This window comes from Ascaphus truei, chromosome 2 (assembly GCF_040206685.1).
Source record: "Ascaphus truei isolate aAscTru1 chromosome 2, aAscTru1.hap1, whole genome shotgun sequence".
Taxonomy (NCBI): domain Eukaryota; kingdom Metazoa; phylum Chordata; class Amphibia; order Anura; family Ascaphidae; genus Ascaphus; species Ascaphus truei.
The window spans coordinates 36496489-36640667 of NC_134484.1; the positions used below are offsets into that span (position 1 = coordinate 36496489).

A 144179-nucleotide genomic window follows, 5' to 3' on the forward strand; every position below is an offset into this window, starting at 1 on the left:
CCAGAATAAACATTACTTCTGTCATAACATTCCCAAGCTGCGACTTATGCCAAGCTGTATCCCAACCCGCCATCCCTTCATGCTATAGACAGGCGGGTGGGTGGTAACTTTGTTCCAGTAGATCCTTGAAGAAAGAGGGAGGTAAGATGCCTCCCCCCTACCTTAAGTACTCTTCCGTAACCCCCCCCCTCTTTTGTCTGACCTCACCACTCCTTAGGGGAGGGGACCCACAGGCATAAATCATGCCACCTATCCCCTTACAGGTCCATGGCTTTCTTGACTTACCCATGCCTCAAGCCTGATCTCTCTCTTAATCTCAATAAACATACCATACAACTTCTTGGGAGAAAAAAATGGTCACAGGTGTATTTATAATACAACCAACATGATAAATATAACATTTACCCCAACTTGACACCCAGTCAGATGTTCTGCTTGGGTCAGCTAGCAAGGGAAAACCCTCAGCTCATGCTCATTAAGCCATTTAGCTCCTTAGGCCAAATGGCACAGAGCTCCATGCAGAAGGTCACCACCATTCTGGCAACGCAGGTCTACATTTTGTCACTAACTATGCTATGTCCCGCTGCATGTTCCGCATTAACTCCATCGACTGAACCGATGATAAATCATTCCTCTCCAACATGGAGCTCCCTTGGGGCCTACACTGCCAGTACTCCCCCACTTGCCTAACTGGATAGATCATGCTGAGCACCACCCCCCCAGGTGAACCTATTATTCTACTCCCACCTCATCCATTTTCGACCTCCTAATCCTAAACTGTGCTCGCCCGGCTTCCCATTCTACCTCTTTTGGAATCCACCCACCCTTCTTTGAGGTCTTCACTATTTAGTATAGCCTGAAAAAAGTCGAGGCAAAATGCCAGAAAAAAGGCCAAGCTGAACAGCCCCGCTGCGTAATCAGAAAAACACACTTAGCGTGTTGCCCCAACTATTTTTTCCAGCATTGGTGCCGAAATCGGGATCCTTGAATATAACCACCCTCTTCTAACCAGCTACTAGCCTGCATATCTCGAAATCCTTAATGTAATCTCTTTCTCCTTTTAACTTTAAGAAAAAGGTGATTCCCATCCAAAATTTTGTCACCATAGAGGCAGAGGTTCCCAACTCCCTTTACATAACAAAGTTCTCAACAACTTATCCCTGATCGCCTCCATCCTTGCGACGTCTATCTCTTTTTCTTCCAAATCCTTACTTAACCAGGCCTGCCATTCTTCCCAAGCCCTGTTAAAAGCTGATCACGTACAGAGGGCTAAAAAATCTATCACCCAGATCCTGCAACAGCAGTATTGCTTCCTGCCACAGCCTCTATGGGCACGGCTCCCAAGAAAGGGTAAGGCCCGAGAAAGGATCTACTATCCTGTTCTCAAACCCTGAGATGGTCATTGCCTTGAACCATATATTATGATCAAGGCATTTTAAGACCAGCAACCACAGCAAACTGACCAACACTGGGTATGAAGCCAATAGCACATTCACAACTGACACCTAACCCATGTTCTCCGTCCAGAAGATGACTTCCTTGTTGGCAAGCTCCCTCCCATATGCTCTACTACTATAACCAGCAGAAAGAGCTCCAAGAACGTCAAGTTCCCCATAAATCTCATCTGCCTCCACTCCTCCGACCATCACCATCGGCCAAGAAAAAATGCCCCCAAACCACGGATCCTGTGGCATTGGTAAAGAGCTCTATCTGCCTGCTTTCCACCATTCTTTGTCATGCTGGTGTATGACTGTTGTATTGTTCCAGAAAGGCATCCCACACTGGGAGATACCCTTTGACTTGCTTTGTACCCTGATGAAGTGGTGATGTGATTTTACTCCCACCATAGCAAATGCAAGTCGCCTCACCAAAGACTCTACCCATTGAGTGGATCCTGGTCACAAAGTTGAGGTGGCCAGAAGGGACTGGAACCACCTCAATGTGACCTTCTTAAGCCCGATCAATTCCCTAACCAAAGCCCTCAGTTCCACCAGCTTCTTGGCCAGTAGATGATACTCTATCTGCACCATATCAATTTAAATTCCCAGGAAGCTGATACACACCGCTAGGCCCTCCATTTTGTCCCTAGCCAACAGGACACCAAAATGAGCCATGAGCTCCTGAAACTCTCCCAATAACCTCCCACACACATTAGGCCATCCATTCCTACGAATAGAAAAACATTTAGGTAGTGAAGGATGCCCCCAACTCTGGTCACAACCCCAATGCCAAGTCCAAAAATGAGCTTAACTTTCCAAAATAAAAATCAGTGGCTAAATACGATCCAGGGATTTCAAAGTAGCTTGCAGATAATGCAATGTAACTATGTAGACCCTGTTAACATATGTGTGCTGTCGGATAGTATATGGCAACAAAAGTGCGGAGGTATACAATATAGCATTTCGATGATTAAGCTTCACCCCTGACAAAGCTTAACCAACAAAATGCTGCGTTGGGCTGACGTCACAGCTTGTTCGCCCCTGCTTTTCCTCAGAGAACCGATGGCATAGCACAATCTACTCCAAGGCACGTTTCTTCAGTACTTGCAACTGCACCGGATCACCACTACAGTGCCTTTGGTCCGGATGAAATGCCTGGGAGGGGGTTCGTATTTAGCCTCTGATACTCCCTATTGTTATTTTCCCTTGTGCACTCACTATTAAGGATATTTCTGACACATTGTGTATATAACATTGATGAATTGTTTGAGGCATTCTTCGATCTGCTTGTCATCCTATACCGAGTGATACATAACTTTGGATTCTACTGTTGCTGGTAGAACTCGGTTACTTACTGAGAGTGTCTTGACACATACACCTTTGTTTACCTCTGCACTTTTGTTGAATATACTAACCGACGGCACACATATGTTAATAAGGGCAGCATAATGCAATGTAACTATCTTTGAAAGATATTCATGTTTTCTCTGCTTTGACCAGGTCCACCGACAGGGGGACAGCTAGCACTGCTAGCACTCCCTTCTCCAGCTTCATTGACGGCCTCTGCGGGCCTGCTTGGCCATGCTGCTCCAGTAGCCCCATCCAAGGGCCCCAGGTAAGCCCACATACCCCCCTTACACCACCCTGCCAGGTCCTTTACACACCCTGCCAGGTCCCTTACCCTCCCCAAGGGGGGAGGGGTGCTTATTTGTGTGTGTGTAAAGGGGCTTATTTTTGTGTGTAGGGAGGCTTATTTGTGTGTGTGTAAGAGGGCTTATTTGTGCGTTTGTGTGTGTGTAGAGGGGTTTATTTGTGTGTGTGTGTTTTGTGTGTGTGTAGGGGGGCCTTATTTGTGTGTGTGTATGTGTGTGTGTAGGGGGCTTATTTGTATTTGTGTGTGTGTGTATGTGTGTGTGTAGGGGGCTTATTTGTATTTGTGTGTGTGTGTGTGTGTGTGTGTGTGGGTGTGTAGTGGGCTTGTGTGTGTGTGTTTGTGTGTATGTGTGTATGTGTGGAGGGGGGCTTATTTGTGTGTGTGTGTGTGTGTGTGTTTGGAGGGGGGCTTATTTGTGTGTGTATGTGGAGTGGGGCATGTGTGTGTGTGTGTGTGTGTGTGTGTGTGTGTGTGTGTGTGTGTGTGTGTGTGTGTGTGTGTGTGTGTGTGTGTGTGTGTGTGTGTGTGTGTGCATATTTGTGCGTTTGGAGGGAAGGTGTGTGTGTGTGTGTGTGTGTGTGTGTGTGTGTGTGTGTGTGTGTGTGTGTGTGTGTGTGTGTGTGTGTGTGTGTGTGTGTGTGTGTGTGTGTGTGTGTGTGTGTGTAGGGGGGCTTATTTGTGTGTGTGTGTATATTGGGGAGGGGGTTATTGAGTGTGAGATGGGGGAGAGAAATACATGGGAGGAGGGACAGGTTGGGAAAGGACGGGGTGGATGAAAGGGTGATGTGAGGGTATAGTGTGGGGTTGAGAGCAAAGAGGTTTGTGAGAAGAGGTGGGGGCTAAACCTCACAAGGGGACTCCCAGTCACCCTATTCACATGTGGTTCTCTGTTGGTGACTCTCTGACTGTGTACATGCACATTATTATTACTAGCAAGGGTCTTCCACTCGCTGTGTATGTTGTATACTTTTATATAGTAGATGAGGTTGAAAAAAGACATGCATCCATAAAGTTCAACATATTATTAGACTTTTATTGTGTATGTCCTGTCCACTGTTCATTATAATAAATTGCATTTTGATACTTTTGCACACTTCCTTGAGTGCCCCCATTTTTTTGAAGTTTCTGGAACTCTACTGTATCTCTCTTGGGGATTCCATTCTCTTGTGTGTAGCAGTTATGATCTATCTCCAGGGAAGACCCATCCGTGATAATATGGGCATGGAGTGATGTGCTAATTATTAGTCATTAGCTCATCATTTTTTGAGTAGTAGTGCAGATAGTGGCGGAGCCATGATGCCATCTCAACGAAGCTCATTGGTGTCCTTGCTCTTTGCCCCAGCCTCTCCACTTGATCCTTTTATTAATCCACCCTTGCCTGAAGTCCTTATTGTACTTCCACCAACCCAACTCACAACTTGAAAAGCATTGAGCAATGCTCTGGCTTTTTTCCCCCAATCTCGCTAGCCAATATCGTGAACGCCTGCAGCCAGTCCCCAAAAGACTTGTGAGCCTGCCTCCTTTGCTTTTCGGCCTCCTCCTCTTTCTCATCCTTCTTTTTAGCAGACTTTGCTGGCTACTTATAGTCCGGTAATAATGTCAGTAAATATACATAGTCATCCTTCCAAACCCGCTCCTTTACCATAACTGATAGGTGTATTCCTTGACCCCTGACCACCTATTGTGCTACCTCCACCTATCCCCATACCCCTGGCACCAATTGACCCCCCCTGCACCCAATGCACACTGCCCTTGAGCCCCCTTTTGCCCCATTGCAGGAATAACTCCCCCCAAGGCCCAAAACATCTCACTCCCTTCTCTGCCCTCTGCCCTAGGCCCCCCTATCCTGCTTAGATCCCTCCGATTCCTTCATCACTCCTATTAAAACCTCAATCCCCCCTGCACCTACTGAAGCCTGCCCCCCCCTGCATGCACCCTGCACTTGGTCTGCTCTCCTCGACCCCAATATCAATCTGCTTCCAGTCAAAGAGATGTCCATGCCCTCCCCCAAACTCCCCCTCACTATCCTCCTATCCCCATTCATCTGAGCCCCCACTCCCCTGCTCCATCCCTACCTGCTCTTCCTGTATGAGCACCCTAAGACTGCCTCTATTTGCTCCATGACCCCCTCTCCCACTGTCCCTCCATCCCCTGGGGTGACTAATCCACCACCCTTCACTCCGAGGCCAGCTTCATCATCTTCTGTGACATCCTGAAACACCTTGCTGTGCACTCTACCCTTCTCTCATGTGTGATGGGCTCAGCCTCAGCGGAAGCTGGGAGCGCTGCTGCCCCAGTCGTTCCATGCTATGGGTCCAACTCCTCCACTCCCTGCTACCGTATGTGGCCACATCACCTGGCCCACACCTTGTGATGTCACGGGCTGGGAAAACATTGCCACATTAAGCCATACCTCCGCTCTCCTTGTGCAGCGGCCTCTCCCTGCTTTGCTGACCGCCCTAGGCCCAGACACCTCCAGTTCTCGTCAAAGCCCATGCCACTGCTTGGGTCTGAACCACAGCCAGAGCTCGCCGCCACTGTCCAACTCCACCTACTCGACTCGAACTGCCTGGCGACCCTTCCGGCTGATACCTCACTGCCAAGTACTTATAAGGGATCTGTCCCAATACCTAAGATGGCTGCCAACAGGAAGTGACCCCTCACCCTCACTGAAGCTACTGTGGCCATCTTGCTTCCTGTCAATTCCTTCTCCTCACTTCCTGAGAGGAGTCAGCCTCTATCTGGCCCTCATTGCCAGCAGCTGCTTTTGGGATTTACATAGCAGGCAGTTGCTCCCTGTCAGTGCTCGTGCAAAGTACTCAATACCTTGTTCTGCTTGAGCTCTGTCTTTGCCTCTGTGATTACATGCTTGTGCTTGACCTCTGCCGAGACCTGACCACCCCTGCCTGCCGCCTGCCTCGACCCCGGAATTGGGTTTGACTATCCCTGCCTGCCGCCTGCCTCAACCCCAGAATTGGATTTGACTACCCCTGCTTCCCAGGCCTCAGATCCCAGGCCAAGGTCGGTGTACTACTCCCTACCTCTGCCCTGTGGGTTCTTATCCTGTCAGCAACGTTACAGTACTCAAGCCAGCAGCCACTTCAGACTGCGACACCTCACCTCCTCCTGCAGTTCCCTTATCTGCACGTCCCTGGCACTGACCTCGATTACCATTGTCTCAACTGGGCCATCCGACCTTGGCCTTCTTCCTCAATGCTGCACAGCCATCTTGACAGGATACCAGGATACTCCAGACAACTTTGCTCCAGTAGATCCTTGAAGAAATAGGTAGGTAAGATGGCTTCCACCTACTTTAAGTACTCTTCTTTAACACCCCCTCCCCCCCAACTAGCCGTACCTCGTAGCTCCTTAGGGGCCCTCGGCCTTAAGCCATGCCGCCCCTCTCTTTACAAGTCCAGGGCTTTCTTTACTTTAGTGCTAGGAAGGCCTGCGCTTTTATATGAATTTGAACAGGAATTTAGCATACAGATGTAGCAAGCATTATTGCACCAACATGGAAGCAGAGCATACACAATACATTAGTGGGTCAATCAATGATTGTTTTGAATCAGCCGTGAGCAGGAAGGGGTTGAGATAATCTCTATTGCACCCGTGCGAGCCCAGGTGCAATAATGTTTGCCCCATCTGTATCTTGATAAACATACAGTATGTGGGTTGAATCCCCTCATACATCTGCTTTGTTTCCACCTCCATGTACAAAACATGAGACTCAGGCATTTGAGAAACACGAAATGTTGGGAGTAAAGCAGCAGTGTAGTTTTTAAGGAAGAACAAAGGTTATAAAGAAATCTAACTCCGTTTCATACATTGCCTGCTTCTGACATGGCTTGCCCTGAGCATAATAACCGGCCTGTTTAATGAAGGAAGCAAATAAAAGGAGGATTAAATGAAGTTCATGTTTAACCACGTAGGTCTGGAATGGCAGCAGTGTGATTTATCAGCTCAAAGGTCTGTGCAAGGGCTGCTGAGGAGAAAGGGATTTAGTCACTCAAAGTTAGCACAGGCCGCTGGCGCTTATAAACAAACACTGCCAGACATCAAAAGGAAAGAAGTAAATGTGGGAAGGTTTAGTCCAAACAATGGAAGGGTCACCCATGCATGGGCACTTTGTGTGACATTGAGATTATTAACCATTGAGTTTCACTTACCACCGTACCACATGAGGACACAGGCAGAAAGCACAGTATATTTCAACTCTTTATTTCGGTGTCATTGTTATTCGCGTGAAACCTCCCATAAATACATGCGCGCACATATTATTATCATATTATTATTTATTATGCAAATGTAAAGTTCTGACAATAACAGCACACCTTAGAAAGTTTAGGAAACTCTTGCTGTTATTTCTATGTAACGGGTATTCCCCCACCCAATCGCATATATGGCGTATGTCATGGGAACCTATATGTTACCAGGTGTGGTGCAGCATACCGTCAGGCTCACAGGAGGTCTGAGCCTCCGCTTGTGAGAGCCTGGAGTGAATCCTCTGGAACGATCTTCTAATTACAGCGCCTCCACCTGTGCAGGATTCTAGGAGTGTAGAATGCCCCCTACACAGGACCCACATAGATGAACCACATACACCAAGGTATAAGTATAACCGTTTACTATATGCAGAATAACCATACATCACATATCATCAACAACAATAACTGTGTCAATCTGTAACACTACTAAACACAACTATCCACACACCTCGCAGGGCCTTAACCCCACACAGTATTCCCAAAGTCCTTGTACCCAAAGTCCCAAGAGTCCCACAACCCCACCCACGTGTGGGACAGCGCTGCCAACTAATATGAAGTGTATAGGTGGTGCACTTGGTGACTTGGATAATACCTGCCCGGTGCTCCTGCTACCGGGTGCGCAGATGACCTTTCCTTGGAATCCCTTGCTCCAGGAGATTATCCAAGATGCCTCCGCCTCAACGGTGGGTGGCTCCCGCATGGAGTGATCCACCTTTATAATGTCTCTTATCCTTGCTAACGCAGAGGATGTTATACCTTCACAGCAAGTCACCTTCATAGCAAGTCACCTTCACCGCAATTGCCAGGATAGTTACGTTTCCTTACTGGACCCTCACTTGCCTATGTTCTACAGGACCCTGTCCCTAGTCTAAGGGGAGTCCCTGTAGTAACCACAAGCTGAGGTGAGTAGGGCCTTAGCTGGGGCCTAAGGGGAGACTTCTGGCCTAGTGCAGGAGGCTACTTTCCTCCCTGCACAAACACACCCTCCCCTCTCTGTGTCCCAGCTCCTAACTGACAATCCCTGTCTTCACACAACATTGTTGCAACTTTGCAGCATGAGAATCTGTCAGCCTTTTTGGCTGTCTGGCTGCCTGTTACCAGGGTGAAAGTGCAGTCCCCAGAGGCTGCTGGGAATTGTAGTCCTTGGTGGCTCTCTTTAACATTGGGGCCGCGTGCGCGCTGTGTAATGGCCGCCGCCGCTGCTAACTGCGCATGTGCGAACTGGGGGATGTCCCTGACTATGGAGCGCCTCTTCTCACTCCCTGTAATGGCTGCCATATCGCATCTGGGGCTATACTGCGCGTGCGCGAGCTTCCCCGCATGTGTGAACGCACACAAGATGGCGGCGCCCTGTAGCTGATGTCGCCGGGAGCCCCCGGTGACGGGATCACCCCTGCAACTACCCTCACGCTGTCGCAGGTAAGAGAGAGAGAACCGAATGTCTGGGGAGCCAGAGGGGACTGGGCTATATTCTCCCCCTGGTGGAAATACCAACGTCCCTGCTTGGAGGACATCACAACATAAGGTTACACAATCAAAATGCAGTGAATAATAGGTATAACTTAACATATGTACTCTAACATCAATGGTACATAACATATCACACACAGTAATACCTGAGGCCAGCTGAATGTTAGCTGTTTGCTGAGACCAATTGTGGGGTGCCCCTAACTGATAATGTGGGGGTACCTCACTTTGCCTTTTGTGAGCCTCCGCCTGGGTCATTTTTGAAGTCATGCTCAGGTGCAACAGTCACTGGTTCCATATACTTCTCACCCTGGTGGAAGGAATAGCACAGTGTCTCTTGGCTAGATCTTTACCCGGCCATCTGCGGCATGGATGCGGTAGGCCAGGAGGCCTTGACCCTTTCCACGGTCCACCACATGGTGAATGGAGCGCTCCTTTTTGGGCTTAAAGGAGGCAAATTTCACGGTATCACTAACAACACAGTCCTTATCCCTATGCACTTGGGAGGCTTCCACTGGGAAGCGAGCGATTAGCAATGTTTCCATACTCAAAGTCTTTGTTACATCCTGCAGGGGGTAAAGGGTTAATACCTTACCACTGTGGTGATTCATAGTGGTCAACAGGTCCTCGGGGACGCTGTCAGTTCCCACCTCGGCTGTCTTGGGACCTGTCCCCGGCACTTCTGGGGCAGTCCACTCACTGTCTTGAAACTCAGGAGCGTTGGATCCCAGTCCTGTGACCATTTGGGTTGGAGCGCACGGATTCACACTCAGTTCAGTTATGGTAGCGGTTATGGTGACACACGGGCCCACCGTCAGGTCATGAGCAGTCTCACCTCGGGCACACGGATGTCCAGCGACGTTCTGCTGCTCAGCATGAGCCTTAGTTGGGGCCTTTTCCACAGCCGCCTCCATCGGAGCCTGTGGGGAGTAAGGAGGTTCCTCACCACTCCGCTGGCTTGCAATGGGTTCCTCTTCCTCCGGTCCCGTCTCCGGATGTCCCTCCGACACACTGGGAGTCGCCACGGCTGTGGGACTCTTCCACGGCTCCGGCCGCACCAGCGCTTGCTGCCGAGGAATGTCGATGTGCAGCGGGCCCAAGTCACAGGTAAGCCACTCTGCCTCTGCCGTACCGCTGTAGTGGCCCGCCGGTAGGCGCATCACCACTGATGGTTGGCTGCTGTCATCAGTAGACAAGGATGGGGGTAGGGACACCTCCGCAGGGGAACAGCGTCGGGGCGCCTCGCATTCACTGGCGGCAATCGGCATGAAGCGGTCCTGCTCCGGCAGTACCAGTGGTAGCGATCCCCATTCTCCCTGGACAGTCACTTTACCCTTCGTTGATTCCGTCATCTGGGGCTCCGGTTTTGGAACCGAGTCTGGAACCGGATCCGGCGCCGTCTCTGTCATCGGGGCTCGGTATTCCTCAAGCGTAGGCAGAAAAGGGCTAGTCACAAGATGGTTTGCTCCATTCACAAAGAAAATAGCTCCCCAAACAAATTATTTTCCTAGGAAAGCACAATCAGGGCCCAAACACCTCAAGCTGGTGATCCCGTCAGTGGATACTTCCCGGAACCCTTTAGGCAATGAATAATAGGCAAAGTCCATATCGCCCTTCCTCACTTTATACATACACGGGCACAAAAGAAATGGTTGACTTACTTTCCTCGTTCGCCATGCCCCTGGTAGCTGAGGTTGTTGTTTACTGCTTCCTGTATCTTTCTTAGGAGGAAAAGAATTTGCTACTGGCAGTTCACTGTGCTCACTCCCCCTTGTGGATTTTAGAGGAGAGGCGGCACACTCTTTCAAGGGGTGTTTCTGGCTCTGCGCTGAGTCACTCACATCGCAGGGGAGGGGCTCTGATTTTCGCGCCAAACCCGGACAGATTTTTGTAACACTTTTCTGTGCAGGCTGGCAGTCAGCAGCACGTGCGCTCTCCTGATTTGGCGGGAGACGCCATTTTAGGTGTGACTCACTTTTGGCATTCCCTGATGAGAAAACCTCAATTTGGTGCACAGTCCCGTTAACTACGCTAGGGCTTTCTGCATATACAAGAGGATAGCCTTCTGGTGGGGCACCTGGGACTGATAAAGTCCAAGGGCCATTTTCCCTGCATAATTCCTGACCCGCCGCTATCCATAGGCTACTCAACTGGACAGTGATGTCAAACCATTGCACCATCTGCTTCCACCCTTGGTCTAGGCCAAGGAGTTTCATTAGGGCCTCCCAAATTTCAATCCCGTCCACATGACTGGGAATGTTCCCTACTACCACCATATGACTAGGCAGTGCTTTACACCAGCAGGCCCAAGAATGGACCTCATGGATTGAGGGTATGAACATGGTGGATAATTTGACACAAAAACAAAATAGGGCACCCCAGGTCTGATCTCAGCAGCACCTCCAAATGTAACGGGTATTCCCCCACCCAAGGGGAATCTATATGTTACCAGGTGTGGTGCAGCATACCTGTCAGGCTCACAGGAGGTCTGAGCCTCCGCTAGTGAGAGCCTGGGGTGAATCCTCTGGAACGATCTTCTAATTACAGCACCTCCACCTGTGCAGGATTCTAGGAGTGTAGAATGCCCAGTACACAGGACCCACATATATGAACCACATACACCAAGGTATAAGTATAACCATTTACTATATGCAGAATAACCATACATCACATATCATCAACAACAATAACTGTGTCAATCTGTAACACTACTAAACACAACTATCCACACACCTCGCAGGGCCTTAACCCCACACAGTATTCCCAAAGTCCTTGTACCCAAAGTCCCAAGAGTCCCACAACCCGACCCACATGTGGGACAGCGCTGCCCACTAAGATGAAGTGTATAGGTGGTGCACTTGGTGACTTGAATAATACCTGCCCGGTGCTCCTGCTACCGGGTGCGCAGATGACCTTTCCTTGGAATCCCTTGCTCCAGGAGATTATCCAAGATGCCTCCGCCTCAACGGTGGATGGCTCCCGCATGGAGTGATCCACTTTTATAATGTCTATTATCCTTGCTAAGGCCTTTTTCAGGGTGCAGGCTTCGGAGGGAGGGCGTGCTGACGTGCGTGCGGCCGTGGGATACAATGTATTTAAAGTGAACTGTGGTTGTCAGGGTAGCAGCTGCCCTGTCTCCGAAGTAGGAAGTTGATGCTGGCTACAGTTTCAATAAACCAAAAATTAATTTTTTGAAGCTGCAGCAGCGTAACTGGGACCTCGGCAGCCAATTAAATCATTCTTGAGAATGATTTCAAGACTGCAATTTGGATCCCTAGCCTGCCGTCTGTAGCCCCGCCCCCTCCCCACCTCCTCAACTCCTGAAAAAGTCTGCTGGGAGGATGAACACACATCGCCCTCCCTCCAACTCCTGCCTCTGGCACCCTGAACGAGGCATTACGCAGAGGATGTTATACCTTCACAGCAAGTCACTTTCACCGCAATTGCCAGGATAGTTATGTTTCCTGACTGGACCCTCACTTGTCTAGGTTCTACAGGACCCTGTCCCTAGTCTAAGGGGAGTCCCTGTAGTAACCACAAGCTGAGGTGAGTAGTGCCTTAGCTGGGGCCTAAGGGGAGACTTCTGGCCTAGTGCAGAAGGCTACTTTCCTCCCTGCACAAACACACCCTCCCCTCTCTGTGTCCCAGCTCCTATCTGACAATCCCTGTCTTCACACAACATTGTTGCAACTTTGCAGCATGAGAATCTGTCAGCCTTATTGGCTGTCTGGCTGCCTGTGACCAGGGTGAAAGTGCAGTCCCCAGAGGCTGCTGGGAATTGTAGTCCTTGGTGGCTCTTTTTAACATTGGGGCCGCGTGCGCGCTGTGTAATGGCCGCTGCCGCTGCTAACTGCGCATGTGCGAACTGGGGGATGTCCCTGACTATGGAGCGCCTCTTCTCACTCCCTGTAATGGCTGTCGTATCACATCTGGGGCTATACTGCGCGTGCGAGAGCTTCCCCGCATGTGTGAACGCACACAAGATGGCGATGCCCTGTAGCTGATGTCGCCGGGAGCCCCCAGTGACGGGATCACCCCTGCAACTGCCCTCACGCTGTCACAGGTAAGAGAGAGAGAACCGAATGTCTGGGGAGCCAGAGGGGACCTGGCTATATCTAATTTAGGAATATTTACTACAGGTACATCCTGTAGATGGTTTTGTTCTTAATGATCTTTTCCAAGACACACATATAACAGGGACAATATATCTTTCTACTTTCTCTTTCTCTCAGACATTGCTTTGTGATAGGGGAAATTTTAATTTTCTAAAACATTGCCCTAGCCACAAGTCGCTGCTGGGGTTTAGCCGCCACTCACCTCGCTGCAGGGACATCTCACCGCCGGCTGTTTTGCGGCCATGGTAAGCCCCTAACTTTACCAAATACCCCAAAAACCTCTTCATCTTAACCACTGATACTAACGCTACCCCCTACCCTAAAAAGCTTAACCCCTTACCCTAAGCCCTTGTTGTAAACCCCTTATTTCTAATTCCTTTACCCCAAAAAACATTCAACCTTGTCCCTAATTCCGTAGCCTAAAAACCTAGCCCCTTAACCTAAAACCCCTATCCTTAACCCCTTACCCTAACCGTTAAAACTCCTCAAGTTAACTTACCTTATTGGCAAACATCCAGTGGCTGAGTGTCCAGTGGCGGAGCAGCTCCGTGGGAAAGGCCACAAGCAAATATCTGGTTACAACAAACTCTTCTTGCTGCCCACAATAGGCTGTGTTCTTTTCTCCCATTGACACAACAACCACTAGGATTCATGACGGAGGAGAGGATAGATGCTTCATTTCTGGACAGTTGATCTTTTCTGGCTCTGGGTCTGACTGTGACCGTCATTGGACACAATATATTTTTAATAAAGAGCCTAATTTCTACCTATCTAAAAGAAGTCTCATTTACATTTTCATTTTACTTGTGAAAAAAGTGGCCTAGAAGGAGACTTTACATCTGTAAACAAATACCTCTCTGCAATTTAAACAGTTGTACTGTGGACCTTCAAGTTTAGGATGCTCAGGGAGATACAAGATTGGGTCAAACAACTTCACTGGCCACTGTTTAATGGGGACTACGAGTAGGAATTGGTCCTGCAGTTGTCCTGTGAACACAGACGTTAGAAAGCATTATTATTATTATTGCAGGATGCTCTTTGTCCTGGAACCTCTCTGCATGTGTGGTCTCTCTGCTCTGAGGCAGCCATTGCTTCTCAGTGCAGTTACAACTATTTTGCTTCCCCTTGTGGCTCCCCAGCCAGTTTCCTTGGCACTGTCCCTTTTTTCCCAGTAATATGGTTTGCCCATACTCCCCTGCTATATATTTTTTTTTTGAATCAATCTTTTTTTATTGGCAACAATCCCGTACAGACATATATACAGTACTGTCATGAGCACATGACATCTTATCAAAGTATGGCGAGGTGTTGACCAATATATTTTCCGTTTTCCGTAGAGAGAAAGAAGAGAGAAGGGGGGGGTGGGGGGAGGGGGAGACGAACAGGCGGGGAGGGATAGCGGGGGGGGACCAGTGAGGGAGGGGGGTGGAAAAGGAATCCGGGGGCCTCAGGTTCCTATCCCCTTTGATTTCGGCACACTCAAGGTCCAAGAAAGCTCAGAATCTGTGGCCCTATCCAAGGGTGCCAGGTGTTCCAGAACTGGGGCATTTTTTTATGAAGCATGGCTGTGAGCCTCTCCATAGACATTACCTCGTCTATCCTTCTGATTACCGTGCTTCTCGCATTGGCGGTGACTTGTTTCCAGGCCACCGCGACCGAACATCTGGCCGCTGCCAGCATGGCAGAAATCAGCCTGGAGAGTGGTGGGAACAGGCCATCAATAGGTTTGCTCAGCAGAAAGGTCATGGGATCCAGGGGGAGCAGGAGCCCCGAGGTCTCTCGGATAAGTTTCTGGATCGTGGTCCAGTCACTGCTATATTTTGATAGTTGATTAGTCCTCTACTTGTTCCTGCCTGTACAGCAAAGTGTGCTTCCTTTTGGAGCCAGCAGCCATCGGGAGCAGTCTGTATCCCATCTCCTGGTAGAATCCATCTTAATTCACCACTCCCCCACTTATTTCACTTACACACATTTCCCCTCATTTGTTACTATTGTTTTGCCTTTACTATAAAGAACAGAAAGAAAGAAGGAAGGACTCTCTGCATCTAAAAGGGAGTGAGTGAACTGCCTGTCTCTACCGCTTGCCACAGTGTGCAGGAGTCAGAACACACTTTCAACGAAACACAAAGTTTCGGTCCTCAGAGGCACCCCTGAAGAAGGTCCCTCTCTGAGGATCAAAATGTTGGGTCTGTGCGTGTGCCTTTTTATATTTAACATACAATTTTTTGGATTACCACAGAGTGCTGCCTCTTTTTTCCTATTGGAAATGTGTTTTTATATATATATATATATATATATATATATATATATATATATATACAGTAGAGGCAACTCTTATTCGAACAAAAACCAGTGGCAATTCCCCAAAAAAACCAGGAAACACCCAGGTACATTCTGAATACATGCCTTAAACTTTCCTTAAACTAGCCCCAGCATTTCTGCATTGATTAATGGCCTATCAGATTAACAGCAGGGGTCCCTGGCAGTCCCATTCAAACTGAATTGGACTGCCAGGGATCCCTGCTGTGTTAATCCTATGGGTCGTTAGTCAATGCAGAAATGCCTTAAACGTGCCTCAAACTAGCCCAGAACATACCCAGCACATACCCAGCACATACCCAGAATGTAACCCGGCTAGTTTACGGCAAATGTTAGAATAAACGTTGCCTCTACTGTATATATATATATATATATATATATATATATATATATATATATATATATATATATATATATATATATATATATACACGTATAGACGAAGCAGACACTCCATGAGGAACAGAAATGTCAAATAAAGACAACACTTTTGCTATGGAGTTCCTGCTTCCTCTATTTATTATATTTTACTCAACATATTGAAGCAGTTTGCACCCACAATTGTTATTGTGAATCCCCATTGCATATTAGGAGTGCACTTCGAATTAATAAAATATATAAACACATATATATATATATCCCCAGACCCATTCCAGGCCAGGTGAGTGGATTTCTTCCTAAATGTCCTAACAAAAACTCCTCCCCCCAACTTTTAAATAACATTATTTCATATAGCACTTTTCTACAATGGGATACCTTACCCTCCTCATCCTAAAGCCTCCCCTACGTCACATAACTACTCTCTTCACCCATCCACCCCTCCTACTTACTTTGGGCGCTAATGGGACCCCAATCATCTGTATCCTTTACCAAACCCCTCTGTGTTCTACTTAAACATGATCACATCTGTTTAAAGAGCTTTGCTAAGTTGTAAATTTTTTTCATCTTTCTTTTTTTTTGCCTACTGTATGGGTGACTGGCCATTTACATAGTTTTTTTTACATTTATTGCCAGACATAGGCATCAAAAAAAAAAAAAAAGGCGGTGTTATACAGTACATCTATTTGTACATGTGAATACCATTATACAGAGCCGTCTTTGTCAGTATCTCTGACCCAAGAGGTGCCCCAGTGCATGACCACTGTTTTTTTTACCGCCGGGAGACACCCTGATATTGAAGTCATTAAAACAGAAAGGCAACAGGATTGGTTCTTCTTCTCCTCCTCGCATTAAACAATCTTCCAGTTTTGCGCTAGAAGTCTCCACAGTTCATATCATGTTAAAAAAAAAAAAGTTTTAAATAAATAATACTAGCACAGTTTGCTTTTTATTGTTAAATCATGATTTGTTTATTCTCGCACGTTTTGTCTTCTCTCAAAAACAGATGAGTATCTTTTTGTATTTTTTTTTTATTATTCTGGTCCAATGCCTAATTACAGTACAACGATGTCAGTGTATTTATTTCAATGCTTTATACAAACAGTAGAAATATTTCGAGGGAATCACTAGGGATTCTTAAGATGACATATCCCATGGAGTTAAAGGCGGCTCATGCTTTGCCAGCTGTATTTTTGGCTTCTGCAGGCTATTCCTGGGAAATATTAAGACTGATCCAATGAAGCTTTCATCCTTTTCCTAGATATGCTGGAAGGAATGCTTTCTGAAAGAGAAAAACAATGAACGTTAACTTAAAACAGCATCATGCCTTGAACATTCCCTCCTTTCTTTTATTTAGAAGTGAAAATGTGAAATGTTGAAATGTGAACGGCAAATGCTTCTAACTGAAGCCAAAAGAAGTTGTGTTTCTTGCAGATATCCCAGATTGTCAGTAAACCTCATTGAGTATCAAATCTATAAACAGTTGTGTGAAAAAGAAAGTACACCCTCTTTGAATTCTATGGTTTTACATATCAGGACATTATAACAATCTTCTGTTCCTTAGCAGGTCTTAAAATTAGTTAAATACAACCTTATTATGGGTAAATGCACTATTATCCATATGTGGATAATAGTAATTTTGCCCATTACTGTACTGTATTTGTTGGGGGTGGGGGGTTGTTGGGGGTGGGGGGGTGGTTTGTAGTAGGGTTGTTGTGTTTTAAAATATCTATTGTGGGTGGTGGGGGTGGGTGAAGGTGGCATTTGGCCAATGCTGAGTGTTTATAACTATCGGGTGGGTAGCGAAAGGGGTTAACCCAACCAAGGGCCAAATACCATCTGCACCCACCCCCGCTATCCACAATAAAGATGGCTCTGGAAGTTAACCCCTTCATTGCCTTGGTGCAGTGTTTCCCAATTAAATTTAGTCGTGGAACCCTTTTATATTTTGTACAACAGAATGGAACCCCTTAAATATTTTTAGCGTAGAACATGAATTTTCATTTTTTTTCGCAGAACACTTAATTTTACCTTATGAAACACCAGGGTTTTTTAAAAGACCCCCACTGCCCCAATACATTTTTGAAAGACCCCCACTACCCCAATACATATATCTCTCTCAGGCGGGAGGAGAGGCTGCGGTTGTTGGCAGGGGGGGGAAGGGGGCAGAGCCAGGGGGCGACGCAGGTGGCGGCAGAGGGCGAAGGCGGCGGCAGGGGAGCGTAGTCGGAAGTAGGGGGGCGAAGGCGGCAGCAGAGCAGGAGGCGGTGGCAGTGGGGGCAAAGGCGGAAGTAGGGGGGCGAAGGCAGCGGCAGAGCAGTAGGCGGTGGCATGGGGGGCAAAGGCGGCGGCAGGGCAGTAGGTGGCGGCAGGGGGCGAAGGCGGCGGCGGCAGAACAGGAGGCGGCAGCAGGGGGCAAAGGCGGCGGCAGGGCAGGAGGCTGCAGCGGGGGGCAATGGCAGCGGCAGGGGGGCGAAGGAGGCGACATGGCAGGAGGCTGCAGCAGAGGGGCGATGGCAGGGGGTGAAGGAGGCGGCAGGGCAGAAGGCTGCAGCAGGGGGGCGATGGCAGCGGCAGGGAGGTGGCAGGGTAGGAGGCTGCAGCAGGGGGGTGATGGCGGCGGCAGGGGGGCGAAGGAGGCGGCAGGGCAGGAGGCAGTGGCAGGGCAGGAGGTGGCGGAAGGGGGGCGAAGGCGGCGGCAGGACAGGAAGTTGTGGCAGGGGGGCAAAGGAGGCGGCAGAGGCAGTAAGGGCTGCACGCACACTAGCAGGCACCGGAAGTGCCACACTGCTAGAGCGCACTCCTGCAGTCCTGACCTGAGAGCGGTCTCGGGGGGGGGGTTGAGGGGGAGAGCCATGACAGCGGGCTCGGGAAAGGTTGAGGGGGAAATCCAGCAAAGTAAGTGCAGCCCCTCCGTAGGCAGGACCCCTGGGACGACTCCACGGAACCCCAGTGTTCCATAGAACCCAATTTGGGAAACGCAGCCTTAGCAGTTAGCCGCTAAGGTAATGACGTTACATATAAATGCATTTTTATTGCATGGGATTCATGCCGGGGGCCTCCGGTGCTGAAATTAATGGGTATCAGATCCGGAGACTCCCGGCATCAATCCGGTGCAGGAAAAAAGCATTTTTTTAACTCTGTCGCCGCCTTCTCAGCAGATTCTCACCAGCCTCACTCCAACTTTTCCTGGCGTGAGGATTTGGGGAGAAACTCTCTATGCTAGAGCCGTGATTTGCCTCAATAAGCTAATCGAGGCAAATAGAATTGCACGAGTTTCAGAACCTGCCGATAAGTGGCTTATCGACGATTACCCGGCAATCTTTTTTTTGACGGCTGCAAAAATGGGCAATTTATGCCTTTATCTCCTACTTATCGAGGCTTACAGAATTGCAGTAGGCCGAAAAGGCCTCGATAAGTGCTTTATGAAGGCTTTTAGAATAGGCACGACTGTGTTTTGTTTGATTTGGTGTAATATTTAATAGACTGATTTTGACTATATATACAAAACATTCCTATGACAATTATAATGAATTGCCATTTGTTGGTCGTTTCTGTAATCGGGGGAAATTGAAAGCCACACCTTGCAGACTCAGTATTTTACAGGTTGAGAAGTGCTTGCCTTATTACTGGATACACAGTATTGGCCAACTGAGTGATATTTTAAAAAGTTCTGCATGTTATATGTTTGCTACTATAACTATCCAAGGCTCATTTCCAAATGCCTAATTTTTGCCAGCAATAATATCTTACATGAGATTTGCCTATCACATTGAGTTCATAAAGGCACCAATAAATAAATCAAAAAGTTCATCTGCATTTTAATGGGATAAATATGCATTGAAAATGCATTACTACATAGCTCATTCTCCAAATGCATTCTCACCAACACATAGATAATCTTTGTATGAAGTAGAATATCAATTGACCAAGCAAACTATGAGTGTTTACTTGTAGAACAAAATACTGTACCTGCATGTACATGAAAAAATGAGCTAAAAATAAAAATGGAACATAAATTAGGAAAAGTGTACTTATGAATTAGCTAACAGCTCTACGGGTTCCTATAATGTGGTCGTCTCAATGATAAGTATAAATTCAATACATGTTAAGTGAGAACGTGGGGAGCGCTGGCTCTTTGAATGTAGCGTGAATGAATGCTCATATATAGTATAATTCTACTTATAATGTCACAGAATGTAGTATTAACAAGAATAAATTATCCCCAACAAAATAAGGTTCCCCAATAAAAACGTGCAACGAGAGTCTTTCTAATCCTGAATTCCTGCTCCTCTGAACCCTGGAAAATTCAGCAATGTCTGGTGTCGCTTCGCCTCATACCAGCATGTCTCCGAGAAAGAGGGGGAAAAGGGGAAACAGCCCAATGATGCGGATCGTTTTTGTTTATGTAGCCCCGGACCCCCGTTACCTCCGCTGTCAGGGGGCAAGGGCGAGTGCCACCGGAGCCAAGCAGCAGACCTGCCGGCATCTCTGGAGGGTGGGGGCCGAGCAGGGAGCGCACCTGTGCTCCGGAGGCTCCGAGGCGGCCCGACGGTAGACGGAGCCACCATGTTGTCCTTCGCGCATGTACAGTACAGCAGCAGTTGCGGAGGTCCTCAGAGGGGTTGCGCATGAGCAGTGCAAGAGCGCAAAGAGGCGGCCAATGAGGAGAGGCTCTTGGAAGGGACTACAAGTGCCATGAGCCTCAGGAGTGCCCCACATGACGCCAGGGAGCCAATAGGGCTGGAGTATCTCCCTGCTCCCAGGGATTGATGCATTTCGCATGCTAGAGACACGGCAGTCGATGCCAGGAGAGTCTAGGGGGAGGAGGTGAGGGTGCAGGGGTCAGTGACCCACTGCACTAGGCCAGCAGCCCCTAGGCCTGAGTTAGCCCTGAGCCACTCAGTAGATTGTGTCACTGCAGGGACAGGCCCTAGGTTAAGGACTCTGCCTTTTTAGTGTCAGCAGTACAGTTAGGGACACAGCAGACGCCGCGCTTCCCACTCCGAGGCTTGGGATCAGGCCTACTCCGCAGAGAGAGTGGAATCATACCCTGGGTGACAGCCCTGACTGAGCACCGCGCTGGTGAACCCGGACGTCGCCCAGGAGGTCGTCGGACCCTTTTTGAAGATCCTTTGAGTGCCCAGGTACAGTCGCACTGGGCAGGTATTGTTAATTAAGTGCACCAACTACAGAGTACTCACACATAGTGGCAGCGCTGACCACGGGACAAAGGGTTATACAGTGGACACGGTGTGGGGGGTACACGGTGGTGGGTACAAGATTTGCACTCTTAAGTGAGAGTGAATGACATTTGGGACTTTGGTACATGGTGTGGAGTATTCCCCAGGGGAAGTAGTGTTAAAGAGTGATACCGTTATTGATGCTGATACGGATGTGATGTGTTATGGTTATTCTGCATATAGTAAACTGTTATACTTAGTACTCTGTGTATGTGGTTACTATATGTGGGTCCTGTGTGGTGTATATTCTACACTCCTAGAATCCTATACAGGTGGAGGCGCTGTAAGAAAGAAACATTCCAGGGAGCACCCCAGGTTCCCAGCAAGTGGAGGCTCAGGCCTCTTGCGAACCTGCAGGTACACACACCACATCTGGTAACATATAGGTTCTCCCTCACATACACTATCTGCGATTGGGGTAGGGGGAATACCGTTACATTTATAATAGTAAAACTTTGAACACTGTTGTGCACTCACATTTTACATGTTCTTTGTTGCTATTCATGAAAAAAGTTATCAGGATCTCTCGAAGAGGTCTCGACGCTGCTATGCGAGCCTGGTTCACGCCGTCTGCTTACAAACAGCGTCAGCCTCCGGTCTCGTGATCTCTCCGTCAGAGATTCCGTCTCACCCTGATCCACGATTCAGTCGCCTGCTCAACGCATTTCACAAGATTGATCCTCAGGTATCTAAAATTCTACATTCTCTGAAATGGCCGTTTGGGTGGCTTTTCGGACCGTAATCCCCATTGACGTGAATGGGGATTTTCATCAGAAAATTATCCATATGGCTGCTTCTTAGTACAGTATATATAATATACTCCATAGTACAGACAACAATCCCCAATGCCATGTTTTATGTAAATTAGAGATGGGCGAATTTATTTTGCGAATTTGCAGCGGATCGGTCGGTTCCTTTGGTCCACGGATTTCAGTGGATCAATGTCAAAAAGGGCGATTTGCGTTTTGCGGATTTTTTTATTTTGATTAACAATACACTCTGGATTCCGCAACCACTGGACAAATTTGTAGAATCCAATCCGCGGATGCTGAAGAATCCGCCAACGGGTGGCGCATTTTGACGAATCCGCACCGATTGAAACCGCCAAAATCCGTTTGATGATTTTACACGGCAAATTGGATTTTGGGGGTAAGATCAGCGAAAATCCGGGCAAGTTAAGAAAGAATGCGTATGCGTGGCCCTAATGAGATCCATTCCTCAAGCATTGTGATGGGAAAGAATACCAAGTTTAGGGGGTCAGCATAGAAGGGAATCATAGCATGTTAGATAGATGCGTTAAGTCTTTATTCCTGGGCTAGGATTCATGCTATAACCTGAAGGTGTGGTAGTTTAGCTAGTAAGAATTTGTTGTCCACAGTCGGAAGAGGTTTAATGTGATAACATCAGGCAAAGACTTGATTTGAAGCGGCAGTTCCATATAGCAGATAGAAAACAAAAATAATACAGAACATAGGATTTTGGTCTAGACTCTAGGATGTTCGGTCATGGCTGTTTCATTACGACCAAGTCCTGGCCGGTGTTTAGACGACACTCGCCTCACCGCACACATCTCCCTGCCGGTCGCTTCGCCATACGTTATCCCTTAAATGATGCCTTCTCATTTTAGTACTTGTGGCAAAGGGACTTAAAATTTATGTTTTCTGTGCTCAGATAGTTGCATTTGACCATGAATGCTTCACTGGCTTGCATGTGGCCTCTTACACTCATTAAACTGCATGTAAGCCAGGTGTGTGCAACTCCAGTCCTCAAGGACCACCAACAAGTCAGGAGGTTTTAACGATATCACTGCTTCAGCACAGGTGGCTTAATCAGTGGCTTAGTTTTTGACTGTCACCTGTGCTGAAGCAGGGATATCCTTCATACCTGACCTGTTGATCGCCTTTGAAGACTGGAGTTGCCCTGAGGTAATCCATGTGTTTTATGCCATACCCCTCCAGTGCTTGGGCCTGTAACATTGAGTAAACACAATAAATGTGTTATATTTTCACACATGCACTGAAGGGTTTTAAGCGAAACTCATTATTAAATATTTTATTAATATGATTAATATGACCTTTTATTCTGCGCTGTGCCAGCAGGCAGCTGAATATAGCCCCATTTATTGTATCGCTGGCTGTTGTTTGCTGTCTGTATCTTTTTTTGTACAGTACATACACTCATTGCTATTAAACACTTCACCTCAGCTTCTGCATGAAGGCATTAAGGCAGAAAAGTAGCTAAGAGCACACAGATATATTGAGTTAATGTCACCGTGAGCAAATACAAGCTAATTTATTATTCAGAGTTTGATCAACAAGACTGATGTTTTTCAATTGTATGAAAAGAATGTGGACTGATGTGAAGTGAATGAGTGTTTTGCTATTGGTCGCTAAATCTTTTACCTCCTTGATCTTCCAGCCAGAGAAAAAGGGCAGGCTGCACTGACCTGTACAAAAAATAACGTGCAGGAAAATTCTCAGGGTTGGGGTTTGCTGATATAGCTCCTTTAATGGGTTTTCATCCTGGAATACTATAAATCAGAAACACGAAACGACCAAACCTGATAGTAGGGCCATATTTGTGATATTACAATTCACAGTTCCTTTTGGGGTACCCTGTTTTTCAAAGGGTATCCCAAATAGTGGAAATCCTATGGAAAACAGGTCTTGAACTCTGTAAACATTAACATATGGTTTATGTACAGTATGTGTAGGTAGCATTCACAGGGATTGTTTTCCTGGAATAGTCAGGGGACACACAGCTTCTATTCAGGTCAGTGGCTCAATCCTAAAGTCAGAGGTGGGAAGCTATATGCCAGACTTGTGATTAAGTTTACATCCGTTTGCCGGCTCAAGTCTCAATATGGTTTGATTCTTCACCGAGCACGACAAACCCAAGAAGAAGAGAATAAGCGTGGTCTCTTTGTCTTGAAATAATACATTGACCAGAAAGCCTTGATGCTTTCATTGTTTTTTGATAAGTATGGTGTTTTAGACTAACTTTAGCTTCATATAAATTTATAAAATTTTAGATAAGCAATATTAAGCACTGATGTATACTATTTATTAAAGTGTAAATATGCAAACTGCTGAGGTCAAATTTTCCTCAAATTGTGCTCCACAACTAAAGTTTAATTGCTAATAGCAAACTCTGAGTTTTTTCTGCCAGTCTAATATTCCACTAATATAGTTTTGTCTTAATCACATTATCTAAGATTTGTTTAGACTTCCTCACATTATCTAAGTTATGGTGGGTAAAAATAGGACAAAAACCTTATATCACTATGTACAGTGATATTTTTCTTTACTGTACGGTGGAAGATTTTTGTCACTTTTGTATCCAGCATAACGTATATAATGTGTGGTGAAACCTATTCCTGCTTCAAATTGCAAAGCCAGTATAACCAGCCTTACACTGATGAATCCCAAAAAGTTAAAATAGCTGTCTTTGAGTGGGTTTACTGGCTCTGCACTTCTTTAACCCAAGCTGTGCTGCAAAGCTGTGTAAAGCTCAGATAGTAGTCGGTGCGATGGTGCTGGAGCGTGCGCGCAACAAACACAAATGATATAATCCCCTAGTGCACGCGCACAACGGATCGTGATGGGGGGCCGCGTTTTGAAAAGACAAAAAATGTGTATTTTCGAGCGCGGTCGCATGACGTCAGCATCACGTGAGCGGTTCAGCCAATGTGGGCGACCAGCTTTATGACGCGTCCGCCACGCCTCCCCAATCTCCTGCAGCCAAGTTCAAACATTGCTCGGGTGAGAGGTGCCCGCGGACGCACACCAGCGCAGACTATAATCGTGGCCTAATACGGCAGGCATAAGCTTAAGCAGGCATAGGCACTGTCTCAAACTACAGGCCAATCTCTATTCTCCCAATACTATCCAAACTCATGGAAAAATGTGTTCACTCCCAATTAAGCGATTACTATACCAAGATAAATTTCCCTAGCCAATTCCAATCTGGCTTTTGCCCCAAACACTCCACAGTAACTACCCTGCTAAATGTTTGCAATTAAATCCAGTGTGGAATGGAACGGGGATAACTCACTGGTGCAATATTCCTAGATTTTGCAAAGGCTTTTGATACTGTTGATCATGCTAGCCTGCTTAACAAACTCCAGTGCTCTGGAATAGGGAAGCATGCTTTAAACTGGTTTCATTCCTACCTATCAGGTAGATCCCAACATGTGTCCATCTCAAGCTCTAACTCCAACCCCTTGTTTATCACCTGTGGTGTCCCGCAAGGCTCTGTTCTGGGGCCCCTACTCTTCTCAGTTTTCATCAATGATCTTCCTACAGCTTGTAAGGGAGCTTCAATACACATGTATGCAGATGACACAATCTTATATGCATACAGCCATAGCCTCTCCGACATTGAACATACACTTCAATCTGACTTTTTGAGACTCGAAAATTGGAGTTCCCAAAACAAACTGTTTTGAAACACTGACAAGACTGTAACAATGGTATTTGGGACCAAGACAACATTTTGAAAGCTTCCAGTGACTAAGCTCCAGATCAAAACCAACGCTAACACCACCCTAACTCCTGTTACTAGTTTTAAATACTTGGGCATATGGTTTGACTCCCACTTAACATTCGGGATGCACATTGATATCCTGACATCCAAAACCTTTGCCAAACAAGGTGTACTTTAAAAGGACAAATCATCCCTAAGCCTGCTAGTCAGAAAGCGTATTGCACAGCAGATGCTAATGCCAATTATCGACTATAGAGACATAGTATATGGCTCGGCACCCCAAACCCACCTTAGCAAACTTGACACCCTCTACAATTCAATATGCCATTTTGTTCTCCAATGCAACTACAACACACATCACTGCGAAATGCTCAAAGAACTAGATTGGTCATCACTTGAGTCTAGGCACAAAGTTCACCTTTCCTGTCTTGCCTTCAAATACTTTCTGGGCAAGCTACCCATCTATCTAAACAAGCTCCTCGCCCCTACCACATGCAGCACTTATCATCAGAGATCTGACTCCAAAAGACTGTTCATGATCCCAAGGCTCAAAAAATTATCCGACCTCCTTCTCTTACCATGCACCCCAAAACTGGAATAATCTACCGGAGACTCTCACATCCACCACCAGTTTAAGTTCTTTCAAAACCAAAGCTGTCTCACATTTTAATCTGATCTGTAACTGTTACATACGCCCCTAATATATAGTATCTTAACTGTGCATGCAATGTCTTGTATATAATGTATACCCTGTTCATTTATGTAACTGTATTTGTAACCATGTATTATTTGTCATCTTAACTCTGTGCCCAGGACATACTTGAAAACGAGAGGAAACTCTCAATGTATTACTTCCTGGTAAAACATTTTATAAATAAATAAAATAAATAAATAAATAAAGCTTATAGGGATTCATGATAAAATGTACACGATGCAACAGATCAACAGACAATTTTGTCCTTTTTGGGTCTCATCAGTGTGAGGCTGGATACTGGCTTTACAATGTGAAGCAGGCAAATGGTTATAACCAGGCACAAAACAAGTTATAGTGATTAGAAAAGTGACAAAGACTACGGAGGGTTTTTCCCCTTTTTTCCCCACCATAACTTGTGTTGTCGCATGCACTTTTTGTTTCATAAATGTTCTTCTGTTTGATGTGGTCTTTGTTAGACTCTCTTTCTCTCTTCTTCATCCCTCAGGACGGCATGAAGTCTTGGCAAGACATTCTGTTTAAAATGCAATATTGCAGCTTACTAAACACCAAATGATTTGTGCAGATTTGCACAGCTGGAACCAAATTGAAACCAAATGGTGTTTTCACACAGTTGGGACGTGCAGCGGCTTAATGGATACAGCGAGTAGTCTTTCTGTGCGAGAATGTGCAAACCACCATTCTCGCAGTTTAATGAATAGGCCACAGTGACTGACACAGAGCACATCTGTGTATGGAGACAACAGCTGTCCTCTGAAATCACTCCCGGCAGCACAGTAAAGGAAGGAAAAGGAGAATTGTGTGGTTGGTAAAGTGGATATTCTGATAAAACATTACATTGGTTGGGTACAGGCAATAGCACTGAAGTAGGCCCCACATACTTAGGAATAAGAGATACTGTAGTATTAGAGAAAAGGCCAATCCACCTTTTTGGATCTTTGTTTCCATCTCGGACAATCCACATGGTGAAATAATAAACCGGATGAGAGAGACAGAATGAGAGAGAGAATGAGAGAGAGAGAATGAGAGAGAGAGAATGAGAGAGAGAGAGAGAGAGAGAATGAGAGAGAGAGAGAGAATGAGAGAGAGAGAGAGAGAGAGAGAATAAGAGAGAGAATGAGAGTGAGAGAATGCGAGAGAGAGAGAGAATGAGAGAGAGAGAGAGAATGAGAGAGAGAGAGAGAGAGAATGAGAGAGAGAATGAGAGTGAGAGAATGCGAAAGAGAGAGTGAGAGAATGCGAGAGAGAGAGTGAGAGAATGAGAGAGTGAGAGAATGAGAGAGAGAGCGAGAGAGAGAGAATGCGAGAGAGAGAGAGAGAGAGAATGAGAGAGAGAATGAGAGAGAGAATATAAGAGAGAGAATATGAGAGAGTGAGAATGAGAGAGTGAGAATGAGAGAGAGAGAAATAGAGAATAAGAGAGAGAATGAGAGAGAATTTGTAACAATCTGCAGTGCAGATTTCGGATTCAATATGGAATCTGGGTGCGGATTCTTAAAAATCTGCCCGTATTGTATCCAATGGCGGATTCCAATTAATCGACTCGCATTTTTTAGGGAGGGGGACGAGTTTGGTCAAAACAATCCGCAGAATTCCAGGGTATGGATTGGGGCTGGTTTGCCCACATATTAATTGTATTCCACTTTGAAAAAAACTATTTTGGGTGTCTCCTTTCATTAAACTAATTGATAAACAAATTTAAAAAATGCTTTAAAAACAGACGTGGGTATTTCAAAAATGGGGAAAAGTCAGTGAATAAATAGGGTTTAGGAGCAGGGAAGAGAATGGGAAATAATCTGTGTAATTAACTTCCTTAGAAAGATTCAATCTCCCTTAAAGTAACTGTTTTACTTATTTACAGTCAGTGAAAACAAACATGCTCTACGTTTCTCCAAGGAACACATGATTCAAGCAAATCAGCTATTTACCTTTATTTGTTTTAAAGGGATGTGCTATAATTTCACTGACATTTGTGAACCAGGCGAACTTTGTCCTTTGTTTCACGAAAATCGGTAAACATTGCACAATAAAATTCGGCAAGCCATAAAGGAGCAATTCACGTAATATCCTACGTTTTTTTTTTTTTTAAATAAATCAGTTCTACGTTTTTTTTAACTCTTAATGCCATTTTAAATGAGTTTTAAAATACTGCGCATCCTTTGGTTTCTATAGCAGCTTTTAAGACACTTCCCAAGCAGTGCAAGATCTGTTGTGGATACCACGTTAGCATAAACGAGACGTTAACTGAGGTTGACGTCACATTAATGCCCTAACGGACCTTTGAGCATCTGGTTCTAAAAGGAAATGTCACATGACTAATGTCAGCTTACATGCCACATATATATATATATATATATATAGATAGATAGATAGATAGATAGATAGATAGATAGATAGATAGATAGATATGGGAAATTGAGTCCCACTAACGGGCTTCCGTAGTCCGTCACAAGGCTCCGTTTTCATCGGATATCAGATTAGTGCAGAGAAACTCCCAAATCAGAGGGTAGGGGACCCCCACCACACTGTCTAAGGGACGCCGCGTGCACCGCCTACATAGTGCTCCTATCAACACCAATGATCAACAGCTCGAGGGTACACCAAGACCGGAGGGTGAAAGGATTTCCACGAACTGGAAGAGGATATTCATAGAGTCAAAAGATGATACAGAAAGACTACACAGATTAGCAACATTTTAGACCAGACGTGGCCAGTTCCAGTCCTCAAAGGCTACCAGCCTGTCAGGTTTTAAGGATATTCCTGCTTCAGCACATGTGGCTTAATTAGTGGCCGCAGGGTCCCCTGTGCTGCCCTTTAAACCTTACCGTTTGGTGGCCCTTGAGGACTGGAGTTGGCCAGCCCTGTTTACGACACGCGTTGCTGAGGGCACTACTCGTTTATTTTTGCTCTCTTCATTCATTGTTATTAAAGTATATTAGTGTCGTATTTTAGTGTCTCTTCTGCTAACACCTCCTCCTCTATTGATCTCTCTGTGGGGGTACCCCAGGGCTCTGTCCTGGGACCTCTTCTCTTTTCACACTCTCTCTAGGTGACCTAATAACATCTTTTGGGTTTAATTATCACCTCTATGCCGACGACACACAAATATACTTTTCAACACCTGACCTTACACCTGCTGTACAAACCAAAGTTTCTGAATGTCTCTCTGCTATATCATCCTGGATGGCCCTCCGATGCCTTAAACTCAACATGGCTAAAACAGAGCTCCTCATACTTCCTCCCAAACCTGGCCCTACTACCTCCTTCCACATTACTGTTGGAACTACAATCATTCACCCAGTAGCCCAAGCACGCTGCCTAGGGGTCACATTCAACTCCTCTCTCACATTCGCCCCTCACATTCAAAACATTTCTAAAACTTGTCGCTTTTTCCTCCGCAATATAACTAAGATACGCCCTTTCCTCTGTTTTTCGACTGCTAAAACTCTGACTCAGGCCCTCATTCTCTCCCGTCTTGATTACTGTAACCTCCTGCTGTCCGGCCTTCCTGCCTCTCACCTGTCTCCCCTACAATCTATCCTAAATGCTGCTGCCAGAATCACTCTACTCTTTCCTAGATCTGTCTCAGCATCTCCCCTCATGAAATCCCTCTCCTGGCTTCCGATCAAATCCCGCATCTCACACTCCATTCTTCTCCTCACTTTTAAAGCTTTACATTCTTCTGCCCCTCCTTACATCTCATCCCTAATTTCTCGGTATGCACCATCCAGACTCTTGCGTTCTTCTCAAGGATGTCTTCTTTCTACCCCCTTTGTATCTAAAGCCCTCTCCCGCCTTAAACCTTTTTCACTGACTGCCCCACACCTCTGGAATGCCCTTCCCCTCAGTACCCGACTAGCACCCTCTCTATCCACCTTTAAGACCCACCTTAAGACACACTTGCTTAAAGAAGCATATGAATAGCACTGTGGATATTCTAAACACCATACATAATGCTTGGCCCCCTGCAGACGCACTTACCAGAACTCCCTCCTACTGTCTCTGTACCTACCTACCTACCAATTAGACTGTAAGCTCCTCGGGGCAGAGACTCCTCTTCCGAAATGTTACTTTTATGTCTAAAGCACTTATTCCCATGATCTGTTATTTATATTATCTGTTATTTATTTGATTACCACATGTATTACTACTGTGAAGCGCTATGTACACTAATGGCGCTATATAAATAAAGACATACAATACAATACAATACAATACAAGTATATTTATTCACACGGTGCTTGTTACCTTAGTGCTTGTTTCTTTCTACGGCATAGATCTGTCATTGAGGTGACACATAGGTTCCCTCCACTATTGGGACATTTTTGCAAAATTCGGATGAAAAGTGACAAATTCTGGCAAAATCGGTGACATTATGAGCAAATGTGACAGATAATTTGTCAATCAGCGACATTTAGCCTATTAAAAATACTGCTGTTCTTACTTCATTTCCACTAGACAGGACTTCCCCAGTAATATTGCAGTGCTCTAAAGATACGTGCGCATCATTTTTAGATTCATGTGGATGTTATATGCTCTGTACCTAATAATGGTTTCAATGCCGAAGAATTAGATGTGCAAAATATGAGAAATGAAAAGGAAACAGGTTGCTGAATATTTGTAAGAATTCACTGCTTTGCTGTGTCCAGTGTATTTTCTAAACATTTTCCACGGCACTGACCATGCTTTCTAAGGCACGCGTGGAATTTTAGCGCGCGATGATTTTTAGTTGGCTGACGTCAGTCAGCCTTCCTATACAAGGGCCGCGCGCGCGCTCACGGCAGGGAGCGTGGAGCCGACAGACGGTGGCGAAGATGAAGAAAATCATATTTTCGCGCCGCTACCGGCTCTGAATGTATGTTTATATGTGTGTGTGTGTGTGTGTGTGTGTGTGTGTGTGTGTGTGTGTGTGTGTGTGTGTGTGTGTGTGTGTGTGTGTGTGTGTGTGTGTGTGTGTGTGAGAAGGGGAGCGGATGGGGCGTGTGTGTGTGTGTGTGTGTGTGTGTGTGTGTGTGTGTGTGTGTGTGTGTGTGTGTGTGTGTGTGTGTGTGTGTGTGTGTGTGTGTGTGTGTGTGTGTGTGTGTATATGTGAGTCTACACAAATTTAATAAATATATTATTTCTAACAAAGTTTTTTTTATAAATAATAAATTACACATACATACATATACACACACACACACACACACACACACACACACACACACACACACACACACACACACACACACACACACACACACACACACACACACACACACACACACACACACATATACATACATACACACACATACACATACATACATATACATACAAACACACACATATACATACACACACACATATACATACATACACACACACATACACATACATACATATACATACATACACACACATATACATACACACACACACACATATACATACAAACACACACATATACATACATACACACACACATACATACATATACATACATACACACACATATATACATACACACACACACACACACATATACATACAAACACACACATATACATACACACACACATACACATACAAACACACACAAACACTGTATACTCAACACTGCATACTCACACACTATACATACAAAAAGCATGCGGCCCGTGCACGCTCATTCGCATAGGCACGTGCGGCCGCATGCTGTATAGAACGGCCCTAACGCTGTACAGGTAAGTATTTGTGAAGCTTTGCATTGCCTGTTCAGGTTATAGTCTCTGTAGACTATAGGTAGGACCGTTTTACAAGGTTAATATTTAATAAGGATATCCAGAAGTTAAATCATTCAAACCTAACTCGTTTAACCATCATTGCATGATGCTTGTTATATTGCCTTGTCAATGTGTTTGAGTACATTGAGCAATGTATGGTATCATTTGTGACAGCAGGCTTTAAGCTTTGTCCATTACACACAACATACAATTATCTTTTATTTGTCCATTACTATAATTACTTAAAATGGAAAAGGTGGAATTGCTGGACATGAATTTATTAGGTCAGGAGAGTAACAAAGGAAGACATTAGAGACTTCGGACAGATTGTATGCTATCATTTAATCGGGGAGGTGATATTATTTTATGTAACAGATTTAGAAATTAGTTACAGAGGTTACAAATATGCGCTGACATTCAACAGCTCTGTTTCTTAAAGCAGCAATACTACATATCCACCTTTTTCTTTCTTTTTTTTCTTATTTTTGCATGTGACAATGTATAATTCTACATTCTTACCTAAGCTGGTAATTGTTTGGTGCTGTAAAAATCCTGATTGTGTGACTAACATAATGGCCGATTCAGTCAGCGTAACTCAACAGCTACAATGTATTCTTATATTACTAAGGTAACATTATCTATTGTTACAGTTTGCAGCTCGCACTGCTGGGAACATTGGCAACAAATTATCACAAACAGGAAAGTGTTGCAAATATCTTGCACTGCTCGGGAAGTGGGCTAAAGCCTGAAATAGATGCTTTAAAACTCCTTAAAATGGCATTAAGAGTTTAAAGAAAACAGTCACTAATATCTAACTTATTTAAATTAAAAAAAACATAAGATTTCACATATTTTGCTGCTTTAATGACCAGCACAGAGCACCTTTCAAAAATTGCTAAAGGTGGGGCAGCCTCATCCCCATACCTCCGTGGTCTCTTCACTGTGTGCAATACTGCATGTTCCATTTGGGATTCACGGGTATAAAAAGTTATTTCAAGGATACACAGCATCACAATAAACCTTTCAGCGAAGATGTCTTAGTGAAGCGTATTGTCACATTTTGCAATGGCCAACTACGGTTATACTATATCGGCTTATTAGTCTATTTGGATAGGGCAATATAAACAGTCCAACTTCATATACTATTTCAACTTCATTGTATAGTATTGCACAATACATGATGCTTTCTAAAAACACAATGTTTGTTCATTCTATCCAAAATGTGCAGGGTTTTTTAGGCTGTTGTAGTAACTGGGGGAAAAAGTCTGTATTTTTCTCCAATTAAAAATGTAGTTCTGCATCTTACATAATGTATATTAATAGGTATTATGAGAGAAAATGAAAAACAAGGAACAGAATACTTGGCTTTCCTAAATGAAGTGATTACATTGCAGTTTAATATTTGCAATGATGGAAGGGAGAGGAATATATTGAAAAATGAATGAAAAGGGGAATTGAAGAATTATGTTCATTATTTTCAGCCTGAGAAAATGACAAACATCCCTTTTTAAAATAATGACTAAGAAAGAAAAGAATCCCCTTATGCGGCACTGAGAAAACCCTACATGGTATAAAATATAAACTTTTAATGATTAGATTAAAATATAAGTGATTTGTGATAGGACATCAAAAGGACAAACAAACAAGGTTTAAAAACGGAGAGAACGGGGCAAGAGCGTTAGTGTGCTCAATAATGACAATACAGTAGTATTGGTTTAATCGAGCCCCCAATGAAGCCTTAGTGGTGAAACGTATATCGGGTACGTTTGACGTCAGCTAATGAGCGATGACGGCTCATCGGAGAGGTAAAGGTGTCCTGTTAGTCAGAGCGTTTCGGAGACTGCAGCCGTGGGCAGCAAGAACGCTCTGACTTATATACACACACAAGTGTTATACTGATGCTCTAAGTTCTGTTCCAATTTAGGCATCATTTAAGTCTGTCAAAGTTTTTTATAGCTTTTTACCGGAGTGGGCTTCTTTACCTTAAGTGTCACTCTGTGTTTCACCCAACTAAAGAGGCAATCTTTGTCCTATTTAGTGGAGGTAGGTAACTATAGCTGCCCACCAATCTGGGTTAATAGGTGCAGGAATAGATACTCAGTACCAAGCCCGTTCTTACCTTATAAAACGTAGTAGATAAGTATATCTTTAGCATCACTCCTTCAAAAGCAACAGCTCACTATACCTGTTACCAAAGGATAACAAACTGTGTAAAGGCAGGATATTAATATTTTCAGCCTATATACCAGGGGAACTAGTTCTGTGCTTGACTTATGGGCAGTGCTAATATTATTCACTACAAATAGACCCATTTAAAGTCAATATTATCATTATTAAGCACACTAACGCTCTTGCCCCGTTCTCTCCGTTTTTAAACCTTGTTTGTTTGTCCTTTTTGTTGTTGTCCTATCCCAAACACTTATATTTTAATCTAATCATTAAAAGTTTATATTTTATACACTGTAGGGGGTTTCTCAGTGCCGCATAAGGGGATTCTTTTCTTTCTTAGTTATTAGACAATCATTTTCCCTGTGAGCACCACCCCACTTCAGCTGTTTGGGATTTCACTTTTATTAAAACACCATTCCACACACTCTCCTGATGTTGGAGCAAAGTTAAACCACGCCTTCAAAAGCGTACCTCTGTGTATCCCTTTCTAAAGATTTAACTTTCATTCAACTGCGGTGTCATTGTAAATATGAAACAAAGAAACAGAGCAATGAGCATTATACCTTTTTGTAGACCTAAGTATTTTCTATTGTAATGATGAGGCTAACTGGCCCCATTAAGGTAAATTGATGAAAAATGCATTAAGAAGATTAAAGTGACCTGAAAGAATTGCAGGCTGGACAATACACATTGATGCTGTAATTATTGCGCCAACATCTGCGTGTCTCAAATGTTAATGAAGTTTCAGTACTGTTCGAGGATTTCGCATATTGTTTTTTTTTGGCATGAATTTGAAGATATTCTAGGCCATCCGCTGAATCTATTAAACGGGGTTGAATGAAACCTACACACCAAAAGCTAGTGGGATACATTATTCTCTTTTTTGTGATTGTTGTTCTGTTTCAGCACAATTAAAAGTATATTAATTTTACCAGCTGAACCCACAGCATTGGTTCATTGACCAATGGCAAAAACTGATTTAGCATCTGCTCTGATGTATATATTTAACATGTATGCTAATTATAAAGGGAATACATTGAACAAGATTCTTTGATATTTCAACTTTTTGTTGGAAAAACACTAGGAAACGGCTATGTTTGATTCCACATTGTGGCATGAGCGAGTAAACGTTGCTTTTATTATGTGTGCATGGTCAGGGTTCCATACCTAATCAGCAGCTTTTAGCCAGAAAATAAATGATACAATCAATATTTTCCACATTCTGAATTGGGAAAAATCATAGCACGTTCTCTATCCGCCAGCGAAAAAGAATAAGTTAGGTATTATTTCTCTTCCGCCATTTTATTTTAACGTTTGCAGTAATACGTATTCTCAATCAATCAATTGATTATATTATTGCAGTTTCCAGTAACCAGGACTCACGATGGGGACGTAGCTGCACTCGAGTACCGCCACCCACCCCCGTCACACACATTGACACGTCACTGCATTTTTGTAAGGGATAATCAGTGTTCACTCTTCAGGTAACAAGAGTGCGGGCGCCACCGAAAACAGTAACTCTGGCGCCAGCTGTAATATCGCATATTGTCGTACATGAATGACAAGGGTATAAGGGCCACCAAATGTAAGAAGAATGTTCATACTGATTCTATGTGGCGTATATCAATATGAAATATGGATTTAAGGCATAATAACACCGAGCAGGCGGGATTGCTGCTTTACGTTTGCCACTTAAGGTTAAGGACGATCAAGCAGGTGAACGAGGTTAAAAAGCATTGATCGTCAAGATTTAACCCTTTAAATGTTTCATTGCCATTGATTCATTTTAGTACTATGACCTATTAACCCATTGAATGCCGCTGCTACGTCCCAAGGTCTGGTATTCCAGGGGACCCATGACGTAGTAGCTCCATAATAAACAAATTGCTTGTTTTTGTAGGGGAGATTGCACTGAGAATGTGATCTAACAGAAGGAGGAACAGGGGCGTAGCTTGGACTTTGCATGAGGTAGGGAATTTTGGGTTGGTGGTGGAGCACCAATGCGCAGCTGGATGGAACTAGAGGTGTCCTGGCCTTGCACCAATACAGTTAGGTTATATCTATGTTAGTGTATAGTGTAGTCAGGTTATACTCTGTGTCAGTGTATCGGCCTGCACTATACAGTTACACAGAGTCTAACCTGACCACACTATACACTGACACAGAGTGCAAGTGGGAGGGAGCATAGGGGGTGATATCGTGGAAGGGGGGAGGAGGGTGACACATGGGACACATGGGAAAGAGGGGGTAACACATGGTTGAGAAGGGGTGACACATGGGGGGAAGAGGCTGACAGGGGTAAGTTATAGAGGGGGCAGTGGGTGATGGTGGGCAAAGGGTGACAAGTGGTTGACAGTGGGTTTCAGACTGTGAGGATTTGGGGGTCACAACAGTCGCAGCGTGGCCTCATCTCACCTCTCATTGCTCCCGTTGTTGCGGGACGTCTCCCTCGCCGGTCCCGTCCGATCCCCATGGTTGGGGGACTCCCCCCTCGTCCCGGGCGAGCGGTCACTGTTCCGCGGGTGGCGGGGACTCTGGCGGCTGCTACCTCTCCTGGGTGCACGCTCCCCCTCGTTACGGAGCACGCGCCGGACCATGTTAATTTATTCACTGCTCCTGCAGTGAAGCCACGCCCCCAGCTCACGCACAGACTACAATCATTCCCAAAAGCTGCTCACCTGCATTCTCCTCAATGCAGCCTATCCAGGGCGGCTCCATGTACTCCTCCAGGTCTGCTCCCTCTTCCTATTCGCCAGCGGCACTATATAATGCCTGTCTTGCCATTCTCACATAGTGTCTACTTGCGGATGTCTATTGTGGCTCTCTCTTTTGTCTTCTCTTATTCAGGTTACGACCCGGCTTGGCGGACTTCACTCTCTGGCTCTGGACCCCGGCTCCCATTTGACCTCGCTGCTTCTCATGCCCCTCGATCCCAGCTTGGACCCAGACCTTCCGGATCTCTCCTCTCCCAGTCCCTGGCTAACGGCAAAAACTACATCTCTTCTTTTATCGGTACCGGCAAATATTGCTACTGCTATTCCCACCTGGCCTGGCAACGCCAAAACACCACACTCCGGACACGCTCCTTCTGCTGCGGGTGCGTGCACATATACGTCCCCACCTCAGTATAAGGGACGGGTCTGGTCTGCGGGCAGCACCGGCGTAACACAGACCCTACATTCTTCTCCATGGTTGGGAGCGTCAGAGGGGCTCTTTTGCTGTGGCCCCTCCAGCACTCAAAGGATTAAGTTCGATGTCATTGCATCTTCGTAGAGTTTCTACTGGGCCGCCTTGTGATCTCTGACCACAAGGGAACTGTCTACAAATATTTTAATATATATAATAAGAAATACTTTACATTTTAAACAATTCTTGACTTCTTGTTGCTTACCGTGTCATCTCCGCAATATATTTCTTTATAACTGTATTTTTGCGTCCCTGGCTTCCATTCCCCATTGCACTGCGTTACGTACATCGGTACCTTCAAACAAAGTGATCTTTCTTGCGCAAAACGCAGTTTTCTCAAATTTCATGACGGAGATTTGCGACAATTCCTCCTACAATAAACTTGAGGCAGAAAGGTGGAAATGTATTTCCCCAATGTGTTTCAAAAACAGGTAGTAAGGAGGCACACTTCAAACGTTCTTCACCTTTCGCCTTAATGACTATGGGAGAGAATATGTGGCAAAGTTCATTATGAACTAGGTCATGTTGATTAGACTTCAAAGTGTTTCAAACAACCTTTGAGCGTTGCAAAGTCTGTGAGCTCTCCAGCTGGCAAGGTTGCAATGAGAACATCAGCCAGAAAACTCACGGTTCAGCACTGCACACCCCTCAATCAATCACCACCAGAACTAGTGCCACTGATGAGGAGATGCTGAAATGATAATCAATATTGTGCTTGTTTTTCAGTACGTAAGGGTGTGGACATCCTTACACTTAACAAATGCGATTCCATATTTTACAGCTCTGAAAATGTCCCTTGGGCCAAAGCCACGTATTTAATAATAAAGTATTTTACCCCTGCAGCCATGGCTAGGAAGTTGTTCTATGCGTCCCACACTCTTTTAGTGCATTCAAATATTTACACTGTCTGCTGCTATCTTCCAGCTTCGGTTCATTACCTCTTCTGTTTGCATTCACAGGAAACTACTTTCCTCCATGACTAATTGTTATAGCTGAACCACAAGTCATCTATTGAAAATATATATTTGTTTCCGATAAATCACTAGTTTCTGTGGGCCACTGTGTAACCCAGGGGTGCTCAACTCAAGTCCTCAAGCGTCCCCAACAGGTCAGGTTTTCAGGATATCTCAGCTGCAGCACAGGTGGCTCAATTACTTCCTGCTTCAGCACAGGTGGCTCAATCAGAAGCCTTCGACTGAGCCCCTGATTGAGCTACCCGTGCTGAAGCTGGGATATGCTGAAAACCTGTTCTGTTGGGAGGGCTTGAGGACCGGAGTTGAGCCCCCCGGGGCTAACCTAGTGTAACATAATCTCTCAAAATGATATTGAAGTTTTGCTATCGTGTGAGTGGAAGTTAGACACCATATTCCCAGCACTCTCTGCAATTACTGCATATTTGAAGTCATTTTAAGTGAACGTGTCACTTATCACGCCTTGAGCAGAAAGGACAATCACCAGCTTATCAAAGGTGCCCTTTGCAATTAATAACGAAGGAACCTTTTAACATTTAAAAAAAAAAAAAAACATTTCAAAATACACATACACATACTTATATTCTTTATTTAAAGGGTCAATCTCCTAGGTTAAACCTATTCAACTTGCCATTACTTTATTTTGATCTTAGGTTTGGCTGCACTTTAAAGCAGCAGTCCAAGCTGCCGTTTTTGTTTTTAATTATTATTATTTTCATCCCCCCCCCCCTTTAATATGTGCATCAATACAATCCACACAATGATAAGTAATTAGCTAAGTTGCCAATCGATCCGTTCTCCTGTGATCGATCGATGAAGTTACGGCTTAGGGGTTTACTAAATGGCTGCCATTGCAGCAGAAGGGGACCAAAGATGCAAAATTCTGTGGGGAAGATCATGTGATCAGGAAGTCATTAGATACAATTGGTGCACTGCTAGAGAGAGGGCAAGGCTCAAAGAGCCAGAGCCTGTCTCAGAAGAGAAAGAGGATGTGACTTTGTAAATTGTTGCTATAGAAACAAAAAGAAAATGCTTTTTACATTATAATTTATTAAAACTGTCTTTCCGAGCGTTTTTTTTTTTTTTAATTTTAAATGCTACAAGTATTTTCTCATAGCACAGAACTGATTTATTATTTTTTAAAAAACAAGTAGGATAGTGATTGGTCTGCAGCTTTAATGGTGTCTTCAAGGTGAATCAACACATTTTTACATATTTTAATAGTTTAAGGGTTGTTTCCTTTATGAAATCTACACCTTTTTAAGATATTTTATTTGAAAGAATAACTGATTCTTTAAAATAAAAAGACCAGTACACCAAGTTACTATTACAAATCTTGCAAGGGATTGTTCTGAATGGGAACACCAAATTATTGAAGTCACTGTCAGCCATTGTTCTATCCCAGGTCCCCGCCATATTTGGAGACCCATAACAGAGACAGAAAGCTTTGGCTTTGGAAAAGAGATCTTCTTTATAAAAAAAGACCTTTAAATCTTTTGGTGCCAGGAGACTGGGGGCATCCGAGTGCCACCCGCCTTGGGGGGTAGTAACCCTGTGGTTTCCAGGCAGGACCCCGATGACGTGAACGGAACTGAAGTGGGTGAATGCAATCTACACCTAGAAAAGGAGCATTAATGCTGTAACGTACCCCCGTACATCAAATGGGTCCCTGGTGTGCCAGGTCTCATGATGTACAAGGCTGTTCCGTATGGCAGCCTATGGGTTAAAGAAAAATATCAGGTAGTCAGAATTGCACCTTTAGTCCTAGTTAGTGTGTCTTTCAAAATGTATATTGTCTAATAACATCTGTTTGCTTCTCAAGTTTCATTCATTAGAGAAAAGTGTATTAGTCATACTAGGTTTATGCCAGCTCAGACCAAGCGGTTTTTATTGATGCGCAAAAATGGGAACAATTGCTCCGGGGAAGCAGAAATTGATACAGCTCATTATAACAGGCGCTTACTAAAACACCTTTTATTTAAACATGGAACTTTTCTCCATAACATTAATCAGTGTCTATTTAACTCCAACCTGACTATTTGTGGAGCTTGTCTCACAGCACTTTATGGTGAGTAAAAAAAAGTGACAAAAATGTAGTGTATAGCAAACACAAATATTGCTTGTGTGTTCATTGGCTGGTCATTCCCTATCTGCAATAGAAGCATTGTATGTTGGGTTTCCAGGTGTCCAGTATTGAACCAGACTGTCCTGTATTTGGACACTCTGTCCAGTAACAAATTAGAGGTAATACTGGACATGTGTGTGTTCGGTATAACCTCTGCAGACATAAAGACCTGACGGGGGGGGGGGTGCGGTTTTTCCCTAAGCAGGGAGAGAGCAGGGCTGCTGCTAGAAGGCTAGGCAGCTTTCTGTCCAGCAGCTCCTGATTGGCTGCTGCTGGGTATTGCAATCAATCAGGAAGTGGCAGGGGGTGGGGCAAAGGAGAGGAGGAAACAGCATGGAGAGGTGAGGGTATGTGTCTTGAGCACGTCGCACCTTTCACCATTGTGTCCAGTATTTTTGGAGAAGCCACCTGGCAGTCCTAATTGTATGCAAGAGATAATGGTGACAAACAGGGTTTCAAACCTGTCTGAAATCTGTGAATATGCTCACAAATGGTATTTTTATTTTCTGTTTACTGTATTTGGGAAGGACTTTTCTTTGTGAATGAGTTACATTACCTTGCCATATTGATTTTTGTATTCAGCCGCTTTAAGCAATGCTCTGGATTCTAGGAACCACCGTGTGCTGTATCAGTGGGGTTTTTGCTATTATATTGACACTATTTGATGCAATTGTTAAATTATGTTTTCCAGTGTCATCATGATTTTCTTCTGTTTTGCTGCTTATGGGAAATGTTTCTTCAGTGATTTGGTGAATATTCTAAGGAGATTTAAGAAGGCATTACGTAAAGCAGTGTTGTGTGCATTCATAATGCAAAAAGGTATAAAGAGATTGCCAAGGGAGAAACTTTATGCCAGATGATAGTTTGGCATTACCTCTCTGTCTACAGATTTAAGAACTAGATAGTGAAAACCCATCAAAAGGAAAGTTCGGAAAGCTAAAAGAGGAAAGGGAGGTGATGCAAATACTGTAGTTCAGGCAGGGAAGGTGCAAGAATGTATAAGTTTTAAAGAGGAAAGAACATATTATTGGCCCCACAATTATTGGCTTTATATATTAATAGTATAAATAGTTATATAGTATTAATAGTTTATATATAACAGGTCTTTATATGCAACAGGTCTTCCCTGAAACACCCTTATTATCATTCAGACAACCTCATAATCTCAAGGAAATGATGGTGAGGAGTAAAGTATTCAACAGTACAACTGAATAAGGGACAAGACCATGCCAGGACTCAAGATGCAAAACCTGCGCAATGCTCCACACAGTGGGCACAATACAAATACCACACAGGAATCTGGAGTACAAAATCAGAGGAATGTTCACCTGTTCCTCCAGCAATGTTGTGTACCTCATCATGTGCATGAAATGCCCAGTGGGCTGCTACTACATAGGTGAGACGGGATAGGGGCAAAACAAGAGAATGAATCTGCATCACACGCGTAACAAGAGACAGTCTTGTTGGCGAACATTTCTCTGACTCTGGCCATAAGATGAACGATCTGAAGTTGGCCATACTCAAAGGTAATCTTAGAACACCGAAAGAGACACGGTTGCATGAATACAAATGTATGCAACTTTTCAGGACACTTAGCGGTGGCCTAAACTGAGACAGCAGTTTTATGAGTCACTACTGATACGAGAGAACTCTCTTCCCATGAGTGCTAATGGCCATGTCTATACATACTCTGCTACATGTATGCACACACAGCTATTTCTTACACATACAAATACTCTATGTAATTCCATCCCTATATGCCAATAGGGACCACATAGTATCTACACACACTTTTAGTAATGCAACACCCTCTTACATTTCCACACCTACTCACATCATTGATATAGACCCCCACTCCACACACACACACCTTTGGTAAAGGGCTGTATACACTTGGGCTCTTTATTTATTTATATTTACATACATACACACACACACACACTCTTACATCACTAACATTCAGGGACTATTTAAATTTTTTAGCCTATATTAAGTGTAATAAATAATTCTCCCTGATGCAGAATTTAGTTCATACTTTATGACAGCATTCAATAAAGTCAGACAAATGTTTTCTCTTTAATAACATTTTTCCATTATTTATCCACCCCAAAAATTGACAAATGTTGCTGTCGTCAATGAAAATGATGTAATTAGGAAAGAAAGGGAACCTGACATTTAAGGGAGGGGGTATATGATGAGTGTTAAGGAGAGAGATAGGGCTAGGGGTATATAAATTGAAATGGGGAGTCTTTAGTTAAGGGGTGCACAAACTTTTGAGTCTGTGCCCCCCTGCTTGCTCTCCACCCTGCTCACGCCCCCCTCCTTACCTTGTCTTCGGCATCAAATAATGCCGCGGGGCGACGTGATGTCACGTGACCACGTGACGCCAAAGACAAGGTAAGGGAAGTTGCAGAGGCCTCACACAATACCCGGCATTTAATATAAATGTCTTGGGGAAGAGCGCCGGGCCTCTGTAACTGCGGTGCCCCCCCTGGAAAATCTTGCACCTCCCAGTTTTGAAGACCAGAGATCTTCCATAGCCCACCCAGCCCTCCCAATTGTGGGAGTAGGAAGGGTAGTTTCTGTCACAGCAGGATATGGCACCCTACCAGAATGGAAATGCTCAGGATATGTTGGCAACATGAAGAGAATGGTTGAGAATGTTTGTTGTTTGGCCAAGGACAGCAAACATGTACAGGTGTATATGCCCTTTAAAGTTAGGTAAGCATAGGGCCAGCAGGGTGGCTGGTGTTTAATTATATATGGTCATGGTGAGAGGACCATGGGGTGAGATAGGATGAGCCTTCTGGTAAGTGGAAACCTCTTTTATGCATAATTTTCCAAAAAGCCTGTGGCATTATTATCCCAATTGCGGTCTTTTTTTTTTTTTTTTAGTTAAACGACATATTGGAAGCTCCCTTAGTAATGCAGGAGACACCTAATGTGGGAATTGGTGTAGCAAAATTGCGATAAAGCTATCATCTTTCTTCCCTATAGAAGTTTCACTGAAGAATAGAGGTGGGCAAAACCGTTAAAATTAAATCCGTGGATTTTCCACAGTGTTTTAACCAAAAAAAACAAATCCACACATGGAAATCGGAAAGGTGGATTGGGCACTAAAAAATCCAGGTGGATACATCCAAATCCGCCATCATATCCATTCCACCCAGATTTTGTTAAATCCACCATCAGATTTGATCTTAAATCCAATGGTGGATTTTGGAGAGAGAGTGCCAAGCTCTATATATATTTCCTCAAACCTCCCTCCAAATAACATACTGTATGGAGAGATACCTGTGGTCAAAAAGGAGCCCTCCATAGATACCTGGGAGATATATGAAGTATATTTAAAAACACACACCTCAAAGGATTTCCTTAAGACCTATAAAGATCTTCAGCAGCAAGTCCTCAGTGTGATAAAGTCTTATATGTCCAACATGTTTCTCCAGTCCTGTTCTTTTGCTTCCTCAGGGACAAAAGCGGGCTACAGTGATGTTTATAGCATAACAGTTTTATAAAGTACGCAGCAATGGACACTTTGGTACCTTATGATCCTTAACAGAAGGATCATTACATGCATCCACATAACATTAGTAACATAACACTCCCCACTTAACGCTGCACGGATGTAGGCCAATGGCTGCTGCTGGGATTGTCCCAATCATGGGTATCAAGGCCTGTGTAATGGTGCCAGACACCATTGAAGCTCTTAACTATGTATTTGTGTAGCAGGCCTGTACTTCGCAAAATGCTTTGGTACCCCTTTATATGACTTCCATTGAGGATTCCATCTGCCGGTGTGCGTTCCTCCTGCGGCTCACACTTGGATGCCACGCTGAGCCTCCTCGCAAGTTAACTGCTCTGCCTTCAGCCAATGACCGCTCACATGGGCGGTACGTAGGCTGACACCGGTATCCAACAGTCAATCCTGAGATTTCTAGGGCTCGCGCAGACTCTTTCAATTATCCTCTTTAGAGTCCAATATGATTGGTTGAGACCTTGTCCATCAAAAGTCAGAACCTCCTGCACCGGAAGTGGCTCCCTGATGCACACAGCATGCTTCGAGTTGTAGTTTCCTGTTGCAGAGAGAGGGCAGTATATGTGTGTCAGCTGCATAATCTTATCAGGGGTTACAAAAGCATCCTGTTTTTTGTTCTTTTTGTTTATGAAAAAGCTAATAAATAAAACCACTGGAACTAAATAAATCTTTTGAAGACTACAAAGGTCTGATCCAGGGGCCTGTGCTAAATTTGGCCCTTAGTTTATTTAGTATATATTTTTTAACTATAAAATTATAGTCACAAGGGCAAACAGACATAAACATGACAAAGTGAAAGATATTATGTACTGTACATCCCTGGATACAGTGTGCTATAGCAGTTTGGTTTGTGCCTGAGGATCTGGCAATTGTGAAGCCCGGCTGTACACCTTAGACAAAAACAGCAATCATAATAGTTGTGAGAAGAGCCAGGCATAGACTAGAAATAGACTCTGAAAGTAGCAGGTCACTGTACAGTGTGTTTACAAAAGTAAAAGAACATATAAATCTGTTGCTGAGCAATGAACATGATGTAATAAAAAGAAACTAGAACATGAGGTAAGGTGAATCAATAAGTAGGGGCAGCATTGTGCATTGTATGTCACCAGGAAATTAAATGTAAACACAGGAGTTACCGGGTGTTACAGCAAGTAACACATTACTCCTTAATTCACACTTAGATTGTAAGCTCTTCGGGACAGGGACTCCTTTTCCTAATGTTAGGCTTAGGCCATTGCCATGGTGAGCGTGTGACCGTGCACGTGGCGTCATGCGTGCCTGTAGCTGGAGCAATTTGTGGCCTTGGGGTAGACGCGACGGGGAGGCGTGTTGGGAGGGCGTGGCCGTGACGTCACGGAGCTGGTTCGTCCTCATTGGGTAAAATTTGTTTTGTCTGCTCATGGATCGCGAGCGCCGGCGCTTCCCATCGCGCGTTCTGTGGCCTGCCTCATAAAGGCATGGCATTTTAATCGTGCCGCACTCACAATGGACGTGGCCTTATGTCTGAAGTGCTGATTCCCATTATGTGTTATATCAGCGGTACACAAACTGGGGGGCGCGCAAGTTTTTTGTTTTTTTGGGGGGTCGGGGCGCGGGTGGTTACAGAGGTCCCGCGCTCTTCCCCAATGTATTTAAATTAAATGCCGGGGGACCGCGCCAGGCCTCTGCCACCTCTTCTTACCGAGATTCAGCCAGTTTCAGGATGCGTGACTATGGCAACGCAGTGTCAAATGACGCTGCGGGGTCATGTGACATCACAGTTGCCGTGGTAACGTGATGTCAAATGACGCAGCGGGTCACGTGACATGACGCCACATGACCCTGACACCGCGCGAGGTTAGGGGGGGCGCAACAAGGAGGGGAGCAGGCAGGGGGGTGCAGCAAAAAAAGTTTGCGCTTGCCTGTGTTATATTACAGTTTGTCACGTGTATTACTACTGTGAAGCGCTATGTAAAAAGATGGCGCTATATAACTAAAGATATACATACACATACTGTATACATATTTTCTTTAATAGCAATGCGCATGAGCAGTGGGTTTTCTTTGTTTTGTTTGTATACCAATAGAATAAAAATAACAATATATTGCCTTTAATATTGCATAATAGATATACAAAAGACACAATGAACCTAGACTTGTTTGTGTTTTATTACTAAACAATGAACAAAAAGAAGCCATTGATTATTTATGTTAACAAATTTAAAAGTGTAATGTAATCACAACCCTGATGAAGGTCCCTCTGGGTGACCGAAACGTTGGTTGCAGTGCCCTGTCATTCAATACAGTTCTTTGTCTGAAGACTACTTGCAGTGTGCTGTCTCTTTTTGCTGGACACCAATCTGGTAATATATCTACTATATATTTCTGAAAGCACTGTATGCCGGTCTGCGTGTCCTCTGTCCCTAGCGGCAATCGCATTGGAGCTTTGGCCCGTCACTCCGCCTCAGGCCAATGAGATGGCTCCCTTGGGCTGCCCGCCCCTGCACACCTCTCATTGGCCTGAGGCGGAGTGATGGGCAAAGGTCCAACACACACACACACCAACCACCCTCCCCCTGGACCTCCTCAACGGCTGCCCAAACTTGACAACCCACCCTCGCCCATCCACCCTCTCACCCCTCCGCCCTTCCCGGTGGCTCGCCCGCAACAACGGAACCACCCCCTATCACCACTCCGCGGGACCACACAAAGATCACCCTCTCTCCCGGCGCTCACCCTCTCTCCCGGCGCTCACCCTCTCTCCCGGCGCTCACCCTCTCTCCCGGTGCTCACCCTCTCCCCCGGTGCTCCCTCCCATAGACCGCTCCCCCCCCCAAGAGCACGCTCTCGCCGCTCTCACCTTAAGGCCTAGAGGCCGCGCCCCCAGCTCACCAACCCCGAGAGCGCTTCTCCGGCTTTCTCAGTCGGGAGCTGTACGGGCCGGCTGCCCACACCACCTCCTCATCTGAGCGTCTCAGCTCCGCCTCGCCGGGGGGAACGGAAACCGCCGAGGAACCCGAGAAAGAGGAGGAGCGCGGCCCGGTGCGAGGTAAGTAAACGCAGGGGAAGGGATCTTTCAACCCCCCGGCCCCTCACCTGGCCTGGCCCTTCACCCCCCTCCCCTTCACCCCCCCCGGCCCTTCACCCCGGCCCGGCCCTTCACCCCCCCCTGCCCTTCACCCACCCCCTCCCCGGCCCTTCACCCACCACCCCCCCACCGACTCTTCATCCTCCACCCACCCCCCATGGCCCTTCACCCCCCCCTGGCCCTTCACACCCCCTGACCCAGCCCTTCACCCCCCCCCCGGCCCTGCCCCCCCCCCAGCCCTGCCTTTCCGCCCTTCAACCACCCCCCCGGCCCTGCCCTTCACCCCTCCCCCCTGCCCTTCACCCCCCGGCCCTGCCCTTCACCCCCCCGGCCCTGCCCTTCACCCCCCTCCCGGCCCTGCCCTTCACCCCCCCCGGCCGTGCCCTTCCGCCCTTCAACCACCCCCCCGGCCCTGCCCTTCACCCCTCCCCCCTGCCCTTCACCCCCCTGGCCCTGCCCTTCAACCCCCCCCCCCGGCCCTGCCCTTCACCCCCCCTCCCGGCCCTGCCCTTCACCCCCCCCGGCCCTGCCCTTCCGTCCTTCAATCACCCCCCCTCCGGCCCTGCCCTTCCGTCCTTCAACCACACCCCCCCCCCGGCCCTGCCCTTCACCCCCTCCCTGGACCTGCCCTTCACCCCCCCCCCCCGGCCCTGCCCTTCACCCCCCCCCTGGCCCTGCCCTTCACCCCCCCCCGCCTTGCCCTTCACACACACACCCCCTGCCCTTCACCCCCACCCTCCCTGCCCTTCGCCCCCACCCTCCCTGCCCTTCGCCCCTGCCCCCGCCCTCCCTGCCCTTCGCCCCCGCCCCCATCCTCCCTGCTCTTCGCCCCCACCCTACCTGCTCTTCGCCCCCACCCTACCTGCCCTTCGCCCCCACCCTCCCTGCCCTTTGCCCCCTCCCTGCCCTTCACCCCCTCCCTGCCCTTCACCCCCTCCCTGCCCTTCGCCCCCTCCTTGCCCTTCACCCCCTCCTTGCCCTTCGCCCCCTCCCTGCCCTTCGCCCCTTCACCCCCTCCCTGCCCTTCGCCCCTTCACCCCCTCCCTGCCCTTCGCCCCCTCCCTGCCCTTCACCCCCTCCCTGCCCTTCGCCCCTTTGCCCCCTCCCTGACCTTCGCCCCCTCCCTGCCCTTTGCCCCCTCCCTGCCCTTCGCCCCCTCCCGGCCCTTTGCCCCTTCGCCCCCTCCCTGCCCTTCGCCCCTTCACCCCCTCCCTGCCCTTCGCCCCCTCCCTGCCCTTCACCCCCTCCCTGCCCTTCGCCCCTTTGCCCCCTCCCTGACCTTCGCCCCCTCCCTGCCCTTTGCCCCTTCGCCCCCTCCCTGCCCTTCGCCCCCTCCCGGCCCTTTGCCCCTTCGCCCCCTCCCTGCCCTTCGCCCCTTCCCTGCCCTTCACCCCCTCCCTGCCCTTCGCCCCCTCCCTGCCCTTCACCCCTTCACCCCCTCCCTGCCCTTCGCCCCTTCGCTCCCTCCCTGCCCTTCGCCCCTTCTTCCCCTCCCTGCCCTTTGCCCCTTCTCCCCCTCCCTGCCCTTTGCCCCCTCCCTGCCCTTTGCCCCCTCCCTGCCCTTCGCCCCCTCCCTGCCCTTCCCCCATCCCTCTCTCCTCCCCCAGTCCCTCCCTCCCCCCTCCCTGCCCTTTGCCCCCTCTCCCCCCTCCCTGCCCTTCGCCCCCTCTCCCCCCTCCCTGCCCTTTGCCCTCTCTCCAGCCTCCCTGCCCTTTGCCCTCTCTCCCCCCTCCCTGCCCTTTGCCCCCCTCCCTGCCCTTTGCCCCACTCCCTGCCCTTCGCCCCCCTCCCTGCCCTTCCCCGCACCTCCACCCCAGCAATCACGGGCAACGCCGGGTTTATCAGCTAGTATATATATATATACACACACACACACACATTGGGTGTAATGAGCATATCACACCTCCCAAGTCTCTTAGTATGGACTGGCAATTGAGCACATTTGTACTAGAGACACTTTTTTATGTTGTTATTATGTATTTAAAAATAAACATAAACTTTGATTGTAATTGTAATTTATAGGATCATTTGCCAAATATCATAATTGTAGTTGTAACCCCCTTCGAAATGTATACAGCTAAGATACACACTGCCCCATGACTGGCTCCTCTCTGTGAGGTGTCCAGGATGTGACTCTTTGATTGATATTGTCCCCAGTCAATGATATTTGACTCAAGAGTGGAGGGGCTAAAAAGGGGAGTCCTTAAGAGTCCTTGGTGGAGCACGAGGGGGATAAAGCCGCCGCGTTCCCAGAGGGATCTCGGGGTGATTTGTGGTAACCAGTTTGTGAGCAGGATAACTCAGTGGAACATTGTGACAACATCTCAAATCGGTCCTCTAGGAGAATCAACGCAGAGCAGACAAAGGGAGGTGTGAGTAGCTAAGGAGGGGATCCTCACCACAGCCAAAAAGGAGACCAAAGTCTTTGCAAAGATCCAGTTACACTCTTTCTATAAGATTTCTAACAGTGTGCAGACACCCAAACAAAGGCCCCCTATAACACAGGTATAAGAAGAAACTGGGGCGCTCACTACCGTCAGACACAATCAAGAAAGGGTTAAAAGGCGCAAATGTTACCTTACAGTCGACCCTGTTGAGGAACCTGAGGAAGCAATCCGTGAAACGCATAGTTCCCTGCCGGTGCGTGCGAAGTGTGTCCACGATCAGCCACCGTACACCCAAAGAGCACCCCACAAGCGATCCTGCGGTCGGACTCATCTGCAGGAGCCCACCGCATACGGGGGAACTCGAGTAAGGACAGGAGCTGATTTGTGCTTTTTGAAATGTGAGTGTTTTATTTTCTTGTTATTACAATAAACCTTGTATACTTGTATGCATCTCCCCCCTTATTGGAATTATGGGAGAGACGTCAGCCACACACTACTGTTGAGTTTGGTTCCGATTGAGGAGGGTCCCCTCCTGCCATGAAGGAAGATCTGCCCGTGGCAGTCCTGCGGTTCCTGGGGTTCATCCAGGATAAGGGAAGACATCGGGTGCAGGACACCAAAAGATACCAACCTTTGTGTGTGCTCACATACGGCCATGTGAGAAGTGCTATCGCATTTGTCATATATTTAACACGCCCTCACCCCATCAAGGTCTTCTAGCAGGATCATATGTGCTTTTAGTTGTGTGATTTTAGCTTATGTGACTTTACCAGCACTCCCCTTTTTCCTTTAGTAACCCTATAACACAGGGTCGGGTGGAATTGGAAAGAGACATTGGTACAGCACAGCACAGCGAATTATGTCAAATTTACTGTGCCTGTTAGTAAATGATCCTCTCGTTTGAGTATCATAAATACTATAGGTAGCTAACGTTGTTTTTAGGGTTTTTTCTATAGATACGCTTGTGGTGTGTCCTATTCTCTGACCTTCAGCCACGTGCCCAGCTGGTGAGATAGCACAGGTCATAACAGGGAATAGGACCTGGGGCCCCTCCCTTAGTGTATCAGTCTAAGGAGAATAATGAAGGGTTACATAGTGTGTACAGTCCTGAAGTACAGTACAAGGGTTGCTGTCAAGTTCGACCACACAGTAACCCTGGTCAGCCTAGATGATATTATTAACGTGCAATGTTAAGAGAGAAGGAGCGGATCATTGACACTGACTCTGGCACTGAGTTTGAAGCAGGGGAACCTGGTTCAATTCCTGGTATTGGCTCCTTGTGACCTTAGGCAAGTCACTTTATCTCCCTGTCCCTCAGGCACCAAAAACATTGATTGTAAGCTCCACGGGTCAGGGACTGTGTCTGCAATATGTCTCTGTAAAACGCTACGTTAAACTAGCAGCGCAATAAAAGAACAAACTTATTATTATTACAATATCTCAGATACTGTTTCCTATCACAGAAAGTGTTAAAGAAGAAGCTTGTTTCTGGGGCAGAAAGTTGATCTATGATAAAAAAATATATAGGAAAAGTAAAAATTTGTTAAATAAAGAAACCTTCCATCTTTCTTCAAATAAGAATATCTGTGTGAGGATGAATGGGTGACTCAGTGAATGAAGACAGTGCTACTGATTTTGAAGTTGGTAGAAGCCCGGTTCAAAGCCTGGTATTGAGCTCCTTGTGACCTTTGTAAAGTCACTTTTGTACCTCGGGCGCCAAATTCTTTGTCCTGCATGTAACATTGTAAAGAGATTTGGGTCTTATTGGTAGAAAACTGCTGTAAAAAAAATAAGTTATTACTGTATTTACTCTTTTTTTAAATTGTTAATACCATCCACTGACATGTTTTAAGAGAGCCATTGGACTCCCAATGTTAGACTTGGTTAGCGTTGGTTAAATTAGTATCAAGGTCCCATATGCGTAACCATGGATATTGTGTAATATAACTGTCATGCTGCGCTCACCACGGACAAGGAGGGACCCCGGAACTGAGGTGGAAAGGGTAGTACCTGCACCCACAGCTGCGGGGACACGCCTGGAAGGTGGATAGTAGGCGTCCGGAACTGAACGGGAGAGATGGTAAAAGTTCAGATACTCGCCGGATAAATAGGAAGTTCCAGTAGAATGGTCGGTGCTGAGAGCCTTGGGTTTGGAGCCGGGAAATAGGTAGGAATCCGTAAGCTGAGGTGGAAGGTTGGAGAGGTCGGAAGGTCAGAGGGCAAGCCAGAGGTCGAAATCCAGAGCGGGTCCACAGTCAAGCCGGTTCGGTACACAGGAGATCACTAGAAGAGACAGAGACAAAAAGCACTAAGGCAGGCACGAACGTGGGTAACGCAGGTCACACAAAGCTATGCTCAGCCAAAGAAGGAATGGCTGAGCAGGGTATAAATGTGGACAGAGCCCAATAGGAACAGGGGGAGGGACGGAGGAGCGGCCCCATGGGAGGCAGAGATAGGTCAGAGAATGTGCCACAGCTGATGAGTTTGACGCGTGGCTTGTGAGCGGTGCACGCGCATCAGGTGTGTGCACCACGCGGGGGAGGTGCGCGCGGCCTGAGCAGTTGGCGGGAGTTCCTTCCGCGAGAGGGCAGAAGAGTCCGTATGTGTTCGCGCGCATGCACGCTTCCTGTGGCAGCCGCGGGGACCAGAGAGGTAGGAGGAGGATCCCGCTCGCGGTGGTGAGCCTGTGGGGCCGGGGCCGGGGAGCACCGGGTGTGTTGCGGCAAAGAGGGAACCCTCTTTGGGAGAGGTGTTCCCCGAGGTCTTACAGTACCCCCCCCCCTTGAGGAGCGGCCTCAGGACGACTCCAATATGGCTTTTGGGGAAACTTGGAGTGGAAGAGTCTCAGCAATCTGGGGGCATGTATTTGGTGGTAGGGTACCCAAGATCTTTTTTCTGGGCCAAAGCCCTTCCAGTGAACCAGATACTGCACCGAACCCCTTGTTTTCCTGGAATCGAGAATAGATTGAACTTCAAACTCCTCCTGACCCTGAACTATGACTGGTTTAGGAAAAGCTGGTGTTTTGTGGAACTGTGGGCTTTGGGACACAGGTTTTAGTAGAGATACATGGAACACAGAGGGTATTCTCATGGATGGGGGAAGCTCCAGGCGATATGCCACAGGATTGATTTGTTCCACCACTGAAAATGGACCCAAGTACCTGGGGGCCAGTTTGAGGTTAGGGGTCTTCAGTTTAATGTTCCTGGAGCAGAGCCAGACCTTTTCTTCCGATTTGAAGACCGTACCTGCCGACGGTGGAGATCTGCCTGTGCTTTTTGTCTGCGGGTCGCCCTTCCCAGTGCTTCTTGGATCTTTTTCCAGGATTCCTGCAGATCTTTGATTTGGTCATCTGCCGCTGGGACTCCGGAAGGGGCTGAAGTGATGGGAAGCTGAACCGGGTGGAAACCATAATTAATGAAAAAGGGGGATTTCAGTGTGGAGCTGTTCCTCAAAGAGTTATGAGAGAACTCTGCCCATAGGAACAAATCCACCCAATCGTCCTGACGGTCCGCGACGAAGCACCGGAGATATTGCTCCAATGTCTGGTTCGTCCTCTCGGTTTGCCCATTAGTCTGGGGGTGATACCTGGAAGAGAAATGGAGGGCGATATCCATCCAACGAGCGAAGGCCCGCCAGAATTTGGAGATGAATTGTGTACCACGATCGGATACGATGGAAAGAGGGATTCCGTGAATGCGGAATACTTCCCTGATAAAAATGTCTGCCATGTGGTGGAATTGGGCAGCCCTTTGAGAGGGACAAAATGGGCCTGCTTGGAGAACCGGTCCACGATTACTAGAATGGTGTTCATCCCTCTAGAGACCGGAAGTTCTACAACTAAATCAATGGACAGGTGACTCCAAGGGCGTTCCGGTATGGGCAGGGGTCGTTGGAGACGGTAAGGCTTCTTATGAATGATCTTGACCTGAGCGCAGATTGGACAAGTTTTCACGTATTCAGAAATATCTTCCGACATGGTAGGCCACCAGAAGGTGCAGCTAATGAGATCAGAGGTTCTACTGTAAGGCCTCGGGGAACACCTCTCCCAAAGAGGGTTCCCTCCTTGCCGCAACAAACCCGGCACTCCCTGGCCCCACAGGCTCACCGCCGCGAGCGGGACCCTCCTCCTACCTCTCTGGTCCCCGTGGCTGCCACAGGACGCGTGCATGTGCACGCACACATACGGACTCTTCTGCCCTCTCGCAGGAGGAACTCCCGCCTCCTGCTCAGGCCGCGCGCACCTCCCCCGCGCCTGATGCGCGTGCACCGCTCACAAGCCACACGTCAAACTCATCAGCTGTGGCACATTCTCTGACCTATCTCTGCCTCCCATGGGGCCGCTCCTCCGTCCCTCCACCTGTTCCTATTGGGCTCTGTCCACATTTATACCCTGCTCAATAACTTTATGTTGCAACTGAATATTTACTAAAGTGCCATTAAAACATTTCAGAGAATACTGATGTTAAATTAACTGGTGTTACATGGCTGAGTGATGGGGATTGTAAAAGAGAGCCCTTCCAATCTCTACTCTACAATGTTCACAGTTATTTTCAGCTTAACTGTCAAAACAAAATAAATAAGAATACTTATTCTTCCGTAAAGATATTCCCCTAATATCACTTTTCTACTCCTTTATCCCCCTCTGACTTCACTTTCTGTCCTCTTCTGTTCTCTTTTGCGACTGCACCACCATTCAAAGGAATAGAGAGAGGGTGACTTCAAAAATAGACAAATGTATTTGATCATGTTAAAAATAAGGCACGAACCAACAGGTTTCGCGCAACGCGCTCACAGGGGACCTCGAGAAATCGCGTTGCGCAAAACGTGTTGGTTCGTGCCTTGTTTTTAACATGATCAAATAAATGTTTCTATTTTTGAAGTCACCCTCTCTATTCCTTTCAATGGTGGTGCGATCGCATTTTTCCCCATATTTATCTCTGCACGTTGGCGGACAGCACACCGGAGGATTACCATCACGATTCAGGAGACAGGATCAAAGGAACGCGCTAACAGCAACAGTGAGTTCTGTCAACCTACCTAAGGATCACAGCCTCAATTTGGGGGCTCTAACTTCCCAGTCATAGACTGGAAAGATTATCGTGCGCTTTATTTCTTGCCAGGAGGTTGCGGGCTCTCATGGAGAGTTGAGCCAGGTAGGCGCTATCTTTATTATTTCATCAATTGGAAACCCCCTAGGTTGTGTATATATTATGCAAAGAATATATGGACTTGATTGTGACTTCTCATGATATATGCTTAGGAGATAATTATAGAGAGGACATTGTGTTGAATATTGTCATCTTATTTCTCTGCTGGGACACCATTGAGCCACAGAATCCATGCTTGGACTTTTCTACTATTTATAATCTTAGGCTTTCAAATATCCCACTGTGGAAGTTGAAGCCAGGCCCGGCAGCTTTCTTCTCGTGGCCTTCCCACTTCTGAGCCAAAAGGTATAGCAAAAGATAGCAGGCAATGAAAACTCTTCCATATGTGACTCATGTCTGGAGGGGATTGCAGAGTTCTGAGTGCTGGTGGTGGTTTGTAGCTTTTAAAACCGTGTAACCTCCGTCCCCTTGTCTCACCCCCTGTCCTCTTGTCTCAGCCTCTGCCTTTAGCTCACACTATCATCTCTTAAAAAAACAGATTTTAAGCATGAACAACATTCCAGTCAAAGATTTCTAGAATGTGAGTCCCTATGGATAGATTACTTACCATATAAGTAGCCCTGAAAGTAATCTGCAATTGAAAAAATTGCTCCAGCACATTTCTTAAAACAGAATAGGGTTCATTCCAATCATTATAAAAAAAATACAAAAGCTCAAACTCTCACAAACAAAGTTCATGAGAAGAAATAAAGCTTTATTGCTGAGGCTATTACAGTGAGGGAATACAAATGTGAAAATATATAAACCAACCCATGTAAAATTAATGGTTAGCTTTGGTAGTGTCCTCTATAAAAACGCTGTGAATATATAATAAAAATATATGATCAAGATGTATATTAAGGCAGCCAAAGATAGTCCTCTGATTGATCAAATCAGATAAGCATACAATGGGAAACAAGTGACTCATTTGGCACCTCCAGAGATGGATCTAGTGCAGAGAACGCTAATATTGTAGCTGTCCGGAAAATATAATGAATCGGAAATAGATACAGTCCAGGAAATGCTAATATTATAGCTGCTAGAACACAATCAAACCATATGATGAGAGCATCAGATGTAGTGGTGACTCTACAGATGGCAATCAGATGACTATCAGGACATGAACAATAAAAATAGTAAAAACAAAAATAGTGTGATACTGTTTAAATGATATGTGCAATAAGTGCCAAAATACAAGGGAGAGGGATGGGGAAGAAAGGAAGTGCCAGACAAGAAAAATATAGAAAATAGTATTGCAATGTATTAAAAAAATGTTGAGAAAGGGCCTTCAGGCTTCTTCATTAACAGGCAAATGTTTGTTCCTAGGAGGTGAAGGTGTGCAGACTATATGGAAATCTGCCCCCCTAAATCCTCATTGGAATACCCATAGAGATATACATTCAGTAAGAGACCAATTATGTGGATAAGAGAATAAATCCAAGCCCTCACGTTTGATCTTCTTCACCCACTCATGGATTCTCCGCCTTATCATGGCAAGCCACAGTTAATGAACATCCAGATTCAGCAAACAAGGTAGAAACAGTGTACAGACATGGGAGTCAGGGTCACAAGAAGGTTGAATATAAAAAAGCAACGTTTATCCTTGATAGTGCACAATCGGGTGTGAAACGCGTAGGAGTGTCTTTGGTGTCTCCTTTTCTATTAATGTTTGAAGAATAAAAATTTTTTTTTTTTAATTCCACCTTTTTGTGACTCCCATGGCTGTGCGCTGCTTCTACCTTGTTTTCTGAATTTCAGGCCACTGACCTAGAAGATAGTTATGAAGGGAATACCTCACTCCACTGACTGCAGCGACATTGAGAGACCACAGCGACACTGATACTGCATTTGTGGACACCGTTTTGTTCCTTAATTCAGGCGGAGGTCTTGTGGAACATTTCTGGTTGCCCCCTTTTTTCCCTATTGGGAGCACATTAATACGTGTGAGGAGTACATAAGGAAGTACTACAGGCATTTTTCCTGTGGGAATGGGCCCGGGGAAAGGGTTCCTGCCCCAAAACGTTGCCGCCCTTATTTAATTTTTCTGTTCTCCTCTCCCTTTATTTATTTTCCCCTTGTTTTCTTCTGTCCCTGTTGTGATTTTTTACACTCCTCCACTTAATTTTCTCTAATCCTCATTTGGTCAAATTTTTCCCCACACACACTTTTCTGTTCTCCTATTCTCCACCACTCTGCCTCCAGATAAGTATCATTTGACTTACCCCCCTTCTTTTTAGCAGTGTTGGTTTTTATATTTAGTGTTGCCTCTCTGTATATACGGTTGTGTATTGCACTGATATTATTATTAGCCTGTGAGGCTATATTTCTGCCTTTTAGTATACAGTAAGATTGACATTGTTACCTTGTCTCATTTACCATATGAGTAAAATACTTTTTGCTTTCAATACTACTTTTGTTTCCAATTTTCTCGCAGTGCTGGGAACAATGTGTATTTTACAATTAAAATGTTGGTTCCAGAGGGTAAATTACCCCAAAGCCACAATAAACTTGAACCGGCTTTGCCCCTCCAAAACTTGATTCCACTATACAATTCAATGTGTACAGTATATGTGAAAGGTATGCTTATATTTTTACTTTTCTAAGATACCATTCTTATATGAACTATTTTTAGTGGCTAAGGAATAATTAAAAAGTATTGTGCAGTAATCCAGGACAGTACAATTATTTTTAACAAGAGCAAAACATATTTTTACACTAGATTTACTTTAAGCTACAAAATAGGAATACAATGAAAAAAAAATTAACATATCCCTTGACCTTTTGACCTTCAAAATTGCCCCCTCTTAAATAGACCCAACAGATTAATCAGAACTATCCAAAAATCATCCAGGGTCCGCTGACCATACCCCGGCTCACGTCCCGACTTTTCCAGTTGCCAATCAGCACAATGACTAAAATAAACACATACCTCCTCAACCTGGTCTAGGATGTTTGGCTACGACCAAACCGCCTCCGGTTCTGCCTGCCACTCATTTCTCCGTCAGGACAACTCACAGACAGGACACCTGGCCGCAGGGCACTTCGCCAATTACACTCTGACGCCATCTTTATATGATAATGTCCCACCATGTGCACCCTCACGCCTCCGGATTCTCCGTCCGACAAGGTATGCATGCTCCACGGCGCCCACTCCGATGCGCCATGTTTAAATGTCCAGCTTGTCGGAAAACGAGTGAGGGCTTTCAGACCCGTTAAATATTTTATCGCTCTGGTTGCACCATTGATCGTATTGATAGCGTAACATATATGATTCGCGTTACTATGCCCTCACATTACCACGCGTTATCATGAAAAACATTGCATCAATATTTTTTTATGGACTTTAAAATTCCTCATATTATTATTATTAATTATTATAATTATTATTAGCCTGTGAGGCTATATTTCTGCCTTTTAGTATACAGTAAGATTGACATTGTTACCTTGTCTCATTTACCATATGAGTAAAATACTTTTTGCTTTCAATACTACTTTTGTTTCCAATTTTCTCGCAGTGCTGGGAACAATGTGTATTTTACAATTAAAATGTTGGTTCCAGAGGGTAAATTACCCCAAAGCCACAATAAGCTTGAACCGGCTTTGCCCCTCCAAAACTTGATTCCACTATACAATTCAATGTGTACAGTATATGTGAAAGGTATGCTTATATTTTTACTTTTCTAAGATACCATTCTTATATGAACTATTTTTAGTGGCTAAGGAATAATTAAAAAGTATTGTGCAGTAATCCAGGACAGTACAATTATTTTTAACAAGAGCAAAACATATTTTTACACTAGATTTACTTTAAGCTACAAAATAGGAATACAATGAAAAAAAAATTAACATATCCCTTGACCTTTTGACCTTCAAAATTGCCCCCTCTTAAATAGACCCAACAGATTAATCAGAACTATCCAAAAATCATCCAGGGTCCGCTGACCATACCCCGGCTCACGTCCCGACTTTTCCAGTTGCCAATCAGCACAATGACTAAAATAAACACATACCTCCTCAACCTGGTCTAGGATGTTTGGCTACGACCAAAGCGCCTCCGGTTCTGCCTGCCACTCATTTCTCCGTCAGGACAACTCACAGACAGGACACCTGGCCGCAGGGCACTTCGCCAATTACACTCTGACGCCATCTTTATATGATAATGTCCCACCATGTGCACCCTCACGCCTCCGGATTCTCCGTCCGACAAGGTATGCATGCTCCACGGCGCCCACTCCGATGCGCCATGTTTAAATGTCCAGCTTGTCGGAAAACGAGTGAGGGCTTTCAGACCCGTTAAATATTTTATCGCTCTGGTTGCACCATTGATCGTATTGATAGCGTAACATATATGATTCGCGTTACTATGCCCTCACATTACCACGCGTTATCATGAAAAACATTGCATCAATATTTTTTTATGGACTTTAAAATTCCTCATATGCAAATCATATGCTAATGATCCATTAGCCTAACAGCACAGATCAACAGACCAAAGTTATTGTTAACGCATGGAGCTAATGTTGCGAAATTCAAACCAAAACCTACTCACATCAAGACCATAGTTATAGTGTTATTCCTGGGAATGGCATACAAGCAGTGTACTGAGTATATTTTAGGGATCATATAAATGTCTGAAGCACATACCAAACTATAGTATGGTTTTGAATGATTAAGTGAATGTAGAATATGTTTGTGTAACCTCATACAGTATGATATATGCTGTAATCATAAAGATTAAGTATGGGTGTACAATAATGTTTATCTATACATATCTCTACAATAAAAATTCAAATTAACTTTAATTAATGTACAATGAAAAAAAAATTAAGGAAGCACTCTTAATAACAAAAAAGTAAAAAAAATGTCAAAATGTAACTGTTACCCATATTGTAACAATAATTGCATTAGCATTATGTAACGCATATGAGTATCTTTAATAATGCGTGTTAATGTTTTGACAACGCGCATGTGCAGTGTATTGGTTATCGCATCTCTGGGTGACGAAACTCACCATTAATACCTTTATTAGCGGCTGCTACTTTTCCATGCTAGTAGGTTTGAGGATACCCGTTAAACTGAGGGAAAATAACGTTCGTTACTTTTTCCGCTAACGGTCATTATTAGCGCATATTTAACGGTCTTCTGAGGATCTCCTGGACCCCATTGGCTTCTACCTTTTTCAGTGCTGGAGGTCTGGGCAGCACCAGTGTGCCAATGGACCTTTGGCATTTCTGGGCATGAGATTGCTTCAGCAGCGATCAAATGAACGTGCCACCACCCGGCAGAGGGGACTCCACTTCCGTGATGATCAGGGCAGTCCCCTTGAACAATCTGCCCGATCCGCCTCATGAAATTGAACATTTCCCCATGACGTGCCTATGAAGTACCAGATACATCATAATGGCACTGTAAAGGTTAAATGTACAGTATTTGGCGATTTGTTTGTGAAGTTTGACGGTTTTGCAAAAAAATAAATTCTCTGAATTGTGAAATTCTGCAAGACCATTACACTACCACTATTTATTTCCCATGCAGACAACTGAAAGTATGACTTCACCATCAGCTCAGTAATTAAAAATACAAGGTAATTGTCACGGTAACTTATGACAAGATATAATAAACACCAAATATCTGGGTTGAACTGAACGAGGCTTAGATATGATAAAATATAATTTATTCCTTGAAGAAGGTGAACACAACAGATTATACAAATAACAGACAAAATATAGCACTTACTTAACGGTTAGGACAAGAAAGCCATGGGCCATTTCTTCCATAATTCAGGTTCAGATGTGGACATCACGACAATGCATGAAGAACATGAAGACAATTGAGTAAGGGTTAACTCTGACTTATATACCATTTCAACCCTTTACTCTTAACCCTAGGCACCGAGTTGGCTAGAAAACTCTCTTTGAAGTAGATTTTGGCTTCCCCTGTAAGTGTGAAGTACCACACTTAAAAACACTCAGCTCCTTTGTTCCTGCCCCTAGTATAAACAATCAGGGCAGTTAACTTTGATCACTTTGGATCACAGGGCTATGCTAAGTCTTTCAGGATGCCCTTCCTGCCCTATTAGCATAGCAGATGGGGTCTGCATTTTCAGAGCAGATCCAAAATCCCATATATACTTTAATATCTTCACATATTAATAAGTTCCGTTCTGGTGGGTCCAGTGGGTCGAAATCTGCCAGTTATTAAAGCCTACAGTGACCCTACATATTGGCCAAATTTCAACTCTCTGTGACCTCTAGAACCGGAGATACAGAAATGCACTTTAATACATTTTAAAATACAGGATTCGTCCCTTTAACAATGAATCTCTGCTTTTCACTCTTTCCCCATTGAAATCAACGGGGTCCGCCGCCATAGCATTGAATGGCGGGCTCCGCCATTGCCATCAATGGGGTTTCCCGCCATAGGCTTTCAATGGAGAAACGCAGCCATTGAAGTCTATGGAAAAAACACAAATCTTTACATTCGTCCACACTCCGTCTGGTTGGTCGGAGGGGGCTGGGAAGGGTCATGCATTAAAGCCGGAACCTTGGCTACATGCCACCCAAATCCCATCCCCCTGGTCATTCCAGAACCGGAGATATGGACTTACATTTTTCATCATTTTACACTTAGTCATTTTTACGCCACGCGGCTTTTCCCCATTGGAATCAATGGCCGGCGCTGCCATAGACAATGCATGATGCACGTCGCCATTAGATTCAATGGGACCTCCGCTCCGCCATTGAAGTCAATGGCGCGACCCTCCTCCACTCAACCACTTACGGGGGTCTCTCATTCCTGGACCCGGTGTGGATCATGTGTGGGGGTTCCTAGGAGCTAGGGGCAAAAAGAACTTTATTCCCAGGGGCCCTAGAACCTAAGATTCCCACGCCAATTGTCTTTGAACTTGACCGAAGTGATTAAACTCTTTTCAAAGACATTGTATCCGCTTTTGCGGTCTGCGGTTTGGATGGCTGCCAACCTGTTCCTCGAGGCCGGCGTTGAGGAATCTCCATTGAAGTCAATGAGCCCATTGACTTACAATGGGAAACCGCCGCTCCTCCTCTCGGACGCCACCTGTTGGTCGTTGCTTGAAAACAGGTCCAAAACCGCTACTTCTGCCATTAGAATGCATGGAGGCTCAATGGCGACCTATGGACGGCTGCAAAATGGAGCCTGAAAAGGCGGGAAAAGGGAACAAAGGGCTATAATCACTAAATTAACATTAACCCCTTCCCTCCCGCATCAACCCTAGTGTATGTGTGAGTGCAAACACCAGGATAACACAATACAGTTATACAGGGGAATAAACATTTGTATACTGAAGCAAGGCAAAAAACACATTAATGGACCTCAGTCCAGTTAACCCCTTGCTTCCCAGGTGAGAGTAGAGGGGGGCCAAATGGGGTGTAACCCCTTTAATCTCGGGCCAAACCCCCACTATCATGACAGTAATCTTTCAGTTTCAAAATCTCGTTAACTTGCACCATATCTTTGCTGAGAGTTCATTTTAATTACCACACTAGTCGTGAATTATAAAATTTGCATAGATTGTATGTGTCACATGCATGTAATAAAGTTACCCGTTAACCTTCCTGTCCACAGAGGCCAGCAGGCAGCTGCCCTTTTCCCTCCACCTGCTCTAATAATAATAATAATAACATCAACTCTATTTATTTAATGCTTTTCTCCCAATGGGACTCAAAGCACTTCACAGTTAGAAAAAGGAAAAAGAAGAAAACCTTTAAGGTTATAAATGAGACCAAACACAAGGAAATATACAATACAGGTTGGGATGGTCCTGTAGCTATTAAATGCCTCAGTGGTGGATTTGCCATTATGCCCGATAGACCTAGGGTGGAAACATTTTGGAGTGGCATAGATTGCCGCTTGGCACCCGCGCATGCACAATCGCTTGTGCACTTGCCACTCACTTGTGCACATGCGCGATTGGCACTTCCCGGCTGCACTTGCGTTTTGGGCACTTGTCAGCCACTCTTGCGCATACATGGCCGCCAAGCGCCGATTACTCATGCAAGGCCGGCAACATGACATCACGTGGCATCGTGTTGCCATGGCAACGGGAATGCGTGGCATCAAATGACGCTGGATGTGGAGAGCGGCACCAGGTAAGTGCCTATGGGCGGCATATTTTTAAATCTGCCACTGGTTGTGGTTCATTAATTAAATGCCTGAGTAAACAGGTAGGTGTTGAGCCTGTTTTTATAGATTTCCAGAGAGTAGGACTCTTGAACTGTACAAGTCACACTGTTCAAGAGAGTGGGAACAGCGTTGCTTTCATGCTCGGGTACCAAAGGAAATTGATTCTGGGAACAGTTAGGAGTCCTTCATCTGCAGATTGACGTGAGCGAATATGAGTTTAGGGAACTAGAAGCTCTGTCAGATAGCTGGGACCCTGGTCATGTAGGGCTTTGAATGTCAACAGGCCAATCTTAAAATAAATCTGCCATTTTACAGGCAGCCAGTGCAGAGAATGGAGAACAAGTGTCCTGTGACAAGAACGGGTCTGGTTCATTAACCTGGCCGCAGCATTCTGCACCACATTCAGGCGGCGCAGCCCTTTTTCCGGAAGACCCAGGTCGAGTGCATTGCAGTAGTCCAGGCGTAAGGACACAAAGACACAGACAAGCATAGTAAGATCCTCTGGGAGGGGGGGATCAAGAGCTTAATCCTGGCAATGTTCTTTAGGTAGAAGAATGAAGATTTTATCACGGCTGACACCTGATGTTTAATGGTCAAGTCACAGTGAAGGACAACACCAAAATTCTGCACACAGACAGCTGCTGGGAGTCCCCAGGTTAATGGCCAGTGTGTTGACCTAGCTGCAGTCTTGTTGTCTTCTGACAGTGAGTATCCACCATAAGCACTTCTGTCCAATCAGGTTGCAACCTCAACCAACTGGAACTTATCCATTCTAGGAGCTCAGATAAACATCTATTGAAGACTGATAATAGGTCCTTAGTGCCTGGTGCAAAGAACACATAGAGTTGAGTGTCATCTGCATAGCAGTGCTAATCCATGCCATGCCGTCTGATTATGTCACCTCCTAGTGGCATCATGTACACTGTGAACCACATAGGAGATAGGATAGAGCCCTGTGGCACTCCACATGACAGGGCCAGTGGTGCAGAAGAGTACACTCCTGCAGATACTCTTTGTGATCTGCCACGGAGAAATTATCTGAAACAGCTGAGAACTGGGCCACCCAGTCCACAGAAATCCTTCAGGCGCTTCATTAAGATCCCATGGTCCACAGTATCAAATGCTGCAGAGAGGTTAAGGGGTTCTAAGATCGAACAGTCACCTCTGTCACTCGCCATAAGGAGATCATGTAGCACACGAACCAGAGCTGTTTCTGTACTATGCCATCTTCTGAATCCTGACTGGACTGGAATGGGTCATGCTCTCCCGCACTAAAGCTGTAGTAGAAGTGGGGTTCTTCAGTAGTGGCTACATTATTGGCGTTCAGCTCATTTTCTACGAGAGATCATGGTCTGCACTCGTATGGAGAGCTGAACGCAATATGGCCAGAGAAGGACTCCTCCTCCATTGGCGTCATCATTGATCATGTGATCACTCTGATGAGCAGTCACGTGATTGCAATGTGCCAGAAGCGCTGTATCACTCTTGTCCCGATGACCCTCCTGCACTCAACAGGTTTGTTGTTTTTCATCTTTGCTGCACTTTTACATATACTTATGTTATAGCTCCCTCTGTTGTTTGAAGCACTGCCTACATGATTGCCATTCGCAGCAAACGGCGCATGAAATATGCAAGTGTAGCCATGTGTAAAATTGGTGTACATATCTCTTTCATGCTGGCAGTAATCCTGGTAAGTATGCAGGGTTGCCAGTAACAATCATGGAGGTTTGCCCTCAAACCCTGGTGAGGTGTCATATGTCCCAAAGGAAGTGACAACATGCGGTGTGTCCACGGTTAGTGACACAGAGGGTGCCTGTTTTCCTGGAGGTGATATAAGACACAGCACTGCCTAAAGTTCAGTTCAGTTCTGTTGGTGTTCTGACTCTGTTCAGGAGAGTCATGTGGAGGTCTGCAACAGTGTTGCAGAGGCTAATGCAATAGCTGGAGGCTGTGCAGCTCAAAGCAGAGAGACAAGCTGGTGAATCTCCCTAAGGGGAGAGGTAGAGAGCAACTCTATTAGAGGAGAAGGAACCTTCCTAATGGAGTGCAGCAAAGGAATGAGCGGCTAAGCTGCTAGCTGTGAGGGGCCGCTGGCCCATACACCAAGCAACAATAAAGATGACCTTGATTAAAGACACCCTCATGTGTGAATGGAAACAAAAGAAAACAGTGCACAACGCCAAATAGTGAAGCAAATTCAACAATATATTATAGAATTAAAAAGGGGGTAATATATCTGCGTACATGAAAAAAGTTGGTAAAAGGCATGTAGTGTGTATCACACTGTTTACCACTCGGCAGCTGTTAGCTGTAGATTCAGGTGCTTGCTTCCCTCTGCTGCTGCAGCTCAGTTGATTCTGGGGCAGGACGTCAGTCTTTTCACTCCCAAGGGGATTTCCCTTCATGCAGCCAGGTTCAGCAGCTGGTACTGGGGCTCGGTGAAATCGCTCCTGCTTCCTGGCCGATATGAAGCTGCTCCTGTACCTCGGCAGGTGTAACCTAAAATCCCCTTGGGAGTGAAAAGACTGACGTCCTGCCCCAGAATCAACTGAGCTGCAGCAGCAGAGGGAAGCAAGCACCTGAATCTACAGCTAACAGCTGCCGAGTGGTAAACAGTGTGATACACACTACATGCCTTTTACCAACTTTTTTCATGTACGCAGATATATTACCCCCTTTTTAATTCTATAATATATTGTTGAATTTGCTTCACTATTTGGCGTTGTGCGCTGTTTTCTTTTGTTTCCATTCTCTTAGTGTGTGTGGGGTGCTGAGCCACCCCTGCGTTTACAGCTGCAGACGCCATTATCCCCAACACGGTTATGTGGCACTTATTATTTAATGTATAATTATCTCACTGTGGGAGTTGTGGTTTAATTTTTTATTAATTTTTTTATCACTAAATTGATGGTATAGTCACTGCACTGTATATATTTATACATTTAAACTTTATAGGTAGTTAGGTAGTAGCGCACAGTTTTGTTTTTTTGTGTTTACCCTCATGTGTGAGTCTGGAATTACTCTGCAGAGGAAGGCACCACGGAGGAGTTCCTCATCAGAACCATCCCCTTGCGGACGCAGGGATCCTGATGAGGTGGAGGCGCTGCACTGGATATAGGTAGGACTCATACCCACTACCTCAGCTGCCTGTCTGGGTTGGCAATCCCCACACAACATCATGCGGGAGACTCAGGAGTCCTGTTGCCTACAGGTGCACCACCAGACACGACCATGTAATGGGGACTGGTTAGACCACAGGGGCCAATGTGAGATTGGGTGGGTCAGCCAGGTCAGAAAATCCATTACACAAGGAAAAGTTGTCTGTCTTTTTCTGCAGATTTTAATAAATATACCCTGTGTCTACCCGACAGATACATACTGGCATCAACAGTGTATTATTTGTAAACAATGTATGTCCTAATCATTCTAAGAATTCGTGATAGTATAGCCCAAGGCTTGTTTGTTTGTCTGCGGTAGGAAAGAATTCTGAAACAATGATCTTTGTACCGAACTTAGCAAAATGGAAAATATTTACAGTAGAAGAAACCCCTTATTTTCTAATACAATGAAAAGAGGAACAGGAAAAACATTCACAGAGCAGATACAACAGGGCCACAAAAACATATATTAGATACAGTAGATGATCATTCATACGATGTATTTAGAAGGACTTGCAGCTTATCAATGTTTGCATTGTGCACTGAAAGTCATTAATAAAGCAACAAATCTGTTTAGCAAAGTAACTAATATATTTCAATCATTTAGGTTCATCATTTATATAACTTTACATATACCATACACATTATATTTCAAGAGTTTAAATAAGCTCTGGCCAAAATGCTCAGCATTTTAATGGTAAAATTATGAAACATGTGAGTATATCTTATTGAAGTTTATAAAATCTAAGAAATAATTAGCAGATTAGACCATTTGTCCCAGTTGTGAGTTCATACCGTATATAGATGTATACAACAAAAGACAGTGGAGCCCAATGCTACATCCAATTGACTAACTCTACACTGTGAACCTTCCCTTTTACCTCGGTATGAGGGGGAACAACCATAGTAGGTCCTGTCCATACAGCAAAATGAAAAAAACTCCCAAGTTAAAAAGGTGGGGAGGGGTGAGCTCTGGGAGGAGGGGCCACCTACCTCCAAATAACTGTTGCCAGTTAGAAATTCAATTAACACACACATTCCCAGAAAGCTCAAACCCCAATACCCACCACATCATATATATATTTATGTCAAAAAGAGTGCTACTGAGCGTGGCAAATGTATACAACAAAAGACGGGGAGCCCAATGCAACATCCAATTGACAAAACACATATGGTAATAAGTATAAAGTTAAATACATCAATAATAATATTTTCTTGGACATTTAGTTAAACCCTTTGGCCAAAGCATCATAAGCCTGCATACCAACGTCAAGGTATAACCAAATTTGCAGGTCCTAACACTACACTGTGAACCTTCCCTTTTACCTCTGTATGAGGGGGAACAACCAAAGCAGGTACTGTCCATACAGCAAAATGAACCCCTCCCCCCCCCCAAGTTATACAAGTGGGAAGGGGTGAGCTCTGGGATAAGGGGCAACCTACCTCAAAACAACTGTTGCCAGTTAGAAATTGAATTAACACACACATTCCCAGAAAGCTCAAACCCAAACACCCACCACATCATATATATATTTATGTCAAAAAGAGTGCTACTGAGCGTGGCAAATGTATACAACAAAAGACAGGGAGAAACCAATGCAACATCCAATTGAGAAAACATATATGATAAGAAGTATAAAGTTAAATACTTCAATAATAATATTTTCTTGGTCATTTAGTTAAACCCTTTGGCCAAAACGTCATAAGCCTGCATGCCAACGTTCAAGGCATAACCACATTTGCAGGTCCTAAAATTACACTGTTAACCTTCCATTTTACCTCTGTATGAGGGAGAACAACCATAGGGGTTTGAGCTTGCTGGGAATGTGTGAGTATATAGATTGGAAAATCGCGGGGCTCGGTGCAGGGTGTGTGTGTGGGGCCTCTTCTCTTCATCGTAGACCAACCCGTGGGGTGGTTGCTGCTCTGTCACCGAAGGGAGTGCACGCGGGGGTTCTGACGCAGATGTCGGGCCCAATCAGAATTGGGCTCGGTTTCCATGATAAGCCACTTGGGTGGGCTTGTTCTGTTTCTGCCACCCCACCTGCTCCACAGGTGTGGTCCCGGGGGAGAGCATGGGGCCTCAGAAAATGTGCGGACCGGTGCAATCACACTGACAGCACCCCCATCACACCGGCCCTGCGATTGTTGCACCCATTATTGTGCAATAAGGCTCTATATCACACAGTTTGGCATGAAGCCACACAATGTTATAACTCACAGCTTCATTTGTATGCATGGAGCCGCGGCAAATCGTATGAGGAGGTGGTAACGCAAAAACGCGTACAATAATGTCTGCTGTCCGTCATTTCTTTATAAATCTGATGCTGCTTTTGCTGCAGTTTTACCGTCATTAAATAGATGCTGCAAAGTTTATCTAGTGCCTAAATATTTGCGGTGAAATTTATCAAGGCCGCCAGACTGCAAAACGGGGGCAAATTTGATTTAAAAAGAATGCACTCTATTTGTCAAATAACATCCTCCCATTGTCCTCAATGAGAATGTTTTTCCTTATTACAATATATCTCACCCCAGTTTTACAGCCAGGAGATATTAATAATTGTTTAAGAATAGTATTTGTAGACCGTTAGTAGAAGCATGTTATCTCCTCACTGACATTTGCCCCAAGAAAGATACGCACATAATAATAATCTGGGTGACATAATAATCTCCATCAAGGAATTTAAAAAGTGAACTTTTTCTCAAGTTTAACAACCTATATTTTCCTAAGTGACCTTCACCGTTGATGTATTTTCTTTGCCATTCACAGCTTGTCACATTTCAGTGTGTAGTAGTGGCTTTTAGCACAGGATGTAGAAACTAATCTTGTGGCATTTCAAAGTGAAGACACTACACAACCCAGGAAATAATTGTTAAAAAAAAAAAATGAATCATAACTGTTAATGGATAGAACACATAATGAAAGTTGTTCTCATTGGCGGTTATTAGGAACGCAACGTTTTCTTGCACTTATCAGGTGGAACTGAGTCACCAGTAATATCTGGAGTGAGCGGTTCAACGTCTTTGATAGGAAAGTGCGTATCTTTTTCTCTAAAGCCTAAAAGTGAGATCACATCGGTTGATTCATCTGTTCACAGCTTCTCCTGTGAATTAACCTCCTAACCTTTGTTACATTACGTAAGGCCCCTCACTTTTTTGCAAGTGGTTAAGACCCATCATGACACATTTCAAAGGGCTGGGAAAATATGATTTTTGTTTTTTTCCTAACAGCAGCAGAATAGAAGTGTTATGGTGGGGTTCCCGGCACCGCACGGGGTGGGGCTGTGGCAGGTGGTTTCTGCATTAACCCTCCCACTGCGCGAGGGTCGTTTTGCAAAAGGGTAAATTAACGCCAAAGAAAAGTATTTATAGCAAGACGGTTCCGATACCGGCGTCGCTGGAGTTACTCATTTGCCTGAGGGCTACTAAGTTGTAATGCGCCAGCATTATTATTAAAGGGACAGTCTCACCGGAAAGTAATGGTGAGGATGTGATTAATAAGTTAAATGTTTGATGCCTTTAAAAATAACAAAAATCAGGCAAGTATTTTTACGTTTTGTTAACCCTCAGTGTTGCTGTAGAAGTCAGTTGTTTTAGAGCTGGGGTGTGTAAACTGGGGGGCGCGAGATTTTTTTTGTGGGGGAGTGCGTCGGTTGCAGAGGACCCGCGCACTTCCCCAAGGCATTTAAATGAAATGCCGGGGGGATCGCACAAGGCCTCTGCAACTTCCCTTACCGTGATTCAGTCGGCTTCGGCGACGTGTCTTTCAATGCGGCCATGGCAAAGCGGCCTTAAATGATGCCGCAGGGTCAACAGACATGACCGCGCTGTGTCACTTGACGCTTCAGACCAGGTAAGCGGGGCACGAGCAGGGGGGGGCGCAAGGCAAGAAGTTTGCACACCCCTGTTTTAGAGGGTTAGCATAATCTTTTATGATTAAACTGTAAACTCTTGTATACAGGCAAATTGTTACTGCTACTATTTTTTCCTTTGTTCTTTAAACAAATGATGCTGTCTGCATTGGCCAAGCAGATAAAGCGGCAGCCTGATAAGAATCAGAGTATATTAGAATGATATCGGACGCCCAAAAGAATAAAAATATCATCATATTTCACATGAAACAACTAAAATGTAAGGCTGCTTGTAGAAAGCCAAATCATTGGTAAGCTTCCTTAATTGTTTTTTGTTCTTTGTTTGCCTGCTATGTGGTACCGCCTTTTATTTGGTGTCCGAGACTTGAAAGTAGCAGTTTTAATAGTAAGCTTAAACTTTGCAAAGAAAAATATATTTGTTTGAATTTCTAAAGTACAGTGACAGCATTAAAAACACATAAAATATATTTTGTCGGGTCCATCCACTATATTAAGCAAAATATAATTACTAAAACAACTTTTCAGTGTAATTGGCTTTCTAAGAAAAATGAGATCAGCGTTAAAATGGCATTACTGTAGTACGTCTATGTTTTCTACGAAAAAATAATATTTTTTTACACTGGGTCCTGTGTAATTATAGTTATCTTATCTAATACTTATTGTCTTACACTTTTATCTTTGTCTAATTATGACGTCATTATCTAATTTCCGAAAGATTTATGTAATATTAACCCTAGAAAACTATAGGATAGAAAGGAGAGGGAGGGAAGGAACATTTCTAAAAAAAAACAAAACAAAATGATATTAGTTTCCCTGGTTTGTAAAAACAAAACAAAAAAATGATATTTTGCACCTATATTATATTACCATTGTCAAAGACTGGGCCACTGATTGAGCCATCTGTGTTGAAGCGGGGATATCCTGAGCACATGCAGCAACAAAGGTTATGTTTGGTTAAATTGGTTTTTTTTGGTTTAGTGTCATTGTTACTACCAATCGTATCACCTTATTAAGACCATATGCTGTGTGTGCAAACCTTTCCTTTATGGTCATTTCCAGACTGCACCCCACCCACCATTTCCCACCAAGGGCTTATTTAGCCATTGCAAAAAGTGATTTGACAAAACGCAGAGCAATGAAAACTCTGCACCCGCCTACGAGAAAACAATGCCGTCAAACTTTTCTATATTCTTCCAGTTTTATGTGGTATATGTGTAACGGTGATTCCCCCACCCTATGGGAGATTCTGCCATTACAGCGTGTGTGGTGCTTGCTACCTGTTGGTAAGCAGGAGGGCAGAGTCGTCCGCCGATGGTTGTGGGACACAGGACAGGTTTCTGGGGTACATACCCCACGTGGTTCTCTAGCAGTGCAGCGTCTCCATCTGCCGTAGGATCCAGATGTATGGAGGCGATGTCCTATGGTAGAATTACTCCCTCTCCTGTAGGATGGTCCCTGAACAACCACTACGGGTCAAGGCCCCCCATAGCTGTCCTTTCTCTTGCCTACCCCTCTAGCAGAGGCAGTCGAAAGGTCCACTCTCACTCTCCCCCAAGGGGAAGAGGACCAGAGAAGGCCCAATGCTCAGGCACATTGCTGTGTGACCTGCCTCTCTCAAGTGGGGAGAGGCAATACTACATTTGGGCGGCAATACCCCTTAAGTACAGCTAGGAGGAGGGCACCAGGTCTGATCCAGGATTGGATATACTCAGGCCTAGTTCCACCTCCTCCCCCCATCACTCACGGGTACTGCAGGGAGTGGGGAAAACCCATGGTTATTACTGGCAGGCATGCTTTTACCAGGGCTTACTGCCAGTGAGGGCAGACTGGTAGCCAGAAACCAGCCCTGGCTACATATGAAAAACACTTCAGAATAACAATGGTAACCTTTAGCAATTTTCAGATATATTGAAAGAAAAATAAGATATATCCTATCTATCCTAAAGATTAGAATCTCATTTTGTTATAAGAGACATGAGTGAGAATTCAGGAGAGACTTCTGCTGGTGGACGACTGAAGCTACCAATATATCTTGAGATTTGTGAGGTTGACTATGATGGATTGAATACTTCACAGCCTTCTATACGATTGAATTAATACAAATGTGTTCTACAGGTGCACCCACGAGTATTCTAAAACTTGCCTTGAAAATTCTGGGGCAATATCCAGGTAATGCTGCCAACATTTCATTAAAATTTCTGCAGGCAGACTAATGGCCCATCGGATTAACACAGCAGGGGTCCCAGGCAGTCCCATTCCGTTTAACCCCCGCTGTGCTAATCCGATGGGCCATTAGTTTTTCTGCAGAAATGTCACAGAAAATGTTGCAGCGTTGCTGGGGTATTGTTGGCGATTGTACCCAAATACATTCTCCAAGGCAAGTTTTAGAATACTCGTGGTCGCACCTGTATGTTTGATTGTACTGGACATAGGTCACTAATATTAGAAACGGTATTAAAAATCTTTCCTTAAAATGTCTTAAAAAATGCAATATACACAAAATATTCGAGTAAAAAATAAATGTTCAAGAGATGTTCCCTGCTCCTTGTAGTCTTGGAAAAGTCAAATGTTTGTCACGAAAATCCTACATGGGAAAGCAGTGGCTCAGTGAGTAAAGACACTAAGGGCTATGCACTAAGCTCCGTGCTTTCGCGCCGGCCTGAAAAAAATGATCACGTCCGATAAAAAATGAAGCCGGCGGCGCGATTCACTAAGGCCCTCAGCCAATTTTCTATCGGTCGTACCCAAAACTGGCTTATCGTGTGTGCAATGGTTTTTTCCCTATGCTAACGCACTGAAACTTCCCGTACGCTAGCTGATAGAAAAAATAAGCCGCCTGTAACATTTGCATGGAGATTCTGCATCCCCATGCAAGGTTGTTACAGGCGATCGTACACTAAATAAATACATTTTAATAAACATGAGCAGGGGGTCTCCGGAGCTGAACCGCATTGGTTTCAGGTCTGGGGACCCCCTACTTCATGAGATACAGACCCCGTTATGGGGTGCCGGTATCCCCTGCACTTTGCAAGCTTCCGCGTCACGTGACCGGGACATTTACGTTCTGCAGGGGATACCGGCACCCCATAACGGGGCCTGTATCTCCTGAAGTAGGGGGTCCCCGAGGCTGAAACCAATGCGGTTCAGCTCTGGAGACCCCCTACACATCTACACTACTGTCAAAATACACATATAAATAAACAATAATTCTTTACTGTAGCGGCTATGTGCAATGGTAATGAAGCTGCATTAATGTACATTTTAATAATAGTGTGCTTCCCGAGTTACAGGGCCAGAGTTGCCGCCATCTTTATAGCTTCCAAGACAAGACGGGGACGCTATAAAGATGGCGGTGACACTGGCACCGATGCCCCAAACCGGGGCTTGTAACTCGGGAAGCAGGGGGTCTCTGAGGCAGAAATCAATGCGGTTCAGCTCAGGGACCCCCTGCTCCCGCACACTATTAATAAAAATACATTAACGCAGCTTCATTACCTTAGCGGCTAACCGCTAAGGCAATGAAGGGGTTAAGCCACAATAGCATGTTTATTGTGGACAATTGCCCCCAATAAACATAGCAATATACAACACACATCCCCCCCGCCCCCTAACACATACAATACAGTAATGGGCAAAATAACTACACTGGCGACACACTTTATTCGAGCTCGGCTAGTCCCACGAATTCGGGTATACCCGGGTGTATTGAGGTTTGTGACTGTTTTCTGCCCGAGTGCATTGGGTTATTTTCCAGGCAGGGATTGAAGCATTTTATTCCCGCTGGCTGCAATACTGCACAGTATATATATATATACTGCATTACAATTCAGGAATTTATGCCATCTGGTAGACACGCGAAGCATTGCAGCCTATTAAATCCTAATCATTATCATTTAACAGATCAGCCGCCCGTCAGCCAGGCATGAACCCAGGCTGGGAAGGCAAACGCAACGGGGCTTGTCAGAGGTGAGGAGCGGCGCATTCCAGGTATCTGCCAGGTACATACTGGGTATTTGCTCGAATAAAGTGTGTCGGTGCAGTATTATCCACATATGGATAATAGATTATTTGCCCATTATTAAACACATAAATCAGCATAAATAAATGGTGTTCTACTTACCCCCTGGCAATGATGGGCATCCGGTCACCCACCCTGCCCCCATTCATTTGTACAGTGGGATATATATATATATATATATATATAGGCACCCATAGTACACTAGGACTGTTTTTTACTTCCTAAACAAGATGGTGGTGCATTCCAGCATAGGGCTGCGGTCCACAACAGCTAGTTATGCAAGGTTTTTGGTGGTTTTTTCGTTTTTACACAGGTGAGCATGATTTATTATCACTTAGGTTTGATAGATGTGGGTATATAAGGGTATGCACTAGCATTCACACACTGCACGACCCTGAGGAAGGTCACATTCTGATGACCGAAACGTTGGATGCAGTGCCTATGTATTTATCCTGAATACATCAGCTTTGGATTTCCCTGACTGTGTGCTATCTCGTTTTTCCTGGATCTCTATCTGGTAAAATCTTTCTGTGTATGTGCATATATGGGATAAGCATCAGTGGATAACCTGTTTTCAGTGTGCCAACTGCTTTCTATTTTTTCTATAAAACATATATGAGTTGGTCACCTGCCAGTTATACTATCAAAAATCCTCCAAAAGGAGTTTGTTATTTGTTGTCCATTATTTTTGGCCTGAACTGTGGACATTTTTTAAGTATTGGCCTTTTTAATTGAATGTTGGTGTGTTACACATAAAGGACACAATATGGAGGAATTTGCTGATACTTTTGGAGTGTTTTCATCTATCTCTGAATCTGCCAGCTTCAGTGAAGCTGAGATTTCTAAAATCCGCTATACTGAATCATTTGAGTCTGTACTGGGACCTGAGAAGGACCTGACGTGTTTAACGACTTGATTAAATTAAAGAAAAGGGAAGTAGATTACTACCTACACGGAGTCACGTTATCACATTACCACAAAGAAAAATTATTACCTCGTGGTTTCATAATTAAGAACCAGCCCACTATAGGCAGAACAGACCCTGAATTCTGTAAGTGTTGGATTGCTATACTCAACAAATGTTCGTTTGACTTGGTTATACCTGTCATAGACCAGTCTAGCAAAGAAATACTAAAGATCAAGAAAGAGATAGATGTTATAAACTCCAAACATGGAGAGACTTTAGAGGCAGATACGACGACAAATTGGATTGACAAAATGCAAACTTCAATTGACGCATACAGGAGCAATCTAGTAAAATACAAGAGGGAAAAGCTGAAGATTGTAGAGTCTGACTACAAAGACAGGAAAGTGTATAGATGGCTGCTGGGTTTGAATGATTTACCTACAGGTGTGCAGGGTCGGCAGCGAGGACAATCGCGGAGAAGACGTGGTGGGTACACAAAATCTGGGTACAATACAAGTGATACTGAGCTGTCAGATGCCACAGATACCACTACAGACAATACAACGGCCGAGCCGTCTTTTTTAGGCCAAGGACCAGACGGGAGAACAAAGCCACCCCTGGGGACCGCAGATGTCCACAGAAGACCAGACGAGGAGGCAGAAAGAAGGCGTTATCCCGAACGCTATCCAAACAGAGGAAGGGGATCGAAACAACTGCCAAAGAGACGGTAATATTTAATCTTTCTTCACATATCCTTACAGTGGCCGAGACGAACATCCTGCACAAAGGATTGGGCTTTGTACCCACCCACAAACAGGACCCATTTAAATGGGAAGTTGATCTTTTCAAACTGAATCGCCATCTGAAATTAAAAGATTTTTTTCCAGACCTGGAGTGTCCCCCACGCCTGACCCGAGTAGCACCAGCTTTAAACCGAAGAGCACATTTGACCCACAAGTGTCCAATTACAGCATCTCCGCATTCATGAACTTGTTGAGCATGAGAATAATTAATTGAGAATAATTAATTAATAATTAATAATTAATTGAGAATAATTAATCTTTCTTCACATATCCTTACAGTGGCCGAGACGAACATCCTGCACAAAGGATTGGGCTTTGTACCCACCCACAAACAGGACCCATTTAAATGGGAAGTTGATCTTTTCAAACTGAATCGCCATCTGAAATTAAAAGATTTTTTTCCAGACCTGGAGTGTCCCCCACGCCTGACCCGAGTAGCACCAGCTTTAAACCGAAGAGCACATTTGACCCACAAGTGTCCAATTACAGCATCTCCGCATTCATGAACTTGTTGAGCAAAGAAACCAGAGGTATGATAAAGTCTCATAAGACTAGCTTTCAAAACCTCACTATGGATGAAAGGAAGGCCATTAAGTCCTTAAGGCAAAACAAAAATATCATCATTAGAGCTGCCGACAAGGGCGGAGGGGTTGTTATATTGGACTTTCCTTATTATAAGAACGAGGTCTTGCATCAACTGGCAGATGCAGAAACATACATGCGTCTGTCAAGAGATCCTACCTTGACTTATAAAGCTGAGGTTGATTCAATTATTCGACTGGGAGTGGTGAATGGGTGCATTTCAGAGGATACTGGTAAATTTCTCACACAGCAGCATCCTAAAATGCCAGTTTTATACATCATCCCAAAAATACATAAGTCGGTCACCAACCCACCGGGCAGACCAATAATCTCTGCTAGATCTTCATTATGCCATCCAGTATCCCAATATGTGGATTTCCACCTGCAGCCGTTGGTTGCATGTATGCCCACATACGTCAAGGACACAACAGACTTCATGGCACGTATCAACACATTGGCGTTTGATCCATCAAACCGCATATTGGTCATGCTTGATATAACGAGCCTATATACAAACATCCCACATTGTGAGGGTTTGGATGCCATTCGGAGTAAATTGACGAATAGTAGTACAGCAAGTGGGCCACCATCCGAGTTCCTTCTACTTCTTGTAGAAATCATTCTAAATAAAAACTTTTTCAGATTTGAGAGCACATACTACCTGCAACTGAGTGGGACAGCCATGGGCTCCAACATGGCACCTTCATATGCCAATCTATATATGGACACTTATGAGCAAACCCATATTTTACATGATGCCCCATATGCACAGCACATACAAATGTATTTACGTTACATCGATGACATTTTTATCTTATGGAGTGGGAATCATACTGAATTAAACATCTTTTTGGAACATCTGAATCATATACCATCCAAAATAAGATTTACTATGTGCTACAGTGATCTGGAAATATCATTCCTAGACACATTGGTGTACAAGAGTGGCGACAGATTGGCTACGCGTTTATACCAGAAGGTAACGGATAAAAACACCTTACTCCACGCAACAAGTCACCATCCGGTTCCTCTTAAAAAAGGTTTACCATATTCCCAACTGTTGAGGGTGAAACGTATTACAAGTGATCCAAGTCTAATGGAGGGAGTTCTGATGTCCATGGCAAATCGTTTTCTAGAGAGGGGGTACAGTCCTGCAGATGTCAAGTATGCACTGGACAGAGTCAACACACTGGATGCGAAATCCCAGGGGAGCAGTCATCAAAAGGTGGAACAACAGGCCAGATTCAATGTGATCAGTACATTTAGTACGGCTGCTACACAAATCCAACGCAGTGTGAAGCGGAACTGGCACGTCCTTGCACAAGATGACAAGATAGGACATTACTTTGCAGAACCACCTCTTTTTTGCTTCAGGCGGGGACCTTCTATTGGAGATATGATTACTCAATCCGATCCAGTTGAATAATATGCCAGAAACAACACATGGCTAACACTCAAACCAGGCTCTTACAAATGAAAGGGTTGTACCAACTGTCAATACATGCAGGTTGGATCAACATATTGCCATCCACATAGTGGGGTGAAGATTAAAATACATCAATTCCTTAACTGTGAATCCAAGTTTGTAATATACTTGATCAAATGCCCTTGCGGGTTGATCTATATTGGAAAAACAGTTAGAATGTTAAAAGAACGTATTGCCATTCACAGGTCAACCATACGTAAAGCATTGTTATCGGATGCAAATGACCAGGAGTTCAAATGCCTTCCTGTTGCCAAACATTTTAGAGATAAAAAAACATTCATTGGCAACCTTCAGATGCATGCCCATTTTGCAAATCCCAGTGCCCAGTCGAGGGGGGGACAGAAATAGACTTTTATTACAAAGTGAGGCTAGACACATTTTTGAACTTCGGACGATGGCTCCATTTGGCCTTAATGAAGACTTGCATCTGGGATGCTTTTTGTGATGATTATATTTTATTGCAGATTGATTCCTTCTGTTTTGTGATTCTTTATGTTCACTTTTTATCCACGTGTTTTTTTGGTCACACAGACACTAATAGTTGTTCGTGGCATGTTTAATGGGTTCTGCTGATCAATACAACATGTTGATATATTTGTGGTACATATGTGAGCATTGTAAGGACGTATAGAGTTTGTGTAAGTTAATTTTATGTAATTAATGAAACGAGTTGTGCTATACGTGTATATATATTTATTATAGACATACATGCGTTTCCTCTATGCACTATGGTTAAAATGCATAGTATCAATCTCTACATAGTCTTGTGCTTTATGCAATTAGTTTTATCTTAATATATAAAATCGAATGGTTAGTGAGGTTAGTGCTATCTGCGGTGAATCTGATTGGTCCGTGACTCTCATTGGCCAAGAGGTACGCCCCACTGTGACATCACCTCCTTCACTCTCACACACTTGCAGTCACACCACACGCCCAGAACCACACACACACACACACACACACACACACACACACACACACACACACACACACACACACACCTCTGAGTCATGCTGTCACCCCTGAGTACCTCCGACTCATGTACACACACACACTCCACACACACTCACACTGACCTGTCATCCCACATCTCAGTCATGCTGTCACCCCTGTGTACACACTGTCATGCTTACTCCCCTGTAGCTGACACTCATGCTTACTCCCCTGTAGCTGACACTCATGCTTACTCCCCTGTAGCTGACACTCATGCTTACTCCCCTGTAGCCAGAACTGTAGGCACAACGGACGAAGCGCACTCCCTATAGCCGCGCACATTCAACCGCGACACTCCCTGTGCACATGGCCGGCCATATGGCCTCCTTCATATGCACATGCCCGGACTAACCGCCGGAACAACCGCACTCCCTATAGCCGCGCACATTCAACCGCCATTCTCCCTCCGCAGTCGCCGGCCGACAGTCCCTGTGCACATGGCCGCCCATATGGCCTCCGCACACACACGACGACACTCCCACGCACGATCAAGACTGCCTTACTAAAACCACATATATTCAAATATAAATATATATCAAAACAATGGCGTGCATCACTACGCACTTTACATTTTTATTACAACAATGCCTGCCCGTACCTTCACCTACGCACTCTTTATTTACTTTCTAAAATGGCCGCCACACGAATTTACAACATGTACCTTACATTGACATTATACAATGTCCCGCTTTGCCAATGTTACATTATTTCCCTTAATAACATTATTTTATTACTTAACTTTATTAAATCGCCGCAATACTACATTTAATTTACATTATTAAATGTCCGCATTCACAATATGTGTGTTTAACATTAACAAATCACCGGCAGCCTTCACCTACGCACTCTTAATTTAATTTAAAAAATGGCCGCCACACACACTTACAACATCTACATTATTTTATTCCAGCCCCCCCACTCCCCCCTCTTACCCGACCACCAAATCACACTTTCCCCCCGCTCCGCTCCTTCCCGCCCGCTACGCAATGGACGACTTCACGGCCACGCCACCGCTCCAGCACCACCACTTACTTGCCCAACACTGCTCTGCTAATTACTGGCCGCTACTTACCGCCCTTCACCGCCGCTCCGTTACTTAACGGCCGCATTCACTGGCGACAGCTCCAGCCCCCACACGGCTCTGAGGGGGGTGGGCTCTTGGCCCCCCGCCAAAGCACGCTCCCCATCCCCGAGATCGCTCCTCCGGCTCTCTCCACCTCTCCCTGCAGCCACAGGGAGGGGAGATGCGTGCGCCTCCGCCGCGAGCCCGCTCCCCGGCGCTCTCCCACTTCCCCCCAACCCCCAGAGCACGCTCTCTCAGGATCACCCCCACACACACGCCGCTACCCCCCTTCACACACGCCGCTTACCCGCCTCAACATCCCCGACAACGGACACCGCCGAGGAGCACGAGGTGGAGGAGGAGAGCGTCAGGGAGGTGGTGCCGCGCACTACCTCCTCTATGCCACCGGGAGCCGGAGGAGGCCAGGAGTGGGGAGAGACAGACTGGTAGCCCGAGGAGGAGCGCGCCAGGCTGCCAGGTGAGGAAACGCAGGGGGAGGGATCCCTGCCTTTCATGCAACCTCCCCCCCCCCTGCCTTTCATGCAACCTCCCCCCCCCTGCCTTTCATGCAACCTCCCCCCCCCTGCCTTTCATGCAACCTCCCCCCCCCCTGCCTTTCATGCAACCTCCCCCCCCCCTGCCTTTCATGCAACCTCCCCCCCCCTGCCTTTCATGCAACCTCCCCCCCTGCCTTTAATGCAACCTCCCCCCCTGCATTTCATGCAACCCCCCCCTGCCTTTCATGCAACCTCACCCCCCTGCCTTTCATGCAACCTCCCCCCCCTGCCTTTCATGCAACCTCCCCCCCCTGCCTTTCATGCAACCTCCCCCCCCTGCCTTTCATGCAACCTCCCCCCTGCCTTTCATGCAACCCCCCCTGCCTTTCATGCAACCTCCCCCCCCTGCCTTTCATGCAACCTCCCCCCCCTGCCTTTCATGCAACCTCCCCCCCCTGCCTTTCATGCAACCTCCCCCCCTGCCTTTCATGCAACCTCCCCCCCCCTGCCTTTCATGCAACCCCCCCCTGCCTTTCATGCAACCTCCCCCCCCCCCGCCTTTGATGCAACCTCCCCCCCGCCTTTCATGCAACCTCCCCCCCCCTGCCTTTCATGCAACCTCCCCCCCTACCTTTCATGCAACCTCCCCCCCCTGCCTTTCATGCAACCTCCCCCCCTGCCTTTCATGCAACCTCCCCCCCCTGCCTTTCATGCAACCTCCCCCCCCTGCCTTTCATGCAACCTCCCCCCCCCTGCCTTTCATGCAACCTCCCCCCCCTGCCTTTCATGCAACCTCCCCCCCCCTGCCTTTCATGCAACCTCCCCCCCCTGCCTTTCATGCAACCTCCCCCCCCTGCCTTTCATGCAACCTCCCCCCCCCTGCCTTTCATGCAACCTCCCCCCCGCCTTTCATGCAACCTCCCCCCCGCCTTTCATGCAACCTCCCCCCCCGCCTTTCATGCAACCCCCCCCCTGCCTTTCATGCAACCCCCCCCCTGCCTTTCATGCAACCTCCCCCCCCTGCCTTTCATGCAACCTCCCCCCCCTGCCTTTCATGCAACCTCCCCCCCTGCCTTTCATGCAACCTCCCCCCCCCTGCCTTTCATGCAACCTCCCCCCCCCTGCCTTTCATGCAACCTCCCCCCCCCTGCCTTTCATGCAACCTCCCCCCCTGCCTTTCATGCAACCTCCCCCCCCTACCTTTCATGCAACCTCCCCCCCCTGCCTTTCATGCAACCTCCCCCCCTGCCTTTCATGCAACCTCCCCCCCATGCCTTTCATGCAACCTCCCCCCCCTGCCTTTCATGCAACCTCCCCCCCCTGCCTTTCATGCAACCTCCCCCCCCCTGCCTTTCATGCAACCTCCCCCCCCCTGCCTTTCATGCAACCTCCCCCCTGCCTTTCATGCAACCTCCCCCCCGCCTTTCATGCAACCTCCCCCCCGCCTTTCATGCAACCTCCCCTCCCCTGCCTTTCATGCAACCTCCCCCCCTGCCTTTCATGCAACCTGCCCCCCCTGCCTTTCATGCAACCTCCCCCCCCTGCCTTTCATGCAACCTCCCCCCTGCCTTTCATGCAACCTCCCCCCCCTCCCTGCCTTTCACGCAACCCCCCCCTCCCTGCCTTTCACGCAACCCCCCCTCCCTGCCTTTCACGCAACCCCCCCTCCCTGCCTTTCACGCAACCCCCCCCCCTCCCTGCCTTTCACGCAACCCCCCCCTCCCTGCCTTTGACGCCCCCCCCCTGCCTTTGACGCCCCCCCCTGCCTTTGACGCCCCCCCCCTGCCTTTGACGCCCCCCCCCCTGCCTTTGACCTCCTTTGTGCCACTGGGAGTCGGCGGAGGCCACGAGGGGGGAGACAACCAGTGGCAGCTCGAGGAGCGTAGCATGCTGGCAGGTGAGGAAATGCAGGGGGAGGAATCCATGCCTTTGACGCACCCACCTTGCCTTTGACGGCGCCCCCCCCTTGCCTTTGACGCCCCCCCTCCCCCTGCCTTTGAGGCCCCCCAGCCTTTGACGCCCCCCTGCCTCCGGCCAACGCCGGGTATACACACACACCTCTCTTCACCCCCCCCCCCCCCCATCACACTCACCTCCCTCCCCGTCGCTCACTCCCCCTGCCTTTCACTCCCCCCCTCCCTGCCTCCGCATCCCCCTCCTGTCCACTGTCGTCGTCTCCCTCCTGTCCACTGTCATCGTCCCCCTTCTGTCCACTTTTGTCGTCCCCCTCCTGTCCACTGTCGTCGTCCCCCTCCTGTCCACTGTCGTCGTCCCCCTCCTGTCCACTGTCGTCGTCCCCCTCCTGTCCACTGTCGTCGTCCCCCTCCTGTCCACTGTCATCGTCCCCCTCCTGTCCACTGTCGTCGTCCCCCTCCTGTCCACTGTCGTCGTCCCCCTCCTGTCCACTGTCGTCGTCCCCCTCCTGTCCACTGTCGTCGTCCCCCTCCTGTCCACTGTCGTCGTCCCCCTCCTGTCCACTGTCGTCGTCCCCCTCCTGTCCACTGTCGTCGTCCCCCTCCTGTCCACTGTCCCGTCCCCTCCTGTCCACTCTCACCCCCCCTCCTGTCCACTGTCGTCGTCCCCTCCTGTCCACTGTCGTCGTCCCCTCCTGTCCACTGTCCCCGTCCCGTCCTGTCCACTCTCACCCCCCCTCCTGTCCACTCTCACCCCCCCTCCTGTCCACTCTCACCCCCCTCCTGTCCACTCTCACCCCCCCTCCTGTCCACTCTCCCCGTCCCGTCCTGTCCACTCTCACCCCCCCTCCTGTCCACTCTCACCCCCCCCCTCCTGTCCACTCTCACCCCCCCTCCTGTCCACTCACCCCCCCTCCTGTCCACTTCCCCCCCCTCCTGTCCACTCTCACCCCCCCTCCTGTCCACTCACCCCCCCTCCTGTCCACTTCCCCCCCCTCCTGTCCACTCTCCCCCCCTCCTGTCCACTGTCACCCCTCCCTGTCCACTATCCCCCCCTGTCCACTATCCCCCCCGTCCTGTCCACTGTCCCCCCCCCTCCTGTCCACTGTCCCCCCCCCTCCTGTCCACTGTCCCCCCCTCCTGTCCACTGTCCCCCCTCCTGTCCACTGTCCCCCCCTCCTGTCCACTGACCCCCCCTCCTGTCCACTGTCCCCCCCTCCTGTCCACTGTCCCCCGCCCCCTCACACATGTCCACTGCCCCCCCTCCTGTCCACTGTCACCCTCTCCTGTCCACTGTCCCCGTCCCCTCCTGTCCACTGTCCCCGTCCCTCCCCTCCTCCTGTCCACTGTCCCTCCCTCCCCCCACCCCATCTCCTGTCCATTGTCCCTCCCCCCACCTTTTCCTAGCGGGAAATTTCACTCACGGGCAACGCCGGGTCTCTCAGCTAGTTATATATAACATCCATGTTCCTGTTTACTTTACTTAAGTGAATCCATAGATATATTGTTGCCTAACGTTACATTATATGGTGTTTTTATGCATACTTCTGTTGTGACTTGTGGCCCCTTAGTTCCACTTAGATGCTTTTTGCATAAATATGTTTGCAAACAGCAAAAGGTGTAATACACAGTGAGCCAGTCTTGGACTTCATCCACAGGGTTTTACACAGCGCTGTGCACATGCGCAGTACATATTGGGCAGCAGTGTTTCTCATTTGTGAGTGCACTGGCCCTTTAAGGCGCATACAAGCAGTTATAGTTGAATTGGTGTGTTAGGACTGCTGTGCAAACACCATGGCTGTTTGCTTAGATATTGCAACATGTTTTGGGGTTTTTTTTAATAGCTTTGTACCTTATATCCACTATTATAGAGGCTATTCTACTGTATTACATAGCGCTTGTGTTGCACATGCGCAGTAGACCCTGGTTGGATTGAATGAGCCTTGTGGGCACCCGTAGTACACCAGGACTGTTTTTTACTTCCTAAACAAGATGGTGGTGCATTCCAGCATAGGGCTGCGGTCCACAACAGCTAGTTATGCAAGATTTTTGGTGGTTTTTTCGTTTTTACACAGGTGAGCATGATTTATTATCACTTAGGTTTGATAGATGTGGGTATATAAGGGTATGCACTAGCATTCACACACTGCACATCCCTGAGGAAGGCCACATTCTGATGACCGAAACGTTGGATGCAGTGCCTATGTATTTATCCTGAATACATCAGCTTTGGATTTCCCTGACTGTATGCTGTTTTCCTGGATCTCTATCTGGTAAAATCTTTCTGTGTGTATATAAATATATAAATACATAGGCACTGCATCCAACGTTTCGGTCATCAGAATATATATTATGTGATTCAGATTTGATGTTTTTATGTACAGGCATACCCCGGTTTAAGGACACTCACTTTAAGTACACTCGCGAGTAAGTACATATCGCCCAGTAGGCAAACGGCAGCTCACGCATGCGCCTGTCATCACGTCCTGAACAGCAATACCGGCTCCCTACCTGTACCGAAGCTGTGCGCAAGCAGGGAGACTATAGAGCTTGTTACAAATGCGTTATTTACATCAGTTATGCACGTATATAACGATTGAAGTACAGTACATGCATCAATAAGTGGGAAAAAGTGGTGCTTCACTTTAAGTACATTTTCGCTTTACATACATGCTCCGGTCCCATTGCGTATGTTAATGCGGGGTATGCCTGTATACATGTTTATGTAATCCTGAACCATTTATTTGTATATTGGTGTTATATGTGTGTGTATATATATACACACACATATAACACCAATATACATATGTATATATATACACACACATATAACACCAATATACAAATAAATGGTTCAGGATTACATAAACATGTATACAGGCATACCCCGCATTAACATACGCAATGGGACCGGAGCATGTATGTAAAGCGAAAATGTACTTAAAGTGAAGCACCACTTTTTCCCACTTATCGATGCATGTACTGTACTTCAATCGTTATATACGTGCATAACTGATGTAAATAACGCATTTGTAACAGGCTCTATAGTCTCCCTGCTTGCGCACAGCTTCGGTACAGGTAGGGAGCCGGTATTGCTGTTCAGGACGTGATGACAGGCGCATGCGTGAGCTGCCGTTTGCCTACTGGGCGATATGTACTTACTCGCGAGTGTACTTAAAGTGAGTGTCCTTAAACCGGGGTATGCCTGTACATAAAAACATCAAATCTGAATCACATAATTTTCACATGCTAAAATTAATCCAGCAGCACTTTTAAAAATAAATGATATGTCCTCTCCCAACAAACCAGCAGCTAGACAAATGTATATCAAATGTCACACAATTGCAATGAGTGTGTACATGATGCAATTAATCTGTGCATCATGTAACACTATGCAAAATCAATTTCAAAATAAAATACAATGTGAAATACACATGCAGCCATGCTTCCAAGTATATATATTTCAAGTATTTATGAAGTTTAAAAAGGAAGACTATTGAATCAGTCTCATCTCATCTCTTCTCTTTCCTCAGGTAAAAACATATTCCAAAATGTCTCTGTCCTGATATCCTCCCCTGCTGTGTATTTAGTTCTATTTAGGTAAAAACATATTCCAAATTGTCTCTGTCCTGATATCCTCCCCTGCTGTGTATTTAGTTCTATTTAGGTAAAAACATATTCCAAATTGTCTCTGTCCTGATATCCTCCCCTGCTGTGTATTTAGTTCTATTTAGGTAAAAACATATTCCAATATGTCTCTGTCCTGATATCGTCCCCTGCTGTGTATTTAGTTCTATTTATGTAAAAACATATTCCAAATTGTCTGTCTGTAAATCATCCCCTGCTGTCTTAATTTAATTCAGCTTTCACACTTGTGCAAGACAACACCCAATCCTAGAAAACCATTTGCTTTAACGTCCCTCACATGTGCTAATTAAGTTTGTTGTGCCAGCCAGGTGACTTTGTAAAGGTATATAAGTAAACTCATAGCAGCCATGCTTCCAAGTATATATGTTTCAAGTATTTATGAAGTTTTAAAAGGAAGTTCAAAAAGAAGTGGAAAAATGGACAACACCTACTGCTTCTGATTCCTGCTTTTGATCTACTTTGGAAAGGAGGATATCATCTATCACAGAATGCACATCTCAACACTTAACTATTGCTGTGATGCCGCCTTTATTTTTGTATTTGCTGTAACCTCCACTCATTTTCAAATTATGCACTTCCTTTCACCAGTCTCCTTATGTCTCTAACTCTATTCATATATCTCCATCTCTCCTTTCTTCCCCACTTCTCAGTTCACATGAACTCCTTTCTTACCTGCGTCCTCTGACACCACACAGCTATACACCCTGCACTAAAACACACCCCTACAAATCATCCTCACACATCCTCTTTCTATCCATGCTTCTCGTCCTTGCTTCTGGGAATATCTCTCCCAATCCTGGTCCCTGTCTTATTTCTACTTGCTCTTGTCCTCGCCTCCCACATGCAACTTCTACTCCTTCTGGTGTTAACCCCTCCAACCTCATACCCATCCCCTGTCACCCTCCCTCCTCTCTCCCTTTCTCCTGTGCCCTTTGGAATGCTCGCTCCCTTTCTAACAAGTTCCTCTCTGTGCATGACTTCTTTCTCTATCACTCCCTGCTTCTCTTTGCTATAACTGAGACCTGGCTCACTCAGTCTGACTCTGCTCTGGAAGCTGCCCTCTCTTATGGTGGCCTTTCCTTCTCCCACACTCCGCGCCCTGATGGCAGGGGTGGAGGCGTGGGGCTCCTGCTCTCCTCTCTCTGCCGCTAACGAACCCTTCCTATTCCCCCCTCTCTTTCTTTTCCCTCCTTTGAGGCTCACACTGTTCAGATCTTCTCTCCTCTCCCTGTCCTTGTGGCGGTCATCTATCACCCACCTAACTCTACTCATCCCCCTTCTGCCTTTCTCTCTCACTTTGAATCCTGGCTCTCTTTCTTTCTCTCCTCAGACTCCCCTGTTCTTCTCCTTGGGGACTTCAATTGCCACATTGATGACCCCTGTCTCCCTTGGGCTTCCCGCTTTCTTTCTCTAATCTCTTCTTTTGGCCTTCAACAGTGGACTGCAGCCAGCACCCACAAGGATGGCTACTACTTAGACCTGGTTTTCACTAAAAACTTCTCTCTCTCTGATTTCTCCATTTCCCCTTTTCCTCTCTCTGACCATCATCTCATCTCATTCTCTCTATCTCGCTTCTCCCCTTCTCCACCTCCATCTACCCCCCGGTTCTGCAGACACCTGCGCTCTATTCACTTACCTGACTTTGAGTCCACTTTACATTCCTCCCTCTCCTCTCTCAGCTCTGCTACAGACCCTGACAACCTGGTCAGGAACTACAACTCTGCCTTGTCCTCCTCTCTTGATCTACATGCCCCGCTTTCTCTCGGCCGCACTCGCCCTTCTAACCCTAGAACCTGGCTAAATTCCCACACGCGCATGCTGCGTTCCTCCACTCGTTCCTCCGAACTCCTCTGTAGGAAATCTCATACTCTCCCAGACTTCCTTCACTACAAATATATGCTATCCTGTTTCAACTCTGCCCTCTCGCAAGCTAAACAAGCCTACTTTTCTTCACTAATCAACATACACAAGTCTAACCCACGCTGACTGTTCTGTCTTTGATACTCTACTCAAACCACCCTCAGCTGGCTCTCCTTCCTCCATCTCCGCTCAGGACTTTGCTGACTATTTTAAGGAAAAGGGGGAATCCATACGGCAGAACATCCCCTCTGTTTCTTCCTCCCATCCTACACCTCTTCCTAACGCTCCTCTTGCCTTCCTTGACTCTTTTTCCACTCTCCTCTCAGAGGAGGATGTGTCACTGTTGATCGCCTCTTCTCCCTCTACCACTTGCCCTCTTGACCCCATTCCCTCCCATCTCCTAAAACCTCTTGCTCCTACTATAATCCCTACGCTCACACACATTTTTAACTCCTCCCTCTGCTCTGGAACCTTTCCATCCTCCTTCAAACATGCAACAGTCATACCATTACTCAAAAACAGCAAGCTTGACCCTACCTGTCTTTCTAACTATCGACCTGTCTCCCTCCTGCCTTTTGCCTCTAAACTCCTTGAACGACTTTTATTCTCTCGCTTGCTCCATTTTCTCAACACCTATTCTCTCCTAGGCCCTCTACAATCTGGCTTCCGCACTGCTCACTCCACGGAAACAGCCCTAACTAAAATAACTGACGACCTCCATGCTGCCAAAGACAGAGGTCATTACACTATGCTCATATTACTCGACCTCTCTGCAGCATTTGACACCGTGGACCACCCTCTTCTCCTTCACATTCTCCATACTCTAGGTATTCGGAACAAAGCTCTATCCTGGATCTCATCCTACCTCTCCCATCGTACTTTCAGTGTCTCTTCTGCTAACACCTCCTCCTCCTCTATCGATCTCTCTGTGGGGGTCCCCCAGGGCTCTGTCCTGGGACCTCTTCTCTTTTCTCTGTACACACTCTCTCTAGGTGACCTAATTACGTCTTTTGGGTTTAATTATCACCTCTATGCTGACGACACACAAATATACTTTTCAACATCTGACCTTACACCTGCTGTACAAACCAAAGTTTCTGAATGTCTCTCTGCTATATCATCATGGATGGCACTCCGTCGCCTTAAACTCAACATGGCTAAAACAGAGCTCCTCATACTTCCTCCCAAACCTGGCCCCACTACCTCCTTCCACATTACTGTTGGAACTACAATCATTCACCCAGTAGCCCAAGCACGCTGCCTAGGGGTCACACTCGACTCCTCTCTCACATTCCCCCCTCACATTCAAAACATTTCTAAAACTTGTTGCTTTTTCCTCCGCAATATAACAAAGATACGCCCTTTCCTCTGTTGCTCGACTGCTAAAACTCTGACTCAGGCCCTCATTCTCTCCCATCTTGATTACTGTAACCTCCTGCTGTCCGGCCTTCCTGCCTCTCACCTGTCTCCCCTACAATCTATCCTAAATGCTGCTGCCAGAATCACTCTACTCTTTCCTAGATCTGTCTCAGCATCTCCCCTCCTGAAATCCCTCTCCTGGCTTCCGATCAAATCCCGCATCTCACACTCCATTCTTTTCCTCACTTTTAAAGCTTTACACTCTTCTGCCCCTCCTTACATCTCTGCCCTAATTTCTCGTTATGCACCATCCAGACTCTTGCGTTCTTCTCAAGGATGTCTTCTTTTTACCCCCTTTGTATCTAAAGCCCTCTCCCGTCTTAAACCTTTTTCACTGACTGCCCCACACCTCTGGAATGCCCTTCCCCTCTGTACCCGACTTGCACCCTCTCTGTCCACCTTTAAGACCCACCTTAAGACACACTTGCTTAAAGAAGCATATGAATAGCACTGTGGATATTCTGAACACATGATATATAAGCTTGGCCCCCTGCAGACGCACTTCTGTCTCTGTACGTTCTCCCTACCTACCAATTAGACTGTAAGCTCCTCGGGGCAGGGACCCCATGTATATAAATTAGTTAAGAGTAATGTCTAGCTGCCCCAGTGTTCAGTCACTGGCTGTTTCCTTGGTCCCCAAAGTCCGTGACATGGAACACGCTGCTTCCTTAATGTTACTTTTATGTCTAAAGCACTTATTCCCATGATCTGTTATTTATATTATCTGTTATTTATCCGATTACCACATGTATTACTACTGTGAAGCGATATGTACATTAATGGCGCTATATAAATAAAGATATACAATACAATGTCCCCTAACCACCAATGCCATCCACAAAATCACATATAAACTAAGCAACATAAATACATTTACCATCAATCAATTAATCAATTTCCTAAACCAATTACAATACAATCCAAATCAATTATACAATTCACTATTCAATTCCTAAAGCCAAACCATTGCCAAATAAATTCTAAGTCAATGTAACCACCATCATTCAAATCTTACTTCCAGAAATAAACCATTAAAAATTACAGGTTACTAAATAAAAATGACATTACACACACCAATGTATAAATAAAGCTGCTAAATATATTTGTAATACATGAAAAGAACATAAACATTAGCAAAACAATCAATTATTATCCCTGTATGTCTATCCATATAGATAGATATACATAACATACAGGGGCAATAATAGAGCAAAAAACACAATGCATTTACATCCAAAAATCACATAGAATACACCCATTCAGTGTCTCTGAATGTATGTATATCCATAGGGACATAGATCAATTCAGGGGCATTAAATAGATATTAAAAAATAAAACACATGAATAAAAAAATTTAAAAAAAACCTGTAAAAGTTAAAATAATAAACTTGTCTTTTGTTAACATACCATTAGATGCCCACTCACCGAAATCCATGGGCCCCGGAAGCACTGGAACCAATCCAAAGGTAACCATAAAATAATAAACCCTTACAATCCACAAAGGTGTCTTCTTTCTTCTATTTGTAATCCTTTCCGCCAGTCTTGGGGTCTTCTTTTCTTCTTTGGGGTCTTCTCCGTCTTCTTCCATTTTCTTACGCCACGTCCTTCTTCTTTTCTTAGGAGAGGAGGTCTTCCCTCCTCGGCGTCTGGCTTCAAAATGAGACGACTTAGGCTTTGACATCATCAAAACAAAGATGGCCGGCGACACATGGTACGGTAGCTAATCAGAGCATGGGAACGAAATCCCAACTCTGATTGGTTCTGGTAGACCATGTGACAGAGGCTTTGCTTCAGCCAATCAGAGTGTGTCATGTGTCGCGGGCCATCTTTGTTTTGATGACGTCATCTTAAAGGCAATTGAAGCTCAGCCATTCTGATTGGCTGGCGTCATTGCCTTTAAATGACGTCATAATTTTTTTTGTTTTTTTCCACAAATCACATGTTTTTCACGGCCCAATCAGGGCCGTGGGAAACATTTGACCAAAATGTGACGTCATAGGCCTATAAAAGCCTATATCGTCTCATTTTGAAGCCAGACGCCAAGGAGGAAGGACCTCCAACCGAAGAAAAAAGGCCAGGGCGTGGCCGAAGAAGAGAGGAAGGCCGCCGGAAGAGATCGGAAGAAGATACAAGAAAGAAGAATACAGATGAAGATGGATTACAAATAGAAGACCCCTGGATTGTTATGGTTTATTATTTTATGGTTTATTATTTTACGGTTTATTATTTTATGGGTTCCTTTGCGTGGATTGGTTCGAGAGTAAGGTGTTCAACGGGAGTCAGTGTCAAGTAATGGTAAGTCAACAAAAGAAATGTTTTTTTTTTCTTGGACATGTTTTTTTTAATTTTTACATGTGGTATATTTTTTTTATTACAGATCATTTCTTGCCACTGTATGTATGTATGTATGTCTCGATCGATATATACATACAGGGTAAGAAATGATTTTGTAGCAAATGCTTGTTTTGCTGTCTTTAAAGTGTTTCTTTTTGGTACTTATATTTTGTCTGATGGAAACTGATCTGGTAACTGATGGTAACAGTGTCACGGTGACCGATGCAGTGGGAAGGGAGGTGAAAAAGCCAGACCCTAGACACTACTATTAGGTTGCCTGAATAGATAGAGTCTGTGTTTAGTCTAGCGCCCCCTGCTGGTCAGTGTGTGCTCTACATTGCATTATTATGAAAATTCAATGATGTTTTGAAATTTAATTTGTGTGTTCTTTTGCAGTGTTTCCTGGCGCAAGGTACACCAAATTTAGGTCCCAGCCAGGACGGTGGGGATTCACCAGGGGGAGTATGCAGCCATGCATAATAATGGACTGCAGACGTCTTCTCTGTTGGCAGTAAACCCTGGTAAGTACAGGAATGCCAGCAGTAGTTATGGAGGTTTTCCCTCACACCCTGGTGAGGTGCCCTATGTATGGATGGGAGTGGCTGCATGCTCTGAGTCCCTGGATAGTGACATCAGAGATGTGCCTGCCCCCTGAGGTATATAAGGCACAACACTGTCAAGTTAGTGTGGTTGTTGCTAAAGTGTTTGGCACCTGTGAAAGGGATTGCAGGATAGCTTTGTGACCCTAGTGCTGTAACTAGAGGCACGAGTTTCCAGATCAAGCCTGTCAAGGTCACACTGTGTCCAGGGACCTGGCACAGGGGTGATCTCCCTACAGAGAGAGGGGATCCCACTCCAATTGGGAGGGCGTACCTGGCAAAGGGACAGCACGGAGAAATGTGCGGCTAGAGCTGACAGCTGCATGGGGCAGTTTACTTCATCGAGTACGTCAATAAAAATGCCCTGTTTAAAGATACCCCCACTGTGTGAGTGTGAAGTTACTCAACAGTGGATGAGACCACCAAGAAGGAGTTCCTCACCAGGACCATCTCCCTGCGGAAGCACAGATCCTGATGAGGTGGAGGCGCTGCACATGATATAGGTAGGACTCGCACCCACTACCTCAGCTACCTGTTCCTGATGACATCCCCTAATACCATCGTGCGGGAGACTCAGGAGTCCTGTTACTTGCAGGTGCACCACCATACACGATCACGTAATGGGGACCGGTTAGACCACACGGGCCAGTGTGAGATTGGGTGGGTCAGACAGGAGGGAATACCTGTTACACATATATACATATATACATATATGAGTGAAAAGAGAAAAAAGTAACCCGTATGGGAGCACTCAGGTATGCAAGTTAATATATTATATTTATTTATTTGACACAATGCAAAAAAGGATAAATAAACAGTACATGATTAAAAACACTTAAAAAAGAGGCTTGGACCCCTGTCACGGGTGCTACCCTTAAACACAAATGAACAACACTAGAGAATGACTCAAATTGTCAACCCTAAACATTAATATGGTGGTGACTCAAAAAACACTAGGGTAAATCAAGGTAATATACAACAGGTTAATGGGTTCACAGGCACCTATACAAAGCTAAGAGTAATCCAAACTACACACCAAAAAATGGACTGGTCAAAATATTAATGGCAGTCTCAGAGCATCACATATCTGCATGAACATACAGTATTATAGCCAAAACCAACAGCGCAAATAAGTCACTTGTAGGAAAGGGTGGTGAGATGGAGTGAAGTCCCTAGATGTGTAGAACAATGAGGTGTGTGAATAGCATATATAGGAAAATGCCTGTTGAACGCCTATAAAATAACCTAGTATCCCTAATGAAAAAAATGAAATGTCACAGTCCAGAAATGAAGTTGAACAAGTGCTGGGTAGCATAGTTACGTGAATCAGGGGTCCTGCCTAGCACCCCTAATATTTTAACCAGTCCATTTTTTGGTGTGTAGTTTGGATTAGGGTTGACAATTTGAGTCATTCTCTAGTGTTGTTCATTTGTGTTTAAGGGTAGCACCCGTGACAGGGGTCCAAGCCTCTTTTTTAAGTGTTTTTAATCATGTACTGTTTATTTATCCTTTTTTGCATTGTGTCAAATAAATAAATATAATATATTAACTTGCATACCTGAGTGCTCCCATACGGGTTACTTTTTTCTCTTTTCACTCACATTATCCACAACCCGTGAGCACCGCCAAATCTTACTAATGTAAAGGAAAAAATTAATTTTCTTTGGCTTATGGTGGCGTGAATTTTGCATAAGTAGATGCGAGGTTTTTCTTCCCCACCCCTCCCCCCATTTTTCCCCCGCTATTTGAATATATACATATATATATACATATATATATACATTATATATATATATATATATATATATATATATATATATATATATATATATATATATATATATATATATATATATATATATATATATACACTGCACTGCATGGCATAGTAGCACCTTTAAATAAATGATCACAACAAATGGCTCATTGATCAAGAGTCTCCTCTCTGTAAGTAAATGAAGCATTAAGCAGGGAGGACATAGTGATATTCCATTTTGCTTTATATTGCAGCATGTTCATATCATGCTCATATCGTTATATACAACAAGCAACAGAGAACGTTATATACCTTTCGTGAAATGCTGCTTTAACAAGGTCAACAGAGGTTAGCTAAGAATTTGCTCTGTAGCCTCTTACATTAAAGTAATGATTCATAATTTTGACATGTTTCCCTACATGAGCAATGTTTTTCCAAAGGGATTTCTTTTTCTTGTAATTTTTAAACAGTCTGTACAAGTTGAAGGGTCTAGCTTGTTTGTCAAAGAGTTCATGTTCTGTATAAGTTAGCTCTGAGACTTTGGTATGTAATTGCTCAAAGAGCAACAACATGTTAATTCAGTGGGCCATAAGTAGGCACAGTACAGAGCAATGGAAAAAAAGTGAAAAGCAGGCTGTTACCAGGGCTCTGTGTAAAAGTACATGGAGTCTTGGAAGACTCCCCGTACCGCCACCAGTATTATTTTTACAAAATAATGTCCAGACAGCACATTAGGGTTTTCTGAATGTGTCCTTCAGGTTTAAAGGTGTAGTTCCACTTACTCTTACCAAAAATATTATGTATTGACATATTGCATTCACTTTCCCTTTTCCATCCTGGACACATATTTAATAGTGCTTTCCTCTCGAGCTTTTCTGTGTGTAGGATTACTCATGTAAAATAATATTTTTGGGACTCGTTGAAAGCTTCCATTTTTCTGAAGAAAAAAAATCTCTTAATTCAACCTTCGTCGCTGCCCCCTTTAGAAAATCAAGGCGGCATTCTTTCCCTAATATAAGTATATGGTGTCACAATTGCCAGTTCGCAAAGCAGCCTGTCATTTTCCATTTCACTCTTTTTTCCTGTTATGCAAAGATATCCTCCTCTAAGGACCACACTGTGATATTAGCGGTGAGACCATCTCTGGGAGATTAGCGGTGAGACCATCTCTGGGAGATTAGCGGTGAGACCATCTCTGGGAGATTAACGGTGAGACATCTCTGGGAGATTAGCGGTGAGACCATCTCTGGGAGATTAGCGGTGAGACCATCTCTGGGAGATTAGCGGTGATATCATCTCTGGGAGATTAGCGGTGAGACCATCTCTGGGAGATTAGCGGTGAGACGATCTCTGGGAGATTAACGGTGTGACCATCTCTGGGAGATTAACGGTGAGACCATCTCTGGGAGATTAGCGGTGATATCATCTCTTGGAGATTAGCGGTGAGACCATCTCTGTGAGATTAGCGTGATATCATCTCTGGGAGATTAGTGGTGATATAATCTGGGAGATTAGCGGTGATATCATCTCTGGGAGATTGGGAGATTAGCGGTGATATCATCTCTGGGAGATTAGCTGTGAGACCATCTCTGGGAGATTAGCGGTGATATCATCTCTTGGAGATTAGCGGTGAGACCATCTCTGTGAGATTAGCGTAATATAATCTCTGGGAGATTAGTGGTGATATCATCTCTGGGAGATTAGCGGTGATATCATCTCTGGGAGATTAGCGGTGATATTATCTCTGGGAGATTAGCGGTGAGACCATCTCTGGGAGATTAGCGGTGATATCATCTCTGGGAGATTAGCGGTGAGACCATCTCTGGGAGATTAGCGGTGAGACCATCTCTGGGAGATTAGCGGTGAGACCATCTCTGGAAGATTAGCGGTGAGACCATCTCTGGGAGATTAGCGGTGAGACATCTCTGGGAGATTAGCGGTGAGACCATCTCTGGGAGATTAGCGGTGAGACCATCTCTGGGAGATTAGCAGTGATATCATCTCTGGGAGATTAGTGGTGATATCATCTCTGGGAGATTAGCGGTGATATCATCTCTGGGAGATTAGCGGTGAGACCATCTCTGGGAGATTAGCGGTGAGACCATCTCTGGAAGATTAGCGGTGAGACCATCTCTGGGAGATTAGCGGTGAGACATCTCTGGGAGATTAGCGGTGAGACCATCTCTGGGAGATTAGCGGTGATATCATCTCTTGGAGATTAGCGGTGAGACCATCTCTGTGAGATTAGCGTGATATAATCTCTGGGAGATTAGTGGTGATATCATCTCTGGGAGATTAGCGGTGATATCATCTCTGGGAGATTAGCGGTGATATCATCTCTGGGAGATTAGCGGTGAGACCATCTCTGGGAGATTAGCGGTGATATCATCTCTGGGAGATTAGCGGTGAGACCATCTCTGGGAGATTAGCGGTGAGACCATCTCTGGGAGATTAGCGGTGAGACCATCTCTGGAAGATTAGCGGTGAGACCATCTCTGGAAGATTAGCGGTGAGACATCTCTGGGAGATTAGCGGTGAGACCATCTCTGGGAGATTAGCGGTGATATCATCTCTGGGAGATTAGTGGTGATATCATCTCTGGGAGATTAGCGGTGATATCATCTCTGGGAGATTAGCGGTGATACCATCTCTGGGAGATTAGCGGTGATATCATCTCTGGGAGATTAGCGGTGAGACCATCTCTGGGAGATTAGCGGTGAGACCATCTCTGGGAGATTAGCGGTGAGACAGTCTCTGGGGGATTAGCGGTGAGACCGTCTCTGGGAGATTAGCGGTGAGACCATCTCTGGGAGATTAGCGGTGTGACCATCTCTGGGAGATTAGCGGTGAGACCATCTCTGGGAGATTAGCGGTGATACCATCTCTGGGAGATTAGCGGTGAGACCATCTCTGGGAGATTAGCGGTGATATCATCTCTGTGAGATTAGCGGTGAGACCATCTCTGTGCGATGGTTTATCCTAAACTCAGTGAGGCTCACAGAAAATCAGTGAAAGTTAACATGAGTTAACATTTAGAAGAGTGACTGAGTTGGGTGCTTTTGATCAGCATCTCAAATAGATACAAAGGCCCCCATTTACTAAGCAGTTTTCTGCCTAAATATCATTTCTGGCTCTAATCCAAACTGTCCCAGAACTCACTGTCTATAGAAATCAAAGGTCAAAGGTGGAATAATTCCAAAAAACGTAATAATTTTAATGTATACACAAGTGAACCAAACCAAAACCACACACCCCACAACCACTAAAGTGAAAATGCAATATAATAAAACATAGGTAGTCCAGGGAGGGAAAAAGGGAGGAGGGAAAACAAGGGGGGGGGGAGGGAAAGAAAAAAGGGGACAAGACAATACAATGGTGGGTACAACGAGGGGAGACAACAGGGGGGCAACGTTTCAGGGAACACCCCTTCGTCAGACCCGTTCCCCCTCGCCCCAGAGGGACAGAGGGGTACTTCCCTGTCCCCACAACCCACAGAGACAATATCAAGCCCCAAACAAGAATGAACAACCCCCCACACAAATATAAGGAAAAATAAACTTTGCTATATGGCAATGGGTATATGTGATTCCCAGAGGAAGCAGAACAAGTGTTCAAAGTCAGTAATAGAGACAAAAGTCAAACTACAGGTAGTCTGTATGCAAGGTCAAAGATCCTGCTCCTCTCGTGCACAGGGCGTCTGGCTCTGTTAGACACAATTAGCTGTAAGGTGTCTTTGAGCTTCGGAAGGTGTTTTTGGTAGAAGTCTTACTAATAAATATAGCCCTAAATGTAATTGTACTTTACATTTTTTACATATAATTAAGGCAAAATTGCAAAAATATATGTTCACATTTCCAATAGACACTTTACAGCAGCAGTCCATGCTGCTGTTTTTTTTTGTTTTTTTCCCCCTTTAATGTGTGCATCAATTCAATTCACACAATGATAAGTAATTAGCTAAGTTGCTGATCGATCCGTTCTCCTGTGATTGATCAGCGATGATTCGGCTCATGGGTTCACTAAATGGCTGCAGAGGAGTATTCTGCAGTCAGTGGAATACATTTGCATATTAATATGACAAAGTTCTGCGAGGACGAACATGTGACCAGGCAGTCACTAGATACAATTGGTGACCTGCTAGAGAGAGGGCAGGGCTCAAAGAGCCAGAGTGTTTCTCAGAAGAGGAAGGGGATGTGACTTTGTAAATAATTTCTATAGAAACAAAAAATGCTTGTAACACTATAATACATTAAAAATGGCATTTAGAGTGGTTTAAAAAAAATGCTACAAGTATTTTCTCATAGTACAGAATTGATTTACTAAAAAAACACACATGAAGGGTATTGCTTGGACTGCAGCTTTAATCAGTTTTCTGCCATAAGACGCCTTACAGCAGGCCTGCACAACTTGTAAAGCGAGAAGGGCCGAACTGCTCAAAGAAAAACAGATTCGGGCAGCACGGGTAAAATCATCATCAATCATCAATCATCATCATCATCATCATATCTCCTCCAGCACCCCTCATCAATCTCTCCCAGCACCCCTCATCATCCTCATATCTCCCCCAGCACTCATCATTTTCATATATCTCCCCCTGCACCCCTCATCATCAACATTTGCGAGACTCACCCTCTATCTCACACCCCCATCTCTCCCCCTCACCCATACACAATACTCCCCCTCCACATAACACACAATACCCCCCTGCAGACCACACATCCCACCCCCCTGCACCTCACCCCCTCTGCACCTCACCCCCCTGCACCTAACCTCACATCACTCTCCTTCCTGCATCTCACATAACATCACTCCCCTGCACCTCACATCACCCCCCCTGCACCTCACATCACCCCACTACACCTCTCCCCTGCACCTCACCTCCCCCCCTGCACCTCACCTCACTCACTCCCCTGCACCTCACCCCCCCTGCACCTCACTCCCCTGCACCTCACCTCACTCCCCTGCACCTCACCTCACATCACCCCACTGACACACTGCCACTGCCACACTGCCACACTGCCACTCTGACACACTGCCACTGACACACTGCCACTCTGCCACTGACACACTGCCACTGACACACTGACACACTGCCACTGGCACACTGACACAGCCACACTCTGCCACTGACACACTGCCACTGTGTCACTCTGACACACTGCCACTGCCACTGACACTGACACACTGTCACTGCCACTCTGACACACTGCCACTGCCACTGACACACTGTCACTGCCACTCCGACACACTGCCACTGACACACTGCCACTCTGACACACTGTCACTCTGACACACTGCCACTGACACACTGACACACTGACACAGCCACACTGCCACTGCCACACTGCCACTGCCACTCTGACACTGACACACTGCCACTGACACACTGCCACTCTGACACTGACACTCTGACACACTGAAAATGTCACACTGACCATGGCACACTGACACTCTGCCACTGACACACTGCCACTGCCACTCTGACACACTGACACTAGCTCTGAGGAGCAGCTGCAGGGGGGGGTGTCCTACCTTTCACTGTGGAGCATGGCTGGAGGGCGGGAGAGCCATCTTGGTACCTGGCAGCAGGCACCTCACATCCTGCTCTCACTAACAGGCTCTGCTGTCACTAACCCCGCCCCCACCCTCTGTAGTCAGACCCCGCCCCCACCCTCTGCAGTCAGACCCCGCCCCCACCCTCTGCAGTCAGACCCCGCCCCCACCCTCTGCAGTCAGACCCCGCCCCCACCCTCTGCAGTCAGACCGGCCTTAGCTCTGTACCTTCTCTCGTCTCTGCCTGCAGGGGATCGCATCAAACTGCTGGCTCCTTCCCTAAGGCTGAGTCCATAGAGACTTCAGCCGCGCAGAGGCGCGCGGAAGCTGAGGAAAAGCGGCTTTCCCTGACCTTAGACTGCGCGCCGTCCAGGGGCGTGTCAGGGGGGGGGGGGGGGGAGGCTGTGACGTCATGGAGCTGGTTCGCCCTCATTTCGCGAACCGCTCACGTGACCGGCCCTGCACTCCGGGGCTCAGAAACGAAAGATTTGTTAAGACACACGCTTCCGCAGGCGTGCGGAAGCGTGCGCGAGCCCCTGCTAAAGCCGCTCTCATTGCGGCTGCAGGGGCTCACTGCCGAGCAGCAGCGCGCCTCAGCACGGGCTCAGGGGATTGGAGGGAGGAGGGAGGGGATTCCCGATGCTAGCGCTCCTTCAATGTGTCGGCAGAGTGGGCTCAGGAGGGGGTGGGGAGCATGTCAAAATGCTTGCACTCGTTCCCTCCTGTGTCTGCAGAGCGGGCTGGGGGGGGGGGCATCGCAGGCCGCACAGGTAGTCCAGGGGGGCCATATGTTGTGCAGGCCAGGCTTACAGGCTTGAAGACTTCAATGTGCTGTAAGATGACTTTCAGCGCCGGAAGGTGTTTTTCGCAGAAGACTACTGATTAAATATAGACCAAGGTGTAATTGTCCTTTACATTTGTTACACATAAAGCAAAAATATGTGTTCAAATCCCGTTTACGCGCTTGCTGGCGAGGAGGGATTTAAAGTGATAAATATATGACAAAAAAGTTAGCAAAATCTATTATTTGGGTTTCTTAGCCCTAATGGAGACAAGTTGGTGTTTGAGGGATTAGCTAAATAATAGCAAAAGTAAATTAAACAAAAAAACTGTTGATCGTAATGTATCAGTTTTCACGAGTTATTAGTCAGAATCAGCAAACCTTCGCATAAATGGGACATTTTTATTATATTATTTCAGCAGTTTCAAGAACAATAGAACAATAATATTAGCCAGCAGCCTCATAAAATGTACCACAGGAGTACCAGAAAACCGTAATGCAGAGAAATATTTTGAAGCTGTAATGTTTTGGGAAGACTTAATAGTGTCACATTTTAAGGACCATGTTTACTAAGCAGTGCACCATGAAGTACTACTCCTAATGAAATATAGGTCAACATGTTTTGAGATGTAGCTTTTTCAAGTGTACTGGCACATGCTGGTCCCCTAAATCAGGGGTGCTCAACTCGTTCTCAAGACCCCACAACGGGTCAGGTTTTCTGGATATCCCTGCTTAGGCACAGGTGGCTAAGTCAGTCCCTGCTTCAGCATGGGTGGCTCAGTCTTTGACTGAGCCTCTGATTGAGCCACCTGTGCTGAAGCCGGGATATCCTTATAGCCTGTCCTGTTGGGGGGAGAATGGGGGGGAGGGTCTTGAGTACTGGAGTTGAGCACCCCCTGCCTTAAATGCAGCGCAGCCTGTGAAGATCCTGACAGGGACCAAAATGTTGACCTTTTCCAAATAGAAATAAATCCTCAGTGAATATAATTTTGCAGGTGTGCCGCTTCTAATGTACATACACTCCTCCAATATTCATGGATGATGTGTACCCGTGGCAGTAGCATCTTCAGGAGTAGTGACTGCTCTGTTTTCCTTTATGGTGACAGGCGGCCACATAAGAATTTCAGAAACAATTTTAATATCTAACTTCCCTTAACTCCACGTCATCCTCACATGCTATACCTGACCTTACTGTCTAATCTCATTAGGATCTCCATAAACACTGGACACAATGGTGAAAGGTGCGACGCGCTCGACACCCACACACCTCTCCACGCTGTTTCCTCCACTCCTTGGTCCCGCTCCCAGGCTCCTGACACCCCTTGATTTGCTGCATTATCTAACTTCAGCCAATCAGGGTGGAGGAAGCTTTCCAGCCCCCTTAGCAGCAGCCTTGCTCTCTCCCTCCTCAGGGAAATCCCGCCCCCCCCTCCCACCCCAAGCCGGTCAGGTCACTATGTCCAGAGAGGTAACACTGCTGGTGTCCATGTCCAGTATTACCTCTAATGTTTTACTGGACAGAGTGTTCAAATACAGGACAGTCCAGTTCAATACTGGACACAAGGCAACCCTAAATCTCATCCAATTGCATTCTCAACAGTTAATTGTCCTGCATTGGCAGGTAAAACTGGGACTTGGGAGAACCAAGTGCCACAACGTCATCATGAATTGAAGTTAAATGATATAAAGGTATACTGTATGTGCACTCAAAAATTAAAGGTGCGCCGAAATGTAATGGTGAAATCCCATAGAAATCAAGCAAAAAAAGGTAGCACTCCAAAATAGTGGTCACGTGGTGAGTATTTATTGAGCCTGATGATGAATAAAAACTCACCACTATTTTGGTGTGCTACATTTTTTGCTTCATATCTTGAATTTAAATTAGCAATCCTGTATCAGACCTTGGATTTCTTGTGAGTGTTCTGATTCATTGCAATCCAACAGGTTGCAGTGTAAAATCCTGTCATCAGGGAGAGGGAGGGATTGGCAAACTGTTAGACTGCCCACTGTTATCAGAGGTGCACAGAAACCAACAGCAAGACACTGCAGTTTAGGAGTGTGTAATTGAACTCCAACGTGGTACTCCTGTCTCTTGTTTTTCTGCATCTTGGGATGAGGAAGCCCTGGAATATTTTCCATTCTATAAAACTATAAATATATTATAAAAGAAAAAGTTAAAGTCAAGACAAACTCATTGTTAAGAGCACAAGACCTTGGCGGACTCCTGATGGGGCTCCCCAACAGCTGCTCCCCCTGCACAGGACCAGCATGCTAAGGGTTAATGAGTGGAATGATAATGAGCCAAGAGGAAAAAGAGCTTTGAATTTGCAGTTGCAATCAATCTGAACCCCTTCAATGTACATCTGCATCACCCCAAAGGCGGATGCCTGATGGCACTCCCAAGAGCTGCTACCCTCTGCACAGAGCCAGCATGCTATGGGTTAACATTTGTTTGTACTTTGTGGAACGTCAACCCCACCCACTGGAATGTTAATGAGCCAAGAGGACACAAATAACTTTGAATTCACAGCTGCATTCAATCGGAACCCTTTCAGTGTACATCTGCGTCGCCCCAAAGGCGGACAGCCATTGGCGCTGCCGAAGGACAGCTAAAGGGTGTGAGCCGTTTGGTGATGTTAAAGCTTCTCTATTTCAATCAGAAAATCACCAGCCCTTTATCCCCTGTACCCAATTTTCCAACTCTATCCGTCCATAAAATGTCTGTGAATTGACTGTATAACCGTGTTCTTTTAATGTAACCATGTATTGTTATAACTCTGTGCCCAGGACATACTTGAAAACGAGAGGCAACTCTCAATGTATTACTTCCTGGTAAAACATTTTTATAAAAAAATTGGAATTAGGTGGAATCTGGGATATGATTATGATAAACACATATATGAATTGATCAGACGGAACGTGAGCTCTCACAATCCAGAACTTATAAATAAGACCAAACGTAATAACCCAAAACTGGTCAAGCAATGGTTAACATCTGCAACACGAAATTCATTTTACCCATAAAGTAATCAGGCTGTGGAATGTCCAGAAGCTATGACTGCAAAGTCCATAGAAGGATGCTGGATGAAACTGGATACACTTCTGGAGAACAGACATATACATATGGCTTTATTCTACGTATTCCGATGCAGCCGTTCTCAGAAAATCCCAGTTGAAGTCAAACAGGGTTTTTTGGTTGAAAACAGCCTGATAGGACACATCGGACTGTATATATTGACTCCCATAGCTGTTGTAATATGTATCCTAAGTTAAAGTATCAGTGCGTGATAGACTAAACGTTTAAGTGAGACTACAGCTGCAGAGAAGTTCGTGTCAGGACGATGTCTGCAATTTTTTCCAGCTTAAATCAACCATGGTAAAAAAGAAAATGAGAGCCTGTAAAACTGTTTGTGCTGCATAATACACTGGTGCACTTTTAGTTCTGGTTAAAAAAAAAAAAAGTAACAAACCAGGCTATGCATCAATTATTATTATTTATTATTATTATCTTTCCTATTTATGGCACCAGCCTATACTGCAGCGTAGTACAATGTAGGAGGGATGACCCTAACACTGTATGACAAAAGCGAACCTATATGTTAAGACAAACTGAAATAATAGGAAGGAGGTCCCTGTTCCCAGGAGCTTACAATCTAGTGTCGCAAATGGCTCTTAGCGCTGTGTGGAGATCCCCTTGAATCTGATTACTGTATGTACTTCTATACCATAAGCAGTAGTTTAAATGTCCTGCTGAATAAAGTGTTTTTGTATAAGAACTATTCCTAAAATTATAAAATCGGGGTCTACAACCCTGTCTTTCACCATTATCTGTTAACTGTTAGCATACAATGCTTACAATGCAGCCAAGGATTCTGGGTAATAGCATGTGTGTCCCTCGCTGCCCGGCTCCTAGGGAGTTTACATTGGGTAGTTTCTGTATTTGGCTTACTGTGTGAATTACCTTATCAAGGTGCTGGTCTGTGCAGCTGGGTGGAGATGGAGAAAGGATGGGCCCCAGGAACTTTATAGTTATGAACAACATTACGTTTGTTTACCTATTCGAATCACAACGTCTCCAGATGCATTACTGCATTACTGGAGAGCCACACACTTGCAACATTTGCAGTAATGGCTTACACATACAAGATAGCTCATTCCTCATGGTACCTACTCTCATAATACCTGCTGGGACCCTGGTTGGGCTGCCGCTTTATATCTTTTGGTCAAAGAGACCTTAGGTTCTATATCTTGCAATGACCCTCCTTTTAGTAGCGCTTCAGTGCTGGGATAGAAGAGGGGGTCCTCTTCTGTTGAACCCCACCTTACACTCCCCTGGGATGCTCACAGAGGGAGGGTGCCACATAATACTGCCCCTGGGATGATCACACAGGGAGGGTGCCACATGATACAACCCATGGGATGCTCACAGAGGGAGGGTGCCACATGATACTCCCCCTGGGATGATCACAGAGGGAGGGTGCCACATGATACTCCCCCTGGGATGATCACAGAGGGAGGGTGCTACATTATACTCCCCCTGTGATGCTCACAGAGGCAGGGTGTCACATTATACTCCCAATGGGATGATCACAGAGAAATCCCTGCTCTCTGATTGGATAAATTCCGGGCATTATTCATTCAGTAATGCCCAGAATTTTTGGCAGCTTGCCAAGGGTTTATTTCTAGCCAATCAGCTTTTCCTTTTTTCATAACAGCTCTGAGACAGGGCAGGGGACTGGTCAGGAGGCAGGAACAGCTCTCAGACAGGGCAGGGGATTGGTCAGGAAGCAGCAGCTAGGCAGTGACTCTTCCCCTCTGTGCACAGAGCCATTTAGTTGAGGAGGGAGAGAGTGTGTTTGTAGCTGCAAAATAAATGTCTGTCTGCAGAGTTTGTTTGTAGCTGCAGTTTATGTCTGTCTAGTGTGTGTCTCTGTCTGTCTGCTGCTGCAGCAGAGTGTGTGTGTGTCTGCTGCTGCTGCAGCAGAGCTTGTGTGTGTGTCTGCTGAAGTGTGTGTGTCTGCTGCAGAGTTTGTGTGTGTGTAGCTGCAGAGCTTGTGTGTGTGTCTGCTGCAGAGTTTGTGTGTGTTTGCGTGTAGCTGCAGAATGTGTGTGTGTGTGTGTGTGTGTGTGTGTGTGTGTGTGTGTGTGTGTGTGTGTGTGTGTGTGTGTGTGTGTGTGTGTGTGTGTGTGTGTGTGTGTAGAGCTGCAGTTTGTGTGGTGCTGTTGTGTTGTATGTATGTGTGTGTAGCAGCAGCAGCAGAGTTTGGATGTAGCTACAGTTTGTGTGTATGTGTGTGTGTGTCTGTACACAGAGGGGGTGGCATTGTGTGGATAAAGATAGCAGCAGTATAAGTGTACTGTATTTAGGAGGTGCTTTAACGTATTTACCATTTTATTTTAATAAAAAAATCTATATAACTATACAAAAGTGTCTATTATTTATGAAAAAAACCTACATATAGCCTATAATAGTAATAATCCTCTCAGAACAGAGCATTATTGGCCAGTAATGCCCTGTTCTTTGGGGATTATTACTTAAGTCAGGGGGGCGCAAACTTTTTTCCCTGCGCCCCCCTGCCGGCGGTCCCCTTTCTTCCGCGCCCCCCCTAACCACCATTGACCCGCCCTCCGGCGTCATGACGTCACGTTGCCATGGCGACGCAAGAAGGAAGCCGCCGGAGTCACGGGTAAGTATGGTTTACAGAGGCCCTGCAGCTCCCCGGGCACTTAATTTAAGTGCCTTCGGGAAGCGCGCGGGGCCTATGTAAACCCCGCGCCCCCCCACCGGCAGTCTCGCGCCCCCCGTGGGGGTCGCGCCCCACAGTTTGTGCACCGCTGACTTAAGTAATACATTGAGTTACCTCTCATTTCCAAGTATGTCCTGGGCATAGAGTTTAGATGACAAATAATACATGGTTACAAATACAGTTACATTTGTGAGTATTTTATTTGTTTTAGGTAGGCGTCATTAAAGTTTTTTATTATTGCGCAATCCTTTGCCCTCTTTTGTCCCCACTGGAGGAAATAAGAGGCTGAAGGAACCCTGAAGCAGATCCAGGAAACTACGTTCCTGAAAGGGAGACCTGCCTGACGTCCACGGAAGCAGAGGATACCACGAGGGTTTCGTGTTACACCAGAGGCGACCAGGACTCAGAAGGCTCCAAGTACAGATTCTCTCCCCTGCATGCATCCTATCTACTTCTAGTAAGTAGGCATTTCATTGAGCTTTGATCTTAAGGGCACATTTGGCAACTGGATATGCTGCGCAATGTCCTGTTTCTCTGCTCTATGTCATACATCTGCAGGTTGAATATATCGTGAGGAGGACTGTTCACTCTTTGCTCTGTGAACTGTGATTTTTGATACCATCTATCACCAGATGACCACTCAAGATTGGGAACAATAGTCTGTACATTTGGACTTTAATATCATTTCACATAGGGTATACATTATATACAAGACATTGTATGCACAGTTAGAGATAATATATATTATAGGCATATGTAACAGTTACAGAACAGAATAAAATGTGAGACAGCTTTAGTTTTGAAAGAATTTAGACTGGTGGTGGCTGTGAGAGTCTTCGGTAGGTTGTTCCAGTTTTGGGGTGCACGGTAAGATAAGTGCCGCATGTGGTAGTGGTGAGGAGCTTGTTCCGATACAGATACCCTGTAGATGGGTAGCTTGCCCAGAAAGTATTTGAAGGCAAGACAGGAAAGATGAACTTTGTGCTTAGACTTAAGTGTTAACCAATCTAGTTATTTGAGCATTTCACAGTGATGTGTGCTGTAGTTGCATTGGAGAACAAAACGGCATATTGATTGTAGAGGGTATAAAGTTTACTAAGGTGGGTTTGGGGTGCCGAGCCGTATACTATGTCCCCATAGTCAATAATTGGCATTAGCATCTGCTGTACGATACGCTTTCTGACCAGCAGACTTAGGGAGGATTTGTTCCTGTAAAGTACACCTAGTTTGGCATAGGTTTTGGATGTCAGAGTATAAATTTGCATCCCGAATGTTAAGTGGGAGTCAAACCATATGCCCAAGTATTTAAAACTAGTGACAGGGGTTAGGGTGATGTTAGCATTGGTTCTAATCTGGAGCTCAGTCACTGGAAGCTTTAAAAATTTAGTCATGGTCCCAAATACAATTGTTACAGTCTTGTCAGTGTTTAAAAACAGTTTGTTTTGGGAAATCCAATTTTCGAGTCTCAAAAAGTCAGATTGAAGTCTGTGTTTAAGGTCGGAGAGGCTATGGCTGTGTGCATATAAGATTGTGTCATCTGCATACAGTACATGTGTATTGAAGCTCTCTTACAAACTGTAGGTAGATCATTGATGAACACTGAGAAGACTAGGGGCCCCAGAAAAGAGTCTTGCGGGACACCACAGGTGATATCCAAGGAGTTGGGGTTAGAGCCTGAGATGGACACATGTTGGGATCTACCTGATAGCTAGGAATGAAACCAGTTTAAAATATGTTTTCCTATTCCAGAGCACTGGAGTTTGTTAAGCAAGATAACATGATCAACAGTATCAAAAGCCTTTGCAAAATCTAGGAATACTGCACCAGTGAGTTGTCCCCGTTCCATTCCACACTGGATTTCATTGCAAACTTTTAGCAGGGTAGTCACAGTGGAGTGTTTGGAGCGAAAGCCAGATTGGAATTGGCTAGGAAATTTGTCTTGGTATAGTAATCGCTTCAATGGGAGTGGACACATTTGTCCATGACTTCGGATAGTATTGGGAGAATAGAGATTGGCCTGTAGTTTGAGACAGTGTTTTTGTCCCCACTTTTGAAGATTAGGACAACTCTGGCAGTTTTCCAAGTCTTAGGGATATGGCCTGCAGACAGGATAGAGTTGACTATGGAAGCAATTGGTTTGGCAATGGCTGGGGCACCAAGTCTTAGGAACTTAGATTGTAGTAAATCAGGTCCACATTGGCTGGTTAGTTTTAATTTGAGGAGCGCTTTTGAAATCTCCTCTTTGGATACTGGGACAAATTGAAAATTGTGGGCATTGTTGGGAGGGGTGGGGCTATAAGGGTACTCCCAGGATGAGATTCATGTTTGTGGTTTGTGTTGCGTTTCGCTAATAAAGCACACCCCACAAAGTAGTCATTGAATGCATTTGCAATGTCAGTGGGGTTTGTTAGAGTAATATCCTCCTTAGTGATATTACTTGGTTGTTGATGGTTAGAAGGCTGGAATATGTTGTTGATAACCTTAAGGTGTTCTGTGGTCTGGCTACATGTCTCTGTGTGGTGCATACCTGCTGGCAACAGGAGGTCCTGAGTCTCCCGCGATGACATGGGGGACAACAGGACAAGTTTCTGGGGTGAATGCCTTCGTTCTTCTTCTAATGGTGCAGCGCCTCCATCTGTAGTAGGCCCCAGGGATACGGGGTGGAATCCCTACCGCAGAATCCCCTCCCAGGGATGAGAGATTCCAGTCTCACACAATAGGTCTTTTTCTATAGCAACAGCTCTTTATTTCTCTCTCTCTTTGCAGCATACAATCAGGAACAGGATTAGGCACAGCCAGCCGGCTGTACTCCCTCAGGATGTCCCTGTCTCCACTCTGGACCAAAGGGTATCCAGAGGGGGGCTAGCTCTTCCCTTACCCCTAGGCAGGGTAAGAGGTATTTGGTCCACCTATAACTCACTATCAGCTCTACTCACTCTCTTAGACTAATCACTAGACTGCTGTAGACTTCTTAGACTAACTCTAAATAGAAAGTGCACTGCTCTTTATGATTTCAGCATTGCACCGCCCCTGTGTCTCTTGATTGGACACAGGGTCAGGTTACCTACCTCCACCATTCAGGGCAAGTGCTTGAAGTGGGGGAAACCCATGATAACTCCTGGCACCTGCCCTTACCAGGGATTACTGCACAGGAGGAGGATAGAAATATAGCCCCTAATCTCACCAGGGCTACACTCTCCCTCAGGTGGAATCCAATTGTCCCCACTTGGAACTAATTTGCTGGGCCATCCTGCAGGTGAACAACCTGTGAAAACACAAACATTTTACACAGAGCTGTAACACCCAAGATGGTGACATACCAGCGGGAAACTCCCAACATGGAGAACCCTTAACTCAATAATAATGACGGGGATCAGGCTTCCTCACGTCCCATCCATTATGATCCACAATTTTAACAAAGAAAGGTTGAACGGGCCCATTCTCCGGCCTGTACACTATGTTGTGCATGAATATATTCCTGCCTGTATTCCAAGCCTTCATTAATGAACATATTTTGTCTTCCCTCAAATAAGCAGAGTTACCAAACTTAATACGTAGGTACTCAATGAGAGCATCTCTGAGCCAGGTGTCTCTTTAATCCTCAATCTCCTGCATGATTGGCTCTGGTACGTACGGGAACTAATACCCATGAGACTGTCTGTATCTCGCCACTATGGCTCTATCTGCTCGGCTTAACTTAGTAAATTTCTGGTTCCCAGCCTTTCCTGGCAGTACCCAGTACTTAGGCTCCTCAGGCACAATGTCATCATATAAGATGGATGAACCTTTGGGTGTTATTACCTTCTGCATAATCTCTCTCCATCTATTGTCTAGTTTGTCAGCAACCTTCTGAGGAGAATATGTGCCCACATCCCACCAGTGGTCTACTGTGTCTTTCTTTATTAGCACAAACCTGGTATGGTCCATACCTTCATCATACCCTGTGAATAACGGTGCCCACCATTTATCTCGGTGCTCATATGAGGATGACACACTCATACATTCCTCTGAATCAGCACGTGAGGACACACCAGATGTATCTGCCTCAGTAGAGTGTGAGCCTTTACGCCTCCCTCTAATGACATTCTTGTATACTGTGGGATTCATCTTGGGTGCCTTCAGGACCCGCTTTTGCAGAAGATTGGGACCCTGGGGCCCTACCTCTAGGTACAGGGTTAAACACAGTGGGTATAACACTTGACAGAGGTATCTCCCCATCAGAACCCTCCTCACTTGAAACCCAGTCCCGCCAATCAGTTAAAAACTTGGGCATCTTATTCGGCTTACTCCCACCAGGACCCGGTGGCATAGAACGTGATGGGGCAGGGGCAGTGGCCGGGGCAATGGCGCTAGGGGCGGTGACCATTGATCGCCATAGTCCATCATAGTGTCTCTGAGTCGGGCGATGTTGTTGATAACATATGTTGTTGATAACCTTAAGGTGTTCTGTGGTCTGGCTACATGTCTCTGTGTGGTGCATACCTGCTGGCAACAGGAGGGCCTGAGTCTCCCACGATGACATGAGGGACAACAGAACAGGTTTCAGGGGTAAATGTCTTCGTTCTTCTTCTAATGGTGCAGCGCCTCCATCTGTAGTAGGCCCCAGGGATACGGGGTGGAATCCCTTCCGCAGAATCCCCTCCCAGGGATGAAAGGTTCCAATCTCACACAATAGGTCTTTTTCTATAGCAGCAGCTCTTTATTTCTCTCTCTCTTTGCAGGATACAATCAGGCACAGCCAGCCGGCTGCACTCCCTCAGGATGTCCCTGCCTCCACTCTGGACCAAAGGCCATCCAGAGTGGGGCTAGCTCTTCCCTTACCCCCTGAGCAGGGTAAGAGGTATTTGGTCCACCGATAACTCATTATCAGCTCTACTCATCTCCTAGCTCACTAACTCTCTTAGACAAATCACTAGACTTCTGTAGACTTCTTAGACTAACTCTAAATAGGAATGCACCACCCCTGTGTCTCTTGATTGGACACAGGGTCAGGTGACCTATCTTCACCATTCAGGGCAAGTGCTTGAAGTGGGGGAAACCCATGATAACTCCTGGCAACCTGCCCTTACCAGGGATTACTGCACAGGAGGATAGAAATATAGCCCATAATCTTACCAGGGCTACACATATAATACAACATTTGTAAACACCATATTTTTCGACCAGCTTCTCTCCCTCTGGGAGCGCCCTCCTGTCAAGCATCCCATGACTCCAAGACCCTCTCATACTTCCTAGTGGAGTGGTTCAGAAATGAGGTAAGTTTCTCCATTAATTGAACATCCTTAACCCTTCTAATGAGCTCTCTTCTGGAGGGTGGGAGTGTCTTCTTCCACACCGCAGCTACAGCGCATCTAGCTGCTTCGAATATGTAGCATCAATTTTTGTGTATAATTATTCACTTCTTCCATAGGTTTAGCTAGGATAATCAGAGTTGGGTCTAAGGGGATGTTGATATCAGTGACATCCTTTATTAGTTTCAAAACGGTCTTCCAATATACTTGCATTACTGGTCAATACCACCATATATGTGCCAAATCTCCTAATTGTTAACAACCACTTCAGCATCTATCGGAGATCCCGGGAACATCTGTTTTAATCTTTTGGGGGTATTGTACCAGAGTAACAAAATGTTATATATATTCTCTTTTGTTACCGTACATATAGAGGTTTTACCTGCATTGCCCAAAATATCTTCTCAGTCCTCCCTTGATATTTTGGTCTGTAAGTCCAGAGCCCACTGGTCCATATATATATATGGTTTGGGGTATCTTTTTTAAGAGTTAGCCCCTGGTACATAGATGATATCAAACCCCTTTGGTATTTTTTAGTTTTACATAAATCTTCAATTTTTTTTTTAAATTTCCCTTCAGGGACCGCACACTGAAAGGCTGCATGCAGCCGTTGGGCCACAGGTTGGCCACCCCTGTAGTAGATCACTGCATCATGAGAGCCATTCTTTCATCCTGAGGGGACCACACCACATGGTTGCATCGAGTAATACATTCATCCATCACAGAGAGATCTTCGGCATATACCAGTGCAGCACCACTCCCTGGGATTGGTGACTTAGATAAGTGGGGTCACGAACCACGTGTATTACAGATATCCTAAAGACTATAGGGAAAAATACTCATAACACTGGTGTAATCTGGGAATGCTATATTGCTATATATTGGAAATAACTAGGCCAGGGGTCTGCAACCCGCGGCTCACAAGCCGCATGCGGCTCTGAGTAAATACATGTGGCTCTGCCCAGACGGAGGCCTGGCCGGCCGGTGCTGCAAGTTGGGCTTGGCCAGAGGTCGGGCCACACTTCTGTCTCCAGCTGGCGGGACCGGGCTCTCACTCTGACGCCAATCCCTCCATCCCATGCCTATTTACCTTGTCAGCATGGAGCCCTGGAAGTTCAAGTCGGGTCCAACCTCCACATCTGCCCACGTGGCCACTTCAGATATGGGTGGATTTGACTTCCCCCCCAAAAGACTAAATTATTTGTAACATGAAAATGGATCCCCTAACCCACCACCCTTTTCTTTCTGAAAACTCCCTCCCTTCCCTATTAATACTTTGTAAAACCAATACAATCTAGGTTTAAAAAAATATATATATATATATAAATATATATATATCTTTTTTTATCACTTTTCTTACTTTAACGAGTAATACATGTTTCTTATATTTTTTGCCTTTACATTTACACCAGCTGTGGTTGCCTCGGTGACAAGCGAAAAACTAATAAATGCCATTATGATATTCGCATCATGTAACTACAGTAATTTCTTACCTAATGCCTACCACCATATGTAACCATTTCCCAAACTGGGAAAAGGAGCCAGGCGGTTAAAAGAGAGGAAACTAGCCTAGTACATTGACTCTGAGAGAAAATGAGCATTTTAGGACAAAATCCAGGTTTGGACCTAGCCCATGAAAAGCTTAAATGTGCTAAAGCAGGGGTTCTCAACTCCAGTCCTCAAGACCCTCCAACAAGTCAGGTTTTCAGGATATCCCTGCTTCAGCACAGATGACCGACCCACTGATTGACCCACCTGTGCTAAAGCAGTCTTGAAACCTGACCAGTTGTGGGATCTTGAGGACTGCAGTTGACAACCCCTGTGGTACAGATTTGCAGTGCGGCACACAGCTCACAATGAAATATGTCCTTAACTGCATCTGTTACCGAAAGCATAAACACGTGGGAGATAGCACATTGTTGTGTAGGAAAGCCACGGCTTTATGAGTAGCTTAGTGGTAAGAGCACGGCCTTTGAAATGTGTGAACCTGGATGACTCTCCGTGTCGTCTCTATAACCTTTGGCAGATCATTTTACCTCAGGCACCAAATTCAGATTACATGCATTACAGGGCAGGGACACATTGCACTTGCAAAATTCTACTGTGTACACTGTCAGCTACACGGTGCTTGAAGTGTGAGAAAGGGGATATCCCTGCTTCAGAACAGGTGGCTCAATCAGTGGCTCAGTCACTAATGACCCTAGTTCTGCTCTCACCATATTATATAGACCAAGTGACCAACTCCCGTCCTCCAGGGCCACCAAGCACAGGAGGCCCTTTGGCACAGCTGTTGACTGAACCCCTGATTGAGCCACCTGTGCTGAAGCAGGGATATCCTGAAAACCTGACCTGCTGGTAGCCCTTGAGAACTGGAGTTGGCCACCCCTCGTGTATCGATTCCATTGGAGAAATAAGGAAGTGGGATGGTTTATACACAGGCACAGATCTAACTCCCCCTATCCAACCCGGCTGCCACGAAGCCCACGTATCCGATGCGTAAATGCGGGCAGTCTTCTTACTAATAGTGGTACAGATTTTAGATCATTAAGGTGACAGTCTGTTATATTCTATTATGAACTTGATTACTTCTTTCGCATCTCACTCACCATATGATGGGAAATGTCTGTGCACACATGGCTGGATTGTAGGATACACCTCAATTCCCGGCCATTTGCTGCTTGAAGCAACTGTAAAGGTAGCGGGATGGTTTAAAGCCCAGGAAAAGGTAGCGGGTGGTTTTAAGTCCAATAAAAGGAAGCGGGATTGTTTTAAGCCCAGGAAAATTTAGCGGGATGGTTTTAAGTCCAATAAAAGGAAGCGGGATAGTTTTAAGCCCAGTAAAAGGTAGCGGGATGGTTTTAAGTCCAATAAAAGGAAGCGGGATTGTTTTAAGCCCAGTAAAATTTAGCGGGATGGTTTTAAGTCCAATAAAAGGAAGCGGGATAGTTTTAAGCCCAGTAAAAGGTAGCGGGATGGTTTTAAGCCCAGGAAAAGGTTAGGGGGATTGTTTTAACCCCATGAAAATGTTAGGGGGGGTGGTGGTTTTAAGCCCAGTAAAAGGAAGTGAGATGGTTTTAGTCCCTCCTAAAAAGCATCCCGCCTCATTACACCCCAGTTCAAGCACTGGCGCTCCATAACAAAAAGTGCGTATGTATAAACATATTTACAGATGTAAATATGAGATAAAAGGCATATTGGCCACCATGATAATTGCTTTCTATTAGTTACTGACAGTGCTAATGAAGCATAACGTGAGTTTTGCCTCCTAAACCAGCAGCACGTTATTCACAAACATTTTGCACTCTACTTTTAAAAGGGAGGTTCTCTATTCAATATGCTGTGCAGAAGAGTTCACTACCATTAAAAACAGTGACACCAAAATCTTTCTCTAAATGTAGTGCAGGAAAGATAACTTCTCTGCATGTTGAATAGAGATCAACCATTGAAATGGACATAAAGACTGTTTATTACTGTACCCTATAAATACAGAATGCAAACACGAGTGCAACGTTCTCATAGTTTATTTTGAAACTACTGTATATGTTTAACAAGGTGTCAATTAACATCTTGTATACAAATTAGATTGTGAGCTCTTCGGGGCAGGGACTCGTTTTCCTAAGTGTCACGTTAATGTCTGAAGAACTTCTTCCCATTATGTGTTATTTGTATGATTATGTCACGTGTATTACTGCTATGAAGCACTATGTACATTAATGGCGCTATATAAAGATATACATACATACACACAAACCCTATGGTTACATGTATGCATGTTGTCCATGACTTTTTTCTGTGCTGTGGTTTCAGTCAAAGCTTAGTTCTCTATATTATAATATAATAAATCAAGACAGATGTATGTTGTCTCTTAGACAATATTTTGAACCACTAAATCCCTGTTTTGCTGAGGAAATGTACAATGTGATGTTTGTAATCTTACTAGATGAGTTAAAAATATGTGCATTACATTAGTTGCCTTTATGGTCCGGGAAATGCTGTGTTACAGTCCAAACTAGTATTACGGCTTTTTCACATCTGTTTATTTTTATGCTTAATGATGAGGGTTAACCCATAATATAACGTGCAGATAACAGAAAGGAATTAGGGAACAGGAATGCCATTGAAAGACTGATTAAGCCTGCCCAAAGGTGACTAATGTCCTCGCCCAGATCCCATATCCTTAATGATGGTATTTCCTAAGGGCTAGCTAGCAGTTAATTGCGGTTATAGTAAAACAATGTCATCGTGTTTGACAGTTGTATCTTACTAATTGTTCACAGTATTTTGATGTGTGACAACTTTACAGGTTCTGGCAGTTTGACACAATCAGTGTCTTTTTTCTCAACGTGCTACAGCAACAACAAAAAAACAACATCATTTGCAAGAACTCCTTTAATGATTTATCAGGGTGATTGAATGAAAGAATTCTGATTTCACCATTTTTATAACAAAGTAAGTTACAAAGTAAGTTGAATTTAACTTGTTGTTTTTCTGTCCCGTTTCTTAAAACTGTTTCTAAAATGTGGGCAAGAATGTTTATTCCATAAACAAGACTTTTTGTTGGGAATTTACAACCTGTAATTAGTGGCTGAAAAATACACAGGCAACCTATGATTTAAAGTCCAATAAACTGTGCTGAAATTATAGTCCTTGTTACAGTCAAAAAAGCACATTTTTGAAATAATATGAGAATCCCATTTAACTCTTTCAGTAATGCAGAGTTAGCAATGCATTGTTTTCGAATGATCTGTCATCATGTCTCGCTCATTGGGCGAAAGACTCATTAATTGTACAGCAAATTTTTGAGATTTCACAGGCTTCATCTGTAGTCAGCCATATTTAATGAAGAGACTTGACAAGTCTTTAAAACGTATGTAGATATTATATCAATGAAGAACTCTCATGTTGTGTTCGGCAAAGAAATCTATTTATCTTCATGACAGATACGGCGGCTTCATTCATTGGAAGGCGGTGTCAGAGAAGACTTACTGACAGCATCAACGACCTCAAGAGTTCAAGTGAGTGTCCCTCATTAAAGCCCAAATTATTCCATATTAAGTTTGGTCCAAATACTTGATCAGGGTCCTAAAAGGGGCTGTAACATTGGAGAAACGTGGTTTTGTTGTCTCTTTTTACTTGTTATTACTATTGTTTTATTTTATTTTGATGTGTTTTATTTAGGGGCTCCCTTTTTTTTAGAAACCTTTCCGCCCCTCAGTCACTTAGGTTTTTGGTTCTTGACATTCATACTGATAGCAGTGAAGGGGAAACAATTCTAAGGAGCACCTGAACAACCAGTGTCCCACAATAACATCACAATCATACAGCACATCGATACATAACACTATCATAGTTTGCCGGTGATCATTGTCCTGACCCATATCCTACATGTTTAATGATATAAATACAAATTGTATCCATTATTTATATGGCATTAATTTGATATCTGCATGCAAATGCTCTGAAGTACACAAATGCAGGTCAAATGTAATCCCATTAAACGTGTTTGTTATAACATGCAGAGTGCTGTAATGCACACTGTGGCTGTAATGGTTCTATATAGCTGCAACGGTTCTGCCTGGCAAAAGTGTCCTGCAACAGGATTGTTTCTTTTCTGTGTATTTGTTCTGCTCTCAGGCTGCCAGCTTTCCCCAGGGAAAGTTTCAGGTTTCCCCCTGCTCTAAGGCTGCGGCCACGCTGGCGCTGGCCGCGCTCATGCTTGATAGTGGTGACGTCACCAACTCTTCAAGCATGAGCGCTCGGCTGTCCTGCAAAAATTTTAGAGCAGGAGTGGCGGGTGTGTCATTGGCTGTTGTGTGTGTGTTACATTGCCTAGTGACCCAGGGCAGAGTCTCAGCAATAAAACACTTTAACACCGAAGCTTGTGCTTCCACCTCTCTCCGCTCCCCCTTCTCTTCACTCAACCCCCCCCCCGTTAACACCTCTATCTGCTCAGCCCCCCCCCCCTTCTACCTCTCTCTCTGATCAGCCCCTCGCTTCCACCTCTCTCTCTGCTCAGCCCCCCGCTTCCACCTCTCTCTGATCAGCCTCCCGCTTCCACCTCTCTGCTCAGACCCTCGCTTCCACCTCTCTCTGAGCAGCCTCCCGCTTCTACCTCTCTGCTCAGCCCCCCACTTCCACCTCTCTCTGCTCAGTCCCTCGCTTCCACCTCTCTCTGCTCAGCCCCCCGCTTCCACCTCTCTCTGCTCAGCCCCCCGCTTCCACCTCTCTCTGATAAGCCCCCCGCTTCCACCTCTCTCTGCTCAGTCCCTTGCTTCCACCTCTCTGCTCAGCCCCCCGCTTCCACCTCTCTGCTCAGCCCCCCACTTCCACCTCTCTCTGCTAACCCCGCAAGCTTCCACCTCTCTCTGCACAGCTCCCCGCTTCCACCTCTCTCTGCTCAGCCCCCCGCTTCCACCTCCCTCTGCTCAGCCCCCCGCTTCCACCTCCCTCTGCTCAGCCCCCCGCTTCCACCTCTCTGATTAGCCCCCACTTTCACCTCTCTCTGCTCAGTCTATACTGCTTCTCTAGCCCCATTGGTCAGAGCAGGATCATGTGACCCTGCTCTGCACCACAAGCTTAAACTGAAGTATCTTCCCAAGCACAAAGCTTAGGAGAGCTTACATGCCCGCGCACAAGCGCTGCATGAGCGGGGACGTGACAATTCACATTGCAGGAACTAAACTCGGCAAGTGTTGCGTGCTCAGCGCTAGCGTGGACGCAGCCTAAGCAGCCAGTGCTGTGCAAATTGCAACATAGTCGTTACATACTGCAACATACTTGTTACATATCGCCTTTTCTGCAAGCAACTAGTCAGTTGCCCTGGCAACCTCCCAATGCTCGTAGTTGAGACTGGTTTAGCCCTCTCCCCCTGCCCTTCTCTGTATATTGTTATGCCCCTTGGCTTGTTCCTGTCTGGAAAGGAAAGTGTGCTCTCTCTTACCATCAGCAGCCAAGGTGAGTAGACACATCTTCCACTGCTCCCTTAGAAAGGGATTCCTTTTTACCTTCCCATGATACCAAAGCCTCTACCTTTCAAATAGAATACTTCTCCTCACAAGAGACATTTCCTACCACAAACTACATGAAAGTACTTTTATATTTCTGTTAACCCCACTCAAAGTTGAATAAAATAGAAGTACTTTGTGTGCTTTAAAAAGGGGATGAGTTAAGCTACATGGATCTTCTCACATGCTACAAGTGAGCCTGGATCCAAAATAAAAAGGCTTGGATTGATTCGTAAGCCCAGACTCACTGAAGGGGTGCTAAGTTTTCACACACCTCATCGTCCATTTAAATGATTTGGCTTGCTAAAGCTATTAACTAGGCTAATTATCTGCAAAAACAACATCCATATTACATCTCATTAGCATAAGCTTGAGGTCAGGTTATTAATGGGATAACGTAACAATAACTTGCATGTATTGATAAATGTGCAGTTAAGTAAATCTTGGCGTTACACCTATCCAGACACACTGAAATAGGTTGTTTGCTGGAGTATGGTTTACCGGGTAAGGGGAATCAGAACAGTATGCAAGAGACAACAGCGCCAACACGAGAGCTAGCTATGATCACCATAAAAAACAAAAGAACAAGGCGCACAACGCACATAGTGTAGTAAAGTAAAAAATGTGACTTTATGGTTAAAAGTAAATAATTCTGCGTACATCAAGTAAGGATAAACAAGCAGTTGGTATATTGGTTTACCACACCAGGAGATGACACTGTGCGACGCCCTCGGATGGATCTCGGCATGCAATGGGTCTGGAGTCGTCTCATCTGTCCCTTACAGCGTCCTCCGTTTAGGGGTAGTGTGGATATGTCCCTTGTAGAGAAAGCCCCACAGCACACAGCTCACAGGATGGAAAAAGAGCCGCAGGAATCAGCGTCTGTGGATCCCTGCACCGTTTGCCGCCACTCCTCATTGGGCGCTCGGCGATGACGTCACAAGTCGCTCCTCAACTTCCACGATGCTTCTCGTGGAACGCACAGCGTGCGTGTCAGTCCAATGAACCTCAGCAGCGGGGAGGGATACTAGGCAGGCGGCTTGTAGACAGTGTCCAGAATCACACACAATGGGGGGAGAAGAGCATAGACACCTCTCTTCCAACGCGTTTCGTAACACTAGGTTACTTCTTCAGGGAATGTATGCATAATGAGGGGGCAGGTACATATATATATACTACACTTCACCCAATCAGAAATGCGGTGTCTAATTGCCACATCATCAATTTACAGGTGCAGCAAAGTGCTCTTGATTTGTGATACTTTGTCTCACAGAACATATTAACAATCAATTTATATAAAAAACATATAAAATATTTATCTAAAACAGATTTATTTCAAAAACATATTCGGCGCATGAAAGGCAGAACTTCTGGAAAAGAAAAGCCATAATTAGATACAAAGCAATGACAGTACATATAAAAAGGAATGGATGTCATTGTAAACACACAGATATTCCAGAAACCGCATATTAGATGAGTGTTCTATAGACCTGATGCGTTTAATCATTTTTGAACGCACCAAGTCTATTTCACTCATTGAAAAAGAAATACTCAAAGAGATTAAAACCTTAGAACCAATAGTGATTGATAAGGATTGTTCCAAAATTGAAGTAGAACTTCTTGCCAAATTAGAAAGCACAGGAGAAGAGATTGTTAAAAATAAACACGAGAAATTTCTAAGAGACAAAGCTGATTATGACAATGGGAGAGAAAGAGACTGGGCCAAAAAAGGTGAAAGGGGCAGAGTGATAGACAAAGTTTATATCCCTAATCACGGTGCCAGGAAGGACCATCATACATCTGGTAATAGAGGCTCCGGTAGGAGAGGCCCTCCCAGACACCATGGCTGGTCTAATTATAGGAAACAAGATCATCATCAGAATAGATCTAGAGATAGAAGAGATGATCATAAATATGGTAATCATAACACCTATTGCAGACACAACAATACAGAAAAGTATAGAGAACAGAACCCTACACCTCTTTCCCCCAGAGACAGATCAGAACCAAAAAAACATGATACCAACTATAAAGAAACATCCAATAAACCTACTAATGAGTCCCCTTCAGGCTCTCGTTTTTTAGAATTACTGAAAAGCAGATTCTCCCCGATGAAAGAGAAAAAGAAGGAGAAGAGACAGGAACAGCTAAACAGTCCAGCGAAAAAAACAAAAACAAAAGATCATTACCAGACGAGGAACGAGAGCAGGATCCAAGGTCAAAGAGAAGGGACTCAAGTGTAGACCTGGGATCTCCCTAGATAAGGCATCTTTAATTTATCTACAGTAATTCTGACAAAAGATCAGAAAACTGTGCTGAATAAGGGTCTTAATTTCTCAAGGTCAAGTGGTCCTAATGGTTTCCAACTGTACACAGACCTACATAAATTTGTGAGAAATATGACCCTGAAACGGCATTTTATTAAAAACAAGAGCGAAACTCCACAAGTGACAAATGTAATTGACTGTACACCAGTTCTAAATGATTTAGACAATGAAAGTCTGGTTTGTAAGCACACCACCTTTAAAACAAGGTCAAAATTTTATCCTGCACAATCTAAAGGGCACCACATTGACACTTTTTTCAATATGGTGCATAATGATTTTTCAATATTGGTAAAAGATTTCAATATAGGGGATCTCAGACACAATTTGAATTTTAAAGAGAATTTAGCTTTAAAATGTTTAAAAAACAATAAAGATCTGATAATCAGACAGGCTGATAAGGGAGGCGGAGTGGTCCTCCCAAATCGTAATGATTACGAAAAGGAGGCCCACCGCCTCCTTTATGATCCATCCTTTTATAAGGTATTGGATAAAGATCCAACAAATGATTACATCATCCTTCTAAAGGGGTTATTGGATGAAGCCTACAGTGATACTGTTATAACTAAAGCTGAATTTGAGTTTTTATTTAGAGATTCCCCCAAAATCCCAATTTTTTATCATTTGCCCAAAGTTCATAAGAATCGAACTAACCCACCTGGTCGTCCCATTATTTCGGGAATAGATTCCCTCACGGCGAATCTTTCACAATATGTAGACTTCTTCTTGCAAACATATGTGAGCCAACTGCCATCCTATTTGAAAGATACATCTTCTGTTCTCCTGACTTTTCAGGATTTTGAATGGAAGAGTACTTACAAGTGGATCACATGTGATGTGCAAGCATTATACACCCACATTCCACATGATAAAGGTCTACAAGCAATTCAATACTATTTACAGTCAGATACCACACTGCACCATCTCAATATTGAATTCATTCTGAAATCAATTGAGTTCATACTGACCCATAACTATTTTTTGTTCTTATCTGAATTTTTCTTACAGGTTTGCGGAACTGCAATGGGAACAAGATTCGCACCCAGCTTCACAAAACTGTATATGGGTCAGTGGGAGGATCAAAACATCTGGAACAACAACCCCTTCAGCAGACAAGTAATCATCTGGCGTCGCTATATCGACGATATACTGTGTGTATGGGAGGGGGATGATTCTTCCATTTGTTCCTTCCTGACATATTTAAATTCCAACGATAGGAACTTGATCTTTACACTTGTGTCTAACCCACTCAGTATCAATTTTTTGGATTTACAACTGACTGCATTGGACAATGGGAATGTTTCCACCAAAGTCTTCTTTAAAGAAATAGATGCCAACAATCTATTAATGGCAAGCAGCAACCACAAAAAATCGTGGATTGCGAATATTCCCAAAGGCCAATTCATTCGTATTAAACGAAACTGCAGTGGAGATGATGACTTTGAGACACAATCAAAAATACTTTTTGACAAGTTCCTTGAGAGGGGATATTCAAGTGGAAATCTGACTAGAGACCTCAATATAGTCCGAAATATGGATAGGCAATTAATGTTAATACCAAAAGTCAAAAAAGAAGAAAGTAATTCCCAGAAGAACTTAATTGAAGTGCCTTTTATTACCACCTACAATTCAATGAATAAGAAAATTGAAAGGATTGTACAACGACACTGGGCAATTTTATGCACTGATCCAATTTTAAGTGACCAAATTACAAAAGTTCCTAAGTTTATAAACAGAAGGGCCAAAAATCTTAAAAATACATTAGCCCCTAGTTATGTGGGTCATACCCACGCCAAGCCACTAACATGGCTTGGAGATAAACCCATAGGAAACTATCAGTGTGGGAAGTGTTCTATATGCAAATTTATTCATCCAGAGAGGAAAACATTCAAGTCATTTACCACCGGTGAGAGTTTCGTGATTGATACTTTTATTAACTGTAACTCCACATTTGTGGTATATATGATAAACTGTGAATGCGGCCTGCAATATATTGGCTGCACAAAACGATGCCTGAAAACTAGAATCCAGGAACACATTAGGAACATTAAAATAGGTTATGATAAACATAGTCTCTCCCGTCACTACGCACTTTATCACAATAAAGATCCCTCTAGATTGCAATTCAAGAGGATAAAAGTGGTCCCCAACGAAAGAAGGGGAGGTGACAGGATTAAAAGTCTCTCACAACAAGAGACCTTTTGGATTTATCAAATGAATTCATTGAGCCCTAAGGGGTTAAATGAAGACATTGATATTTGGTCATTATATTAACTCTTAGTTTCTGGAATATCTGTGTGTTTATAATGACATCCATTCCTTTTTATATGTGTAAGCCTCTGAACTGCTGGTGTGGGTGATGTGAATCTATAAAAAGTCTCAAACACTCACACGGCCTTGTGCGAATGCGTACGCATCAAGGTATCTTTACGTCCTATGATCTTTTCTTTAAGGATCTCGTCTGTGCGTTTCTTTCTTCGTTGGTGTTGATTCGCCTGTTTCTGTAGTACTGCACCTCTCGTCCGGGCTGGTTCTTCTGTTTCTTGTACTTGTCGTTACCCTCGGAATCAAAGAACACAGGTTGAGCAAAAATGAGACAACATGCAATGGGAACAGTCTAACCGGGGGTGATCTATAAGGTAGATGATAGATATTCAGTCACTCACACGGACATGTGTGGGTGCACTCTAGGGTTATCGTATCTTTTGGCTTCCAGGATTGATCCCACTGCTCCAAGTTGCAAAACCTGGCTCAGTGGCAAGTGAATGATGGTGGTTGTAATTATAAATATAAAGTATTGTTACTCACATGGCCAAGTGTGAGTGCACACTTGGAAAGGTATCTTGAGTTGTTCCTGGTGTCCTGTGCTGGAGAGTTTCTAGCCGCTCCTGTCCTGGATTCCTTGCTCCCAGGTAGGTAAATGAGGATATAAGCCCAAGGTACCAGGCAGAAACTTTATTGAAGTGATAAATAAATAAACAAATAAAACAATAAAAACAGGGGTATGTAGCAAACCCTCCGCTTGCTCAACTCGTGAGCTGCGGTATGGGAAGGGGTGGGAGGCCAGTCTCTGGGATGTTTAGCAGTCTCGTGGTGCTACAGTCGCTCGCTCCGCGTCCGGATGGAGCTCTGTACTTCCCTGTTCCTGCTCCCGACGGTGGCCGCAAAGGATCAGAATAGTGGGGGGATTTTGAGCAACGCGTTTCGCCTTATGGGCTTCCTCAGGCTCCGTAGTTAGGAAGGGTATGGTACGCCGCTCCACTTTTATATGTTGTGGACATCCTAACTACTACGCCCCCCTTAATATAAAACAGCTTGACTTCATTACATAATTAAACATTCTTCATGTGTGATGTGTAGATTGGCCTAATTGGAACTTTCATTAGCTCAGTTCTTGTGTCGCATGGGATTTGTTTTGAGAATGCTTTTAAGCAGCCCTCTCATTAGAGTATAGTAATCTCTTGTTGCGTGCCTTCAATTTTACAGTACAATGACATTAAACAGTTTCAAGAGGATAACATACATCATTATTCCTTGATTCAGAAAAAAGGGAATAATAGAGTAAAAAAAAAAAAAAAGTGAATAATAGAGTAAAAAAAGGGGAATAATAGAGTAAAAAAATAGTGTGAAAAACTAATGTCCAAGTCCAGATGTACATCCTGCATAATTGTATATATACATATTAAAATACCTCCTATATATTAATAGTGTATTATATATAAAAAGTGGTTTTAGGAACATGTGAAATAAGTCCTTAGCCTGTAATATAGTTCGTTAGGTTATCCAGATCTGCAAGATGAATCAAAAACATAATTAATACCCTATAGTTGGGTATGGGGTGCATGACTCGTCTGAAATTAATTTCCGATATAAGGTGAATGGGGTGGGAGGGAGGGGAGGGGGGGGAGGAGAAAGGGGGGGAGGGAAAGGGAGGGATGTGGGATGGGGACGGGATAACGTAGGGCTGAGGGCAGGGTTCGGACATCCCTGCTGTGCATCTAAAATATAACTGAGGAATTACTAAAACAGCTTTTTGGGGTGGGGTGGAGGACTTTATAGTCAATAAAATCAATAAAATGCCCCTAGGTCTATGTCAATGTTGAGGCCCTTGGGTACCAGGGTCTGGAGTCTATATTATCCAGAAGGTCTCACGTTGTGCTAGTTTATTAAGCTGGTCTCCACCTCTCCAATGTGCCTCGACTTTCTCTATACCTTGATATACTAGCCCGTCTGGATTCCCTCCGTGTGACAGACTGAAATGCCTGGAGACGCTATGGGTCATAACCTGCCTACGTATATTGCCCATGTGTTCCAACACGCGGACCCTTAGGGGCCTAGATGTCCGGCCCACGTATTGGAGCCCACATGGACACGCCAGCAGGTATACCACATACTCCGTCCGACATGTAATCAAATTTTTAATATTAAATTTTTCTTTAGTGATATTTGATACGAAACTGGTTTTGTCTTTTACTGCCTGTTTGCAGGCCTTGCAGCTGAAACAACTATGGAAACCCACTGGGGGTGGGTAGCCAATGTTGTGTGGGTTTTTTTATATCCCTCTTAAAGACACTCGGGGCTAACTTAGCTTTAATCGTGGGTGCCCGTCTAAAAATGACCCTTGGTAAAGGCGGAATGTGGTCTTTTAAAATGGGGTCTTTTTGCACTATGTGCCAGTGTTTCTTTAAAACTGCAGTGATTTTGCCAGAGTCAGTGCTAAAATCTGTAATAAATGATAAAGGGAAACTTGTATCATTAGATTTAATGTGTGGTTTTAAAAGATTTTCTCTTGGGATTAATTCCGTTCTTTGAAGTGCATCATCGAGTATTTTGGCTTCATAACCTCTTTCTAAGAATTTTTCTTTTAAAATTAAGGCCTGTTCCTGGTAGATTTCTGGGTCTGTGCAATTTCTTTTTAGTCTGCGCAATTGTCCATAAGGGATGTTTTTTAGCCACTTCGAGTGGTGGCAACTAGTATTCAATAGGTAGTTGTTCGCGTCAGTAGGTTTAAAAAAAGTTTTTGTCTTCAATATATTGTTTTCCACAGAAATCGTGAGGTCTAAAAAGTGTAGAGAGTTTTTACTGTGTTCCGAAGTGAACTCCAGGTTAACTTGGTTATTATTGATATAGCTAATAAAATACTCTAACTCTATTTCTGTTCCTCTCCATATAAGCAGCACATCATCAATATAGTGATGCCAGGAGACAAGATTCGCGCCATGTGGGTGTTCGGACCAGATGTAACTGTCCTCCCAATCCGCCATGAATATGTTTGCAAAACTAGGCGCGAACCTTGTCCCCATCGCGGTGCCGCACAGCTGGAGGAAGATTTCGCCGTTGAACCAAAAGGAGTTGTGCCTTAAAATGAAACTTATACTGTCTAAAATAAATTTGCGTTGTTTCTCCGGCATGGTGGGATCTTTTATTAGTGCTCGCTCTATTGCTCCCTCCCCATCTGTGTGTTTGATGCAAGTATAGAGCGATTTGACGTCGCAGGTAACTAAAATGTAGTTGTCCTGCCATTGAATATTGTTTAAGACTTGAGATGTATCTTTAAGATAAGATCTACTGCTTGTGGCGTATTTTTGCAGGAAGGTGTCGACATATTCGGACAAATTTTGGGTGAGGGAACCTATGCCTGATATGATTGGTCTACCTGGGGGAGTCTCCAGGCATTTATGTATTTTGGGTAAGAAGTAAAACACAGGCAGGATGGGGTTGTCTCTTTTTAGATAACTCCACTCCTTTGAGTTTAATATGCCCTGTATTTTACCCCTCTCTAGAATGGCATCTAGGATTTTTTTGTCCTTTATTGTTGGATCTCCATTCAATTTCTGGTAGGTCCCTGGACCTCCCAGAATCCGTTCTGATTCTTTAAGATAGTATTCCGTGTCCATCACCAATACACCTCTCCCTTTATCGGCTGGTTTGATGGTGATGGATCTGTCGTCTCCTAGTGTTTTCAATGCCTCTTTCTCTTCCTTACTGAGGTTATCTCGTTTCGATTTTGGCTGTCCTGCAATTTTCTCTAGGTCTTCCAAAACCAACTGCGTGAAGACCTCTAGATGCTGCCCCCTACTATTACTTGGATAAAATTTTGATTTGTCTCTTAATCCTGAGTGAATAAAAATATCCTCTGGGCTTTGAGTACCCAGTGTGCTTGGCAGTGTAACTTGGCTTTCTCTAAGTGTTTCTCTGGACTGAGCATCTTTGTTTAGGAAAAACCTTTTTACTGTCACTGAGCCAGGTTTTGCAACTTGGAGCAGTGGGATCAATCCTGGAAGCCAAAAGATACGATAACCCTAGAGTGCACCCACACATGTCCGTGTGAGTGACTGAATATCTATCATCTACCTTATAGATCACCCCCGGTTAGACTGTTCCCATTGCATGTTGTCTCATTTTTGCTCAACCTGTGTTCTTTGATTCCGAGGGTAACGACAAGTACAAGAAACAGAAGAACCAGCCCGGACGAGAGGTGCAGTACTACAGAAACAGGCGAATCAACACCAACGAAGAAAGAAACGCACAGACGAGATCCTTAAAGAAAAGAACATAGGACGTAAAGATACCTTGATGCGTACGCATTCGCACAAGGCCGTGTGAGTGTTTGAGACTTTTTATAGATTCACATCACCCACACCAGCAGTTCAGAGTCTTACACACCTGAATTCATATTGTATACCATTCCACCTGTGCTCCCCCACCCCCCTTTTTCTGTCTCCTCTATCTTTGAAGGATCCTGGGTAGATCCTCCTTTGGGGTTTGAGTCGCAGGAGGAACAGCAACAGAGGGACACTTTGCCCACTCCCAAGGTGGATAATACACCCCAATCCAACTCCTATTTAGTTCCAGGTAGCGCCCGGGTTCCTCTGTCCTATTCCTTTTTATATGTACTGTCATTGCTTTGTATCTAATTATGGCTTTTCTTTTCCAGAAGTTCTGCCTTTCATGCGCCGAATATGTTTTTGAAATAAATCTGTTTTAGATAAATATTTTATATGTTTTTTATATAAATTGATTGTTAATATGTTCTGTGAGACAAAGTATCACAAATCAAGAGCACTTTGCTGCACCTGTAAATTGATGATGTGGCAATTAGACACCGCATTTCTGATTGGGTGAAGTGTAGTATATATATATATGTACCTGCCCCCTCATTATGCATACATTCCCTGAAGAAGTAACCTAGTGTTACGAAACGCGTTGGAAGAGAGGTGTCTATGCTCTTCTCCCCCCATCTTGTGTGATTCTGGACACTGTCTACAAGCTGCCTGCCTAGTATCCCTCCCCGCTGCTGAGGTTCATTGGACTGACACGCACGCTGCGCGTTCCACGAGAAGCATCGCGAAAGTTGAGGAGCGACTCGTGACGTCATCGCCGAGCGCCCAACGAGGAGTGGCGGCAAACGGTGCAGTGATCCACAGACGCTGATTCCTGCGGCTCTTTTTCCATCCTGTGAGCTGTGTGCTGTGGGGCTTTCTCTACAAGGGACATATCCACACTACCCCTAAACGGAGGACGCTGTAAGGGACAGATGAGACGACTCCAGAACCATTGCATGCCGAGATCCATCCGAGGGCGTCGCACAGTGTCATCTCCTGGTGTGGTAAACCAATATACCAACTGCTTGTTTATCCTTACTTGATGTACGCAGAATTATTTACTTTTTACCATAAAGTCACATTTTTTACTTTACTACACTATGTGCGTTGTGCACCTTGTTCTTTTGTTTTTTGTCTAGTTCCTGGGGTGTCGAGCCACCCCCAAGAAAGGCTGCAGACCCACGATTAGTGCAAGATCTACACTTAAGGTCCACAACATTGTTTGTTCAATCACGGTGCACTGTTCACTTGATATTTGTTGTCCACTAGTTATTAGCTGCGCACTATCACTTTTTTCTTTTCTATGATCACCATGCCTGTGACTGGTCCATGTGAAATAAAGTTTGCATTGAGTTTACGTTCAAGCCTGCATCTCTCGCAGCTGCTTCTAACAGTCTGGTCAATACACAGACATCACGCAGAACAATTATTATAATGTGAACACCAAGATTTAGGAGATGCATATTATTTTTCAGGACATGGAAAGCCTTCTAACATGTTTATAACATAAGCTTATTGCATATGACAAGGGGAAAATAAATGTCTTTTATTATTTGAATTGTTCAAATAATATTTATTGTTATCAAAATTCATTCTGTAAAGTTGTGATTTATTTTAGCTCTTAGGTAGATATTTTGATATCAATGTGACTTCCGAAGATGGAATACAGTTTAATTATTCCAGATTTAATTGTAAGAGAGGAATATCAGGTAAAAGGCCTGGGAAGTAAATAAGTAATAAAGTTAATAAGATATATTGCATCAAGTATAATACATACATTTCATTAGTTACAAGCTCATATCTACCTGATAATCTTACATAGTGCATCAGATCATTATCTAGAGTATTAAGTGAGTGTAGCCATTTTGTCCTACATTAAGTAAATAGGGCTAATTATTAATGCACCATACTGCCCTTTCCGATAAATGGTCAGTAAACTAATAGAAGGGTTAGCAACACTCGGTGAATACAACCTTTAAAAGCGGCCATCCTAGGTAATTAAAAGATAGCCCATTTCAACCCACTTGTGCATCCTGAAGAACAGGTTAGTGTATAGTTGCTGAGAACCTCTGTTCCCCGGTACTGCACCTGCACGGATGTTCAAAGTAAGTGGTTCTTCTCTAATCAGATCCCCCTGCTTTCACACTTACCTCCGATGCGGGGGTGTGGGGAGGCGGCGGCGGTCAGGGACTTCCCCTTGACTCCGGTGTGGGTGGCGAGGTGCAGGGAGCGCTCCGGTGCTCCGGAGGCTCCGTGGCGGCCCAAACACACAGGGCGCCACCATTTTGTATATTGCGCATGCGCAATAGATGTCACTAGCACAGCAGCCATTAGAGAGCTCGCGCATGCGCAGAGTAACGTGCAAGGCTCCGTGGGGAACTACAGCTCCCACAAGGAATAGGGGCAATAAATCACGTGTCGCGCGAGGGCCAATAGGGCTGCAGCTTTCCCTGCAGGGGGAGATTGATACATTTGGCACGCCAGGGACCACGTTCGTCGGAGCTGGGAGACAGGGTAGGTTGTATGTACAGGGCGTCTGTGGCCCCTGCACTAGGCCAGAGACCCCCTATAGGCCCCAGCTAGGCCCTGACTCATCTCAGTTTGTGGCTGCTACAGGGACAGGCCCTTAGGTAGTGACGCTGCCCCATTAGCTGTTTGATAAGTACACAGCTGCAATGCTGCATAGCCCTGAGGATTGTGATCTGGGACCAGATCACTGCAAATATTAGAGACTGTCTTCGTGTGGGAAACTCCAGCGGGATACCACTCCACGCGGAGGTGGACTCATCGCGGATTACATTGCTGGAACGGCGGATCCCCTCTGTCTTCCAATCAGCGCGCCTGGGTGCTGGAGCACCCGGCACGTACCTATACACCAAGTGCACCAACAAGTACACCTCACCTAGTGGGCAGCGCTTTCTCACACATTGGGGTGGGTTTAGGACTCTTTGGGACACGGTGTGGGGGAACACGGTGGTGGGTTATGGCTGTGCCAGGCTTGGTGGGTAGTTGTACCATATTAGTGACCATTAGAACCGTCAAGAGTTATTCCTCTGCCAGTAAAGGTTATTGTTATTTTATACAAAGTGTGTGATTATATTGTTATTGGGTCCTGTGAGGGGCTCCTCCCACTACGCTGGAATTCCTCACAGGTGGAGGCGCTGCACCGAGAGTATTGTATTACATACCCCGGGCTCCCCATAGCGGAGGCTTAGGCCCCTGTGAGCAACAAGTGAAGGCAGCACCAGTAGCCTCTTTGTTCAGGGGGAAACAGGGCTACACAAGGAAGAGAATGAGATTTATTTATTTATAAAATATTTTACCAGGAAGAAATACATTGAGAGTTACCTCTCGTTTTCAAGTATGTCCTGGGCACAGAGTAAAACAAATAATACATGGTTACAAGTACAGTTACATAAATGAACAGGGTATACATTATATACAAGACATTGCGTGCACAGTTAAAGAGAGGAAGAGAATGAGATGGGGTTTTAGACTTGATAACGAAGACCGTACGTACAACCCATAGAAATGTATACATGTTTAGCTTGGTGTTACAGACAGAAACCCCTCTGGCAGCAAAATGGGTTAATTGCAAGGGTTGAAAAGGAACCAACTGAAACAATAAAACTGGTCACTTGCTCATAGCACCCTGAATCTAAAGCTACAAGTTGGCTGCAAAATTTCCATTAAGTCACTGCTTTACTGTATATATTCTATTTAACATAGTGTAAGATGCAGTAAAAAAGCCCTGTGAATTTATGTATAAATATATATATACACAGTGGTTGACAAATCACCAAAAAATCTACTCGCCACACAAAAAAATCTACTCGCCACCTAGTACCAAACGTGTGCTGCTTGGGCCAATATATACTCGCCCGGGGGTTAAATCCACTCGCCCGGGGCGAGCAAATGTATAGGTTTGTCGAACACTGTATATATATATATATATATATATATATATATATATATATATAAAATTGAAATTAAACGCTTTATAAATATTCCTGGGCCATTCTGATTCCAATCCCCCTAAATAAGGTTTAATGAAATAATATACTGACTGTTGCAGCCATAGCCATCTGTTTACCCTTTTTTGCCCTGTGACCAATAATAATTTCTCATTAGAGGATCTGTTTCCCTAACGATCATCTCTCCTCGTTGTACTGGCAATTTTAATTTGAAGGAGCTTCTGAGGTCAAGTATGTAGAGATAATCAATGCATCTAAACACTACAGGTAACTGTGGTGTGTTAGTCACTGCCTGCTCGTGTCTGGTCAGGGAAGTTAAGCAGCTTTGTAATGGGGCCACTTTGGGAATATAGGCACCTGATGGGAAGCAGCAGTATCTGTTAATTTGTGGAGTAAGCTGTGCAATAAAGTCTCTTACACTTTCTCATATGCACTGCCTTTTCTGCTTGTTCTGGAGACAGCTGAAATAGGTTGTTAATAATTCATATAGTCATTGATCATACTTCCTGAAAACCCTTAATTGGTTTGCTGGCAGTCACCCAAGCGACAGATTTAATTTGAAACACATAAAGCTACTGAATATGAAGCTTCTGCTGGAAATGTACTGGCAGCCTAAACATCATCGAGATTAACTCCTACATCGCGGGGGAAAAGGTCGTTTAGGTTCAGTTGCGTATTGTCACTTCTAAGTACGCTCAAGGCAAAAAGAAAATGCAAACTTGGAAAACATGGACAGGTGGCAAATACTTTGCTTAGGGGGTAATCTTTGAACAATGAAGGAATGTGAACGATTCTTATGGCATCACCATGGGGGTGGGACCAAAATGGGCAAACGGTTGAGGAAAGGGTTCATAGACCCATGTCTATATTTACTAAGCGATAGTTGGCCACAAGGCGCCTTCCAGCACTGAAAGAAGCCTTACAGTGTATCCGCTTGAATTGGCCCTAAGGTGTGTTCTGCCCCAGAAAGTGTTTTATAGACCAGTACCGTGACTTTTGGAGCCAGCTTGGAATTACTATTGTCCCAAGATCAAACATGAGACATATGGGACACCAGAAGGAAAGTCCCAGCAACTGAACTGCAGTTACTGAGAGAACCAGCACTGACAGTCTGTATTTGGGAGAATGTCGGAGCAGACGCCGACTCCCATAATGTGATCTCCCCCTAACAGTACCATGTGTGATTTTCTAAATGCCTCCTTTCCATTAACTACGCCTACAGGTATGTTGCTGACCCCCCTGGAAGTGGAGTATACACTGTAACTTCAGGGCAGAGAAATAACTAAATCCCATAGTGTTTAAGTGATCATAGTGATCAAACAATCAAATTGTGAAGGAGAAGAGGAGGTGTAAAACAAATGGAACATGGTGCAAACCTGGAGAAAATATGTGACCTTTCTACCAGCAACCAAACTGATACCGGTACATCCACACACAAAATATAGGCTGTCCTTGAGTGAGTTTACTGGCTCTGTACTTCCTTAACACCGTTTTGGCTGTTCAAGGTGTGTAATAAACAGACTAAATATTTAGGGGAAATCCTTGGTGTAAAAAGGGATTTAAAGCTAAAAAGTGATAATCGTGTGCATTCTTGCCTTGGCTCATGATCTATAAGTCTTTTATCTGTGACTAAGAGGCCTCCAGGCAAAGTGGGGTTTGTTGTAGTGGGGTTGGGGGATGGTGGGTTTAAATAGGAAATGGCTGGGGATAATGGGAAAGCTGTTACCCCTTGTATACCCTAGCAGGAATAAAGTATTGTCTTACTCTACTAGCTTCTTTGGCATGCAAGGGGTGGGTAGTTATGACAGTATTAGTGGTAGTAGTTATTTTAACCCCTCACTAAACATTCCAGCTGATATTTATATTTGAAAGTATTGTGTGTATTAAGTATCTACCTACATGTCATGACATAGATGAATAGATCATTGTAACAGCCTGAAATACTGTAGGTGATAACATTTTGATGAAGCTGAGGCTGTCTTGTTATTGCAGCCTTTTCGGACTGAATAGGTATCCTTTATTTTGCTTACATAGCGCTGTACAGTGAATTTTAGGACTTTACAGCTGCAAGCGCCTATTTTTTTTTTTTTTTAATTCTTCTTATAGTTGATTGATATTCTTGGCACGAATCCAGCTGAAAGGCAAATTACCCATGGAGTAAAGAAAGCATTGATTTAATAGCAGCAGCATTTCAATCCCAATAGCATCCTCCCTCACAAGCATTTATCTAAATTCTACCAGCTGTTGTCAGTGTGAGCAAGCAGTTTCCCAGGATGGTCTGGTATGTTGCATGCTGCAGAATGATATTAATACAGACGATGAGGCAAAGCTGCTTTTTTGCTTGCTGCTGTCCTACTGTATCCCTGAGAAACACCTAAAGTGAGATCATTTGACACGTCATGAAACCTTCTTCTGCATCCTAATGAATTGTACATACTGTGACAATAGCCCCTGAGTGGTTGAAAGTAGTAACATTCTATACTGAGACTTAAGGCTCCAGGCAATTCTAGAGGCATCAGTCTGATTCCAGGTGACTCAATCAGCCTTGACATTCTAGGCTTCCATACTACGGAGATTTAACCTCTTCAGTGCAACGTAATGCGACTCCAGCCTCTTCAGCACTATAGGGGTTACAGCCCCAATGTGGCTGATGCTGGCCCTCCAACCATTTTACAATGTTTAAAATGAGCAGCAATGCCCTCTTATGTACTGTATGTTTAAACATATGATGCTTAAGCATCTTCATGCGCTGATACGTGTGCTGGATAATCCAAGTGATACAGTATGTATGAAATCAATGTTGGTGCATTATCCCGATTAACAGAGCTGAAGGGTAAAACTCCACTTATGACAATATATTTTTTGATAATATATATTTTATTTTGATACATTTAGAAAATTTAACAAATATACAATTTAGTCAAAAATAAAGTGAGAGAGAGAGAGAGAGAGAGAGAAAGAAAGAGAAAAGAGAGAGAGAGAAAGAGAAAAGAGAGAGAGAGAAAGAGAAAAGAGTGAGAGAAAAGAGAGAGAGAGAGAGAGAGAGAGAGAGAGAGAGAGAGAGAGAGAGAGAGAGAGAGAGAGAGAGAGAGAGAAAAGAGAGGTGCACTCTCCTAGTGAAATATTGCTGGAACAGTTTTAATAAATAGCTAAAAACAACAATGGTTAAACTCGCAAACAGTACACAGAATAGACCCGCAAGAAAGGGTCAAAAGAAGCCAATTGAAATGCACTCTTTGCTGATCTATACAAATAGATAGCAATAATAGTCTTTAAATGGATATCCCAAAATATTGGACTAGATGACCAAAAAGATTAGTTAAAAGTAGAAAAATAATAAAGTCTTACCCTATTATAAGATTAATTAAACAACGAGTGCAAATCAAGAGAACAGCAACGAGAGATCATCATAAACTGCCACAGTGAACTGTGGCACAAATGGAGAGAACCAGCCGAGCCATGATAAAATAATCTATCACCAATAATGAGTATGATACTCATATTAATACGTATAACTAAGTGTTCAATGCCAATGATATTATATATTAAAATAATATTGATGAGTAATGGTAAATGAATTACATTTATCTATTGTAGTGACTGTAAACTAATATAATGAAAAAATTCTATTTAGATAGATACCTATTAGAAACCAAACTTGATAATTGAATAAATCATAAAGAAAAGAGCAATGACTGCTCATCACTGACCAACCAAACTGAGACACCCATAAGCTGAGACAGAGGGACCCAGTAAAAATCTAGATGATGTTACTTGCATCTATACACTCATCAAACCCTTTTGGTGACAAGGTGCCCAGTGTATAGATCCAAAATGTTTCTTTAGCACATAACCTTTTGAATCAAACCCACCCCCCACCCCCCAATAGTGAGGGCGGAACGACTTACAAGCCCATGATGGTCATAGACTTAGGGTCTTTATTATGTATTTCAGAAAAGTGTCTTGATAGAATGTGCATTTGGAATCCCCTTATTACATTCCGACGATGTTCAAGGAATCGTGTTGCCAAAGTACGCATCGTCCTGCCAATATATTGTGGTCCACAACTACAAGAAATTGCATATACCACATATGTGGATAAACAAGTAATGTGGCCTATCAAAGTCTTCTGAATGATTAGTATATGATACAACATTTTGTGATAGTTTGATGTTCTTGCACATGATGCAATGCCCTCTGCCACACTGATAATTGCCAATCATAAATGTCCTATTTGCTAGATTGTTAGACTTCACTGATTTCAATTTACTGGGTGCCAAGATGGTCTTTATATTCTTGACTTTTTTGTAAACCACTGGAATCTGTTTAGGCAACTTTAAACCAATATACGGAACACTTGTTAGAATTCTCCATTGTTTTAGACTTTTTTAATTAAATGTGCACATGGGTTATATTTGGTGATAAATTTAGGGAATTCATAGAGTGAATCCGCTTGATTTCCACTCTTATTCATACCACATTGTTTAGCCCATTTATTGCGATTTTGTTCCAATAGACAAGCCCTGTCCGTTTGTTTCACTGAGTCTAATGTTTTTAGAACCTGTCCCCTACCATATCCCTTAGCCAAAAATCTATTAACTAATAGTTGACTCTTTGTATCAAAATCAGACTCTAAAGAACAATTTCTCGTGATCCTCAGAAATTGACTTCTTGTATTGTTGTCGTCTAACCATTGTTTAATGGTTACTAGATGAATGTATATAGCCATTAGTAACAACTAGTTCAAAATGCGTTTTTGTGCAAATTTTGCCATCGCCACCATAAAGAGTTCCAAATTCAAAAATACAATTTTACAAGGATCAATGTGCTAAGTAAATTTTAGATCCATATCATTGTTTCCAAATGCAGAGAGTATAGTTGATTATTTCTCTTGATCCCCATCCCAATCAATGATCAGATCATCTATGTACTGGCCATAGAACACCAAAGTATATTTTCACCAAAGTTATTTATTTTCTTAGCTTACATATGTGTTTTTCTTAAATTCATATTTTTTTAGACCATTAGAGTTTTCTATTAATGCCATTTCATCAGTATTGTTTAGTTTGTTTTAGCGCTGAGTTATATTTGTTAGAAACATATATATATATATATATATATATATATATATATATATACACACACACACACACACAAACACAATATAAATGTATATTGAATATATACTTATGTATATTATATGTGTGCTCTATGTGACCTCCTCCCGACCCAGTAAGACTATTGTAGGACTTGTGTAGTGTACAGTCAGTCAGTGGGTATACTCTCAGGAGCAGCATGCTGACAACCTCAGGTTCTTCCCGATTCAGAGCAGCGAGTGGGGCAGGATTCCGTAATCTAGAGCACCAGGGACGTCTGTAAAAAAAGTAAAAACTCTATTATTGAACAGCTTATCTGGTAAATGTAGGGTGTGTGATTATAATTTATATATTTCAGACACACTTATTTAATTTATTTATTTATAAAATATTTTACCAGGAAGTAATACATTGAGAGTTACCTCTCGTTTTCAAGTATGTCCTGGGCACAGATACATGGTTACAAATAGATAGTTACATTAAGTGAGCGGGGTTATCCATTACATATCAATACATTGCATGCCCAGTAGGAGATAATATATGTGTATTATACTTGGAAAGGTGTTGTGGATTATTTTAGTAGAAGTAAATATTAATTATGTGAAAAAGGGTGCATTGCACTCTAATAACTCAGAAAACGATGACAAGTTGTTTAGCCTTCTACAGGGCTCGGAGATCCCCTTCATGAGGGAAGAAAATGTGATCTAATCGAAATATTCATACAACATGGGTCTCCTTCTGGGCTCCCCATGACCCCGTTGGTTTCCCTTGGTTCCCCTTCATCCCCTCACCTGCTGCTGGGGCTGCGACCAACAGCGGAGGTTGGGGAGGGCTGCGGGCGGAAAGCTGAGGTGCTGGGAAGGTTTGCAATGGTGATCGCGTCGCCGGCAGGCTCCCTTTGCAGGGTGCCACCATCTTAGAGGCCATTGCGCATGCGCTTGATGCTGCACATACCCAGGACAAGTGCGCGAATGGCGGCCAATAAGAAGAGGCTCAGAGCAGGGACTACATATCCCATGAGCCTCGGGGACAAAGTCACATAGCGCGTATCACCCAATAGGGCTCCTGGATCCTCAGCAGATAGATACGTTTCGCGTGCTGCAAGCCACGGCAGTTGGAGATGGAACGCCATCAGGGTAGGGTGTGTGTGCAGGTGTCTGTGGCACCTGCACTAGGCCAGAGACTCCCATTAGGCCCCAGCTAGGCCCCGACTCCCCTCAGCTTGTGGTTGGTGCAGAGACAGGCCCATAGATAGGGACTCTGCCCCTGTAGTACCAGAGTGTGGGACCCAGCCAGGACGCGGCTGCATTCTGGCCTCAGGTGATGTGGGACCAGACACCTGCAACAAAGAGACATTGCATAGAGTGGTACACTCCACGCAGGACCCACCCAACGTAGAGGTGGAGGCTTCGCGGAGGACCTTGTAGATCCCATCATTGCGACATCAACTCGCCCAGGCGCAGGGAGCCCTGGCAGGTACCCAACGTATCACGTGCAACCATCAAACACTATAGTGTGCAGCCCTGTACCACACATTGGGTGGGGTATTGACTTTGAGGACACTGGGTTGGTTGGGTGGCCAAGGGCCCCTAGGTACTGTGGGGACGGTTACTCCAGTGGGAAGGTACGGCCATGCATGGCCTGCTGGGTAGGCTGTATATTATATTCCTCTGCACATAGTAAAACTGTTCCATTATACCAAGTTTATTGTTCATAGGTGTCCTGTAACGGGTAATTCTGCACAATAGAATCCCATACAGGTGGAGGCGCTACTGAGCATCACTCAGGTGCACCCCAGGTTCCCAGCAGCGGAGGCTCAGATCTCCTGGGTACCAGCAGGTATTGCACTGCATTCACACACCGTAGCCACACATCTCCCAGAGGGTGGGGGAAAGTGCGCTACAATTGGAGGCGCTGCTGAGATCTCAGACCTTAGTATTGTTGGGCAGGAAAAGATAAGGTTTACTTAACTAAATTGTCCATTAAAGGGTTAATTGTTTTCCAGTACCTTCTAGAAGGACAGAAACAATCACTGAGCTCAGGGATTTGCAACATAAGATTGGTTACATCCAATTAGCTACTTGAAATAAGTTACTTACTATTAGCTATAACAAGAGCCTGAATAAGAAGTAACCCTTAACTCCCTGTAGGGCCATGACTGACTAAGAAACTTTTAGCATAACCCCAAGGGCACTACATACATTTTTCACAGGATACAAAAAGGTCAAATTTGAATCCCGCTCCACCTTCTTCCCATCAGAAATTTAGAGAAGCTAAAGAAATGTTTCCTTTATCATCCATCTTCCTAATTCCTAATGCCAAGAGAAAACAAGGCATTTCGCCTCCCAAACCAATACACTCCCAGCTATGGAATCTCACCCCCACCAGCCTCTCGCCTTCACCTTACCTTTTCTCTCAGTTTTAGATTAAAAGCTCTTCCTTGAATGTTGGATTAATATGTGTTAACTCTTTAATGTTTTTCTATATATATATTGTGTTACTGTCTTTTCCCCTTTAACGCTACTGTGTTGTGGAATATATTGACTTACAAATTTCAACAAAACATATTGAGGCACGTGTCCAAGTAATTCTCAAGAAAAGACCCAATAATGAGTCTTTGGCATTTGGGTTAATTAGTGTTCATTTAATACAACCATTGGCATAACTGCAGCTTACCCTACACGTAGGTCGGAGCTGGATGCTGCGATTTGGTATCCTCGTCAGTATTGCTGAATTCTGTGAATTTTACTTTTCTTAAAGTCTTTATTTGGTTGATAACAAATAAGGGGAAAAAATGATGCAGTAAAAATTAGTAGTGAGCAGGAAAATCTCAAAGTCAAATTGGCAGCCCATGCAGTTCCCTTGGAAAAAAAACAAAGTGAATCCCTGCGCTTCTCCCATTGGGATAGCAATACATGGGGAAATAAATACACATCGTGCTAACTAAATCTGTAAGACAAAGGAGCCTTTTGGTTACATCCTTTGATCAAATAATGCCAAGCCTGCTAACCAACATCAAGGTAAGCCTCAATAGCAGGTCCCTATGCTAAATGCATACAAATGTTCTGTGAAATATACCCCGAAGGGGTTAATATACTAAGCATAAGCTTATGTAACCTAGAGCAGTAAACTGGTATATACCAGTGAAGCTACTTACCTGTAAGCAATATGGTTGCCAGGTGGCTTCCCCAAAAATACTGGACTCAATTGTGAAAGGTGCGTCAGGTCACTATGTCCAGGGAGGAAAATACTGGACACATACATGTCCAGTATTACTGTACCTCTCATTTTTTACTGGGCAGAGTATCCAAATACACGACAGTCCAGTTCAATACCGGACACCTGGCAACCCTAGTAAGCACGTAGAGTGAAGAGTGAATTTTCAGGGACCTTACTGGGAGATTATATACCTAGAAGAAGGAGGGACTGGCCTCCCACAAGCTGCTCAATAAGCAGTTGCAGGTGGATTGGCTAAATACATTATTCACACCCTAATGGTGGTGACCTCTAGGAGCGTGCTGCTAGGGATTTAATTCGGCCCAACAGAAAATGTAAAACAAATATATATTCACCGCGCTTCTCCATGTAAGAAGCATGCTGCTGGTGAAAGGATGCTCAGGGATTCACATTCTGTTTTTTCACATATATATGGCCAATCCTTTCACCAGCAGCATGCTCCCTACACAGAGAAGCGCTGTGAATATATATTTGTTTTACAGATCCCTTGGAAGCAATGTCAGAGCAGCTGAAAAGCCTAAGACCAAAGCAGAACAATGAGCTCTCGGTTACTTGGTTTACTCTGAAGCTATCCTCTAACTCAGGGGTGAGCAACCACAGGTTGTGTTGGAAGGATATCTCTGCTTCAGCACAGGTGGCTCAATTAGAGACTCAGTCAATGACTGAGCCACCTGTGCTGAAGCAGGGACTGATTGAGCCACCTGTGCTGAAGCAGGGATATCCTGAAAACCTGACCTGTTGGTGGACCTTGAAGACTGGCATTGCCCACCCCTGCTCTAACTCTTCGTAATCACAGGAAAGAAGAAACAGCTTTATGATGATATGAACCAAGAGGATACACTTTAACCCGTAACCCCCTCCTCCCCCTCCCTCCACCCCACCCCCCCAAACTTTTATCTTTACACACACTCTAGGTGACCTAATCACACCTCTGGGGTTCAAATATCACCTCTATGTTGACGACACACAAATTTACTTTTCAACCCCTGACCTTACACCTGCTATACAGACCAAAGTTTCTGAATGTCTCTCTGCAATATCCTCCTGGATGGCCCTCCGCCGACTTAAACTTAACATGTCAAAAGCAGAGCTCCTCATATTTCATCCCAAACTTGGTCCTATTACCTCCTTCCACATTACTGTTGGAAGTACTATCATAGACCCAGCATCACAAGCACGCTGCCCAGGGATCACACTCGACTGCTCTCTCACATTCTCCTCTCACATTGAAAAGGTATCTAAAACCTGTCTCTTTTTTCTCTGCAATATTCCAAAGATATGCCCTTGCCTCTGTTGCTCTACTTCTAAAACTCTGACACTGGCCCTCATTCTCTCCCGTCTCGATTACTGTAACCTCCTGCTGTCCGGCCTTCCTGCCTCTCACCTGTCTCCCCTACAATCTATCCTAAATGCTGCTTCCAGAATCACTCTACTATTTGCTAAATCTGTCTCAGCGTCTCCCCTCCTGAAATCCCTCTCCTGGCATCCTATCAAATCCTTCATCACACACTAAATTCTCCTCACTTTTAAAGCTTTACACACTTCTGCCCCTCCTTACATCCATAATTTCTTGCTATGTACCATCCCGATGCTTGCGTTCCGCTCACAGATGTCTTCTCTCTATCCCCTTTGTATCTAAAGCCCTCTCCCGCCTTTAAACTTTCTCATAATCCCCCTTTAAGACTCACCTTAAAGCACACCTGCTTAACGAGGCATATGAGTAGCTCCGTGGCAGATACTATACACCTCATACATAAACCTTGGCCCCTTGCAGACGCACTTACCAGAACACCTTCCTACTGTCTCTGTAGCACTTATTCCCTATTCCCTATCTGTTATTTGTAATTTATATGATTGTCACGTGTATTACTGCTGTGAAGCGCTATGTACATTAATGGTGCTCTATAACTAAAGACATACATTTGTAACACCCCTATCCCACATATCTGAGTTTACACTATAGGGAATAGTCTATATGCCCACTTGATTGGTAGATATGGAGCCGGAGACTCTGCGTGTGGGGAACTTGGGGTGCAGCGCCTCCACCTGTGAGGATCCAGCCAGAGGCAGGATAACTCCTCACAGGAGATTAGAATCCCGAAATAATCACTCACAATCAATAGTATAAACCAACATGAACTTTACCCATATAACATAATCATGGGTACATTACACGAAGCATACATATCATGAACAACAGTAGCAGAACACCCAGACCACAATCCCTCTATCTCCGACCTGGAGAATATTATAACCACCCTCCCCCTTCCTTCTAGGCCAGAGCCCAGATATATGTGCAGGCAAATGTTTACCCGCAATGTCCAGAATAGTGTGTGAGGTAGCACTACTCCTTGTGCTGGAGCACTGTTGGGTACCTTTACTGTAACTCGTGCAATGTTGGTCTGTCTCCTATATGGAGGCAGATGCCTTGTCCCATGGTGCAGGGCCTCCGACTACACTCCCTTCACTCCTCACACCCGGCCGCAGTGCACGTGGTCCGTGAAGAGGAAAGGGGTTCTCGTGTTCAGTGCTTCCCGCGTCAGCGTCGCCTCCAAAGTCTTGCTACAGGAAAGTCCCTAGCTACCAGTCACCCTACAACACACAAGCTAGAGTGGACTGGGCCTGTCTGTAGCCCAGTGGTATACTGTCCTATTCCTAGGAAACCTTACTGGCTCCCAGGACAGCCTGCATGCTTCCTCACTCAGCAAGCACTGACTGTCTCCTGGGTCAGGCCTGACATCCTGCCAGTATGCCTCTTCCAATATGGCCACCACACTCATTTCATAGAAATGCTGGTGAGTTTCATATGTGCCCCCAGAGGCCAGGAGTTATTCCCTGCTATACATAGATACATACATTTATACATACATACAATGGAATTTGCCATTAAAATGTCAGACTAATTACCTGAACCATTTAAAAATAATTAGTCCCCACACTGCAAGAAGACCATGCAGTGTGTTGCTTTCCATCTGTCTCACTGCACATGATGGATTCTACCATCTACTGCTTCTTTACGCAGAAGTTGTTGTTGAACTCTAAGGTCCACATGGACTTTCCCCTTGAATTGACCTGCGCAATTGTGTCATCTTAGAAGTTCAACATGAGTGGGAAAAATTTTATAGGTTGTAGCTGAAATTCATCTTATTTGGAATCCCCCAGGAACCTGAAATTTAATTTATTGAAAATGGGTATTATTATTATTATTTTTTAATCAATCCCAATTCAGCCTCTTGTTTATTGTACTTCTGACCCTGCCACCTTTCCCTTTAAATCTGCAACGTTCACAGAAAAGAAAAACAGAAGCCTATTACAAAAGATCTAGATTAAGGGCAAAAGTCTGCGCTGGTTCAATGAACTGAATTCAGAAGCTGATCAAAGTGAGGCAGGTTCCAATCCTAGTATGCGACATTTTACTTTTTTTTACAAGCCCCTATATCTTGGGGATTCGGTGTTTGCAGTTTTATTAAATATGTCCCTTTATTAAACATGTAACATTTAATGCAAAGCAACGGGATTTGGAATATTAATGGAGGAAGGTAAGAAAAATTGTAAATGACCATTATGATTTATTTATTTTATTTATAAAATGTGTTACCAGGAAGAAATACATTGAGAGTTACCTCTCGTTTTCGAGTATGTCCTGGGCACAAAGTTATGATGAAAAATACATGGTTACATTAGGTGAGAAGGGATATACATTATATATAAATACCTTGCATGCACAGTAAGAGATAATATAAGTTATAGGCGTATGTAACAGTTACAGACCAGATTAAAATAAGAGGCAGCTTTAGTTTACAGGATGACTCCAATAACGCTCCCTTTTTAACTTTGTTGTTACATTATAATCCCTATGTTTAACGGGGCTGTGTATCAAGTAGCCTACATCAATATCATCTAACCAATAAGTTAATATTTTGTCCTTTAAAGTTTGAGCATTTCAACATATTTAAAAAAACAAATTAATGTTGCTGAACAGTGCAGCTCAGACTTGGCATTTTAGTAAATCTATACTGTGGAGCTCCATAAGCCTTGATTTCTGACTCCATAGGGCCGTGCTCTGGCCTGTTCCTGCCTCACTCGGCACTCTAACCTCTTCTCTCTGGTCCCACCTTCACCACGGTCCCTTCACTTTTTCTTTGATCATATCCAAACCAATGTATGTATTGTATGTCTTTATTTATATAGCGCCATTAATGTACATAGCGCTTCACAGCAGTAATACACGTGACAATCATATAAAAAACAAATAATGCAAATAACAAAATCATGGGAATAAGTGCTTCAGACATAAAAGTAACATTTAGGAAACAGAGTCCCTGCTACGAAGAGCGTACAATCTAATTGGTAGGTAGGAATACTTACCTATACTTCTCACCTCCTGCATCCCTTACAAACACACTTATCTCCTTTGCTCCCACTAATTCTCTCACGCCACTTCTTCTCAACTCAACACAACACTACTACGAACATCTCAATTCCACTCAGACTTTCCCTCATAGTCCTCCTCTGGCTATACAATTAATTAACAAACATCAACTAAAAAAGTGACGACGAGACATTAAAAGAATTAAAAATTGTTATGTAGTTCTCCTATTCCCTCATTTAATTACCCCATTTAGGAAAATAGGTGATCCAACTTTTTTTAGCATCAGTTTATTTGCTAAATGGACCGGTTTCGGAGTGTATAACAAAACCATCAGGATGGGCAGTGTCGCTGTAAAACTAATGGCTGTAGATTTGAGCCACAGTATTTTATGATGAAGGTACTTTATTATCATTGTGATTGTTGCTGGTTAAAAAAACAAAACAAATAGAATAATATTTCAAAGATGTTGTGGTACTCCAGAGAATATATAAGCAAATCGGGGGGGAAGAAGACGAAGACGACCCAGGGATAGGTACACCAAATATTTACAAAAAATATGATTTTTTTTGTCCCAACCTTTATCACGGCTCCAGTGGAATTTAAGACCTTTTTTGCATATTTTTCGTGTGCCTCTCCCTTTGTTATTCTTATACAGTATCTTCTAGGTACTCTCATGGTTCACTCTCTCCAGCAGCCTGTTTATACCAGTTAC

The 144179-nt window shown here is 44.8% G+C and overlaps 1 long non-coding RNA gene across 1 annotated transcript; it reads right to left on the bottom strand.

Annotated features, from left to right (window-relative positions):
- Positions 1–42322: 42322 nt before the first annotated feature.
- LOC142488487 (uncharacterized) lies at positions 42323–99117 on the bottom strand. Its single transcript, XR_012799432.1, has 3 exons — positions 99016–99117; positions 51368–51550; positions 42323–44351 (listed from the first exon to the last, which is right to left on the bottom strand). It is a non-coding gene; the product is annotated as an uncharacterized LOC142488487 (long non-coding RNA).
- Between the last annotated feature and the right edge of the window lie 45062 nt (positions 99118–144179).